Here is a 144,179-nt window from a genome sequence, read left to right on the forward strand (position 1 = left end):
ACCTGGGTTCTGGTTCTGCCTTAGATTTTGTTTGTGTAACTCTAGGCAAGTCATTTGATTTCTCATTTCCCTCCAAGCAATGCTATATGTTGCAAAAAATCTGGTGCATCAGTGGAGAGAGCTTCTTTAATAAGAGATATCTATTCTAAAGAAATCATAGCTCTGGAAGCTCCTTTTCTCTGTTTCATACATGCAAATTTCTTCAGAGAAATGACCTATACTATTATATCCAGTTAGACCTCAATAAGAAAATACTGAATTTTTGATAACATATTGAAGGAATTTGATTCCAGAATAATTATCAGTCCTATATATTGTTCTATTTTATCATTCTACCAAAACCATTTCAAAATACATCATAAGATCATTTGAATTGATACATATATATGAAACAGTGTCTTTCCCCTTTCTGTAATTATTAATCTCCCTTTCCATAAATATTCCAGATATACAATCATATGAATAAGGTAATGTAAATTCAATTTTTTATTATCCTTAATAGTCATGAGGGCAGTTAGGTAGCACAGTGGATAGAGAGCCAGGCTTAGCACTGGGAAGAATTATCTTCATGAGTTCAAATCTGGCTTCAGATACTTAATAGCTGTGTGACCCTGGGAAAGTCACTTAACCCTGTTTGCCTTTTTCCTCATCTGTAAAATGAGCCAAAGAAGAAAATGGCAAACTACTCCATTATATTTTCTAAGATATTCCAAATGGGGTCATGAAGAATTAGATATGACTACTGAAAAGTGACTGACCAACAAGTAGTCATGAAAGAAACAACTCAGTGTGTGTGTGTGTGTGTATATATATATATATATATATATATATATATATATAGACACTTTGAAGGATTTAGATTTAAAACCTGAATTTACTGTTTAATATCTATGTGACCTTGGCAAGTAATCAATCTCTTCTATCTTGATGATATAAAAATGTATAATTTGCAAAAGAGAAGATTGAACTAAACCCTCTCAAGGGTAACAGTTCAACTGATAATAATAGGTAGTATTTATATAGTAGTTACAAGTTTAGAAAGAGTTTTACAAATACTCTCTCATTTGACTCTCATAATAACCATGGGAGGTAGATACTATTACTATTTCCCTTTTATATAGAGGAAACTGAGGCACACAAGTAAAGTGACTTGCCACTGAATCACAGAGTTAATAAGTGTATGAGTTTAGATTTGAACTCTGTCTCTGAGTCTTGTTTTATATCTGCTCCTCCCAACAAGTGAGAGAAATTTAGTTACAAATACTGTGAACTTTTGGAATAAAATATGAATATAGAAATACTTAGCCTCCAAGTATATTATTTTTCAAAAAAATTTATAGGATAATCAAATTGTCATTGAGAGGAAGGATGAATTGAAGGTATGACTCTATCCAACATCTGAAACTCATTAGATCATTCATACATATACAATGTCACTGAATGCAAGGAGTTTGACAAGTCTTCTAGGGTAGAAGTGTTATACATATTTTTTTTGTTTGAATGTGACCTGCAACACTTCCAAGTGTGGCCTTAACCATATTAAAATATAATTCCTAACCTGTTTGAATATACTGATGGAGAGAGAGAGAGAGAGAGAGAGAGAGAGAGAGAGAGAGAGAGAGAGAGAGAGAGAGAGAGAGAGAGAGAGAGAGAGAGAGAGAGAAACATGGGTGGTTTTCCTAAATCAATATGTGGCCTGCAGAGATCTTTATTACAGTTTGGTGTCCTCCCTTATTACAATTCAAAGTATTTGAGTTTGAATTCTAAGGCTTTTAAATAAAAGTGAAATAAATTTACTGAACTTTGAGTTTCTTTTAATGCTATTGCTATTTCTATAGATAAAATGTCTCAAATTAGAAAATAATACCTCAGTATAGTATGTTTTACATAAAATATATTTCATAAAGTAAAAACTGTAAATATAAATTTATTTCTACCCTCCCTATTTTATTGGTTTTTAATTAATGATTTTTCTGGCTTCCTCATTAAGTTGTTAATTTTGAAATTTTGGGATTTGTGTGTCCTGCAACTATATCACATGTAATGGGATAGGCATATTATCAAATGTTTGATTTAAAACCCATTTCTATAAAAAGAAATAGGACTGTGCACATTGCAATACATCATTAGGGTCATATCATTAACATGGACATTTTCTCAAACCATGAAGAAATTAACCAATCTCTTCCTTCTTCTCCTGTGTAATTATTGTCCATGTGTTCCTTTTCTCTCTTCAGAATCTCTTCAACCTTCTACAAACCTTCTTCTACATCTTTTAGCATTCCTTCAGTACCAGTGTGTACAGCTTTAATCCCTTGCTGTTTTCCTCAGTTCCTCAACTGTCAGATGATCTGGAGAAGGCAATGGCAAACCACTACAGTATCTGTGCCAAGAAAATGTGAAATGGTTATATGAAGAATAAGGCATACCTGAAAAACAAAATTTATTCTTTTAAAATACCATCCTATGTCACTTTTTCCTCTCTCCACCAAACTCATAGAAAAAAAAAGCTGTCTAGGACCATTTCCTCTATTTCCTTTTCTGTCATCCATTCCCCTTTCCTTTGCAACCCAGCTTCTAACCACATCACTTTTCTCATCTCTTCTTCTCCACTCTGTTCACCTTTCCTCTCTTTACCTCTCCTCTTCTACCTTAGTTCTGGGATTCAAGCCTTGGACTATTATAATAGCATCCTAATTTGTTTCCCTAACTCATTTTACCTCTCCAATGTATTCTCCAGATAACCGCTAAAGTAATTTTCCTCATATGTTGGTTTGACTTTGCAAATTCCTTTAAAGAAACACAAACCTTCAGTGACTTCCTCTTACCTCTAGGATCAAATATAAACTCTATGTGTCATTTAAATCCCTTCATAATCTAGCCCAAATCTCTCCAACCTCAATATGTATTACTCAGTTTACATATACTATGGACCAAGCAAACTACCTGTTCCTTCTGTTTCTCCTAGGAGAATCTTTGCTCCATTTAGCTCAAATTTCCATTTTCTTCTACTTTTATTCATGTAGAATATTTTGGGAATGGGTTCAAATCCTCTAATAGCATTTATTGTTTGAAATTTAGCAGTTTTGAATTAAACTAATGTTCATAATCCAAAATTATAAAAATATCTTTCTAACCTTGTGCCTTGTTTTCTCTAACTCTACTTGCATGAAAAAGTAAAGACCACAGAACTGACTGTTATCATATATTATATGTTCCATGTGATAATGTTACTATTGACAATTTTACCAGAAGAGGATAAGGATGAGGAACTGTACACTGAACCAAGCTGGTCTCGGGATCACAGATATTATATTTTACCTATCTATTCCATTTATACACACACTCCTTCTGGACTGCCTGTAAGCATGACTTCAATGTTTTATGATATTGGAATTTAGATCCACCTTAAAAAAAGTTTAGAGACCCTTGGTGTAACAGATATTGCTAATGCAAATCAGGTTGTGGATAATGATTATGCCTTGTCTTGAGAAAGTTATCATATTTTTCAATCATTGTTTTTTGATAAGTCTTGGCTCTAAGTATTGTATGAGGTTCAAAAATATGTAACTGATTTAGAACTATAAAAAGGTGTGTTTCATAAAATGTGCAAAATGTATGCAGATTTAAATTATATGATTTCATCATTCTTTACACTGAAGTGAGTCTGTTATTGAAAGCAGGACCTCATGAAGAGCTCTATGGAAGAGACATTTGACTTGGCTTTTAAAGTGTGGGAGATATAGAAATTACACAAAATATTTGTTATTTCATGAGCTAGGGAACCTTCTCTAGTGGGAATGATTCAGGTACATCCAATATGACAATATTTTAAAAGCAGGATTTAACTTCAATCTTTTTGACTCCAATCACAGTTTTTAGCTAGGCAACATTGCTTCTCTCATAAGGTATTTGTCCCAAATAATCATATATTAATGTTATATTTGAATTTATACCCCCTATACCAGATTCTGAGCACTGAGGGCAGGAATATTGATTTAGATGAATTATTTTATCTCCAAAACCTAGCATACTGCAAGGTCTATAGATGCTGTATAGACCCAGAGTAGATTCTTTGGATGGGGAGAGATAAAGAAAATTAATTTAATAATTTCTGTGACTGTGCGTTTGTATTGTATAATTATTACATATTTTGACTATCTCTACAATATCAAAATATGCATTATGAAAAATCCCAGAGGTTTAAGTCATTCAGATATATTTGAGTCTTCACTGCCACAAACAATTGACTCTTTTTTAATTGATTTTTTGCTTTGACTTCATGAAGTGGGAGTCCCTTCAGTACATATTGTAAGATCTTAATGATTTTTGAATAAAGTAATTAATTAAAACAAAAGAAAATGATAATGTGTAAGGCAAATGTGCTAAAAAAAGCAATTTCCAAAATGGAATGTAGCAATTACATATCACTTCAAGACAGAAAAATGGTCAGCATCATCTCTACTTTTTCTGTGGGAAAAAGAAATAATTTCTGAGATTTAAACCATAAAAAGAACACAATATTGAAATATAATAGGCTTAATTTTTAGTTAATAGAATAAGATGATAGTAATGGAGTGCTATTTGTATGTCACTATGCCCAATTTTTCCTTGAAAAAGAATGGAAATATAATTTTAGTCATATTTGTGTTATATACAACTAGGACAAAGGAGGGTAGTTTCAACTTGTGTTTGTGTGCCATATGCTGAGAATCAAAAATTATTTGCTTATGTTTATTCGGTAATATTTTTTTTGTTCTAACTTTGTTCTGACTTCATTGTCTAATTAATTCACCAGACATTCATTCTTATTGGAACTAAACACAACCAGGCTTTAAGATGATGTTACCTGAGTAATTTTACCAAGAGCCATATTCCCCAGATAACCAAACTCAGACTGCAACTTAATTGATGAAGGATTGGGCATTCAAATACTTCTGAACACATTTGACAAGGTGGAAACATAATTGAAAAGTTGAAAGGGATCTTAGGGAGTCTAGTCCAAACCTCTCTTTGAATGGATGAAAAAGCTAAGGATAATGGATGTTAAGTCAACAACTTGCCCAAAGTCACACAATACAGTAGAGCCAAAATTAAAATCCCTAGTCCAGTCCTCTTTCTACTTTACCACAAGAAATAGAGATGTCACTGTGGTACAAGGGAATAAGAGCTGGGTATGGGTTAAAAGAATCTGGTTTAAATCATGCCTCTGATACTTACCATTCTGCCATTTTACACATATGACTTAATCTCTTTAGGTCTCAGTTTTCTTCTCTGTATAATGAGTGGGTTGTTCTAAGTAATGTTCTTTTCCAGGACTAGATCTGGAACCCTTTGAAGGGTAGATTGATCTTCTTCACACTTAATTATTGTTTCAACTTTCCAAAATCTTCAGGTGGAGGTTGTGGGTGAGAGGAGAGAGAGGTAAGGAGAAAGACAGACAGAGACAGAGAAACAGAGAGAAAAATAGAGATACAGAGACAGAGATGCAAAGACAGAATCAAAGACAGAAAGAGTCAGAGGAGGGTGGGGGAAGAGGAGAGAAAGTGAAAGAGAGAGACAGACAGGCAGACAGACAGACAGACAGACAGAGACAGACAGATGCACACAGATTGATTTCATCTGTAGAATGTGTTTTAGCAAGCCAAATTAGAGAAACCTATGATCTCAACCCTCATTTGTTCTTCATAAAAACCCTGTGTGGAAGGTATTATTATTAATGCCATTTTACAGTGAAGGGAACTGAGGCCCAAGGTCACACAATTAATGTCAGAGACTGTATTGGAACAGTGATTTTTAATGGCAAGTCCCAGCATTCTATTCACAATACCACACAATTTCCTAAGATACTTGATGAATCCATAATTTCATGGATATACTGCTCACTCCTCACTGGAGGACAACTCATCCAAACCTTAGTGGACTGATTAATGAGTTGCCTTAGGAAAACAAAACAAGACAAACAAACAAAAACATTTTTCACCTGAAGGCCAACTCATTGGCAATGAACCTTTCTGAACTTAGCTGGTCTAGTAAAGCCTTAAGATTTCTGCTGCCACAGACCCTGCCAGTATGGAAGAATGATTTAAAGTACAATTTTATTTAGTCATGTCTAGTTTATGTCAGCCAGACAAGAAACTGACAGGACTAAGAGAGGGAACAAAGTTAAGTAGGATCCTTAGCCATCCATATTACTGGAAACTATTTCTCCTGGCATACCAATTAAGACAAATGCTTGCGATTGCCAGAAATAATGAAATTTTGGACTTCTGATGAGGAACTAAATGTTATGCCCCATTTTATTTTTAAAGGTGAAAGATTTACAGTCACTGAGGTTTAAACTAAGGTCCGAAGTAATCTGTATCATGCATTCCATATATGTGAGATGACTGGAATGCAAGCATAAGGCTAGAAAGTACTATTGTTTCCAGGTAAAAATGGAGCAATGAAACAGAAGAAACTAACTGACCAGTATATGATTTAAAAGATGTTGTATAGAGTGCAGATAAGCTTTAGATGTCTTGTGGAATGTGGCCTCCATGTCCTTTACCTAAATCATATCTCTTTTTATTCACCAGATAACAATAATATGCTATCATGTTCAGACTATTTTTTTCCTCTGAGAGATATTAAAGCCTCAAATTTTTGTTCTTTGAAAATCTCAAGAAAATTCCCTGAATGTTCACTATATTAAGTTGACTTTTCATTTTCTTTGATGCTCCATATGAAATGCATCCCAGACTCTACCACCTCTCCTTGGATCTTCTTTATCTTTCCTTTCTCTCTTAATGTTCCTATATGGAATGGTTCGACTATCCTATAGCCCTGTAATCCAAACTTTTCCTTTGGGAAAAGCTAGGCAGCTGCAATAACTATTATTTCATTCTTCTTATTTGTCCCACACATTCCCAACATTTGCTTTTAGCTTTCTTTGCATTTAGGTAAATTGATTTAATTTATTTTCCAGTTTCCTGGAAAATGATCAGGAACTCTTTCCTTGATTTTCCCTGTTTAACAAATGATTGCCTGCTGTGATATCTGAGCCAATGACTTATCAAAGCTACCATATATTTGAACCCAGGGTTCAAATCCATAAGGACTAAAGTGCCTTATTTCCTCTTCTCAAGCTAACATAAAGATCTTCCAAGATTATTCCCCCTCCTATCTTTACTTTTATTTTTATGTGAATTCAAAAGATTCTACAAACAGCTCCTTTATGGTCAAATCCAGTAGAATTGAGTTTAAATGGGAAATGTTAAAAAATATGGCCCTTTAGCCTCTAACAACTTTATTTTAGATTAAAATTGATATTAGAATACTGAATGAATTGTATATTTGTAGATAATCTAAAATTAGGAAAATATTAGAACCCTCTCTGTCTCCTTTCCCTCAAGTCCCCTACTGTGGAAATAACCAAAGAGGATTATCATGTTTTTCATCACTTCATCACTGGCATTTAGGCTTGCCTTTGCTCAAACCCAAGAAGAGTTTGAAAAGATTTGTTTTTAACTTTGAAAATTGACATTCATTTCAAAATAAAAATGGAAGTTTAGTTTATATCAAGTTAAAGAAAGACTCATTGGATTACAAAAAAAAGATCTTTTTTAAATTAACATCATTATTTTCTGATTCATCCTCTACAAGCTGAATAATAAGTTTATTTTTAGGAATCCTTAATAATACAGCTTTGGACTCAATAGAAATGTTTAAAAAGAAACTCTATATAATGTTAAGCCTTGAATCAACTTTTTCTGCTGTAAGGGGAAAATGGATTTCATTTTAAAGGGGTTGGACTTGATTATTTGAGCATGGTCACCAGGAATTTAGTTAATTCCAAAGAGACTAATTTTATTTACAATTTTTTTTTACAAAATGTGGAAAAGAATGAAGCAAGAAATCAGAGAGAGGATAAGGTAAGATATCTAGCCTGAGCATTAAGTCATTTACTTCTAGCCCCTCTGGGCAGGAAGAATTATTTTCAGCCAGCCTCAGAAATACCAGGGAACCAGGAAATGTCTCTCAAGGGTAGGTCTCTCCAGAGCATTTTTTTTTTTTTCAGAAAAATCCAGCGGTTTAGAGTCAGCCTTTCACTCACCATGTGTCAAACCAGTCAGCAGATTCTTCTGCCCCTCATTACCAGCTTCAATTCGAAAGAATGAAGGATTGAATTCCAGCAGATGTGGAATTCCAAATTGAACTCCACTCCAAGAATCCTAAACACTGTGTAGCACTCTCTATTAAAGGCATTTTTCTCTTGCATCCCTTCCTGTGCCTTCCCCTAATTTTACATCTACCAATCACAGTTGATGCTTTGTTTCAGGACTGCCCAGAAGGCAGTCAGTCAATTCTGATTCATCATCCACAATCACACATGTGCATCACAGACCTTTCCCACTCAATGTGTGAAATGGAGTGTTTGCACATTTGGTGATTAAATCTAAAAATAGGTAGATCTCCATACTTAACTTTTAAATACCAAGTTCTAAAAATAGACAGGGGTTACAATTTAATCTTCACAGTCAGGGGAGAGTTAAGTATTTTCATTGTTATAATCAGGGGAGTATTAAATTTCATCTTTACATAGTCCACTTCAACATAATTGCTATGCCTTTTTGGATTATGGACCGATAGTGTCTCCTTATAATCCCTTTTGATCATTTAAGAAATGCTTAATCACCCTCAAAAATATTAACATCACTTCTTTTAGTGTTTTCTGTTGCATATTTAGATTATAACAAATGGTGGGAAATGATTGTGTGCAGGTTAATTAATAAAATTCCTCCCATTTAATACCTGGTAATTCAGTTTATTTAATAAATAAGTTTAAATTGTAATAAAATAAATTCATCCAATATAACAAATATTTTAATAAAAAGTATTTATTAAGTGTCTACAATGTGCAACATACTATGCTAGACATAAATGAATTAAAAAAAATACAATGTATTTCCTGTCCACAAGGAGATAACAATCTAATTGCACAGTAACTAGAGGAACAAACACATATCTTAATGACACAATAAGGCATAGCACTATTGTAAGTTTTGACATTGTTTATTAGAAAGAGTTTTGATATTTATAATGTCTGCTCTCAAGTTTAACAGGAAGATAAACTGGACTAGGAGATACAGAAGAATCATCAGTTATAATAATGGCATATGAATATAATCATATGCACTATCAGCAGGGAAACAACATATGAGTGCTCATTAAAGCAGTATATGGATATAATTGCTTTGGTATTGGTGATAGAATGTTAAATGCGAAGTTGGAAACATCTAGCCTAAAAATCTTCTTTTAAAATGTACTGTGTTGTCAAGTTTTCTGAATAGAAATAACAACAACAATGATGATGATGATGATAGCATTTATATCTTCCCTATCATGTGCTACGTAATCTGCTAAGCACTTCACAAATATCACACTTGATCCTCACAACACTGGTAGTTAACTGCTATTATTATCTCCATGTTACAGTTGAGAAGCCGTTGCCCGGGGTGTGGCTGCTGCCGCATGCTAGCAGCATGTGAGAGTAGCCATCGGGTCTTAGACCCCTGGTGAACCAGGGCCTTGCTCACCTAGCATGTGAAGACTGCTTCGGCTGAACAGATGGAAGAAACCAATAAGAAGGTTCAACGGCTGAGAGGGCGACACAGCAAAGCACTGTAGAGTGCTTAGGAAATGTTGGAGCACAAAGGACAACATGGCCATCCAATGCAGGTGAGGAAGTCTCCAGGGGTAACGACTTTTCATGCCACTGGACCCAGGCTTCCAACGCCAAGAGAGTGGGACTGTCTCTGTGCATCAACTTTTCCACTTAAATCTCTTTCACACACAAATGTCTTTGTGCAAAATGCACAAAGACAATTGTCATCCTCAGTTACTAAGAGACTACTACCACCACAGTTGAGAGAACTGAGGCAAATAAAGGTCGAATGTTTTATGTTGAATGAGGTTAAGTTTTATTTCTTCATCTCTAAAATGAGGGTAATCCTGACATTTCTCATCGGGTTTTAATGAGGCTAAAATGAGATAACATAAAAAACTTTGCACACCTTAAAAATTATATATTCATTATTAATACTAGTTATCATGGTTGTTATTATTTCTAGCAATGATCATAGACTGGGGTTCCCAGAGGGAGTCTGACTACTACTCTCAGGATTCTAAGGGGGAAAACCTTGAGGTACTTACTTGCTAGTGTTATCATTCCCGAGCCTACCAGACAGTAGCCTTAACTTTTGCAAATGAAATTTTAGTAAAGGACATTTAGTAAAAAACAATTCTCCCCAAATGGAGGCACTTTGTTTCCTTATATACACAAAGTGCACAGGAAGAATGGGTTCAAACTTAACATGTAAAAGTTTTGAAGCATAAATGTTGAGAGGTTAGCTCTCAACTCTTGCTTGTTGCATATACTTTCTTGAATTCCTTAATGGAGGCTTCAAGAGCTTCTCCCTAGGTATATCTTTCTTCTGGGTTTAAAAGTTCATGCTTTTTTAAGAGCCTTTAGACTCCATTCTTTCTCCCATAGAGAGTCACACTCCCTGAAATTCTTTCCCCTCTTAGGTGGTTATCTCTCTGTCTATTCTGCATTAGTCAGCATCTATCCAGATTTGTCCTTGGCGTGACTCTCTTTAGGTGAATTTTCTGTTAATAGTCTAACCTCTTCAGTTATTCTTCAGGGAGGAACCTCTTTGGCTCAGTTCCACTGTTCTCCTCTACTGTTCTCTAGTAGAAGCTCATAGGATTGCCTTCTCAAGGAACTCCAGAGCTCAAGAACCTCCACCACTTGACTGTTCTGTTGCTGAATAGTACGATTCTGAAATGGCTTGGGGTTTTATACCCAAGCCTAGACAATGTGCCTGATTCTTTTAAGCCAATCATAAGCTATTTCCTATATGGAATCAACTGCCTTTCTCCAATTATCAAAGCATTTTATGCTTTATAATTGCTTAAAGACTTGTTCTCACCCAATTCACACTTCTGATTGATTGATTCATGTGAGACAGCTATTCCTTCTGTGATGAATTAGGATAGGAATGAGCCCTTACCCTCACATGTACCTAGTGGGCACTCAATAATATGTGTTGATATATTTACTAACTGAGGCACTGAATGACCCATTAGCTTGCAAATATGTGACTTAGGAAGTGTAGCATTTAGTAACTGTTTCCCACTAAGACTTTGCCATACATGTTGTTGAATGGGACACTAAATAGCTTCAAAAAGAGAAGGAAACACAAGGCATTACCAGAAAAGCAACATGAGATATTTTGTTGGGCATCTATAGCAATCTGGGAACCAAATGAGAATACTGGGCAACTTGAAATGGAGATGAAGGAAGAGGGAGGTAACTAAGAGGAAAAGTACCAGCATCAATCTTAGCCCAAAATATGATTTTACTAAGCTTTGATTTGGCAAGGATGTGGTGCATTTTGGTTGAAGCCTGATTTACAATCCCTCAAAAAATGATGATGTCATGCCATCACATTGTACTCTATTCTCATTAGACTGTTAAATGAAAACCAAGGCGTAGCACAAGGAAACTGTTTTTTATTAAAGGCTTGTACCCAATTCTGTTTCAATGTAGTATGTCATCTAATTATGGAAGATTACAGTAAGGGAAATGACTATCTAAAATTGGCATCCTATCATTTGATATTTCTCTTTTAATCAATTGCCATTGAAAACTAGTTCAATTGTGAGTGAAATAAAAATATCTAAGTTCTAAAAATGAAAGTTTACTCGGGGATTTGAAAAAAAATAACCCAGAAAGGATGTCAAAGGTATCTCTTCCTTCCAAACTATCATAGGAGCATTGATATAAAACTTCAAAGACTACTCAACTCAGCTCTTTTATTTCACAGAAGTAACTGAAACATAGTAAATTAAGTGACTTGCTCAAAGTCATATGAGCAGTACATGAAAGAAGTGTTATTTGAGCTCAGGTTCCCTGACTCTAGGGCCATTGTTTCTCATTCTTTCTTGCTTTCCATTTTTAAGCTTTCAACTGCTTTAAATTATTATGTGATAGAGAGAGACAGAGAGCTAGATTCAGTTTCCTTTCCCAAAAATATATACTTAAAATTTACTTAAAATATAATAGGTCGTGTTTTTTTCCTTCAAAATTCTCTACCACTGAAGATACTCTCCTCTTATTTCCATTAATTATATATGATTTTAATGAAATCACTCACTGAATATTTCAGTTTGATCTAGGTCTGTATTCTTGTCTTCCACATAAAGATATTTTGCATTTTAATACTCTTTAAACCCCCTTTTCTATCTGTAAATGCATTTTCAGTCATCAGCAATAAGGAAACCACTGGAATCAAAAGCTAGTTGGCAACTATTAAGAATTATATAAACACCTTAGAAAAAAAGAGGGCCATAGAAAGTCAGAGGATACCATCTACTGCCAATTTCACAAAAACCCCACCCATCTTGGGGTTTTGCTATTTTCTATGGTAAATATTCTATATTTTCCTCTTAAATTGAACATTTAGAGTTTGGAAAGCCTGAAAACCACTAAAGCAACAGTAAAAACTGCAACTTGACTATCTGTTTCTCATTTAGTTCCATACTTGTTAGGCACTTTTAAGTTTAACTGACATGTTTTCATAAATCATAGGTCAAAACAACTGTGTTAATTTTCCTTTAAGATTCTGTAAATGTGTATAACAATTTTCCCTTTTTTTCTTTTTAACCACATCCAAAGCATACAGAATAATAAATGATTCATTGTCAACATAGACATTTCCAAACATGCAAAATAATTCCTAGAATACTTGCCATATGATCACCAGGGACTCTAAGGCAACTATCATTTTAACTCATGCTATTTCTCTTTTAATTATCACTTCTCCCTTCTTTACTTCATCATTTTGTCTGGTGAATAACACATACCTGAATAGGATTAATAGATTCAGCAGGTTAAGAAATGTTTAGAGACGTGAGGGCAAAGTGAATTCAGAAACACCCAAGTTAAAGTTTTGTTTCTGACATTCTGCTCTATGTCCACAGTAGGCTCCTCACTACTTTAAAATTTGTGTTTATTTTTCTTTAATCCTTATTTCTCTCATAGTAACAACTCTAAGACAGAAGGGTAAAGGTAAGGCAAATGAGGCTAAGTGACTTGCCCAGGGACACACAGCTTAGAAGGGTCTTCCCAATTCCAGGCCTGGCACTTTATCCACTATGACACCTAGTTGTCCCTACTCCCCACTACTTTCCCAGGCTCGTTACACTTTCCTCCTCTTTATACAGTCTACATTTCAGCCAAATCATCCTATTTGCTCTTCTTCATGCACAACATTCCAGCGTCAGTCTCTGAAACCTGCTTTGTTGCTTGACTCAATCTTATAGTAACAAATGTGTTCTATGATAATGAGTTGTAGGAAAATTGTATAGCATCTTTACCTTAGTGGGTATTTGCATGAAAACTAAACTCAAAGGACAGAAAACCAAAATCAAAGGCAAACTATGTTCCCACACTCTTTGACTTGCTAGAATCTCTAATAAAGATACAAGTGTGTCTTGATGTGATGTAACAATCAATAAACACACATTAAATGCTAGCCATTTGCCAGGCATTGTGCTAAACACTGGAAATACAGAGTAAGACAAAAATAGCCAGTATCTTCAAGAAGCTCTTATCCTAACAGAGAATGCATTAAAGATATATGCATGGCAGAGATGGAAGAAATTTCAGAGGGGAAGGTAATACCAGCCTCCAGAACTGTGAAAGTCCTCCTGCAAAAGGTGAGATTTGAGCTGAACCTTGAAAGAATCTAAGGAATCTCAGAGAGAGAAATAAGTTGATCTTTCTAGGGATGGCAGACAACTGGTACAAAAATATGGGATCATGAGGAAAGTCATATACAAAGAACCGCAATAAATCCATTGCACCACTGAAATGTAATAAAGAGTGGGAGAACTAGGAACTAATATAATCTTGAGCTTCATTAAGAGATCCCAGGTAAAGATCCTCAGTTTTAGTAAGGGACCAGATTTGAATTCAGGAAGATGAACCTTCTTGATTTCAAGCCTCAGTCTATACACTAATGGTGCCACCTAACTGCCCAAGTTCAAATTTTATCTCTGACATGTTCTGCTCTACTAGCGTAGACTTTCCATTACTTTTTCCAGGCTTGTTACACTTTGCTCCCTTATATATATTCTACATTTCAGCCAAATGGGCCTCTTCATTGTCTCTTCATAATTTGCTTCTCTTAATGACCTTATTTCATGAAAATAGAATTAATATCATTTAAGATAATTTATGCCTATTTGAAATTTTTTGCTTGTTGCTATTTTTATATTCCAATCACAATACCCATCTTGTTGAATTTTGAGGATGTTATCTGAATCACTTGTTTTGATACCTTATTGTGGTCACCCTAAATAATGCAAAGGGAATGCTAAATGTTCCAATTGTTTAGACAGGTTTTCTGAAGTGGTTTTTAACAACAAGCCTATCTTTGTGAGAATCTTATTTATGAAAACTCTTCCAACTTCCCACAGTGACTCCTTGGACATGGAATGATGTTCATCATTGTTCTCATATGTTTTGGAGTTTTACATTTTAAAAGTCTGCTTTGTGGACAATGTTTGTATGTCAGTTGTGCTGCTTTAAAATCTTTATAATTTATAAAGAACACTCTTGTACAACTGAGATGGAATATCAAATTTTAGAAGTGGTGTTGACAAAGCTGAGTACATCCAGAGGAGGTTGACCAAAGTGATGATGAAACTTGAAACCAAGACATATGTGAAATTAGAAGACAAGGATTAGGAATGACATAGCATTTAATATTATATGATAATTGATCTAGAGTAGGACCTTAGAGGTCAGCTAGACTAATCCCTTCATTTTAAAGATAAACAGGTTCAAAGAGGTTGAGTGATTTGTTCAAGGCCATATAGGTTAAAGCAGGAGTCCTTATGGGCTGTGGACCACATGCAGCCCCCTGAGGCCATGTATCTGGCCCCCAACACATTTCTAGAAGGGGCATCTCTTTCATTGGAGGTCAGTGAGAGGTGCACTGTATATGGGGGTACCACAAAGTGCAGCATCACTCACGTACTCAAGTAGTGCTCAAGCACTACTTCCCATGACATAATCCTTTGTGTGGTGCCTTAGAATGAGGTGCTGTGCAAAGGATTATGTGGCTGCACAATGGAAGATGTTAGCATGGTGAGCAGCAATATGGGGTAGGGGATTCCGCACTGTGTATACTGCTGTCACTTAGGGTTAGGTTTTATAGTCCAGTCCTCCAATGGTCTGAGGGGCAGTGAACTGGCCCCTTGTGCAAAAAGTTTGGGGACCCCTGGGTTAAAAGAATCGGTAAGGATTTGAACCCAAATCCTTTTATTTCAAAATCAGCATTCTTTTTGATTCACCAATGTTGATTCCTTCTGGGATTCCTTATTGTTGTTCTCAAATTTTATCCTTCAGTTACTATTGTCATTGGTCATCTAAGACAAATTAGGACCTGAAGGATTGATCTGAAATGTTAATGTTTGTGTTCACTGGTGCCATGTTCTCTAGCAAACCTGGACACTCAGTTGGGACTTTGAATAGTTAATTACCTAAATCTCTAAATGTCCCAGACTTCCTTCATTTTATCCAGAGGGATCCCTATGAGTATGAACACTTAGGGCTTATGGATTAGAGCATTTATGTCCACAATTATCTTCCCTAACCAGAAACATATTCCCACAATGCTGCTACCAATCTATTAGTTGCATTCTAACAGCATTTGATGGGCTACATTAGTGATTGATGCATGTCCATACTTAGGATCAAGCTGTACAAAAATATTTAGACAAGATTGTCACCTTTTAATTTTTAATTTTAATTTTCTTATGCACATATTCACATGAGGGATCAATGAGATGCTGTTCAGTGATGGCAGAGTTCTTTACAAATGTCGGAGAGTAGGCATCAAATATTTACACTGTTCAGTTGTTAATAATCTTTGAACTTCTTTTTGGAGATGACATTCATTCTTTCTGACTTTCTTTACTATATGCCCATGGCTTTAACAGTTTGTACAGAATTGGTATTTGTGGATGGATAACAGTAGAGCAGCATCTGAGAAATATTATAGATAGTTCTAATAGTATTTCTTTTGTTCTTCCAATATCCTTTATTTTTTAAATCTATTTTATTTTATGTTTTTAATTTTAAATTTAGTTAGTTAATTTAGAATATTTTCCATGGTTACATGACTCATATTCTTTGCCTCCCATCCTTCCTAACCCCTCCTGTAGCTAATAAGCAATTCAACTGGGTTTTACATGTATCATTGATCAAGACCTATTTGCATATTATTAATATTTGAAATAGAGAGTTCATTTAGAGTCTACATCCCCAATCATATCCCTATCAAACCATGTGACTAATCAATTGTTTTTCTTCTGTGTTTCTACTCCCACAGTTCTTTCTATGGTTGTGTATAGTGTTCTTTCTCCTAGGTCCCTCAGAATTGTCCTGGATCATTGCATTGCTGCTAGTAGAGAAGTCCATTACATTTGATTGTGCCATAATGTATCAGTATCTTTTTACAATGCTCTCCTGATTCTGTTCCTTTCACTATGCATCAATTTCTGGATGTCATTTCAGTTCACATGGAATTCCTCCAGTTCATTATTCCTTTTAGTACAATAATATTCCATCACCAACAGTTACCATAATTTTTTCAGCCATTTCTTGATCAAAGGTCATCCCTTCATTTTCCAATTTTTTTCCACCAAAAGGACCGTGGCTACAAATATTTTTGTACACATGTTTTCCTTATTATATCTTTGGAGTACACACCCAGCAGTGGTATGACTGGATCAAAGAGCAGGCAGTCATTTAAAATCCTTTGGGCATAATTCCAAATTGCTTTCCAGAATGGTTGGATCAATTCACAACTCCACCAGCAATGCATTAGTGTTCAAATTTTGCAATGCCCTCTCCAACATTTATTACTTTTCCTTTGCTGGCATATTAGCCAATCTGCTAGGTGCACGATGGTACCTCAGAGTTGTTCTGATTTCCATTTCTCTAATTATAAGAGATTTTAAACAATTTTTCATGTGCTTATTGATACTTTTCATGTCTTTTGCCTATTTATCAATTGGGAAATGGCTTAATTTTTTGTACAATTGATTTATCTCCTTACATATTTGAGAAATTAGAACTTTGTCAGAGGTTTTTGTTAAAAAAGATTTTTTCCCAATTTGTTGTTTCCCTCCTAATTTTGGTTGCATTGGTTTTGTTTGTACAAAACCTTTTTAATTTAATGTAATTAAATTCTTCATTTATATATATATATATATATTGTAATATGTATTTTGTATATATATATATACATATATATATTTGTAATATTCTCTATTTCTTCTTTGGTCTTGTAGTAAGCAAAGACTCCTTGCGGCAAAAACAATTGACAGGAATATATGACACAGAATCACATGAGAGCCTGAGTCAAGATTCGAAGGGCCCAACTAAAACCAGACTTCTGGGTAAAGCTTTTGGAGTAGCTGTGGTTTCCATCTTTCTACAAGTTTTCTGATCTGTTTTTTTTTTTTGAGATACTAGTTTGAGAGGAGAATAACTGCTTGAACTGGATGCTGGCAGCTAGACCAAAGAAGATGAAAGAACCATCACTTTTCTGATGGACCTACTTTGTACTTTATCTCTGTGATCTTGACTCATTTACTGGACTCTGTTTTGTGAGGTTCTGTTTTTTGGGGGTAACTTAACTTATTTAGCCTAGATAAGTTAGTCATTAGGATAGTATTATGGGAATTAGGTTTGGGAATAAGAATAAGAACTTTTCCTTCTCCTTTGTTACCCTCCTTCCTCTCCCATTCCCCATCAATATATTCAAAATATTTAGATGTTTCCCTCTTGTTTCTTTCACTTAAATAATCCAATAATAACAGTTTGGCAGAGTCAGCTAGGTTGATATTATTAATTATTGTGAATTGTACATTAAATTGCAAGTTAAGTATAGTAAATTTACTTATTGACAATTCAGTTGAGCCAACATTCTAAAGCTTCTCTGAGCTGCCAACAGCTCTGGAGGAAAGCATAACTGGATTCTGTGGGTTTGATTGGCCTAGTGGAGCCATTTTGACTGCACCTCATGCTCCTGGCAGCCAGATTGGAGTGGCTATTTTGAAAAAAAAATGTGTTTTTGTAATTTTGTAACAACTTGTATATTGCATGTATATTGGACATTGTAACACCATTCATACTGTACTTAATTCTTTAATGGTTGATGTAAACATGTCATCAGACATGTTAGGCACAATTTTACTGTTAATATGGGAGCATATGTTGTACATTCCTTATGATATATTTGTGGATTTCCCTACTATATGTCACCTTATATTGGAATGTGATTGCATGAAACCTGTTATGGAAGTTAAGTTGATTGATGTATTTGCTTATGTTCCACTAACTGTGATCTGTAGTTTTTTCTTGTATAAGTCTTATGCTCCTGTGTTTTTTTTTCTTTCTTTTTTTGGGGGGAATGGCTAAAGGTACTGATTGCATGGTTCAAGAAGGATTCTGATTTAAAGGATATGGTAATCCATATGAAATACCAACTTGATAATATGGAACATTTTATAAATTACTTCAATATAAACCTGGGGCATGGAAATAATGCTAATAATAACAGCAAAGATAACAATAATATTAAACCATTAAACAGATTAGAGCAAGAAGAGGTAACTAGAAAAGTTAATCTATGTCCCCTTAGAAATCAACCAATAGTAACCAAGAATGAAGTATACAAAGTAAGAACACATAAGAGATTTTTCCCCAGAGGACCTCTAGTCTATAAAGAAGAGAACCTCAAATTTTAGCAATGAACCCAATAAAGTTATTAAGGAGAGGCAAAGGACAATAGAACTTTATGACCCAGATTTTAATGATTTTTCACTCCTTATGAAAGAGGTACTTAGAAAGAGAGAGAGAGGAATAAGTTCATTGAGGAGAATAAATCAGACCTTCTTTTGCAATCATGGTCATAAAATTGTAAGATACAACTGATGATGAGGTATATGAAGAACTTATTGAAGCTAGGGTTGCCATATTAGAGGTCATGGGGAGATATACAAAAAGGCCTAATGCATGGTCTAAGTTTGAGGCCATTAAGCAAAAAGTATCAGAAAGACCTATTATTTTTCTAGAGAGGATAACCGAGGCAGCTGAAAGTCTACTGGGAATGGATGCACTCGATGAAGGCACCATTGAGCAAATTAAGCATATTTTTGTAAAGAACACTGTTCTAAAGGTTAGGCAGTTCTTTAAATCCAATTACCCAAATTGGGAAGAGCTTGATTTGGAGGAATTGAGGAGAAAGGCCACACATTTAACTAATGATTCTGAAGAGAAAAATGATGAAAGGGATTCCATTGTAGATTTTAAAAGGAAACTAGGGGAAGCTGAATCAAAGGCAAAGGAAAGTGAGAATAAAGAGGTAAAAGCAGTAGCTGCTTTGAGATCTGTGCAGCCAAGAAATTATAATTACTATAGGCCCAGTGAAAGGAGATCAGGTGCTAGGTGATGTTTCCTTTGTGACCAGATTGGACACCTATACATGGATTGCAGATTCAGAAACCAAGTCTGAGGTCAAATTAATAGGAATGGTATTTTTAATAGACAATACAACAATAACTGGAGTAATAATCATTATAATAATTATAATAATTGGTGGAATAATAATAATAATCAAAACAGATATGTAAATAAGTGCCAAAATTCCTGCTGTCAGGGTCAACAAGCATCAGATCTAGTGACAATACAATCATGTGCAAATTTTGGAGGTAGGCCCAAGTACAACCAGGTAGTAAAAGGTGATCAGAATAATATGGAATCCCAGACTATGCTAAACCTTTTCAATTGTTTATGAATGAGACCAAAAGAATTGCTTCTGGTGTACTGACACAGTCTTTAGGAAAAATTATCATCCAATTGGATACTATAGTTGTCAGCTAGATCCAATTGCTGCTGGTACAGTTCCTTGTCTAAGGGGTATCGCAGCTGCTGATGTGTTAGTCCAGAAGTCATTGGATTTAGTTTTGGGATGTCCATTGATGGTATATTGTTCACATCAAATAGAAGCAGTAATGAGAAAATTTCATACTCAAGCATATTCAGACCAACGAATATCTAAGTATGAAATTATACTTCTAGGTAGTGAAAACATCAAGTTGAGGAGGTGTAGTGTATTAAATCCAGCTACACTTCTTCCTGATTTGCCAAAGAACGGTGAAGCATTACATGAATGTGTAGAAGTTGTAGGTTTAGTTGATATGCCTAGGATGGATTTAAAAGACATTCCAATCTAAATCCAGACTTGGCTTTATTCACAGATGGTTCTTCATAATTGTGTAATGCAATTCAATGTACAGGCGTTGCAGTTGTCACAGAATTTGATACACTGTGGTATGGATCATGACCTAGTAACCTTAGTGTTCAAGGTGCAGAGTTGGTCTCTTTAAAGAAAGCATGTCTTCTAGCTGATGGTAAAAGTGCAAATGTTTATAAAGATTCTAATTATGCTTTTTCTGTTTGTCATGCTACAGAAAAGATCTAGAAAAAATGAAGTTTTATTACTGCATTGGGAAAACCAATTGTTCATGCAGACATAATAACTGAGTTGTTGGATGCTATCCGGAAGCCTAAACAGTTAGTGGTAATCCATTGTAGAAGTCATGCTTACAGCAGGAATTCAGTTTCTAAAAGGAAATAATAGAGCTGATGTAACTGAGAAATTTGCTGCCAGGAATGCTCCAGTGTCTTTTATGAACTTATCAACTATAGAATCTGATGATCTAGAAAAAGCTTAAGCAGACTCAGATATACAAAAATGAAAAGGGAAGTTTGGAGCAAGAAAATGTGGCATATGAGTAGCAGATACTGGAAAACCATTGTTACCAAAAGATCTATATACCTATTTATTACTTTCATTTCTATTTCTTACTGTTCTTCTATCTTTCTTACTTTGTTTTTGAACTCCTTTTTTAGTTCCTCAAGTGTTTGTGACCAATTTCAATTTTTTTTTTAAATTTAGATGTGTTTGTCACTCTCTGCTGTCACTTCTGTACTCTGCCCTTTTTCTCATAGAAGTTATCCAGTGTCAGCATCTTTCTTTGTTATTTCTTTTGGTATTTGTGGATTGTAATTCTTGGGTATTGTCGGCCATTCCTGTGTCAGTTTTATCTTCCCTTCCCAGCCAGAAGTCTGATTGAGGAGGCCATGCAGCTCTTGATATCACAGACTACCAAGAATGTTTGCCCTGAGACTATTTTTTCCAATGTCAGCCTCTGCCCTGGGCAGCATGTCTCTTCCTCATCTCTGCCCAGTCTCAGTGCCTGGGCTCTGTGCTCCTCAGCTTTGGGTCCCAAGTCTCTCTGCCCAGGCCTTGCATTGCCCTCAGGGATAAGATTCCCTAAGCCAGTCTGTGAGAATTTAGAGATTGCCCTGACTCTCATTCTGACTTTGGTGCAATTGGTGGTGTGGGGGGAGGAGTGACCAGCTCACACTTTGATAAGTATAGTTTTATCCTCTTATAGTGTAGAAATGCCCAAACCCTGCCTACTCTCAAGGTTGTTCCCTGTGTTAGAGGCCCTTCACTCATTTGATTTAGATTTTTGTCTTTTGAGACTCCTTGTACTGATCCTTAGTAGGGAGAGTCATAAAATTCCTTCTACTGTGCCTCCATCTTAGCCTGGAAGTCTCCAATATCTTTTAAACATTATATGAATCCACATATTATAATAATCAGGTTCAAATATAATTCTCTTTTAGTTTTTTCTGTGTACATTAAAAGGTTTGTGCTTAATATTTGTTAATTTTTTAATAAAATAATTTAAAAACTTTATTGGATCATACAGATATATATCAACATTTGGAAATAATTTATGTCACCAGTGACTTTTTCCATGAGTTACTCAAAAATAGTAATGGCCTTAGAAATTCCTTAGGGCAGAAATTATTAACTATTTGTATGTTGTGGACTATTTTGTCAGTTTAATGAAGTCTAAGAACACTGTCTCAGAAAGATATTTTTAAATGTATAAAGTCAAATATTTGAAATTACAAAGGAAAGCAAATATGTTACAATTCATTCTAAAGATTTTATAATGTTCATTAACACAGGTTAGGAACCATTGCCACAGAGTATATATTATTTTACAAAAGTAGAATCCCAAGAGGCCAGGAAGGACATCTTTCCTTTATCATCATTTGCCACAGGAATAGAATTACATCCACTAAAAAGGTGTAACACTAAAATTTCAGTGGATAGTACACAATATCTTGTACTCAAGATAAGTACTTATCCAACCTGGCCTTCATAATCAAAAATCAAAATTCCATACCAATCAAATCTCCCCTACACTATCATAAGTAACATAGAGTCTGAAGAATTTAGGTAGGAGTACTGTTAAGTTATTGCTCGTTCAGGTCATTCCTAAGGTGCTCTATCTCAGAGGAAAATTTCCCTAAGGTTGAACCCACAAAGGTCAGCTTTTGAAGTTGCAAATGGCATACATACCTTCTTTGGCATATTGGTTTTTTTAATACATTATTTAATTTGGTCATTTTCAAACATTATTCATTAGAAACAAAGATCATTTTCTTTTTCTCCCCCTCCCCCATCCTTCCCAATGGCGATGCATGATTCCTCTGGGTATCATATGTGTCCCCAGTCCAAACTGTTTTTCATGTTGTTGGTATTTTCATTAAGGTGTTCATTTAGAGTCTCTCCTCAATCATATCCCTTCCACCCCTGTAGTCAAGCTGTTGCCTTTCCTTGGTGTTTTTACTCTGCCCTTTTGTCCTCTGCTTGAGGGTAGTGTGTTTTTTTTCTACTTGATCTCTGTGGATTGTTCAGGGACATTGCATTGCCCCTAATGGAGAAGTCCATTACGTTTGATTGTACCACAGTGTATCAGTCTCTGTGTACAATGTTCCCCTGGCTCTGCTCTTTTCACTCTGAATCACTTCCTGGAGGTTGTTCCAGTTTCTATGGAATTCCTCCACTTTATTATGCCTTTTAGCACAATAGTACTCCATAACCAACATGTACCACAATTTGTTCAGCCATTCCCCAATTGAAAGGCATCCTCTCATTTTCCAGTTTTTTGCCACCACAAAGAGCACAGCTATGAATATTCTTGTACGTGTCTTTTTCCTTATTATCTCTTTGGGATACACACCCAGCAGTGGTATGGCTGTATCAAAATTCAGACAGTCTTTTATAGCCCTTTGGGCATAGTTCCAAATTGCCCTCCAGAATGGTTGGATCAATTCAAAATTCCACCAGCAATGAATTAATGTCCCAACAATGTCCCTATCTGTGTAGCTCAGTGGATTGAGTGCCAGACCTAGAGAAGGGAGGTCCTGGGTTCAAATCTGACCTCAGCCACTTTCTAGCTATGTGACCCTGGGTAAGTCACTTGACCCCTGTTGCCTAGCCCTTACTGGCATATTGTTTTGATGCAGTGACAACTCAATTGCTCTTGTGTTCATTTCTTAAATGATCCTTTATTCTTTAAATTAATGGAGATCATACAAAGCCAAATTTCTCTAGATTTCCCTTAGACTTGGAGACTTCAGTGCTTCTTTTGACCTTCTGCAAGTTTTGGACTCTATATTTCTATAAGTTTCTATGAAAATAACATGAGTCAAGGGTGTAGTGAAGTATTTGGCCCCAACTCATAGCCTGTGATCCTCATTCAATACTTACAATGTAACCTATAGGCCATATGGACTGAATCTGTGATTTCAGTAGCATAAAGGAAAATTTAAGGTGAGGAAACTCCCTCTGTCTTTCCAGTTCTGTACACTTTTAAACTTTATTATTAATTACATGCAATAACTCTTTTTGATAATTATTTTTTGATGTTTTGATGTTTCTTTACTTCTTCCTGTCTCCTTGTTCTCCAAGGTGCTAAATAATCTGATATAGGTTATACTTGACATGAGTAGCTTCCCAAAGAACTTTTCAGGAACTCAGAGATGTATCTTCTTTATGAGTTACAAATTAGAAGAATTTCCTAGAGTAAAGGAGTCAAATAGGCACACTCCAGAATTTGGCAGCAAATAGATTAAGATGCAATATGGGAAATATTTAACAAAATAAATATAAACCTGATAGAACATGGATAATGCAAAATTGAGGTAATAATAACTATCTCAGAGTAATTATGAGGATCAAATGAGGTAACATGTTTAAGAACATTGCCAACTATATATTAAAGAGCTACATGAATTTTAGCTATTATTAAACTGCCTACAGGGATAGACATCATGTCTTCCTCACAGTCCATACCTGATCTCATATTCTCTTTCTAAAGTTTGAAATAAACATATGCACCCTTTCATTTTGCTTCTTATGACTCTTGTTATTCATATACAACTTCTTTAATATCATTTACAATGAAAAACTATCTGTCTAGGTTTCTATCTATCTATATATGTCTGTCTGCAAGTCTATTTATCTTTCTATCTATCTCTCCAAGTATCTATCCAACCTGTATATGTATATTTATACATTTGTGTATCCATACATTAATATATATGTACCTATATATAATCATCCATACAAAATTTACATGTGCATTGAATATGTATCAAATACATGATAGCTAAGTGACAGGGTGGATAGAGTGCTAGGGCTAGAATAAGAAAGAATCTTCTTCCTCAGTTCAAAAAACCAGGTCTCAGACACTTACTAGCTGTGTGTCCCTGGGCAAGCTATTTAATACTGTTTGTCTCACTTTCCTTATCTATAAAATGAATTGGAGAAGGAAATGGCAAACCACTTCAGAATCTTGGCCAAGAAAAGTGCAAATATGGAACAACGTCCAGGAATTGATGTAGAGTGAAAGGAGCAGAACCAGGAGAAAATTGTACACAGAGACTGATACACTGTGGTAAAATCAAATGTAATGAACTTCTCTACTAGTAGCAATGCAATGATCCAGAACTATTCAGAGGGACACATGAGAAAGACCACTATCCACATGCAGAGGAAAAACTGTGGGAAAAGAAATACAGAAGAAAAACAACTGCTTGATCATATTGGTTGATGGGGTTATGACTGTGAAAGTAGACTCTAAACAATCACCCTAGTGCAAATATTAATAATATAGAAATGGGTCTTGATCAATGACACATGTTAAATCCGTTGGAATTGCGCATCAGATACAGGAAGGAGGTGCAGGGAGGGGAGGGGGATAAAGAACATGAGTCCTGTAACCATGGAAAAATATTCTAAATCAGCTAATTAAATAAAAATTTTAAAATACATTAAATAATTTTTAAAAATTAAAATTGCAAATAGGGTCACAAAGAGTCATACATGACTGAAAAATGATTAGACAATAACAATAATCACCTATGTATTACATAAGACAAAGTTACGTTTGAAAAAAGAAGGGCCTCTTCTCCTTCCTGTTGGAGGGGAATGAAGAATCTGGTTGTTTGATTGCACCTGTGTATTGTATAATTGAAAATCTATTACCTTAAAAAAAGAACTACATATCCCACTGACTTCCTGTCATTATGTACTTTCTGTAGACAGAGGATAAAGGGAGTAGGCTTTGAGGCTCCTCCTCTCTTTTTTGGCATGATGTAGCATAATCAGTGATGGTGGTAAGGTGAGGAAATTTTGAAAATGGCTAACCAGCCATGGGCATGTAGTTTTTATTTTGTATCCTCTCTATTCCTTGATTTCTAATGATATTTAATAAACCTCATAAAATAGAATATTTTTATTATTAGAAATTATAATTTTTTAAAAGTTGGTGACCAGAAGGTACAAGATAGCCTAGATAATTTTTTTAAGTCACATTTCTCCTGCAAAGGCTTTTTGCCCACCCCACCCACTCACCCGCCCTTGCAAACTGCAAGAGAACTCAAACTCTCTTTGAAACTGCTGCCTTTTTTCTTTTCCTACTTTTTGCCTGGTTGCTTGCTCTCCCTACAGACCTGACTGTTTTCAGTTTGAGGACTCTTGTCCATCTGCCTGAGTCCATGTTCCTCAACTCCTCACTGCTGACTCTGGTGTGGCTGATACTGCTTCTTCCAGACTCTGGCCCCAATCACTGATCTGGTCTGGCTCCGACCCCAGGTCCCAGCCTCCAGAAATATTCCTCCTGATCTCTGGCTCTGCTCCTAAAAATCACCCTCCAACCAAACCCTGACCCCTAACGCTGTTGCTGATTTCTGCCCCCAAGAAGCTAGGAGTCAGGGCAGATGGTGGAAAACTGAGGTCTTCTTTCCTTAGGCAAAAATTAGCCTGGATGTGGCAGGGGACCTAGGGGTGGGGGGCAGGGAAGGAAGTTGCACTTCCAAACAGGAAGTTGATTAAAAGCATGGCGTATTCTATGAAAGAGCAGTGCATTGCCTATTTCAAACAGCTTCTACCATTCATGAGTAAACTGATCCTTTTACTTATCTTACCTGAGATTCAGGTGAGAAATTCATCTCCCTGCAACTGTTTGCCATTTAGACTAACCCAGTCTATCCTAAAACCCATATTCTCCCTTGCTATGGGAGATCCCACAGTACTTACAAAAGGAATCTCAACAGATGAAGAAAAGGAACTTTAAAGAGACTGGAAGTTAAATTTTTGAGCCTTTTCAGACTCCAGTGTTTTATAAAAGCCTCTGTATTTTATTGTATTTTGCTGATTGTTTCATTTAAGATTTAATTTTCTTGTTTTAAGTTCATATATTAATATTTTTGATACTGTTCTGTTACACTGAATCATTTTTATCTACTATGTTTTAACTATTAGATATATTTTGTTAGCTTTCCCCTACAGCTACTGAACAAAATATTGTAAAATATTGTAAAAGCCCATAAACAGTGTTTTTATTTTTCCATTTTCCATTTGTTAATTGTCACATAGATGATGGATGAACTCAACCTGGCTAACAAACCTTAGAGAATTTAATAAACTAAGAATATAATGGTGATTCTAAGGGGTCTTCAGAAATAATTTTAATTAACTAGTGGTTTCTGAATGGATGATCTAGATTTCTTGGTGATGCTCTAGACCCAAATATGTTTTACTTTATTTAAAATTATATTTGCCAAGATTGAAAGAATTGCTATGTCTTTAAAAATTGTGACAAGTATTGATCACTTTATAGGGGTTGTTTTTTGTCATATAGCAACTTATATGAAATATGATAGTGGGTTTGTTTGCTATTGTAATTAACTTCACTATTGTGAATTTTGGGGATTTTGGTACTTCTTTGAATGTGCATTATCTACTGTATTACTGTTTTATTCTGAAAATTGTATTCACACAGTGGTTAAGTTAAAAAGGAAATGGATATCATTTATGGGTGAGAAACCTTTGTATTCTCCCTTTCATTAGTTGACACAGTGTGTTAGTGATTATAAGCTATATATTTTTGAATTTTAAAACTTTTATTATTGTTTTTGCTTGCATATGCAATATATTATTTCAGTTTTATTTTTTCTCTCCTTTTTGTATTTGCAGCATATGTCACCAGTATTGAGAAGATTTTATTTAACTTTATTAATTTTTCAGTAATATAAGTTTAAAATATATTTGCTATAATGCCAATGCATGCCCGGAAAGCTTTAGACTATAAAAGTTATGCCACAGAGCTACCAAGCTGCCCTCACTTGACATATTGTAAGATGCAGGACTTTCTTATAGCACACCCTCTATATCAAATGCATATACATCAATTGTTATGGCTCCAGTATCCCTGAGAAAAATACGTAAAATCAGACCAGGGAATGACTCTTCCATATCAGTCCTTTTTTTCTCTCTTATAGTATGGCAACTCCTTGTAGTCTTGGATGCAAATGGGTAAGGGAAATATTACTACATTTTGTTCTACAGACTTGTGGAATAGACATTACCTTAATTGGGTCCTGATTCAAGGGTCCTATTATAGGTTTATTTTCCTTTTCTTTTCTATTTTACATGTAAGACTTTGATAGTCTATATTTCATCCCAAATTATTTTCTCTTTTTTTGGATTTTTAAAAATATTTTTTATTTCTCTTGCCAATTGACCTCATAAAACAGCCATGTATTCCTAAGTGATCCCTATATTTTTCAACACCTGCTTCAGGAGATAATGTATAATTATTTTAAATTGCAAAGTTTAAATTCTTTTTGAGAGTAATTTTAAGTTAAGAAACTTGCTACCTCTCTGAATCCAGAAAGTGAACTGTTTGGAGAAGGCACCATGAAGATACCTCCACAGACCACATGCTGCACCAGAAGATCCAGAGTGAACTTTGAGATGTGGTGATTTGAACTGTGTGGGGTTGAATGCATTTGTTTTGTATGTATATGCTTATGCCAAAGGGGACTGTCCCTTAATAGTTTTTTCTTTGTCAAAGCACCTAGCAATTATTGGTTTTGTTTTCTTTTCCTATTCTCCTCAAATTATTGTAATTTCAAAGTTGGTATGTTTACAAGACCCACTGGAGAGACCAGTCTTCCGTGGATCTCAGGGCAGAATGTGTAATTGAAAATCTGTTACCCTAAAAAAAGAACTACATATTCCGAGAGCCCACTGAATTCCTGTTATTACATTCTTCCTGTAGACAGAGGATAAAGGGAGTGGGCATTGAGGCTCCTCCTCTATTTTTTTTTTTTTGCATGATGTAGCATCAGCAATGATGGTGGTAAGGTGGAGAAATTTTGAAAATGGCTAACCAGTCATAGGCACATGGTTTTTATTTTGTATCCTCCTTATTCCTTGATTTCTAATGATCTTTAATAAACCTCATAAAATATAATATTTTTATTATTAGTGATTTTAATTTAATTTTTACAGTATGATATAATCAATTGTCATAGGTCATGAATTTAAAAAGCACATTCTTTATATTCTTTGGTTTGCTTTTCACCTGTTTTATAGTTTCTCACTAGGCAAGAGATTTTTGTGTGTGCTATGAACCATTTTTGTAGATTAATACAGCCTATGGTCCCTTTTAAAAATAATATTTTTGAAGTCATACAACAAAATACATTGAACAACAAAAGCTATCAAGTTATATTGAAATGTTTATCACTTAAAAATAAATTTTAAAAATCTGACAGTCTTGACCTAGGTAGTTTTCCAAAAAACTTCTCAGGAACACAGAGATGCTTTAGAGAAAATTACTTTGTTTCATGTCTTTCATACTATATAATATATAGACTATGGGATCCAGAATCAGAAAGACTTAAATTCAAATCCTGCCCAATATATATACTAGCTGTATGACTCTGAGCAAGTTACTTAAAATCTAGAAACATCAATTTCCTCATCTATAAAATTGGGATAATAATGGTACCTATCTTTCAAGATTGTTATGAGGATCAAATGACATATGTAAAGAGCATTGTGAACTTTAAAGTACTCTATAAATTTTAAATATTATAACATTACCTAAGAGGATAAGCATTGCCTCATCTGCACAGTCCACACCTCATCTAATACTATCCTTCTGAGTTTGGGAATAAATACACATACTCTTTTTTGTTGTTTTTTTTTTATTTTGGCCATATATCCCCAGATGACTCCAATTAACATTGCATTTCACTAAAATTGTCTTTGAGTTTTGATAAATGTCTAAAGGGAGTTAAAAATGAGGAGGAAGGGAAGTCAGGCAAAGAAACAAAAGTTGACAGTCTTCTGGCATTCCAGGCATCATGGCAAAGTCCTTGTTCACCATAAAAATAATTGAATAAATCAAGACAGGGAGAGATGATATAACTTCCCCTAGGGTGTATAGATGTTCTTATTCCAGGTCTGGCGCTTTCTTTCAAGTTCATATCATGGTTTGCTTGGAGGACCTAGTTACATAATTTATACTTCCTGCTTTTTTGTTAAGCATGGTTGGTTCAATAATTAGTCAACAGATAAATCTATGAGTTCATTTGACAAAGACAATGAATTTTGTCCTTATGTTATCACAAAATGTCAATTGTTATACTACCAAGTTGAATAACTTTCTCATTAAGCCGACAATTTTGTTCCCACTAGGATTAGAAGTTGTTTCATAGGTTCATAACATCAATTTCTAGATAACCTAAAGTCATCAATACTTACTTGCTATTAATATGGAAAGGAGATACTCCAAGTGACTAATTGTAAGAAATTTGAATTAAAATGATTGTTTCCCTGCATACTGTAGTGAAGGAAAAGAAAACTTATACAAGAAATGATTTGCAGGCCATGAGACTCAGAATTCTTCCAGGGCTGTCAGGATTCTAAACTGTTGAAGCGACAGTTCCCCAAATGACACACTGAACCTGAAGGTGAAGCCTGGAAGGTGAAGATCTGGTCTCTCCTGGACTCCCCTGGACAGCTAGCAAGTGGGCTCTTTTTAATTCCACTATACAAGGTTGAGAGGACATATCTATACACTCTGGTGGACAGAGTGAAGCTTGGAGAAACCCTCTTTTCCTTGGGACAATTGAGATCTCAGCTGAATCCCTGTACCTGAACCACCAATGATGCTCTGTATGTAAGAAATCTGGTCCCCTATTGGACTACCCTAAGGAAACTTAGGTATTTAGATTAGAGTATTTAGAAAGTCAGTTTAATAACTGGGTTAATTGTTAAATGCTAACCCAAACCCTTACCTTTATCTGTTAATAAATTCTATATTCCTCTGTTTATCCCTCTGTATTACTTGCCTTCCCTCTATCCAAATTATTTTTGCTTATAACAATAGCTATCAAAATGGCACAGATGTTTAGAATACAGAATAATCAGTGTTGAAGGGACTATGGAAAGATAAAATAGTCAATGCACAATATTAATTACCATAGTAAGCTACTGTTTGATAAACTCAAAGAGCTGAGCTATTAGGGAAATCACTAGTTGATGGGGAAAAAAGCTGAGAAAAGTAGAAAACAATATGGAGGAAACTAGGCATAGGTCAAAACCTCACATCATTCACCCAGATGAAGTCCAAATGGACACTTTTTCTAGAAATAAAAGAGGATACCATTAAGAAATTAGAGGAACAATTAAAATTTTACCTGTAAGATTTATGGATAAAGGAAGAATGTTGACTTAGTATGTATTCATCATGGTAAACTTTTTTTAAATCAACGTTTTATTATACAAAAGCTTCATATTATATTGTTTCATTGGAATTTTCTTGTGCTGAATAAGAGATTTCCATAGTATTGGCATGTGTTTCAGTGGAATTTTGAATCTTAACGTGAGTATTGTAAAATAAGTACAAGATGATCATATTCAGAACTAGGTAATTCATAGCCAATGAAGATTAAAAGAAAAGATATGAGTTTAAAGTGTAGTCTGAAGAATTTAAGTTATAGCTGAGTGTTCTCTTACAACCACTACCTAGCTCACATAGTTGTAATTCCTATTGAACACAAAAGAGTTAATTAAGTAGGCCTGTTTCCAGTCATGTTTTCTGCTCACTGAGAGTCTCTGAGTTGACTATTGACACTGCATGCTTCATCTGGAATGAAAAATGAGACTTTATAATGATTAATCTCTTGGATTCAGGTTACAAGATGTGATCTTACCAAAAGGAAGTGTGATAAGACTAGTATTTCCTTGATACAGCTTCTTTCTTAGCATCTACAACATAGGGAGGTTTTTCCTAAAAGAAGACAAAGCTATCTACACAACCTGATTGGCCCCAGCTTCCTTCCCTGCCTTTCAGCTCTCTTCTTCTCCAATCCCTCCCCAACTAGTTAGTGAGCTAAGACAAAGTTGTCCTTGGGACCTGATTGGTCAGAGCTTCCCTGATTCATACTTTTAGGCATCTGAGGATATAAAAAGTCCCTGTCAGAATAGTCCAGACCTCTCAGATTTGTGAGTACCTAAGACAATGCTAGTCACAATATCTTTATGGCCTCAATATTTTTTCCAAATGGAAACATGTTTGAAATGGAGATTCAGGGGGCAAGAGAAGCTTAGTGACAATATATCATTCTTGCTATGTTAGGGCTAAATCAACCTTCCCCTTTGTTAAATGTTCAGTGACTTTGACAGTGCCTCATTTTGTCTTAAAATCAAACTTCAACTAAGGGGATAATTGTGTTAGTATCTTATTTAACGGGAGAAAAACAACTGCTCTTCTTTACCTTGGCTTTATGGTGATGGAGGCATCGTAGTATAGTTCCACAGGTGATGCATTTTCTATAGGCAGCAGGCTGCCTTTGCCTAGCATTTGTCTTTCCTTCCTTTAGTCTTTGACTTTAAATTAAAACTATCAATTAGCTCCCCTATGTAAAGCATAGGATCCTAGATCTAGACTAGGAAGGGTCCTCAAAATTCACCTAGTTCAAGTCTTAATTTTCCATTTGAAGAATTTAAGACATAGGGAGTTGAAGTGCAAATTCTCCTAGATAGCAAGCATAAGAGATAGGACTTACACTCACTCAGATCATCTGACTAAAGCTGGAGCCCCAAATTCATTTCTCTAACAAAAAGAAATTGGTCATGACTTTACATCCTTAATCACATCCTTGCCTGGATCTTGAAGCTTGTCCAGTTGATGCAACTTTCATTTTTAATAAGAGGGTATATTCTCATTATGAAGAGAAAGAAACATTCTTACTTTAATGTTACCAGAGATATCAATACTTAAGCTGTCCTACTCCCAGAACCTAAGATGAAGTTAGCCAGAGTTTCTTAAAAAAACACACTGAGGATTTCCCTTGATTGGTAAGGAGAGAGGACTGGGTCCCCTTTGTTGATAGTTCCAAGGCTATTGGATAGGTCTATGATTATCTTGTTACTTGTTCTGTCTTATTCTTTTTCAGCTTCTTAGAGATAATTAATACTAACAAATTATCAAAATAATTCCTTTGAATTATTTATCATACATTAGCATTGTTTTCAATCATAATCATTACATAATTATTTCTTTATAAGAGGGTTGGTAAACATGGCCAGTGGATATACAACTAGAATTGAAGGCCAGAAGACTTGGTTCAAGTGCTTCTTAATGTGCTAGTTGTATGAAAATCTCTATGTGCTTCTGGTAACTTTCTAAGACTTGGGGGTTAAAAATACGAATTTATTGCTTGAGTGGATATAGCAAAACTGAGACACCAATACACTACTGGTGTAGTTGTGTATTAATCCAACCATTCTGAAATGTAATTTGGAACTATGCCCAAAGAGCTCTAAAAGATTGCCTGCCCTTTGATTCAGCCATACTGCTACTGGGTTTGCACCCTAAAGAGATAATAAGGAAAAATACTTGTACAAAAATATTTATAGCCACGTTCTTTGTGGTGGCAAAAAATTTGAAAATGAGGGGGTGTCCATCAATTGGGAAATGGCTGAACAAATTGTGGTATCTGATGGTGATGGAATACAATTGTGCTGAAAGGGATAATGAAGTGGAGGAATTCCATGTGAACTGGAAAGACCTCCAGAAATTGATGCAGAGCAAAAGTAGTGGAACCAGGAGAGTGTTGTACACAGAGACTGATGCATTATGGCACAATTAATTGTAATGGACTTCTCTACTAGCAGCAATGTAATGATCCAGGAAAATTATGAGGGACCTAGGAGAAAGAATGCTATCCACATCCAAAGAACTGTGGTAGTAGAAACACAGGACAAAAACAATTGATTGACCACATGGTTTGATGGGGATATGATCGGGGATGTAGATTCTAAATGAATAAACACTCTATTGCAAATACGAATAACATGTAAATGGATTATGAACAATGATACATGTATAATCCAGTGTAATTACTTGTCAGCTCTGGAGGGGAGAGGAAAAGGGGGTAGAAAAAATCATAAATCATGTAACCATTGGAAAATATTCTAAATAAAATTTTTAAAAAAGAACATTCTATTGTAAAAAAAATCTCAGTTTATGAAAAAAATTTTCATACAGGCAGTTTCATGCTATATTGTCATAAGATCATATATAAAGTACTGGAAAGCATGTCTAATTCAATTAACCCCCTTATTTTACAAAAAAAAAAAACTTGACCAGACAAATAAAGCTGTTTATTCACATTTGTACAGACATGGTGTAGTAGACATACATTCTAACCAAAGTCTCCAAATACCAAATCTGGTGCTTTCCCCAAGCCTCCACACTGACTTAATAGAAGATACTTTGGGTCCAATGGTTTTGTTTTTTTAATCCTTTTCAGCCCTTATATATGACATCATTCTGAATCATTCAATATTACTTAATTCAGACTGAATAATCATTGAATGGTATGGTCCTTGACTCACAACTGATTCCTTAGAGAATCCCTGGTCCTGGAATGTACTGCTTCTTTGAGGCCAGTGAAACATGAGTTTATTGGCTTTCAGGATCCAGTTCCAAAGCCAAGTGTTTACAAAAATGTTTGCCTGAGGACTTGGGAGTCTGGTTCCAGATGATAGATGATATTCAAGATCTATTTGCCACGTACGTCTCCCTAGAGGATGAACAATGAAAATGTTTCAAAAATGCATTATCATCATCATAATAATTAAGCACATTATTTTAGTCCTAAAAATCAGAAGATGGATAGTTATATTCTCTGAAGTTAAACTTTCATGTCCTCAATATCTATAGAAGAACAAGTATAGGTGAGAGGTGTCAGTTGCCAAAAACAAAGGAGCAAACCTAATAGACGTAACTCAAGCCAGTTTTGTCAGCACAGAAGCCCAAGACAATTTTCAGACTTTCTTTCTCAGAGCTTCCATGACCTTTGGGAGCCTTCCACTAAACCAAAATTGAGGACATTTACTTTAAGTAGTTCCAGGCTTCCACAATGAGTAAAATAATAGTCTCTAAAAGTTCACCAATTTCATAGATTTTTGAAAAAAAAATTTCTTGTGGCCCAAAGTCTTGGCCTTTTTTCTCATTAGTCTTGGTGAAAGATTCCTCTTCCCAAATATTTGTGATGGCAAGAATAACAGAGATTTACAAAGAGTAAGAGAAATGAGTAGAATCAAATATGAAAGGTGAAGCATGGATTAATGGGGACAGTCTCTTCACTTTGATCATCTTTGGTCCTTATCATGTGTAAGACTGTAAAAAATGAATCTTCATCTACAAAATAGGAATATTAGCCCTAATAATTAGCCAGAAAGTTATTATGAGGATCAAGTGAAGTAATGTATGTAAACTACAAAACAAATCTTAAAGCACTACATAAATGTTAGTTACCAATCTTGTTCTGATTATTACAATCATGACATCCACTTAATCCCCTTCCCCCATCTTGGAATGTTCAGTTGGCATTCCAGTCAGGTAGATGGAGTGCATAATGAAATTATATATCTATCCTCTTCCTTTCACCTCAGCTGCTTTAGAGAAGGCAAAGATATCTTCTGACTGCTTCTCATCAACCATGAAGACTCTAGCATTCATACTATGTGTCAAGGAAAATTCTTTTTACTAACAGCTGTGCCAGGACTCTATGAATATATTAAAAGTTCAAATACCACTATGAAGCTTTAAGAACTTAAAGAGGCATAGGGTGTACTGTCCCCCTCTTAATAGAAGACATTTACCTGAGGAGGGTGTAAAGACTCCTTTATCATTTATGTCTTGAAGAATACCCATCTTGAGAATCCACAATGAACCATGCAGCTGGGAAAGGAGTGGTATATATATATGTATACTTATACATATATATATATACATACATATATATACTTATTTTTTATTTTTTTATCTGTACATATACTATATGTTTTAATTATTCAAAAACAAAGATTTTTTTATTTTCTTATTCTATTCTTTTCTCCTCTAAGACTTTCTTGCATGTCATAACCTCCAAAGGCTTCATTTTTTGCTATTAAATGTATAGAAAAATATAAATTCTCTGAAAACATTTTAATAACTAGAGAAGCATAAATACTAATCTTTGAGAAAATAAAGACTGCTTTAGACTGACTCACTGAGTTATAAATAGAAGACCCAGGCAATGTAAAGTTATTTTTAAGTAAACTCTCCATATGTTTCTATGAATAGGTAGAAAAATTGTTCTCCTCCTAGAAATGAATAGTTGAGATCAGATTTGTTTTCTTTTCATAAACCTCATAAAACTTTCATTTCCTCATAAACCAGAATTACTTGCTATCCATTTTCTCACCATTTAGAATTCAGAATTCTCATTTTCTTAGTACCTGGCTCAGTAAAATGGGCCAATTAATTTACACTAAAGTGTGAATCACTGGAAGTTCACCAGGAATATGACAAGCCCCCATCCTCTCACCCTATTCCAATTATCTTGGAACTAATTTCTTAGACTAGGAAAATTGAACTAATTTCTCCATCATCAAAACTGAATTTTGAACAATTCTAATGATTTATCTTTAATTTAATTTAATTAATTTGTAAAGATGTAATGCTATATCTTTAATTGATCATTTCATATGAAAATAAACAAAATGTTCTTTTATTTAAATGGCCTTATTGAGATTAAGGATTGTTTGACTTCAGCCCTCTACAAATTCAAACAAAATCAGAATATATTGATTCATAATTGGCATCCAACATCCATTATACAGTGTTTCAGAAGTTATTATAGAGTGAGTAAAATTGAATGTGTAGCCTGTAACTTACAGGTTATTGAAACAATACAATTGACAACACATTACATAATGAAGACCTCATGATTTCATAATGCAATTCTTTCTTTTTAAGAAAGTTCTAATCATTAGTTTCTACATTTTTATACTCTCCCTTTTAGAATCTTAAGACATGAAATAAAGTCTAATATTACTATTGCACTTTTAAAAATCTGTTTCACTAAATTCTAATATAAACACCTGATTATGTCCACAGTTTCCCATCTGGTCATAAGGAAATATTGGATAATATGATCCTTTCTCCCATGGCTTCTTTCTCTTCTGGTCAATCTCAAGTAGAAATTATTATCCAAGTAGTATTTATTGTCTATTCAGTGCCATGAATTACACAAAGTGCTGGGGATATAAAGAAAGGCAAAAGACGGCTCTTGATCTAAAAGGGTTTATGTTCTAATGGAAGAAATGAGGCAAGACAACTATGGATAAAGGAGACATACATGATAAATTGGAGAATAATTAATAGAGGGAAAGCACTGGAAGTAAAGAGAAGAGGGAAAATTTCTTGCAGTTGAGACTTGTTATAAGGAAGAGAGGATTTGAGCATATGAGGGTCTGCAGGGAGATGCAGATGCAAGGAAAAGATTCTACAATGTGGGGGGAAAGTGTGAAATAGTTAACTGAGGTTGAAGCTGAGTTTTTCTCTGGTTTGACCTGGAGGGACTGGCTGCTTTCCCTTGGTGGCTGTTTCTACCTTGTCTTTCCCATCCTACCTGCTTACCTGCTGGCTTGTTGTCATCTACTGAACTTCTTGGTGTGATCCTGAACCATCTGGGCCATCTGTATGTAAGATTATGTCTGGGGTTCTTCTGTATCCAGGATCTCTCCCTTATCCCTGTCCTGACAAACTGTGAAATTGCCAAAACTCACTACCTCTATTACCATAAAAGGGGGGTTTGGGTTAGTGTAGGTTTGTCATATTAGGGACTGGGGTCTTTAGACAGGTAAGGATTAGGTTTCCTCAAAATCCGTGAAGACTCTTCATGATGAGACACTTAGCTCTGGGGGAGGTTTAAGTAGTTGTTATTAGTTTAGGATTATCCAAATTCCTTTTTTACCTTCCTTGTCATAATAAATCCAACATCCATCCCTGTTATATAGAGGTCTGTGTTTGCTATTTCAGGACAGGCTTTGCTGGATTCAGTCTGTCGGCTTGTCAACACACTGGTTCTCTTGGTATTTCAAAATCAGTTACATCTTATGATACTGATGAACCTATATGAACCATGAAAACCATCCCCAAACCACTCTCCATTACAACCTTCAGCTGGTACCTGAAGAACGTCAGAGAAATTAGGAGGTGGAATAAAGAGAATATTCCAAACATGGGAGATATAGCCTATGAAAATCCTCTCAGTGGATGGAGCATCATATACGAGGAACAGTTCCTCCTTGCTAAGTAGACTTGGTTTCCAAGTAACAATTCTCGCTGTTAGCTCTGCTTTTTGAAAATGAGAATAATTAATCAAACATTTATCAGAATTGAAATTGAACTTTTCTTGAAATGAAGATTACATCAAATGTCCAAACATTTGAAAATCTCATCACTGTCACATTTTTCTTTTGTTCCAGCTCTGTGACATTTATTAGGACTGTACTATCCCATTTACTCCCTTTTCACTCCACTCATTTTATTCTCATCTAAATTATTTTAGGTATTCCTGAGAATTGAGGAGGTGAGACTTAAAACAAGATTTGTTAAAGACAGGCTCTACCTTGTCCAAAACAAAGGTCTGATATAAGGGACAACCAAACACCACTATACATAGAAGTCCAATCCACTCACAAGTTTCTGCTTCATCCTATGGGAAAAAATAGAGAATATTAGAGCTGGAAAGGATTTTAAAGATTGCCTTCTCCAATCTTCTTACATTAGAGATGAGGAAAGTGGCAAAGCTGAGGCTCTTTGCCATGACTTCTGATGAGGGCATACAACATTTCAGGTTCCTTTTATCTCTCATTTCACTGAAGACTTACCTTCTTACTCCTTATAACCATCAGAACATACTTTCTCTGTTATCCATTAATATTTCTTCTCCTTTTAATGTTATTATGCTTTTCCACCCTCAGCTTTACAGGACTAATGGTAACTTCAGGGAAATTTAATGTACAACTTCTATGTCTCTTTCATTCTCTTATCACTTCGTTATACCATTCATGTCCAGTTTTTCTATTCAGATTCCTGTGCTTTGGTAGAAAAGTAAGGAAGTGAGTGTTGAGGATATCCAGGTACCAGTCTCTCCTTTGGCATTACCTTGACATGTGACCTTGAGCAAGTCACTCACTCAATTTTGAAACTCAATTTCACCATCTGCAAAATGAATGGTCAGGACTCAATGATCCCTAAAATCTTTTCCATCTCTGAAATGCCATGATCTATACATGATTAAATGATCTCCTACAGAAAAGGATCCAGTCATTTCCAAGCCTGTAAAATGGCAGGTACAACTTTATCATAAATAATTAGGTTGAAATTGGGATCAAGAATGGTGATGTTGAAAGGAACATATTTTCCTAACTGCATCAGTTGCTGTTTAAGAGCAATAAACAATTCTTAAGAAAATCCTTATGAGCAAATACTTTGCTTGTCCAGAGAAGGGAGGAGTTGCCCACCCTAGTGTTTTAAAGTTAGCATGATGACTATCTTTTTCCAGATGTGGTGTGCTGTCTCCAAGCAAATCTATTAGCCTGCTAGTTGATTTTCCCAAGGCCTCATTCTTGAACCTTCATTTTCATCATGAATGCCTGTTACTACATTAATCAAAATAGAGAGAACATTATTACTTCACATCAGTACTATTCTCTCCTACATTTCTTGCTTTTAACCCAAGATTTCCAAGGTCCTAAAGATACAGAGGATCTTGGTTTTCCTTATGTTGCAGTTCCAATGTTTGTCTCTTTTCAGCCAGTTTTCATATATGTCAGGTTGCTTGGCATAGTTTCAAAGGGTCTCTTTAAACTCAAACAGATTTTTTGATGTAGGACTTCAATTCAAGAAGCCTTAGTTTTTATTTGTCAGTGTCTCACATTACCAACTTGTTCTTATTTTTAGAATAATGTATTTTTGGTGTATGACATTGATTTTTGCAAGTCTTCCCTCTCCCAGAATCATTGCATTGCTTTGCAAAAGTATCAGCTTCAGAATAATTTATGTCAAGAATCCTATTTAATTGGAACACTAATACCTTTTATGTTGTGTAAATTTTTCAAAAAATACTACAAATATCTCCCACTAAAATCCTGTTTTCTTGAGTAAATGAGCTGAATCTAAAGTTTCAAAATCTATGGTGTAGATAGGGCAGGAACTACTAATTAAGCAAAGTCCAGATCTAGACATCATATCTGTTATCCAAGAGTCAAAAGTATGATGAAAAAAAAGATTGATTGCCAGGTGTTTAGTCATTGAATGCTGAATTTTTTTTCAGGACATAGCAAATCAAAAAGACTCTAATCAGGCTTAAAGTGGTTTTGGGTTATGTTAATAAAGGGAGTTCCTTTGAGAATGAAATCATGGATCCTTGAAGTATCAGTCAGTCCTTGTAACTCACTTGTAACAGGTGTCCTTGTAACTCACCTTTCACACTCCTGCCATCCCTAGCTCTCCATCTCATGCATAAGACTGGAAAAAGAGTACAGTGGTTTTGAGGTTCTCTGTCTGTCAGCACCATCTCAAAACCATATCCTCTGAGACACCACAGATATGTATACTTTTACAAACAAAGGGCACATTAGTGGGTTTTTCCAGATATTTACTTAAAAATTCATAGTTCATCAATATCAAGGCCCAGAGTTAGAAAGACTTAGCTTAATTTCTGTATACACACACACACACACACACTCACACATGATCAGAGAATGAACTTGAAAGACATATGCATGGAATGAGGAAACACATGAACCCATGTGTCCAGGGCCATATAAGGAGGTGAATTGACATGGAGAACATAAGTGGCTAGGGCATACACATGACTAATTTTGACCCCTAATTTTCTGAGAAAAAAAGAGGCCATCCATCTTACTTACATCCTAGGAGATACAATAGACAGAATACTGACTGGATCTGATGTCAAGAAGAACTAATTCAAATCCAGCTTCAGCTACTTAGTAGTTGTGATAATAAAGAGCAAGTCATTTGCCTCGTTTTCCTTAACTATAAAATTTGGATAATACTAACACTTGTGACCCAGGGTTATTGTGAATTTTAAATATGTGTGTAAAGTATTTAGTTCCTGACACATAGACAATTTATCCTTCCTTCCTTCCTTCCTTCCTTCCTTCCTTCCTTCCTTCCTTCCTTCCTTCCTTCCTTCCTTCCTTCCTTCCTTCCTTCTTTCCTTCGTTCCTTCCTTATTTCCTTTTTTCTTTCCTTTCTTCTTACCTTACAATTCCTTATCTAAAACTCCTCTTTAAAATACTCCATCATTTCTTCCTTTGCTCTTGCCTCTCTTGAAAAGGGGACCCTTTCCATTACCGACATTAACACTTTCATTTCTTCTTTGTCTTTTCTAGGAGCTTGACCCTTAGGAGATTTCTTCCTATTCCCCCTCCTTATTCCCTTTCCTTATCCACTGGCTTCTTCTGTGTTATCCATAAATATGCCTAGGTTTCCCTCTAGAAGGATCAGAATAACTCAAAGGAAATTACTATGTCAATGAATACAGTGAATATTTGGTTTTTAATCCATAAAGCAAATAAAATAGAGATATAATGAACACTTTTATTTCAAAGCAAAATTATATTATCTTCATGCAATTTCTTGTATTTAAAGGGCATTAACAGAGATAGGAGAAATTATAGTAAGAGACAGTAAAACTAAAGATAAAAGTCAGCATCACTTGATACCTCATCCGCCTAGAATTAAACAACTTGCACAAAAACCTGTATTCTCCTAAACAATAAGTCTATTATCCTCATCTTGACACCAAAACTCCCAGAAAGAGATGTTTATCATGATTGTGTCTATTTCCTCACCTCTCATTTATTTCTCCATATGTTTCAATATGGTTTCAAATCTCAGCACTTTATGGAAACTGTTCTATTTCATTTTTTTTTTCTTTTTAACACAAGCTCTAACAGAGTGACTCACACATATTATTCATTTAATAAGTGCTTGTTTAAGGTTTTAGTTACTGTATCATATGGCTTTTTCTTCATCTGCATTTCATCCAGGTCTCTCCAACTTTTGATACTGAAGATTGCCCTCTCCTCCAAGATATTGTCTCTCTCCTTGACTTCTGTCGTGTTACTGTTCTTTGGTTCATCTACATGAATGATCACTTCTCAATCTCTTTACCTAGATATCATCTTCCTACCATTAAGTTTGTGTATTAAGTTCAGCCCAGGTCCTCTTCTGTCCCATGATTTCTCGTCAGTTTTCATGGATTCAATTAATTTCTATATGCATATTTTCCCAGAATCCTTCTCTATCTCTAATATCTCCTCAGAGCTTCATTTCTTTAGGAACAGACCTGCTCTCCAGCTCTACCTGATTGCTCTATTGTTATTTCAAGTATAACATAATTATATATAATTATTTTTTAAAATTCCATTTCTATTGCTGCCATCACCATATTTCTATTCGACCATATTTATAAATATTTAATAGACCTTGATTTATCAATCAATCAGTATATATTTATTAAGTACCTGTTATTTAGCAACTACTATGATAAATATTAGGAAAACAAAAAAGGCAAAAGATACTCCCTATTCTCAAGGAACTCATAGTCCTGTGGGGGAGACAATGTACAAATACTATGTATAATCAAGCTATGTACAGTAGAGTATAAATTGGAGATAATCAACAGAGCGAAGGCATTACTAGTAAGAAAGATTGGGAAAGGCTTCCTATAAAAAGGAGGAATTTTAGATAAGACTAGAAGGAAATCAAGTTAATCAGAAGGCAGAGAATAGAAAGAACTCTCTATTAGAGAAAGCCAGTGAATATGATCAGCATCAAGTCATAGTGTGCAGAAATATAAGGTTATTATCACTATACTGCATGGAACATGTGGGTAAGTAGGTATAAGAGGACTGGAAAAGTGTGGATAGGACATAGTTATTGCAATAGGCCAAGCATAACAAAATAAGGTCCTTCACAGTATCACAGGAGAGAAGAGGGCATATACATGAGATATGATGAAGGCAGAAATGAGAAGACTTGGAAACAGTAGATACAGGAGATGAGAATGGCAAGGGAGACATCCAAGTTGCAATTTTCCATTTTGTACATTTTCAGTTTAGATGTTTACTAGAAAACCAGTTTGAACAGTCTAATACACAATTGATGCTGGAAGACTAGAAGTCAGAAAAAAGGTTAGGACTAGACAAATACATGGGAGAATACTCTGCAATGATGAAATGGTTTAGGTGAAAAATAAAAGTGCACCCAGGACATAGACTTGCAGAACACTCAGATTTAATGGTCATGATTTGAGTGAAGATCTAGGAAATGAAACTAAGAAGGAATGATTAAATAGGTAGGAGGAGAATGTGGGAAAATCTAGAGAGAAGAAAGTGTCAAAAAGAAGATTGCGATAGAGTAAAAGGATGAAGAGATGTTGATGAGTATTGAAAGAAATCATTAAACAATTAAGAGATAATTTTATAATTTAGATTAATTTAAATTTAATAATTTTAGAGAAAAAATTTAATTGAAAGATGAGATCAGAAGCAAGACTGGAGAAAGTTAAGAAATCAATGAAAGGAGAGGAAATGGAAGGAACCTTTCTCAGAGTTTAATCAGAAAAAAATAAAGGATATCTGTCTGGAAAGGATACATTAGGTGCATGTTTGTTGAAGGTGGGAGAAAACATGGGTAAATTTGTAGGAAGTAGATAAATAATAGATAAGAAGAGAATGAAGATAAGTGAGAGAGTGGGGAGAACAGAGAAAGTAATCTGTTGGAAATAGAATTGGGATTTACTGTGCATATAGAAGGGATTTCCTTTGCATGAGGAAAGGTAACCTCTTCATATGAAAGAGGGACAAAAAGAAAGAAATAGCATAAGGCATATGGGTGATATGAGATGAGAAGGGGAAAGGAACACTCAGCAAATTACCTTAATTTTTTTTTTTCAGTAAAATATGAGACAAGGTTCACAGCTGATAAAGTTGGACATGAAGTAGCCTTGGGACGATTAAGAAGAGGCTGAAGGTTCTGAAAATGATACTATAGTGAGTGTAATAGTCATTTATGGAAGTGTAAAAGGATTGTCTTACCAATCTGAGGGTCCAATTTTAGATCTATATGACCCAAATTAGTAAAATTGGACACGGCAAAATTCCATGATTTTCTTCAACTCATTCAGCATGCAAGACTAGTAGTTAAGGCCATAGAGGGTGTAAGTAATCAGAGATTGAGGTGTGGCAGGGCAAGGATAAAGGGAAAATTGATCTCAGAAAAGACAGTATAGAGTTGAATTGGTTCACCAATAGTTCAAGATGGGAAAAGAAAACTAGTATAGACAGTGTGGGGTTAACGGAAAGTTATGATAAGGATAAAGAAGAAGTTTGAAGTTACAAGGTAGGGAGAGAGGTAGAATGACAACAAACTGTAATTAGATAAAAAGAATTGCAAAAGTCATGAACATGAAAATGGTGCAAATTGGGTAATAGCAATATCAAGGGTGTGACCATCTTTGTGTATGACTCTTGTCAGATTGAGGAGGCTGGTCATGGAAAATGATTAAGGTGAGAAATTAGGAAGTTGTATGGACTATTTTGAGGCCAAGAGATACATTCTAGTTCCAAATTAGACACATTTTATGATGCTTGAGTATCCTTAAGTAAGTCATACAACCTCTATTGGTCTCTGTAGCATACCAGGCATCTTAGCATCTTGGAAGTATGATTGATGTATTGATATTGCATCCTGTATATTCATTTACCAGACACATGGTTCATTGTATGGAAAGGGACAGTCCAAAGGACTAGCAAAGGACAAGCAAATTCGTGGGCTGGGCATTGACAGCCAAGCTTCCTTGACTCAGAGTACATTCATTTGCAAAGTGCCAGTTGGATTAATCTCCTCCTCTTTGATTCCATCATTGTCAATGCTACCAATGAAAAAAACTATATCATGTCACATATTCATTAATCAGCTCCCACCTGACATTCCTAAGGTCCCCAATAAAGGCTGGGGAACATGTGTGAGCCTCCTCTTCCTTTCTATTCTCTTACACCTCTCACTCTCACAGGGTTTGTCCTCTCTCTTGCCTCTTACAATCTTGATCTTGCTGTGGCCTATTATGTTCCTTGTGTCTGACAGACTTTCCCAGTGCAGCTGCCCCGCACATCTCCCATTAATCTCATGGCCATGTGGCCCATGGGGGATGTCCCAGAGCTCTCAGCTCCACGCAGGTTCTCTTGGTGTTCATACTTATAATTTCTCCACTTGCTTTCTCTTTCTAGAGAGGTAATCATGGAGCTCGCATATCCCCAGGTGTTTTAACTTGTGGTCTCTGAGTCTTTATTCCTGTGTCTCGTCCTCTGACTGCCTTATCTATCTCACATCCATATTCTTCTAGCCTCCATTCTCCTTCTCAGGTCATCCACCCACAGATAAATAATATAGGACTCCATGGAGGGCCTCTATATCCTCACTTTCCTTTTCTGTGGATTAGAAATTTGAACTAGATAACCTCTATGGTTCTAGTTCCAAATTTATGATACTACAATCACTGATGACTTTTCTGAGGCAATTTTGGGTGAGGTAATAGGTGAGAAAATGAAGATTCCATAGTGGAAGGTCAATAAATAGAGAAGTAGAAGGAGTTTATGAGAAATTACATGAAGTAAGGTTTCAATTCTGATGGTTTATTTTTTCTTTGCTTCCCTATCATATAACATTCCACTTTAGGGGGTGCATTAAATGGTAGGGCTCTAAAAATTACCATTGGATGTCAAACAGAATATCTTACCCTCATTTTCTTTAGAAACAGATTACATACCATGTGTTAGCATAAAAATGGTTAGTTAGTGCTACTAACTTCAAAAGACTGTTGGTTCATCCTGAAGTATCCATAGGGAAAGAGGGCAATGAAATCTCCCCCAATTCTTCAATTTGGCAAAGTGCTACATAGATTTGTTTTTGTTGAATCATTTTTCAGGCATTCCCTATGCTTCATGACCCCATTTCATTTGGGGTTTTCTTGGCAAAGATACTGAAGTTGTTTGCCATTTCCTTTTCCAGATAATTTTACAGATGAAAAATTCGAGGCAAAAAGAATTAAATGATTTATCAAGGGTCAAAAAACTAATTAGTGTCTGAGGTTGGATTTGAACTCAGATCTTCCTGACATACATACAGGTCTCAAAATCAGTGTATCTAATCATAACTTTTTTTTAATTTTTTTAAATATTTTTATCCATTAAATCATTGATCTATTCAAAAGCTCTGCTGAAGTCCTCACTTCGATCCCTCTCACTAAAATCCAGTCTTGTTTGGCTCAACATTCAGTACTGTGTCATATATTTCAAGTGTCATAAAAGATGGCTGAGGAAAGTTAGATTGTCTGCCAATAACACTAAAGTGAAATTTATAGGTTTTTTCCTGAGTGATTCTTTTGACCTGACGTTGGCAGTCCCATATATCTCCTTTGCCTTCAAAATAACTGACTTCAATGTTGGACTTCACTTTACATCCTTCCCTTTCAAATCTCTTCTCCATCATCCCACTGGAAAAACAAATTAATAATTTCCTTTTGCATGATCTGACCCATGGAAATTAATGTCTAATGGTGATTTTAAAAACACTATTTAATTGCATACATTGCTGAGGACTAAATTAATATGTTTTCTATGAAAACTAGCATTTTTATGTGCTCTGCTGACTCAGTCAGGAACTACTGGGAAACTTCCAATTTGATTCTCAAACTGATACCTGTGGGATAAGATTCTACTTCCTTTACTCTGGGAAGAGAGGAAAACTCTCACTTCATCTACACAGGCAAATGGGTTCTTTGGGACTGATCAAATGTTGCTTTGGTGAAGTACATTTAAAGTCACATAGGTTGTGACTGATTTTTACATAATTATGGGCTTTACTAAAATTTTTATATTTGTAACCAAAGCAATAATCCTTGTCTACAATTTTCATTTGTTCTGAAATTCAGAGTTCACAATAAATTGTCATCAAATAAAGAAAATTAAGTTTAAAAATGCTTTCTTCTTGAAATGAACGAATTAGTCAAAAAAACTAATGCGAATTTGGGCTACATAGAGAGGCACAGTTTTCAGAAATTAGGAGGGAATAGCTTCATTGCTTTTGTTCTGGTTGGATTATATCTGCAATATTATTTTAAGTTCTAGATACCACAGTTTAGGAAGGATAATGATAAGTTGGGGAATGTCCACAGGAAAGCAAACAAAATTGGCAAAAAGCCTTGGGTCTATGACATGAAGATTAAATGAAGAAATTGGTAATATGAAGCCTAGATATGAAAGATCTCAAAGGTGAAATGTTAACTATTTTTAAACATTTGAAGAGCTTTAATGTGGAAGAGAACTTAAGGTCCCAGAGCATAAACCAAGTCTAGAGATAGCTGAGGCTATAATCTTAGTACCCTTATGTCCAAAACAGGGTTCATTCCATTATCCTTCCTTTTCATTAGACTTGGAAACAAGTAAAATTAATGCCTTGAGAGATGCCATCTGTTAAGTTTTAGGAAACATTCTAGGTCAGAAATAGGCAAATGTATTAGGTGAAAAGGAACATTTTAATTATATTTTAATGGTTGATATTCATATCTTACTGTAAAAAGAAAATGTAAGAAATGACAAATTAAGCTCTTTAATAGAGACATTTAACTTTGACTTTTAATTTTTCTCTAATGTAATTTCTGGTTTTGTGTTGCTCAACACAAGTGTTACCTTTTACAAACCTAGTTTAATGTTCTCACAAGATAGTAGTTCCTGAATTTGATTCCTGACTCTGAAATGGAATGTCTCTCTCCTGTGGCTTTCATTCATTTAACATTTCTGCAATTCTTACTCTATTTATAATTTTGGAATATTTCTACATGGGAGTATTTTAAGAACTAACTTTTTAAAGAATAGTGATGATTTATTGGAGATAATAACTTTATGATTTATTTGTATTAACTTAGAACTACTAGCTTAGGGGTAGCTGGGTGGCTCAGTGGGTGGCAAACAAGACCTAGAAAAAGGAGGTCCTAGTTCAAATTTTGCCTCAAACACTTCTTAGCTGTGTGACTCTGGACAAGTCACTTAACCCCGCATTGCCTAATCCTTTTCACTATTCTACCTTAGAACTAATACACAGTTTTGATTCTTAGATGGAAGGTAAATGTTTTTAAAAATAGTATCATAACTTGCCAATTATAATGACCAAAAGTATTAAAATATCCACAGAATAACAGTAAGAGTTTCTGAAAGATTGTCTTTATGATAATAGCTGTCAAATTTAGGCATATTTATATTATAGCTAAAAACAGGGCAAAGTAAAGGGAGCTTTGTGCCCCATTCTGAAATTTAGAAGTCCTCTCCACATATAAAGTCACAGGCATCATAACTTAAATTAGTAAAACCAACGAGGTCAACTTTTTTTTTTTCTGATTCCTTAGAAACTTCTTAAACATTGCAGTTTTTGTATTTGTCTTAACTTATTTTACCTCAAATAACTTTAAGATCATTTTCTCTGTATGAAGATCATATACTTTTTAAAATTTGCCATAACTCTCACAAAGGTTGTTGGTAGTTAAGATTCTGCAAACATATTTTACAATATGGTTGATACTTCAAAGATTACTTGTCCCATTCAGCCAGCCTTAACATCCAGGTTAACATCTAAGGCTAGAAAACCTTTATCATCATGAAAATACTCTGCCTTAGCCCCTAGTAGCTCTAGGCAAGGCGAAGGTTTCTGTTGGAAAACTCTTTTCCTTCTAAGCCCAGATAATAGTAGTAAAGTTCCAGGATATCTTCAAAACTACAGTATCATGGGATCTCCCCAAGTATTTCCAATGGATTTGGAAGTCTTTTTCTATTAAAAGAATAAAGAATTCAATAAATATACTGATGTATTGAGAAGCAGAATTCTTCCACAATAACAGAAATTCCCAAAAGGAGAGGAAATAGTGCACCATGGATTTGTACCATATCACATGTCACAAAATCCTAAGGAATTTATTCAAGATATGGAGATAGATATATCTCAATATATCTGAGAATTAATACATTTTTAAGTCTCATTGGAAATTCTAATTTATAATAAAGGTTAGAATTGGGAAACAAGACTGTTAATTGAAAATAAATTTAATATGCAAAATGATGTGTGATTTCATTATAAAGATTTTAAAAATACCAGTGATATGGATTCAATATGAAACCAAGTAAAATGAGGGGTTACAGGAAAAAAGAATGGATATTACATTTAAAATATGTTTAATGTAAAAAGAAAAAGATATGCGAAATGACAGAGAATGGGAGACACTTCAACCATGAGAGAGAATGGGGGTGGGGGAATCAGGTTAACTTGGTAACTATGGCAACTAGAGGGGGAATTGACCAGGCCACAGTCTTAAGGTACCAAATGAAAGAATCAATCTGCAATTGTCCTTGCTTTTGTGTAAGTTTGGTCACTTGTATTCGATATAGTAACCTACTATTCTTCTTATGAAATGCATATTATAAAGCATCTTAGAATTGAGGAAGAAGATTGCCACAAATCCTCCTCTTTTCCCCTCCTTTATTAGGGAGGGAGGTTGAGGGCATTTGGTGCCTTACAGGACTATAGACCACACTGGATTGAGACAGAGGTCAATCTCTCTGGGGATAATTTCATCAAACTATGAATGGCTCACAAGAAAGTAGCTCATGAAAAAATAAAGAAAATATTAGAACCCAAAGAATTGGGATACTAAGACCTTCCTGCAGTTCAGGTAATTTTCTTCCAGGATTGTTCCATCCTGATCCCATTCCACAGTTTACCAGTGGTATCTCTCCTAATTCTCTCACTCCGTATCCCTCTTAAAATAGGTACCAGGGTTTGTATTTATATTTCTAAATTATATGTAATATATTTGTTTTATATTTTTATTATTTCATAAAATGAGGTAGATTTATTTTCCTTTTCTTCCCTGGGAATAAAGGATTAGAGTATGATTAATATCAGTTTTATTTTCCTTCTGCTTAATTAACTTTATATGCTCTATGTGGAATTTTCTTAAATTTCAATGGTCCTACTATTACTGTGCTAATATTTTCAAATATCCCATTTGGAAAATTAATAATGATTTAACTTGGAAAGACTTTTCCCTTATTAAAATAACTATATTTTATGGGCAAATGATAAAGTATAACCTGAGAGCTCTTTACAAAAAAATTTAAGCCAAAAAGTTTTATTCACTCTGACATTCTGTTCATGCAAATTGGATTAAACCAATTCATTTCAAAGAAGCTACATTTCAAAGGCTGAAATCATGACCAAACAAAATAGTAAGGTGGAAAATAAGGGAAATGATTTTAAATTTTTTTATTATTTTTTCCAGATTGCCAAGTCAATACAATTTTTAATAATAATTTTCCAACATTTTGCCATCCATGTTCTCTCCCTCCCTCCCTTTACCCATCTCCCAGAAGGTAAGTAATATGATAGAGTTTATACATGTGTTATCATGCAATGTATATTTCCATGTTCATCTTTTGTGAAAGAAGACACATTTTATTTGAAGAAGGAAAAAACTCATGAAGGTAATAAAGTGAAAAATAGTATGTTTCAGTCTACATTCAAAATCCATCCCTTCTTTTCATGTCAGTGGGTAACTTTTTTTTCATCCCAAGTCTCTTGGAGTTGTCTTGAATATTTGAATTGCTAATAATAGTTGTCATTCACAGGTCATCATCATACATTATTGCTGTTACTCTGTATAATGTTCTTCTGATTCTGCTTCCTTAACTTTCCATCACTTCATGTAAGTCTTTACAGGTTTTTATTATTCTGTTTATCATTTCTTATAGTACAATAGTATACCAGTACAATCACATGTTACAACTTGCTCAACCATTCCCTAATTGGTAGACATTCCTATGTTTTCAAATTCTTTTCCACAACAAAAAGAGCTATTATAAGTATCTTGGTACAAGTAGGTCCTTTTCCACCATCTTTGATTTCTTTAGGATATTGATCCAGTAGTGAGTCAAAGGGTTTGCATAATTTTAAGGGTTTTTTAGGCACAGTTACAAATTACTCTCTAGACAGGTTGTATCATCTCACAGGTCCACCAGCAGAATATTAGTGTCCCAATTTTCTCACATCCCCTCCAATATTTATCATTATATTTTTATTATATTATCCAAACTAATAGGTATGACATAGTACCTCAGAGTTGTTTTAATGTATTTGCGTTTCTCTAATTAATAGTGATCTGTAGTGATTTTAATAGAACTAACAATGAATTTAATTTTTTCATCTGAAATCTACTTATCCATGTCCTTTGAAAAATAGGAAATGAATTTTATTTTTATAAATTTGACTTCATTCTCTATATATTTGAGAAATGAGGTTTTTTCAAAGAAGCTTGCTATATAGATTTCCTCCCAGTTGTTTTTTTTGTTTCCCTTCTAATCTTGGTTTCATTGGTTTTGTTTATGCAAGAACTTTTTAATTTAATGTAGTCAGATTTATCTATTTCACATCTCATAACATTCTTGACTATTGTATTTTGTTTAAGCAGCACACAATAGAATCATTATCACAGATTGCAAGAGATGTTAATGAGAAAAATTTGAGAAGTGAATACCTGCTTAAGAACTTGGTGTCAGAGAATGAGATTTGGATTTCTGAACCAGAGCTCAAGGGATGACAGTGTGAGAATTTAAAATTTAGGTTTTATACCAAATATGAGAATTATAAATATTGTGGTTTCCAATTTAAAAATATTATAGCTTAAGTCAAAATGACTTTTTTCAGCTTTATTAACAAAGAAGTAGAAAGAGTGAAAGTGGAAAAAAAATAAAGAGATAAATTCTAATAAGAGAGATAAAGAGATAAAAAGATAAATTCTAATAAGCTTACCAGCCCTTCTCCTGAGAAGTCAGGCTCAGCCTCAGCAGGACTTCCCCAAGATTCTGTCTCCATGTGGATTTTCCTGGTAATCCTCAGCCAGAAGTCTTGGAGGTATCTTCAGCCAGGGTTCCACAAATGCAGCCTCCTCCAAAGCCAAGGCAGGAATCTCCAGAACCAATCTCTCCAAAAGCCAGGAAAGGAAGTCCAGCTACTCCCCCAGCAAGCCCATGGTGGATCCATGGAAAAAGTCTCCTCCTTCAGTCCACCTCACTGACACAGAGAGCCCAAATACAAACTCCAAAGGAGAAGTTCAAAGGAGAAATCCCTTGGACAGGAAATTCAGGACTCTTATAGTCCTTTTTCCATATAATTTCCTGTCCCTTCAAGGAGAAAAAGTCGTCAGTAGGGAGTGTGAAGCTAGTACAGACATCATCAACCAGAGAGTTAGATAATAAGATCTCAGTCAATTCTTGTCAGAAAAATAGTTAGAGGTCAAAACCAAACAGTCCCTGATAAGGCAGAGCATAGAGATCTAGGACTACACAATAAGATACCTCAAATTATGATGGAAAGTAGAGATGAGACACATGGGGCAAGCTAAGGGAGTAAAGGAGCATGAAGAAGACACAAGCTCCATGAACCAAACCTGAAGATATCAGGTCTTAATCCATTGCTGTCAGAGTAATGTTAGAGGTCAAAGCATGATAGTCCCTGATAGGTAAATGCTTATAGGTACAGGACCATGTGACATTTTCCTCAAAGCACTCAAGTTATGTCAAAGATGAGATCAGTTCAATGACCAGGTATTTATAGGAAATGGTCACAGAAGGGCCTCTGATATCCAACTGAGAACTTTGGGGACAAAGGATAGGATCAAGTCCCAACTATGGGATGTGCAAAGCAAAGGAAACAGAAAGAAATCTAAGTCAGTAACCATAATCTTCCATAATGAGATGAAAGTTCTGGTCAGTAATTATACTGGAGATTGGGCCTTAGTCCCAGGAAACATATCTGGGAGTGCAATGGTAGTTTTATCTAGACTGTAAAAGGGAGGTGACTAAATAAGAACTGCTTAAGCAATATGAGAATGAGGGTGATAGAAAAAAAAGAAATTGGATGAAGAATAAATAGCTTAGAACATAAGGAAGAATGTTTTTAAAAATAGTGGACAGTAAGAAAACAGAATAGATCTAACAGAACTGATTCCATCAAATAAGAAATATTAGAACAATCAAGAAACTGAAAAAATACAGAACATGTAGCATATTTAATATCCAAAACTACTAAAGGGAAAGCAGGATAAGGAAAGATAATTTGAGAATTATTGGACTTATTGAAAATCATAACTCTTACCCAAAAACTATACCTTATTTAAAGAAATACTAAAACAATACTACTTAGATATTTTAGAATGGAATGTAGGGAAGAATCTGTGTCCTAGAAGAGATTTCAAATTGAAAATGCCCAGAAATACAAAATCCAAAATACAGAGCTTCCATAACAAAGAAAAAAATATTTCAGTGGTCCAAAAAGGATTCAATACCAAAGTACAAGTAGAAGCATGTAAGACTAAATACATATGCATAATTAGAAGGGGCCAAATTGTGATATAGTGCTCATGTTCTAATAACTTTTATTAATGTGATTTTTTTTCATTTTATTGATTTTAAATGTGAAAGGTGAGAAAAAATAAAACCCCTTTGGGAAGAAATAAGTAAGAGAAAACTTCATAATTTATCATAATTAGGCTATGTAAAAAGAATACACAAACATGGAAGAATAGAGGGAAACATATGGAATGAATGGACTTTTATTTAAGTGTGTGAAAGCATACCGATCACACAATGTATGATGTAGAATGCATTAAATTCAATGGTAAGTCCTGGGGAGAAAGAGAAGGAAATGAGATATTTGAGAAGGAGGAAAGATTTAGAAATGCATTCGTCACAAGCAGACCAAAATTCAACCCTAGATCCTACATCATACAAATGAGCTAAAAAAGGGTCAGAAAGTATAAATTGAATGAATTCATAATAAAAAAATTAAAGAAGAGGATCAGGGATATTTCACTACTATGGAGAAGTTCTTCATTCAACAAGAGATAGAAATGACCATAAAAGAGAAAATGAAAATTTTTGATTACATGAAAATTAAAATGTTTTACATAAATAAAATCAATGTAGTTAGGATTAGAAAAGAAACAGCAAAATTGGCAGAGTATCTATCTTGGCAACAAACTCTAATTAAACTTTGAGATATATAGAGAAGATATGTAGAGAATTGATATAAATGTGAATCAACAGGTAGAACAGGAGTCATTATCTGCAAATAGATAAATGAGCAAAAGATAAGAACAAACTATTTGCAAAAATAAAGATATACCACCATATTTCAAATATGTGAGAAAATCTTCCAACTCAGTAATAAGAGAAATACAATGGAAACAAATTGGTCCAATATGTAACAGATTAGTATTTACAACAAAAAAAATGATAATTGTTGGAGTGTCTATGAGCATATTAATGCACTAATGATGGAGTTGTCAGCTGAACCAATCATTCTGGAAAGGAATTTGAAACTGTACCCAGTAAGTCAATATATTGTCAATATACATTAACCTTATAATGCCATTACTAAAGATTTAACCTCAAAGAGATCAAAGGTAAAGCAAAAGTAGCCATATATGCAAACATATTTTTGCTATCACTTTTTATTATGACAAAGAAATTAAGTGAATATTCATTGTTTGGGGATATTTGAATAAATTCTAGTATATGAAATTTGAGCTTTTATAAAACTTTGGAGATCCTCAATCCAAATAGATGCACAATGATGAGTCAGATTTTCTAGAACAGTGGTGGCAAACCTTTTAGAGAACAAGCACCCAAACTGCAACTCTCACACTGCATGTGAGCTGATCCCTACATCCACCTTACTCTAGACAGGGAAGGGAGTAATCTCTCCCATTGTCCTCAGTGCAAGTGGAGAGGGGGAAGGAAGCAGCCTCCTCCAGCATGCTCTGGCACTTGTGCCATAGGTTTGCCAACATTGTTCTAGAACAAGGTTATTTCTCCCCCTTAGATTTCTGTCAGTAACCCAAAGGAGAAGGGCAGATATCTTTCTCAAATGATATTGCCTCAAGTTCCTATTTAAATGTGTACTCCCTATATTTGACTCCCATTGACTAATGCTTCTGTATGATTTAGCCAATTAACATCAATTAGCAATTATAAAGTGATGTTTACTGAGAAGATATGAAAAGAAGTAATGCATCAATATTTCTCTCCCAACATGCCAAGACACTAGGAAGAGTCAATGTAACTGTATATAGCAGCTATAGCAGTTTCTATAAAACATTGGGTCCATCAAATTGACTTCCAAATGTGGTAATAATTTCATGAGTCTACATATCAACTATGGCTATTTTGAATTAAACAGGTCACTCTTCAGGGCCTCTTCTACTGTGATACTGAGTATAGACCTCCAGTGAATAGATCCTAGTGCTTATATATCCACTTTTAAGTATTTGCTTAAGTCATGTTCATTTCTAATATCCCACATAAAACCAAGGTAAAAACAAATGCAATGAGACAAAGGAGAGTCTCCACATGACCTACACATGGAATACATTTTGTCTCTAGAATGGTAATAGAAATACTGATAACAACAACCAACTGTTTCTACTGCTGATAGCTCTATTAACAGCATTATTGCCACTCACTCAGTTTCATGTTAGTTCCAGGTAAAAGAGGACCCTTTCTCTTAAACTCTGGTGGCCCATTGCAGCTGGTAACTTCTTGCACAAATTCAGACAAATGAGGAAATGACATATTCATTAATTATTTAATCCCCTTTGAATAAATGAAAGTATTGGATTTATTGGAACCTTGGAACACATTTAAGTGGATGTGGGGTGAAGTGAGCAGAACTACAACTATTTGTACAGTAATTACAATAGTATAACGTCGATGACTGAAAAAAGTTTAAAACCAATCAATCCAATGTCCAATACATATCCTTGGGGTACTCCAGTGGAAATATTTGTCCATGTAGACATTGAAGCATTAACAACTATTCTTGGAGTCTAGCAACAATAACAATTATAGATGTTCTACGTATTTGAAATCACTTATTAACTATGATTTTATTTCAAAATGAAAGAAAATAATTCAATACCTACTAGGTAATTAAACGTTGTCCAAATAAATCAACTTGCTTAGAATTATTTCTAACAGAAATAGAACAAAACCTTAGAATTTTCTAGGTGAAATATAGCTCTTATTTTATTAACAAATGACAATATATGTTTGTGCAGCCATACTCTCCTTCCTTTTGAGTTTGAGATAGGGAAGGCTAAAGAAAAAAATGAAGAAATGTTAAATAAATTTCCTATTCCCTAATTAGTGTTTACCAAGTATCTTAGCAAAAATTGTTGAAGCTTTGACTTAAATTGCTATGATGTATTTGGTATTGTTTGACCTTTAATAAGTTCTTATGTATGATGGTATTGAGGAGAAAGAACAGTCATATATTATTGCTTATTAATATGTACATTCATATCAAATTTATATTTACTTTATCAATACAGAAAATGAGTGACAAAATATTTAATACATTATTTGTATTTTTTTCTTTTATGAAGATAATATCCATTTTCTAAGTTTCCATTTCCCATGTTTATATACTTAAGAGAACAGAATCAGTGGAAATCCCATGAATATTCAATGCTCTTTTTAGAGTGTTCAGGCTTGCTAAGCATTTCCTCAATCCTAGTCTTATTCATCCCAGAGGGACTTCAGTCCCCTGCTATGTTCTATCTGAAGACAGCTTACAGATTTTTAAGGACAATGATTTAAACTTTTGTAGTGAACACATATTCTTTTAAATTTTCCCTTAATCCAACCCCAGTCCTTTGGGCAATGCCAGAACCCCCTGAGGTCATCTCAGAATTCTCATCATAGCAAAATATCATCACAGACAACCTCAAGGCATTATAAGAAGATGCCTTAGAAAACTCCATTTCTTTATTTCTTTTTAGATAGAAGTCACTGTGCTTATAATTATCAAAACTCACCACAAATGTCTGTATTAAACATCTTTAACTGTCTCTCCTAAAAAAAAAAACTTTTATTTTTATCATAGAAAGCTTTAAATTATTTGTTCTGGGTAGTACATAATGTAACCTAGAAATTACAGTTGAGAAATTTCTCATCCTGCCAATGTATCTAAGAACCATTATGTAGAGAACTAGGTAAGAGTTTCTTAAATTGTTATTATGATTATATTTCAATGTAAATGATATAAAATTTAGCTAGTAGTTAAAAAAATAAATATAAGTAAGTTAGACCCTTTGAACTCCAAAACTTTTGCCCAAAGGCTCCCAAACAACTGATTCATATCTAATCTGACTCCAGTAATCTCTCTCTTCTCCCCAGCCATATTCTGACCAGTTTCCTTGCCAACCAGAGTAGAGACTATGTAGTAAAATGGCTTTGTTCCTTCCACCTTTTTTTCAGTTCCAGAATCATAATCCAGTCAATATTGTCATTACTACTGGAGATGGTGTGTCAAGCCACTTCTCTAGGCCTTCATTCAAAATCCTTGTAACTTTCTAACCCCAAATACCATTCACTTATAAGATTTTTCTTCTATTAAAATGTATGCTTCTTGAGGGCAGGGACTAACTTCACCTTTGTATTTGTTTTCAAGAATGTTAAGCATACTTTTAACTTATAGTAAGAAACTATTTTCTTTTGTCATTGGATATTTTGCTTTTTTAATTAATATTACTTGTTTATAAGTATCTCAGTCCTGCTTTTCCTTCCCTCATATATATATATATACATGTATACATGTATATATATATATAAAATATCTTATGTGCTTCCATTTTTTCTGTTCATTCTCTAGAAGTGACATTCACAAAATATTATTGACATATTAATTCTGTAGCTGTATAAAATCTTCTCTTAGCTCTATTCATTTCACTGTCCATTATCCAATATAGTTCTTTCCAAGATATTTGTTGTTTTTGTTGTTCTTAATTTGCGTGCTCCTCATTTCTTATGGCATGGTCACTGGTTTTTAACAAATGTAGAAGGAAAAGTCTTCTTAAATGAAAAAAAAGTTAATTCATATATATGTAATATTAAAGGGCTCAGGGTTTTTGGCTCTTTAGATATAAATGGGAAAGAAAAAAAAAGATAAAATAACATGTAATGGAAAGATTACAAAAGACTGACCAAATTGTACCTATATGTATAGCTTTTTAAAACTGCTCGAGAGGTATATTTATAGTAATATACAACTAAAGGCAATTCAAAGCAGAAATTATCCATACAGCTGCTGACTCCCCAAGGCTGGACTCCTCCCACAAAACTATGAGAGGAATTTCCATTGGAACTCTATGAGCCCTTGCTCACATTTCACTTTTTATTCCAACTGCTAGAGCTATAGACATCAGACCCTCCACTCCACCCCCTCTCTACACTATTAAAATAGCTCCACATTTCATGAAACCCTTCACTCAAACTACTACAGAACCTGCTCCATCACTGTTGTACTCAGTGAAACCCATCCTATTCCCCTTAAATATTGGAGGAATTTATGCTCAGAGTTTATTAGAAATCAAAGCTCACTGAGATCAATGTGGCTGCATTATGGAGTCAATGGACTTGCTGAAGATCTGGGTACTCAAATGTTTTTATAATATTTCTCTTGTAGAGAAATATATTCTCTCTTCCAAATGACTTATTTTCAAATGAAGTTTTACGATACATGTTCAAATATTCAAGACCGATTGAACTTTCCTGTATAATGTCCAGGTTTAATTGTTTTTATTAAAAATGTAGTGAACAAAAAGTAGGCAAACCATACTAAGGGATGCGGTATTATGAAAGCATTTTATAAACCATAATGAAATACCATATAAATAAAAGCTATCATAATTTCTGTGTGCCCTGTAGCTATGCAAATACTAGAGCTTCAGCCAGGACGTCATGAATATTTGAACATATTCTATTCTAGAATTTCATTTGAAAATCAGTCATTTGGAAGAGAGAATATATTTCCCTACAAAATAAATATTATAAAAGTATTTGAGTACCCAGATCTTCAACAAGTCCATTGACTCCATAATGTAGCCACATTGATCTCAGTGAGCTTTGATTTCTAATAAACTTAGACTGACATTTGAGAGGAGAACTTAGGTCCTGCACTACTACTTTGGAGAACTTATTAAAATAAAATAGGCTTTTTATGAGCTGCTAGGAATTAAGTTGATTGAAGGGAAAAATTTGCTTTTTGAAGGAAGAAAAATCCTCCATTGGTTAACAAAGGTGACAGAGGAAAGGAGAAGCTTAACTGTCTCATCCCATATTTCCACCTGTGGCTTGAGAAGGGAACCCTTTAGAACACATCAAAGAGAGAAGGCTTGGACAGCTCTATGCCTCCCAGGCTTAAGGAGAATATTTTTTTCTTAAAAGAATATAAGACTATCCTAAAGTACAATCAAGTATCAGTTTAAATGAATAAGCCAGCAGAGAATCATCTTTGTCCAACAGGTGACTTTTGATGCATACAATTCCAAAGAAGATCAAAGATATCAAAGCCTTTGGTCCAGTTGTCCTGGGTACAACTCATGTGCAAACCTGGTGGATTTTTATGAGATTGTACCCCTTCTTCATAGATACTGAGTGGTATGGGAAAATATGACCTCAGTTTATGGTTGGAACTGTTTTGTTATTATTAATTTTTCTTTACATCCTGATTAGAAAATTATTCATTTTTAAAAACTAATTGTGTCATCTTTGCTAACTTAAACAAACATTTCATTCATTGGGCCTCAAAGACTACAGTTGTAAGTAGTAGACAACTAATTCTCTTATTCCAGATTATCTTTGCTTCCCTAAGAGTGACTTGTACCAGTTATGTCATCTCTGTATTGGAACTTTGTTACCTGTAATAAATGTATATTGAAGTAAGTAATCCAGCCCAACAAGAAAAAATGAGTTGGTAGAAAGAGTTACCTCAATGTCATGTTTATTCTTCATATTTTTCACAGATGAAGAAACTAAGGTCTATCAAAATTAAATTACTTGACCAAAGTTGTTTAGAGAGTATTAGAGATGAAATTTCAACTCATATCCTCTGAATTAAACCAGTTATCTTCGTACTATCCCTTGAAGTTGTTTAAAATAAATATATAAAGGTAAGGTAGTGTTTTATTTGGAAGGAATTTAAATTTTAAACTAAAGATTTTCTGCAATTATCAGTAACCTATTCCATAAGTCCAATAGACCAAACTTTTTCAAGATAAAATATCAATGCAAGACTTCCGGTTAAGATGGCGGCTTAGAGAAAGCTGAAGCTCAGATCTCCGGAAAACCCTTCCCGACCGATCTCAAACTAGAAGCTCCTAAGGCGCCGAAATTCAAAACGATCAACAGCACAGACCCTGGGAACCCTCCTCCTGGACCTGGACCCGGTTCAAAAGGTACGGCTCCCCTTAAAAGCCAGAACCCGAGATCCCTCGGACCTCAGGGGTAGGAGCGCAGAGTCCAAGGCTCCCGGAAGCGGCCGGGCTCAGAGAGCAGGGTCTGAGGAACAACAACCCTCAGGGTCTTCTACCCAAGTCCCAGTCCGGGTGAAAGTTACTGCCTGGGGCCTCCGCTGCAAAGAGCTGGTCGGTCCAGGTGAAAGTTACTGCCTGGGGCCTCCGCTGCAGAGAGCTGGTCAAAACAACAGCAACCCTCAGGGCGGGCAAGACAGCCTCACGGGCTGGATCTTGCTATCCAAGTCTCAGTGAAAGTCTGTGCTCTTGGAGCTTGGGGAAGCGGCAGCCCATCCCCCCGCAGGCCGACAAAACAGCCTCACGGCCAGGGATTCTGAAGGCAACTTCCGGAAATCGAGCCAGGGGGAGAGTGTGGCCTCGTGGTCCGACCCTTCCATTCCAGTTCCAGTGAGGCATATTCAGTTTAACCCAGGGAACGCTCATAGAACCAACATCTGCCCAGGACTAAAGCCTCTGATCACCAGACAAAGACAAGAAAAGCCAATCCTCCATGTTCAGAGATGACAAACTCCACAGAAGCACAGAAGCCCCAAAATACCAAGAAAAATAAGAAGAAAGGGGCGACTCTGGACACATTCTATGGAGCCAAAATACAAAATACAGAGCAGATAGAAGATAATATAAAAGAAAATTCTCCAAAATCTTCCAAAGGAAATAGAAACTCTCCACAAACACATGAAGAATTTGAATCAGAAAGGACCAAAAAGATGGAAGCCCTCTGGGAGGAAAAGTGGGAAATGATGCAAAAGAAATTCACGCATCTACAAAACCAGTTTGACCAAACTGTAAAAGAAAACCAGGCTTTAAAGCAAGAACTAATAAAGCAAAGCCAAAACACCAAGAAATTAGAAGAGAACATAAAATATCTCACCGACAAGGTGATAGATCTGGAAAACAGGGGGAGAAGAGAAAATTTAAGAATAATTGGACTCCCAGAAAAGCCAGAAATAAACACCAAACTGGACATGGTGATACAAGATATAATCAAAGAAAATTGCCCAGAGATTCTAGAACAAGGGGGCAATACAGCCACTGACAGAGCTCACAGAACACCTTCTACACTAAACCCCCAAAAGACAACTCCCAGGAATGTAATTGCCAAATTCCAAAGCTATCAAACAAAAGAAAAAATCCTACAGGAAGCCAGAAAAAGACAATTTAGATATAAAGGAATGCCAATCAGGGTCACACAAGACCTTGCAAGTTCTACTCTGAATGATCGTAAGGCATGGAACATGATCTTCAGAAAGGCAAGAGAGCTGGGTCTCCAACCAAGAATCAGCTACCCAGCAAAACTGACTATATACTTCCAAGGGAAAGTATGGGCATTCAACAAAATAGAAGACTTCCAACTTTTTGCAAAGAAAAGACCAGAGCTCTGTGGAAAGTTTGATACCGAAAATCAAAGAGCAAGGAATACCTGAAAAGGTAAATATTAAGGAAAGGGGAAAAATGTTATCTTCTTTTACTCAAACTCTCTTCTATAAGGACTACATTTATATCAACCTATGTATACTAATATGTGGGGAAAATGTAATGTATAAATAGGGGGTAAAGAAAGACCAAATAGAATAATGGTTCTCACACAAAGATTCACAGGGGAAGGGGAGGGGAAGAAAACTCCTATAAGAAGGAGAGGAAGAGAGGGGGGGGGGGTTTACTTAAACCTCAATCTCAGGGAAATCAACTCTGAGAGGGAAAAACATCCAGATCCATTGGGATCTTGAATTCTATCTTACCCAACAAGGGTAAGGAGAAGGGAAAACCAAGGGGGGGAGGGGGAGAGGGAGAACAAAAAGGGAGGGAAAGAGAGGGGGGAGGGGGAGGAAACAAAAAGGGAGGGACTAAAAAGGGAAACATCAAGGGAGGGGACAAGGGGGACTGATTCAAAGTAAATCACTGGACTAAAAGGTAGAGCCGAAGAAGAAAAGGTTAGAATTAGGGAAGGCAATCAAAATGCCAGGGAGTCCACAAATGACAATCATAACTTTGAACGTGAATGGGATGAACTCACCCATAAAACGTAGACGAATAGCTGAATGGATTAGAATCCAAAACCATACCATATGTTGTCTTCAAGAAACACACATGAGGCGGGTTGACACCCACAAGGTCAGAATTAAAGGATGGAGTAAGACCTTCTGGGCCTCAACTGATAGAAAGAAGGCAGGAGTGGTAATCATGATATCTGATAAAGCCAATGCAAAAATAGACCTGATCAAAAGGGATAGGGAAGGTAATTATATTTTGTTAAAAGGGACTCTAGACAATGAAGAAATATCATTAATCAACATGTATGCACCAAATAATATAGCACCCAAATTTCTAATGGAGAAACTAGGAGAATTGAAGGAAGAAATAGACAATAAAACCATACTAGTGGGAGACCTAAACCAACCATTATCAAATTTAGATAAATCAAATCAAAAAATAAATAAGAAAGAGGTAAAAGAAGTGAATGAAATCTTAGAAAAATTAGAATTAATAGACATATGGAGAAAAATAAATAGGGATAAAAAGGAATACACCTTCTTCTCAGCACCACATGGCACATTCACAAAAATTGACCATACATTAGGTCACAGAAAAATAGCACACAAATGCAAAAAAGCAGAAATAATGAATGCAGCCTTCTCAGATCACAAGGCAATAAAAATAATGATTAGTAATGGTACATGGAAAACCAAATCTAAAACCAATTGGAAATTAAACAATATGATACTCCAAAACCGTTTAGCTAAAGAAGAAATCATAGAAACAATTAATAATTTCATCAAGGAAAATGACAATGGCGAAACATCCTTTCAAACCTTTTGGGATGCAGCCAAAGCGGTAATCAGAGGCAAATTCATATCCCTGAAAGCTCATATTAACAAACAAGGGAGAGCAGAGATCAATCAATTGGAAATGCAATTGAAAAAACTCGAAAGCGATCAAATTAAAAACCCCCAGCAGAAAACCAAATTAGAAATCCTAAAAATTAAGGGAGAAATTAATAAAATCGAAAGTGATAGAACTATCGATTTAATAAATAAGACAAGAAGCTGGTACTTTGAAAAAACAAACAAAATAGACAAAGTACTGGTCAATCTAATTAAAAAAAGGAAGGAAGAAAAGCAAATTCACAGCATTAAAGATGAAAAGGGGGACAGCACCTCCAATGAGGAGGAAATTAAGGCAATCATTAGAAATTACTTTGCCCAATTATATGGCAATAAATACACCAATTTAGGAGAAATGGATGAATATATACAAAAATACAAACTGCCTAGACTAACAGAAGAGGAAATAGAATTCTTAAATAATCCCATATCAGAAATTGAAATCCATCAAGCCATCAAAGAACTTCCTAAGAAAAAATCCCCAGGGCCTGATGGATTCACCTGTGAATTCTATCAAACATTCAGAGAACAGTTAACCCCAATACTATACAAACTATTTGACATAATAAGCAAAGAGGGAGTTCTACCAAACTCCTTTTACGACACTATCATGGTACTGATTCCAAAACCAGGCAGGTCAAGAACAGAGAAAGAAAACTATAGGCCAATCTCCCTAATGAATATAGATGCAAAAATCTTAAATAGGATACTAGCAAAAAGACTCCAGCAAGTGATCAGAAGGATCATTCACCATGATCAAGTAGGATTCATACCAGGGATGCAGGGCTGGTTCAACATTAGGAAAACCATCCACATAATTGACCACATCAACAAGCAAACTAGCAAGAACCACATGATTATCTCAATAGATGCAGAAAAAGCCTTTGATAAAATACAACACCCATTCCTATTAAAAACACTAGAAAGCATAGGAATAGAAGGGTCATTCCTAAAAATAATAAACAGTATATATCTAAAACCAACAGCTAATATCATCTGCAATGGGGATAAACTAGATGCATTCCCAATAAGATCAGGAGTGAAACAAGGATGCCCATTATCACCTCTACTATTTGACATTGTACTAGAAACACTAGCAGTAGCAATTAGAGAAGATAAAGAAATTGAAGGCATCAGAATAGGCAAGGAGGAGACCAAGTTATCACTCTTTGCGGATGACATGATGATCTACTTAAAGAATCCTAGAGATTCAACCAAAAAGCTAATTGAAATAATCAACAACTTTAGCAAAGTTGCAGGATACAAAATAAACCCACATAAATCATCAGCTTTTCTATATATCTCCAACACAGCTCAGCAGCAAGAACTAGAAAGAGAAATCCCATTCAAAATCACCTTAGACAAAATAAAATACCTAGGAATCTATCTCCCAAGACAAACACAGGAACTATATGAACACAACTACAAAACACTCGCCACACAACTAAAACTAGACTTGAACAATTGGAAAAACATTAACTGCTCATGGATAGGACGAGCCAATATAATAAAAATGACCATCCTACCCAAACTTATTTATCTATTTAGTGCCATACCCATTGAACTACCAAAATACTTCTTCACTGATTTAGAAAAAACCATAACAAAGTTCATTTGGAAGAACAAAAGATCAAGGATATCCAGGGAAATAATGAAAAAAAAACACATATGATGGGGGCCTTGCAGTCCCAGACCTCAAACTATATTACAAAGCAGCAGTCATCAAAACAATTTGGTACTGGCTAAGAAACAGAAAGGAAGATCAGTGGAATAGACTGGGGGAAAACAACCTCAGCAAGACAGTATACGATAAACCCAAAGATCCCAGCTTTTGGGACAAAAATCCACTATTCGATAAAAACTGCTGGGAAAATTGGAAGACAGTGTGGGAGAGACTAGGAATAGATCAACACCTCACACCCTACACCAAGATAAATTCAAAATGGGTGAGTGACTTAAACATAAAGAAGGAAACCATAAGTAAATTGGGTAAACACAGAATAGTATACATGTCAGACCTTTGGGAGGGGAAAGGCTTTAAAACCAAGCAAGATATAGAAAGAATCACAAAATGTAAAATAAATAATTTTGACTACATCAAACTAAAAAGCTTTTGTACAAACAAAACCAATATAACTAAAATCAGAAGGGAAACAACAAATTGGGAAAAAATCTTCATAGAAACCTCTGACAAAGGTTTAATTACTCATATTTATAATGAGCTAAATCAATTGTACAAAAAATCAAGCCATTCTCCAATTGATAAATGGGCAAGGGAAATGGATAGGCAGTTCTCAGATAAAGAAATCAAAACTATTAACAAGCACATGAAGAAGTGTTCTACATCTCTTATAATCAGAGAGATGCAAATCAAAACAACTCTGAGGTATCACCTCACACCTAGCAGATTGGCTAACATAACAGCAAAGGAAAGTAATGAATGCTGGAGGGGATGTGGCAAAGTAGGGACATTAATTCATTGCTGGTGGAGTTGTGAACTGATCCAACCATTCTGGAGGGCAATTTGGAACTATGCACAAAGGGCGACAAAAGAATATCTACCCTTTGACCCAGCCATAGCACTGCTGGGTCTGTACCCCAAAGAGATAATGGACACAAAGACTTGTACAAAAATATTCATAGCTGCGCTCTTTGTGGTGGCCCAAAACTGGAAAACGAGGGGATGCCCATCAATTGGGGAATGGCTGAACAAACTGTGGTATATGTTGGTGATGGAATACTATTGTGCTCAAAGGAATAATAAAGTGGAGAAGTTCCATGGAGACTGGAACAACCTCCAGGAAGTGATGCAGAGCGAGAGGAGCAGAACCAGGAGAACATTGTACACAGAGACTAATACACTGTGGTATAATCGAACGTAATGGACTTCTCCATTAGGGGCGGTGTAATGTCCCTGAACAACTTTCAGGGATCCAGGAGAAAAAAAAACACCATTCATAAGCAAAGGATAAACTATGGGAGTGGAAACACCGAGAAAAAGCAACTGCCTGAATACAGAGGTTGAGGGGACATGACAGAGGATAGACTTTAAATGAACACTCTAATGCAAATACTATCAACAAAGCAATGGGTTCAAATCAAGAAAACATCTAATGCCCAGTGGACTTACGCGTCGGCTATGGGGGGTGGGGGGGAGGAAAAGAAAATGATCTATGTCTTTAAGGAATAATGCTTGGAAATGATCAAATAAAATATATTTAAAAAAAAATATCAATGCAACTGCAATCAATTTCAGTCTATCAGTAAATAAACATCCAACAAACATTCACATTCATTAAGTACTTATCAGATACCAGGCATTCAGGTAAGCACTAGAAATGCAAAATCATCTTTATCTCAAGGAGTTCATAATCTAATAAGGGAGAGAGAGATACCCACAAACTAATAATTAATTAATTGAAAATAATCAATGTAGGAAGGCTCTAGAATTAGTTAAAGATTGCAAAAGCTTCCTGAAAATGGTGGAATTGGACCTAAGTCTTGAAGGAAGCTGGAAGAGACAGGAGGCAGAGATGCAGAAGGAGACCATTCTAGGTATGGATGTCAACCAGTAAAATCCTTAGAGACCAGAGATACAATTTGTAATTTGAGGACCAGCAAGAAAATCACTGTCACTAGATTTCAGAATACTTAGAGAGGGATATAAAGTATAAGAAGGCTAAAAGGAGATGGGGGGTGGTTATACAGTGCAAATATGTATTAAGTGTCTATTATGTGCAGCACAGAAGTCTAAACACAAGAGATATAATAAATTAAAAAATAGCAAAAAGAATAATGTTCTGCCCTCAGAGATGTTGTCTTTTACAGAAATTATATTCTATACTCATAGGAAATTCTAACTGTATATTCAGTACTTTGTAATTGAAAAAGCTTTCAGTGCTTGAGCTAAAAACTTGAGATATATAAATTAATGATAGACATCTTGGACTTTTATACAGAAAGACTAATTTCTAGGCATTCCATTTAGAAGGAAGAAATGAGCCTGTTATCCTCCCTTTTTTCTACCACCATAAAAATGTTAGTTACCCAAAATCACAGAGGTACTTTCTAACAGAGGCATATTTCTATTCCAGCTCTTTGAACTCCAAAAATCTAATGCTCTTTTCTCTATAGAACATTGACTTTCATGGCCTTATATGTTTTCTGTCTTCTGTTTGTTTGTTTGTTTTGGCTTCATTTTGTCTCTTTCCAGATCTGTGGTTTTATCAATGTAGAGATCTCCAGTGATGAAAATCCTATCACTGATTCAGATCAGAAAGCCTTCTATGACTTATGTCCTTAGAGAATTGCTTGGAACAGAGAGATTAAGAGAACTATCTGTGGAAACAATTAGGATGTGTTCTAGGAATGACTTGTTGCCAAGTCTTTCCTGACTCCATGCCCAACTCCTTACACATTATCCATCCCTTCCTTATTAATCAATCAATCAGCCAATAAAATGTATCAAGCACTTGCTATATGTCAAACAATGTTAGTTTATTACTAAATTTGAATGCAAATAACTGTTCAGTTGCTTCCTAATGTATTAACTCTTTCTCCCTAAATAGATAATAAATCTCTGGAGAACAGGGAGTATGTCCTTTTGTATATTTTTAGTTTTCTTTATATGTTTCGTGAAAAGATTATTTAGTAAATAACTAATATAAAAATTAAAGCTATAAAAGGCCTACAACCTTTCAATTCCTCTCTTCCCAATAACCAACCATAATATGTACACTGATAAAAGAACAAGTTCCATTAATTTGGATGTCTGCCTTTTCTGTAACAATGAGAATAATATAAAAAACTGAATAAATAAATTCAGAATCATCTTTATATAAGTTTAAACATAAATAGAATGAAAGCTATATCATAAAAGCTAATTAGTTATATATTTAAGATGCATATATAAGCAGCATAGTGTAGTCAAAAGTTTTTTAGTAAGAGACAGAAACCTTTGAGACCACATCTGGGCCTTTACTTTGCCATTTCCTGGTTGTGTGACCTTGGGCAAAATGGTAAACACTCAGGAACTTCAGTTATTCATCTATAAAATGTACATAATTATGTTTGTAAAAACTATCATACAGTGTAATGTTCAAATGAAATAATGTGTAGATAGATATTTATGATATCAATATCACTGAATAATTATATAAGCTATTATATAATTTCTAAAATGTAGAAGAGAAATGAGTATTGGAATTTACAAATTTTAATTCTAGCAATCCATACTTCAGAAAAAATAATAAGTATAAAGAACAGAATTTGCTATCATTTTTCTTTTATCTTTCTCTTGTGTTTCTTCAGTCTAAGCACTTCCTTGCCTGATATCAAAGTTCCCTTAATCAGTTAAACAAGATTCTAAGTCCTCACAGACCATGTGCCAAAGCAAATATTCATCTATCCTTTATGGGTAATTAATGTACATCTAATAAGAAACTGACTTTCCTATAACTGTGAGTTGATTTAAAATGGGAAAAAAATATACACAAAATTACTCAATAATGTTTTATTTTATTCTCTACACACAACATATGGACAGTTATGGGGACAAAGTTACTGACATACAAGCATCCCTGTATCTCCTGAATTTTAAAAATTCACCATGACTCCTTTAAATGTCCTACATAAAATGATTATTTGCTTAGGATAAGGAAAGGAAAAAAAAACACAAAGAGAGAGAGGGGAAAGACATTATAACTAAATGAATACTGGATTGGAGATAAATCATTTCCTCCTCTATTTCACTCTCAGGTACATCTATAACATATTATCTTGCTTGATAGACATAAGGTAAAGGAACTTCAAAAACTCAAGATTTTTAGCAATACTTTTGAAGTTATTAATACAAAGGAGAATAAGGACTTTGGCACCATTTAAAAAGTGAAGCAAGTAATATGACATAGTGGATAAATGTCTGAGTTTAATCAAGGAAGAACTGGGTTGAGTTTTGCCTCTGAGAGTTACTGACAATGTAATGATAATACCTTCTCAGCACCTTCAGGCATCTTCTCAGTGCACCAGGAATCTATGTAAGACTAAAAATTTCAGAGAATCAGTGAAATAGGAGTTTCCCAAATAAATGAGATCATCATCCTAGATTCACACTGGTGAATCTACAACCCCTCTAAAAATTTAATTAAAGAAAATTTCAGACAATCTTGACCTTCAACATTTCTTATGTTAGTAATAAATGAGAGAAACATAAGACATTAATTATAAACTGCATGACATGATTTAATTTGAGGTCCTTTGTTTATTCCTTGCTCTTGCTAGGATTCTATCACCTCTTTAAAATTCTAAGAGCATCACAGTGAATATTTACATTAAGATATTGCATTATTTTCCCCTAATCTGACTCTTTTCTTCATCACCTCATATTTCCAGGTTGTTAGCATACATGAGAATAACTCCCCTAAAGCATTCAGTCTCAGATAAGTATTTAAAATGTGACAAATGAAACTTTGTTTTCCCATTTGCCTTACTTTAATTTCTGCCTAAATGTTGAACCATTTATCTTGATCTCTCAACCAAAATGAGCAATTGCATTAAGCAGGTGATCAATAGGATAGAATACTGGTACTGGAGCCATGAAGACTAGAGTTCAAATTTGACTGCAGACATTTACTAGATATGTGAGCCTAGGAAAGTCATTTCCTTTGTTTGCCTCAATTTGCTTACTTATAAAATAGAGATTATAATAGCAACAATTTCTCAGGGTTGTTATGAAGATCAAATAAGATGAAAATGTTAAAGTGTTTAGCACTCTATATGGCATATATTATGTACTATATAACCTTAGCTATAATTATTAATACAACAATCTAGGTAAGCCTTCATTAAAAGGCTTGATCTAGGATAATGAAAGATAATGGTTATAAACATTATGGAAAACTCATATCCATCTTCAAATTTGATATCTTTATTTTAATGATTTTTGTTTCATTCTATAACTTAAGAAATACCAAACAGAATGGACATTTATAAATAGTAGAATAGAAAAGAAGAAACTGTAGAACTCTATAATTTACAAATAAAGTCAAGATTTTAGAACATATGAGGGGAAATACAAGCAAGAACATATAAAAAAGAACAAACAAAAAGGTGATAAGACATTGTAAAAAAGTAGCAGAAACATTAATATTGAGGAGGTCGGTGTTTAAAAAATATTCACCAAAGGCCACAAAGAGTAATTTTTGAAAATCTGGATTGATAGAAATCTTGCTTGAAGGCTATAGAATGTACAAATGCCATTATTTAGGATGAAAAAGAAGGAAGGAAGGAAGGAAGGAAGGAAGGAAGGAAGGAAGGAAGGAAGGAAGGAAGGAAGGAAGGAAGGAAGGAAGGAAGGAAGGAAGGAAGGAAGGAAGGAAGAATTTCACAGTCTAAGTCACTTCTAGAGCAAATCTAAAGCAAATTACCAGGTTCAAATAAGAAAAATATAGGACAAATTGGTGGCAATCTAAGAAGAAAGGCAATAAAATTAAGGACAACTAGGAAAGGGTTTTGCAACAATTTCATTTTAAATATGAGACCAGAAAAAGTAAATGATTTTCTCAGGGTCACACAAGTAATAAGTGGCAGAACCAAGACTCCAACTCAATTTCTCAGCTTACACCAAATATAGTCTTCTTTCTATTATACCTCAAGTAAAAAGTAAGTGTGGTCAAAAAAAGTTGGAGAGATTTCATGGATGAGTTCAAATTGCCCTCCACCTTGAAGAATAAAACGAGGGAAAGAAGAAGGGCATTCCAGGAGAGAAGAAACAATGCATGCAAAGGCAAAACTACTTATTTGCATGTCAAGAAGTCATCTGAAGAATTCTTTTGCTTGCTAAAGCTGTTTTAGACATACTCCCTAAAACAGGAAATTTGTACACAAGATTTTAATAACTTTCTGAACTTTTACTTGTGTTTCTGATCCAGGCAACTGATATTTTTAAGGCTTTCAAACAGAGAAATGATGGGTTAGATGACCCATCTGGAGGTCAAAACACTTGAATGAGAAGGAGCAATTCTGGATTCTTGTACTGATTAGTGGGCAGATGTCCAGGTTTTTTTCTACAGACATTTCATTCTTCCAGTTTAAGAATAAAATGCCCTAAATGAACAAATTATTTGCTTATGGAAAATATTATCTAATGTGTCAGAATGTAAGACAGCAGCTGTACTGCCTAGTGATCATTCAGCTGGGTGAGGAGAACAACTCCAGTCCTCTTCCATAACACTAATTTTGGATGAGAACAAAATAACTCCTTTCCTCCAAAGGGACTAAACAACCAAAGATTAATGAAGATAATAAGCAGCTGAAGGATTGCTCTCAAGACTTAGCTCATTAACCCATTCAAATCAAGATGATTGGAGAATCTTTTCTTTTACTCAAGCTGCATAGAAATTTTTTATGTAATTTTTTCTCTTTTTTGTAAAGGCATATCTTGCTTTAAAAGTAGTTTTTAGATGGTATTGGTAGTATTAGATGGTATTCATTTTCAGTTTCAATACCTTCTTAGCTTCACTTATCTCCCCATGAACAATTATGTCATGATATTAAGTTACAAGGGACTTTAGAGTATCATAATTTTGTAGAGGAGAAAACTGAAGACTAGAATTTCATACAGATATCAGAAAACATCCAAACAAATAATAATTCACAATTTTTCTCCCACTATAAACTTAATTTTATTAATGTGTATGCTCTGCAAGAAAGTCTTTCATCATTATACTTATCAAGTTTTTTCTGTCTTGTGCATCTTCTGATGCTGAGCAAAATAAAACCCAAATCTTCTTCCTCCAAATCTATCACTTTTTCATTGTATTGTGGGCTTGTTTTTCGCTCAAATTCCATAAAATGGTGACCATCATTTCTACAACCTACTTCATGTCTGTCACTTTCACATCATCCTCAAATAGTATCATTTGGTCTTATTATATATTTAGTTATATAGAATAAGTAGCAGAAAAATATTGGATTTTATTATAAAATATTAACATCAGCACTGTATTATTTAGGGAGCCGGCAACATTTTAATGACTCCTAAGCATCTATCGACCTAGAGATGCATGAAGATAGTGGTGTTACTGGGGGAGCTTTTATATATGGAGTAGAGAAGACCAAGATATGTGTGTATATAAATATATATACACATATATACATAAATTGATCCACCAGCTCTCTCTGCTTGCCTTTTACATTAGATAACACATTCTACCAACTCATCATGTTATCATCTGACCTTTCCTCAAAACACACACACACACACACACACACATACACACACACACACACGCACACACAATCCCATGTTACTAGATGCCCAAACATTTAAATCCAAACTCAGCATTTAAGAAATGATGTCAGTTGCAAGCCATTCAAAACTCAGCAACTTTCTTATGTGAGTTAAAGGAAAAATTTGTATTAGGAAAGGTTTAGTCATAAATGTTAGAGGGAGAGTGTAGTAGGGAAGAGTGGTAATCATCCTTTAGTTCCCACATTCCATCATTTCCATACATTGTCTCTAAAATTCATTTTTGCTACCCACTAGCTTATCAACATTGTCTATATCTGGGTGACTATACTATCTTTTCATTGACAGAATCTGAGATTGGCACCCAAGCCTACTATTAGTGTATCTGGCATATTTATATCTTTGTTTTCTGTGCCAGTCTCCCCATTACATGCTGTAAAGATTAAAATTTAGGGGAGACGGGGAGACTGAGGCAGGTAGAAATTAGTTTCTCTCTGCAAGGAGTATTATATTTTTTAGAGGTTTATTAAAGGTTAAAGATTAAAGAATATACAAGTAAGAAACATGTGCCTAGGCCAGAGGCCTAGACAAAATAACCTCACATCACACAAGAGACCACCTGCTCCAAAACGGAAGTCCAAAAAGAACCAAGAGAGAGAGCCCTTCAAAAGCCTTTGAATCAGCTTAAATACCTTCTCCATCTCGGCCCAGGTGAGATTACACGGCATTCTGGGGAAGTGGAGCAAAGGCTCGTGGGGATTGTAGTCCTGTATTCGAGTCTATTTTTTACAATGCACTGGTGTGCACATGCGCACACATACACACACACACATTTTCTTTTCATTTCTTCTATCATATCTGTCTTCATTGTTCAAATTTTTCATCCATTCTCTTCCATATCTATCCTTTTCCAACCACTTCTCTTTTCATCTGAAAAATGTCCTTTCTTTCTTAAACATCATAAACACCTATATTTTCCACAAATTTATTTAAATGAATATATACTGTGGTCACCACTTCACTTTCATCTACACATTATAACAGAAACCTTCCACAGATTAAAAAAAAATCCATACCTTTATATTTTTACCAATGTTTTCCACACATAAGAGGCATAACTAAATTAGGCAAATAGATCTTTGCCAGCTGAAGTTGATATTTAGATCGTAGTGACCCTTCCTTTTAAAGAGGCAGAGATTCCATGATTTACTTCCTAATACAAATTATTAGAAGAATAGGTCACAATTACCCAAACATTCATGATTGCCATCTCCAGGATAAATCATCAAAGCATCCTTTTCTAAGAACCCACATATTTTCCCCAGGCTACCTTTACCTAACTTAAGTAAAGCTACAATAGAACTAGATGCTAGACTTTGTGTTACCTATGAATTTGTTCTAGGTGCAGCTTAGACCCTTTATACCTTTGTTTGACAATAACATAACAGTGATACATGTAAGCATGAGAAGCAGAAAAAAATGGTCAGTATTTCCATTGTTCATTTCATTTCTTTAAACCCTTACTTTCTGTCATAATTACAACTCTAAAACAGAAGGGCAAGGGTTAGGCAAATGAGCAAGGACTGGGACAAGCCAGACAGCTAGGAAATGTCTGAGACCATATTTGAACTCTCAACTATAGCCTGTCACTCTATATACTGAGTTATCTAGATACCCTTATTCATTTTATTTTATTTTATTTTTCCCTAATGTGGATTATTGTCAATTACTTATTTATTTTTGAACAGTTGAATTTCTCACAGAAAACATAATTGTATTAGGATAGATATTTGGATAAATGAAACAAAACATAAAATAATTATTATATTCAATGTGGTATTTTTCATTAGATTTAATATTCACACTTTAAAAACAAAGTATCTAATGCCATATTCTTTCAGATTATTAATTATAAAGTGAAGAAAGAAACCACAGCTAACCTGGCAATATGTGACTCAGAATTGATAATAAATATTTTATGGTGAAGATCACTTAAAATCAAGGATTCATAATTTAAACTTCTTTATGATTTAGGATTAATATCTAAATTAAAACTTCCTGAGAAACTTTTCCTCAAATTTTGGTAATATGGTAATTGGAGAAGAGAGGAAAATATTTATTAAAAATGTCATGTTTTATATGTAATTATCCAAAATGAATATTTAATTTTTATTTGATTTCTTATATTTCCCCAGAACCAGGTCATATTATCAGAGATATCATTAATATGGAGATTTAAAATCCTAGTGAAGTTGATGATTTTTCTGGTAAAGTCAATGAATTACTAAGAGGTAAAGTAATTCACACCATTTCTAAATGACAGAACTGACTGACATTCACACCATTCTTCTAATCTAAGGCCAGTGTTCTAGTTTTGAAAATTGTTATTTTTTTTAATGAAGACAGATGCCAATGGTATTTACCCTAAAACATTAGGTTCATATATTGATGTTATATTTTCTCTTTCTTTAACAGAGAAATTGAATATTAAAATATAGAATATTGAAATGCCATTGGACTTCAAAATTAAACATCCTCAATTCTGGTTAGTTGCCATGCCATATACATGTTGCTTAATCTTTGCCAAGTTATCTGACATTATTGGGGGTAAATTTTTGTCCAGAGCATGTGGAGTCAGTATAGTATAGAAAGCTGTTTTGAGAATGAGGAGACCAGGGCTTAAGTCCTACCTCTTCTAAATGCTAGTCTTCTAACTAATGACTTCACTAAAGCTCTCTATACCCTATTTTCCTATCTATAAATTGGTGGTGTTGTGATGGAAGCACTCAATGAACCTCAAAGTACTTCATAAATGCTTGGTTGTTCTTTGTTTTTTAGGTTGCTTTCTAGTTCATGTTCTTGTTCAAGCTTTCTAGTTCAAGTTCTAATTGTTCATTCAAAATTTCTCATGACCTCTCTCAGTTTGCCCCTACCACATAAAACTGAGGCAAATAAGAAGAGTGGTGTGATGCTTGCATCTTTCTATCCATTTAGTAGATAAGAAAATGAAAAGAAAGTGAGATTAATGGATTTCCAAGGACTGTAGACTCAAAGGTGAAGCTAAGGTTGGGAGACTTTCCTCTTCACTTTGATTTGTCACCCAGTGCATTAGACTTTCCTGTTTTTTTTTTTCCAATTTGGCCTCACTATCCACCTATCCTTGAAGCCATGAGCTCTTTCTGAACTTAGTAGACTAATACATGTGTTTTAGGTTTGTAGTTGGATGCTATTTCACATTTTACTGGAACATTTTGTCTACTGTTATACAATCAAACTGAAGGAAACTCCCCATGGTGTGTGGAATAGCAATATGACCCAAAGAGATCCAAAGCCGCTGTCAGTCACTTAATGATGCTGGATACTCTGTTAATTATAAAAATAAAGACTTTCTTGATTTGCTTCTTTTAAACTGAAGCTGGTATCGGGCATGCATTTTTGCCTCAAGTTGTGGAATTTTCTTTGTTTTGTCTAAAACCAGACTGTATACAGAAAAAAAATTTTGAATAACAAGGACATTACTTGGATAACTACATCTTATGAACCCAAAGAAAGCAGCTTGTGCCCTTTTGTTGTCTTTATGGTTTCTTACAACTGTGGTTTGGGGAAATTTTTTTTTCTGCATATAGGAATTTTTAAAAACAAAAACAATTGAACATTCATTTATGTCTAATTAAATACCAATGACATTTATCCAATTCAAGAAATAGGAAAAGTTTAAATGGGATGTGATTACCTGGAAAATGTCCCTCTTTTAATTTAAAAAATATGTCAAAATATTCTCTCTTCTATTTTGTATGGTCATGAGATTCCTCTCAACTACTCTTCTCCCAATAGTGTATCAATAGAGAGACAATTAGAAAATGAGTTAGCAAAAGAAAATATTTAAATCTTATTCCTTAAAATAATTCCATCAACTTGCTGATACAACTAGGATCATGTTTTAATACAAAAAATGCATAACATTTTCACAATTAATGCAATTAAAATTACCCTCACACTCAAGAGAACATTATGTAGCACTTTGGCCAAATTTGGACAAGTATTCAACCTGCCAAAAGTAGCAGATTCAAGATGTGCCTTTATTCTCCTGTTTACTAATATACATCCACACTGCTCTAAAGCATTCTCTGAACCCTGGCAGGGGAGATAATAATACAGTTATTCTTAGTTGGAAGTACAAATAAAACAATTCATGAAAAATAGTTCTTTATTTCAGTATTATTTTTGCTGTTTTAAAAAATTCCCCTAAAATATATTGTAAAGGAAGTTAATTTCATACTTAAATTTCAAATAAAATTATATTTTCTATAAATAAATGAAATTGATGAAGATTTCTATTCTTTCCTATAAAGAAGTATGCTTTCCACTCATCATCCTGGTCTTAATTATTATGATACTTCAGTATGGTTGTGATCTCATCTTTGTGACCATTCACTCCACTATATAGATCACAGCTTTTCTGTAAATGAAACAACAATCAATTATCTAAAATTTAAGTAACTGCTAGTCTCAGGTACTGAAATAGAAACTGAGGTTACAAAAATAAAACCAAAACAATTCTATCTCTCAAGTTACAATCTCTTGGTTTCTTGAGTTTCTGTGTTTGAGAGAGAGAAGAAAGAAGGAAGGAGAGAGATAATGGTAGGGAAGAAAGAGAAAGGGAGGAAAGGAAAGCAAAGCAAAGCAAAGCAAAGCAAAGCAAAGCAAAATATTACCACTTGCCAATTGTGAGGTTTTTACTTCACCACCCACCACCTTTTTTAGCTTGGAAGTACCTGATAGAGCTGGGATTCTCTGTATACATTTTCAGCTTCTAAAGTCACCATGTCATGAGGTTTTGTGATCAGTAAGCGAATTGAAACTTTCTGGGATTCTCTTTTCTAGTCTGAGTTCTTCTGTGACATCATAAACCCATAATGTGAGAAAGTAAAATTAATTTGTTTTTCCTTTTCACTTCCTGACTTCTTACCTTGATTGACAGGCATTCAAGAATCTCATTCTCCTGGGTTCTTCTCTTCCATATTTTCAACTAATTTACATTGGTGTTAATGACATAGTATTTACCCCTTGTAATGGTTCTTGTATTGTATATTTTCCCTTTATAGATTTTTATTATGAATTTCACAAACATCATCCTGAACAATTGAACAATTCAATGGGAAACAAGAAAAAAGAAGATTGCATGTGAAAATGTGAACTACTGCCACATATAGCATTTTAGGTATATTTTAAATTAAACTTTATAATATTATAATAACATTATGTTGTTTCCTTTATCATTTTCTGAACTTTACTTTTCATTTGCCTTTATATATTTTAATGATTTTATTGGTTTTCTTTTCTTCATTTTTAATCTTTTATTACATCTATAATGCTACTCATTAACTGCCCTCCCATAGAAACTATCCTTTATAACAACTACATCTGGTCAAGGAAAATAAAGCATCACTTTAACTATATTTGAAAATACATTTCATTCTATATTTCTAGTAAATCTCTACCATTACCAATTTGTGGAATTTTTGTTTTATGTTGCTTTTATCATTATACTTCTTAGGTAATGATTATTTACTGCACTGATCATACTTTGGAAAACATTTAAAGTTCTTTTTTATTACATTATTCTGATCATCTGTAAATCATACAAATTTATTCTGATCCTACTCCCTTCATCTTTCATGAATTCATCTTCCCAGATCTCTCTGAACAATTTCTTTTGTAACTTTACAGCAAAACAATAATATATTACATTCATAGAGTAACATTTGTTCAACCCCTTCTCCAATTGTTGAATACCCACTATGTTTCCACTTTTCACAAATTCATTTTCAATTCTTTGGCACAATAAAAAGAACTGACAAATAGTTTTGTTCATGAGTCCCTTTTGCTCACTGTCTTATGGTTAATCCTACCCTTTGGTTTTAGGGACTATTTAAAAATTTAATAATGACATTTATTTCCATTCAAAATTTGTTCTACTTAAGTGTATTGTATCAGCTGTTTCTGCATTTAGTGATCTGTTACTAACACATTTTATTATGTATATAATTTTCCTGAAGTTAATTGATTCCACATTCCTGACAAGAACTAAGCTTCTTCATAATGTATAATCACTTTAATAAGGTTTTGAGGTTATTTTTAAAAATAATTTCTCCAGATATATTATAGATGCTATTTAATAATTTTCTTTTCCTGCTTTATATCCATCTCTCTTTGGTATTAAGAACATATTTGTCTCAATGAAAGAGTTTGGTTGGATCTCTTTATTTTAAAAATTAATTTATATAATTTTGTAATCATTTGTTGTTTGAGTATTTTATAGAATTCACTTATCCATATATCTGGGCTTGTATTTTTATTTAGGAGTTCTTATTACAATGCTAAAATGAATTGTTCAACTTCATTGTCTGCTATAGTATTTAAATTGAGAATTTTTTCTTTCTTTTGTAGTATTTTGCATCTTTAAAGAATTTATCTATTTTATTTAAGCTATTCATATATGGCAACAAAATGCTAACATTTTCCTTTATTCTTCACCTTTATGACTTCTCCTTTTTCCTTGTTATTTCTTAAATTTTGGTAATGTTTTTTCTCTCCTTTAAAGAAAAAGTCTAATTCACTAATGGTCTGGTTATTTTTATATTAGTCAATGTTTATTTTTCAAAAATATAGGCTCCTGTTAGGTACAAATTCAACTGTATTTTTGGTTCTCAATTTTATTTATATATTTTTGATGAAAATAATCTGCATTTTCTGCATTTTCTGGTTATTTTTATGTTTTTTCTTCAGTTGCATGACCAATTCTATTATATTTTTGTTGAATAATGATGTTCTATTCCATTTTATGAGTGAATTCACTCATTTAATTACTTATTTTGATTATTAATTATTTTTGTTATATTAAGCACTACTATAATTTTTCTTCCTTTTGTCCTCTATTCCTCTTCTTTATAAGTAAAAAAGGAGTAGAAAAGGAATGGAATCACTATTAGTAATCCATGATTGGAGTACTTTAGTTTACTTCCTCCACCTTTTTTCTCTTTACTTCTCCCAGACCTACATCATTGTTTCTTGTCTCTTTTCTTTCTCTCCTTTTAATCTTTCTTCACTTTTAATCTTCCATAGTTTTTTTTTAATTTACTTATAATTAGTTGAGTTTCTTTAATTATCTATACTCTTAATCCCCACAGTGTTCTCTCCCTTTATATATCTATTTTGCTGTTGACTTGAATGTCTTCTACACCAACCACTGTGTGAGGGCTAGGGGAAGACTCAGCCCCCTTGAAGTCTAAATTTGGAATCAGGGAAACCCATATCTGAATCCTATTTCAGACACTCACTAGCTTTGTGTCTGGGGAAGTCATTAAATATTTCTGAGCTTTAGTTTCTAAATTTGTATGTGCAGTGGGGACAGCAAACAAGAGATTAAGTTGAATTTAACATCTAGGGTCTCTTCTAGCTTTAAACATATTACTACAAATCTAGTGGAAGAAAAGTCTGAGACTCACTGGGTGGTGTCAGGAAGGAAGACAAACCATCTCTTCCCAGTATGACTACACCTATAACAGGGTGAGTATCAGACTGTTCTCTGTAAGACCATTACATTCCTCTCAACCCCAAATGAATTTCCCCTAAGTATGGTTTTGGCTAATCACAGGTATATCTTCACCACCACCCCCATTCATTCCCTATGTCTTCTCTTTTTTCATGGGTTTAGCATATACATTTTGGTCTTTAATATTTGTGTGTGCCTGAGGCTGTCTAGGTGGCTTTTCCTTCAAAGGAAAATGTTGCTTTAGCCTTTCCAACATTTTGACATTTGAAGTGTTGAATTTCCTCTGCAGAAACAAACATTGCAGGGAAATGGCTTATGGACATTGCCATTACTTCTTAGTTTCACATTGGCTTCTGAATCTTCAGTAATCAGAAGTGGAAGGAAGGAATGTTTATGGCCTTCAGGAACCACTCAGATTTCTTGGATTATATTCTGGCTATATGACCCTTCTCTAAAATAGTTTCATGTCTTGCCAGACTCCATGACCTACCACACTTTCCGAAATTTGTACTTGATGGTTGCTCTATTTGAAGCAAAACTTAAAATGGAGTCTTTCCTAGCTGAAAATGAAAGTTATTTAAGTGTTCTCTTACATCCCAGGGATTTTTGTTCATGAATTAATCAAAAATAAAGTTGGTTTCAAATTAAACCCAGTAATTTTCTTGCCTTGATTTTTTTTCCTTTTAAGACAACCAGTTAAAAAGAAGATATATTTCTATTATAAAATGTAAGATTTTTGTCTGTTCCTTAAAAGTAGTAAACTAGGATTCTGGTCAAGGTGCTGGAGCCATAATGACAATCATGGCATCAGCAACAATGTTTATTTTGTGCTTTAAGATATTTAAAATACTTTTCATTTCAATTGTGTCTGACTATTTGACTCTTCATGATTCCATTTTGGAGTTTCCCAGCAAAGATACTGAAATGGTTTGGCATTTCCTTTTCGACATTATTTTACAGCTGAGGATTGCTGGCAAACAAGGTTAAATGACTTTCCCAGGGTTTCACAGAGAGTAAGGATCCATAGTAAGTCTTGAATTCAGGTTTTCTTTGCTCTAGGCCTAACTCTCTGTCCACTGTGCCACCTAGGTGAAAATAATATGAGAGATGACCTAGAGTCAGGAAAGAATTATAATTTTATTTGTTGTATGGAGACCCATAGGACATGGTTCCCTTGGTGACTTGAACCTGGGGCCTTAAACCTAGACTTACTCTAGATCAAGTGAGGTGGACTCCAACCTGATACCTCCAACACTTCTGTCATAGTATTTATCCAGGATAACTAGTGATAAGCTATACCACAATTGTAAGCACTCTCTTCCCTATCAGTCTCATTTTGACCACCCTTCCTGACTACTAGTAAGACATGGATAAGCTGGAAGTCAACAATTCTACTGATTCTGATGAGATGAAGGATGACTTGGTCTTATTCTTTGCCCTGACCTTACTCTCTCCTGTTCCATGGTATTGTCAACTGACATGTTTATGTAACATAAGAACCCCTGAACCTTACTATTTGTCCAACAGATGCATTAAAGGCCTCTGAGCTTTTTCATATGCCATCCAGATATAGTTTCCATCAATTAGAATGTGATTTCTTAGAGGTATAAATTATCTTTCTCTCTTTGAATATGTATATGCATGTGTACATAAATGTGTGTATGGATATATATATATGTATATATATATATATATATAATGCTTAGAGTAGAGTATGCACATAGTTAAGTGCTTAATAAATGCATTTTCATTCATTTTCCTACCAGATTTGGATGAAGAAACAGGGGTTCTGGGGCATTTGCCTATCACATTCCATTTATTATGGGAATACAACCTCCCTTAGGCAATTCCAGGCATTGGGACTCAAGTAATCTTACCTTATAATCCAGTATCATACCTAAATAAAATGTCCTACCCTCTCTCTATCTCCTTTCCCTTCAACTAGGATATCAAAACCCCACCTATGCCCCAAGAACTGCTTATTCCTGTTCTAAAGCACCCTAGCTCTCATTTGTATCTGCTTACTAAAGCCCAGGGTACTCTCTGACTAGTTTGTCTCCTTTAATCACAAGTTAAAAAAACCCTCCTCACTCATTCTTTATCCCATGAAATCAGACAATTAATTGCATGCATTGAAAGCCCCAATATGGAGCTTGAAGACTCACTCCTCCCAAGTCATAAACCAAAGCTATATCTTCAATTAAGCCTAGCCATATACTGAAAAAGACAGGTACTATGGACTGAAATCTAATCAAAGGTTCATACTATTCTACAGAGATCATTTCTCAAATCCCAACTTGATCACTCTTGCATCCTTGGAAAAATTAGCCCTTCTCACCTAATGAAGAATATTCTTTCCCATATGCTCTTCAACATTTGGTTATTTTTTTCTCCTTAAAAGTCTTTTCTTGGTTTCCCTAAAGTGGCTAATATTTATATTTTCTTCAAAATATTTAATAGTATCCTTTCATCTGTCTTTAAATAAGAATATGACCCACATGATCTATCTTGTAAACTTACACAAATTGAGGGGGAAAAAAGATACAGAAACTCCTGGAAATCTGGGACAAGACATACAGGTGATTTGAAATGTTCTGTTGTCACTATATGGCCCCAATATAGATCACCATCATATACTATGAGTTAAGATGGAACTGAAGGCCAACTAAGGATCTTTCTTTCAAACTGGATCTCATTTCTTCAGGCTAGAGAATTGAATGAGGATATCTCCATTACCAGTAAAGATTGGTACCAGCTGTAAATATTATTTTTTTCTGAGTTGCCTCAAGTTTATGTGACTTTTCCAGAGCCATATGTAACCCAGATGCCAAAGGAGCAGTCTTCTTAATTCTGAATCAAGCTCTATTAATTATCCAATTCTATGATAGTTCTTATTTCTTGTCTCTCTTTATTTTTGTCTCTATTACTTAAATAAGTATCCCCACATACTAGCCTGGTAGGGGGTTGCCATCTTTTAATCCTAACTGTCCCTCCTCTCCAGGCAACTAATTATTCAAAACTTCTAATTTATTTTAAGTCAACTGCTCCTATCTCAGCTTCAAATACTATAAATCAACCAATCAATAAATATTTATTAACTGTGCTAGGTAATATGCTAAGCACTAGATATACAACAAAAGAGTAAAAAATAATCCAATGCCCTTAAGACGCTTATTCTTTGAAAGCAAAAACATATGAGTAAATATTTAGAAAACAAACTATAGAAGGATAAATAGGAATTTATTAACAGAAAGGTGCCACTGGAATTAAGAGGGGTCAGGGAAGTCTTGTACAAGGTGGGATTTTAGTTGGAACTAAAGAAAGCCAGGGAATTCAGTAGTTGGACCAGGGATCAGCAAGCATTCTAGGCAGTGGGACAGCCAAAAAGAATTCCTGGAGCCAAGAGAAAGATTGCCTTTTTTATAGGACAGCCAAGAGTCTGGTGTCATTGGATTAGAGGAAATGTAGAGGAATACTTCTACACTTTTTGGGGGTTGGGGGTGGGGGTGGCAGTGGGTAGGTGATCAGCTTACAAAAATATTATTTCCTTACATAAAATAGAAACTACATAATTAGTACCAACTATGATTTCTTTCCAACTCAATTTTTCCACAGCCAAACCAGAAGAAAATGTTTTTTGTACTTTTACTAGTAAAACCAAGACTAATGGAAACACTTTTGGAGGGGGCAGGGAATCCTGTTAACTTCATTTGCTGGTTAAATGAGGATTCAAATAAAATCTTCTTTTTTAATTGTTTCAAACTTAGTTACAGGAAACTTTCTAGATTGGGACAGTTGTCTATTTACTTTGAGGTTGTGTGTGTGTGTGCGCGCGCACATGCATATATGTGTTTTTACCTTAGTGCATAATAGTGAATATATCTATTTAATCTATGATTCAAGATCTTGCAGGGCTTTTAGGTCATAATTCTGAACAACAATGACCATTATGCTGCAGGCAAAAAAATTATATGAGATAATACATAGTCTAGATGAGGAGTTCTTAACCTGGGGTCCATGAATTCCCTTTGTGTTTCATGGATAGATTCTATTTGTTCCCAAACTTTGATGGAAAAAATTGCAAATTAATTTTTTATTAACTTTTGTTTTCTTTTGTAATCTGAAGTGTTTTGTTTTATTCATTTAAAACCATTATTTTCAAAAGGGGTCCATAGGTTTCACCATTTTGATAAAATGGTACTTGACACAAAAAATGTTAAGAAACTCTCATCTATACTGATTCCATTATATATCCAGGAAGTTATCTTAAAATAACAATAATCATTGGCTTGGCATAGGCTTATTAGGGCTTAAGTCTTATTTATCAAAAGAAAGGGAAAGCAGTATTAGTTAATTTGGGGTTATGGCCAATTAAATTTTAGTTAACCACATTTATATTTCATTTCCTTTCCTAAACGTCTGCTTTTAATAGTTCATTAGAGGTAACAATGTCCATATTAGCTGCAGATATATGCAGGTAATAATGTTCACATCTATAGTAAAATATTGAAATAATTAGAAACTTAAAGGCTCCTAAAACTCTGGTTTAAAATATGTTACTTAGAACTAGCATAACAACAAGGGATGATGAACCAAAAGAAATACATGTATATATATATATATATATATATATATATATATATATATATATGAGGAGATAAAGAGACAGACAGAGGAGAAAGAGAGAGAGAGGAGGATATGGATAAATGACTATAATATAAATGTTTCACTAAAAGAAAGTAAAAAAAAAAAGAAAGAAAAAAAAATCCAGGTAATAGAAAAATCAGTGATGATCACAGAGAATAGATTAGGCAACATTTTTTCCTCTTCATGGAAGGCAGAGAGAGGGGAAACTACATAGGGATAACTTTTATATATTGACATATTTTATCACACAATTGGTAGTTATATTGAATTATTTCTTTTTGTTGCAATGTTAGTCTAGAGGTAGAATGATTTTTATATTTTTAAAAATTTTCCTCCAAAAATGAAACTGATACAAAGACATAGAGCATCAACAAAACATTTTTTAAATAGGGATATTTGTAAGTAAATAGGAAATCTTAGTATTTTAATTTTGACAACATGGATATCCAGGGCATTATATATGTCATCAAAGTAAGGCATATGGAGATTGGATAGTTGTCTGCTTTTCTATTATCTAAATTTTAAACTGTGTGAAGGCACAAAATTATTTTTCTTTAGTGTCCCCTAAAATGACTAGCAAAATAACTAGCAGTAATATTGACACAAAGATAACACTAAAAAAGAGTCAATGATGGATGATACTGAAAGCAATTAAGGGCTTAATTCTGTTTGTTTTTTTAATTTATTTCTTAAAATAAGTATTAAATGTGTTCAAATGGTGGGTCACTCACCAAATTCACCCTCTTGAAGCTTCATCATGATATGGGATAGCCTCTCAAATTTTTTAAACTTATATCAATGGATAAAAAGGTCTAATAGGTTTTTATCAAGCCAGAAAGTCTATGAGGATACTGGCATCAGAATATCTATGCCTAAAATCTGAGAATCAGACTAGAAAAATAAAAAGATGCATGTTACCATAAGGCTGGCCACTAGAGAATGACTGTTTTGGTCAAACATCATGGTTTGTACAACATGTAAAATACTAAACAGTCATATTTCTGTATGCATCTCACCCTTCACTTCTGAAGTGGTGATAATGGGGGAGTTGAGAAAGGAAAAGAGAATATTAGCTTAGTTCTTGGAATTGGCATGGTAATGCATTTAACTGTTGGCATTTTTACTTTTGGCATTCTTTCTAAAAATCAAGGAGTTGATATGCTCCTCTAAGTCTTAAACCATATCATATTGACATTCTTGCTTTAAATGAAAACAGAACACATAAATAATTTGTAGCTCAGTAGAAGTATGGATCCCACAATCTCCTTGGAAGCAAATGAAGGAATTAACAGAGTTCAAATTAATCAAGTGCCCAAAGCCAATAAGAAACAATTTATAAATACTTGGTGATCTCATTTTGTGATGCTCATGATGAACATAAGAAAGGGGGCCACAGTGAATATAATTGCAATTAATGATCCAACTTCTCTTTCATAGGATGAAGAAGAGAAATTCTATGAAATATGTGATACTTCAGTCAGCATATATCCTGATAATCCAAGATTTTAATGGAAGTGTGACCTCAGGAAAGAGTAGCAAAAATAAATTTGAAAACATGACAGTATTAATAATTGAAAGAGAAAAAAGCCTTGTATTCTACTTTATTTTTCAAATGAAATTATATTTTTTCAATTAAAAACTTTTCTCCTCCACCCTTCTCCCACCTTTAAAAAATTTTTTTAAATAATATGCATAGTCAAGAAAAGCAAATCCTACATGGACCATGTTCAGAAAATGTCTCATTGTAAAACCTGATTCTCTCATCTCTTTGTCAAGAGGTGGGTATCATGTTTCATCACAGATCCTCTAAAATCATGGTTAATCTGCATTGATGAGAATTCTGAAGTCTTTCAAAATTATTTGTTTTGACAGTGCTGTTATTAATGTCTAAATTGTTCCACTTGTTCTCCCTTAAGGGTGGTTAACTTCAAAAACCTTAGTGACAGAATGAGAAAGCTAGGTGGTGCAGTAATGGAGTTCTAGGTCTGCAGTCCAGAGGACATGAGATCAAATTCAGAATCAGATAATAAACAACTGTGTGATTCTTTGCAAGTGTACTAGAGGGGAATCAGGAACCAAAGTTTGACAGATCTCTGAGAGGAAGGAAACAGATAAAGAGAAACACCACTACCTCTCCCAGACAGAGCTATCACAGAGAAAATGAAGTTGGATCTCTGTCCAGAGCCGAAGGGTAGGAGGAAATCCCCTTCAGTCTCTGGTTTCTGTCTCTTCTCTGGATGATTACTATCTTTGATCCCCCCCCCCAGTATATAAAGAATGAGATGTTTACTCCTTCTGAAAGTTATAAGATATTTTTATTGTCTAGAGACAGGATTGGTAGATTAGGGAAAGAGGGAAAACAGGAAGTCCCTAATTCTGATTTCACCCTTAATTCCCTTCAGGTGTTGAGGGCTCAGGACTATGGATCTTGGGTCCCTGAGGATTATTGTGGAGTCGGGCTGGTGTAATTTCCTGATATAGAGATATAGCTTTGTAGATATTGATGGGAAATCTTCTGGGTGGACAGTCTCTTCCCTTTGTAAAGCTCAAAATTCCTTAGACTTATAAATGTTGGAAATTTCACCATTGGGATATTTCATACTTGGAAAATTTCTTACTGATAGTCTATTGGAATGGGAACCCCATTGGCATGGGAGGTTCTTTCTCTTCCCTTCTTAAGATTACTTTAGGACAGAAACCTTTTGCTGAACAATGGAAAGGACTTTGACCTATGCTTAAGCATAGAACAGGAATTTCTTTGAGTCTTGATTGATTTTAGAATTGATACAATGGAGATACTCCACCCTATTCAGTCCTAATAGGATTGAGTAAGGGCTGCAGCCTAGATCAAAATTTAATTATTTCTAAATCTCTACCATACTCAAGTTAACAGGATTTAGAAAGGGCTGTAGCAAAGGAGTAAAGATTTAATCATTTGAAAAATATGACCTTCAACAGACATGTGCAAAAGCCAGAAACCTCTGGGAGGTCCTGGGTTAAGCTAGAGCCTCCATTGACAGGGAAATTGATGAAGAGTGATTGGTAGATGTGAGGACTGAGGGGAGGCAACTTGGATGGTGTCCTTAAAGATAGGAGGGTCTGGAGACTGGAGGGGGGTTGAGGAGTTTTGGTCGGGGTGATTGCGGTGGACTCTGTGAAGGCTTGCTCTGAAGGAAGCTGAAGGTGGGGGCCTCTGAGACTGTTTCTCCATTTTGGACACGTGAGTAATAGGGACTGATCTCTTTTCTTTGCCCCAGCTATCTAAGGGCTTGGGCCTTTTGGCCCAGCCTAAACAGAAGGGGTATTTAAGCCCTATTCCCTTCTCTCCCTTTTTCTCTCTCGCTATCTCTAATTCCTTTCTTACTCCTATTGTAAATAAACTCCAAAAAAGGCTGACGGCTGACTTGAGTTTTTCATTTAGGAATTACATAGCTGATTCCTTGGCGACCTTAAATTAATATATATCAGTCTTTTAAAGTGATTCCCTTGTTACATTGTGGCTGACCACACGGGAGTCTAAAGAATCCTCTCAATAAAACTTTTGAAATTCCATGCCTTTTTACTATACTGTTTCACCACTTAGTCTTTTTTTTTTTAACAAAAAACTTGGCTTAAAGACACAGCTGCTAGAACACGTGAGTATAAAAAACTTTTTCTCTTTTCTCCTTAAGTTAAATTGGAATCAGCAGTTTTTTTTCTTTTTCTTCCCTTTAATCTTAAGGGACAGCTGGGTAGCTCAGCGGATTGAGAGCCAGGCCTAGAGACAGAAGGTCCTGGGTTCAAATCGGACCTCAGATACTTCCCAGCTGTGTGACTCTGATAGACAGAAAACAGCTGTTTTAAATTTCAGCAACAGGACTCTAAAGTCCTGGCTGGAAGAACTGTTTCTAAATATCCTTTCCCTTAAGGAACAACTTCCTGGATTTTAAAAAAAAAACCCTGTGGAAAGTTTTTTGCTTTGCCCTGCTCCCCACGTGTTTTGTGAAATTACAAAATATATATATATAAATGAGTACTACATTCTTTGACAATTATATGGCAGCTGAAGAAGTAGGGGCATTGAGGAATGAAGGATACCTCCAAATTTTTATATTAATAGGTACTGTCATTTTTGTACTCCTCAATACTATATTTAGAGATGAAAAAATAAAAAATATTGAGGATAAAATAAAACAAAATGAGGATAAAATAAAACAAAATGAGGATAAAATAAAACAAAATGAAGATAAAATAAAACAAAATGAGGATAAAATAGAAAATATTGAGGATAAAATAGAAAATGTTGAGGATAAAATAGAAAATGTTGAGGATAAAATAGAAAATATTGAGGATAAAATAGAAAAAATTGAGGATACAATAGAAAAACTTGAGGATAAAATAGGAAATATTGAGAATAAAATAGGAAATATTGAGGATAAAATGGGAAATATGGAAGATAAAATAGGAAAAATTGAGGATAAAATGCAAGCCCAATTAGAAGATCTAAAAAGTTTCTTACAGGATCAATGGGCAAACACCCACTCTACCAGAAACAGACCTGTTTCTGAACCTTTGAATGAGGAAATTTCCTTCCCTGAAATAGAGATGGAAAACACCTTCCCTATAGCCCAGTTAACAGACTGCTTCTCTCGTGTAGTGCAAATCTTGTCTGAATTTAATCCCCAAAACCCTTCCCCTGCAATCCCAGCTTCTCATGTTCCTTCTCCTACAGAAAACCAAATTCCAATGCAAGGGAGATCTTGTCCTCCTAAAGAAACCTGTCCTTGTCAAACTGATCCACAGGTGCAAAATCCAACTAGAGGCCTGTTTCCTCTAAGAGAAGTACCTGAAATAGGACGAAATGGGGATGTGGTGACTTTAAGACATAGGATACCGTTTACTCCCCAAGAAATAAATGAATTTACACGAAATATCCCCACATATGAACAAGATCCTTTTCTAGTAACAAAAAAGATGGGAGACATATTTTTTCAGTATAATCCGTCTTACAAGGACGTTGAGAGCTTACTACAGTCTTTTTTAAGTGAACGTGAAAAAAATAAAATAATTGCTCATGTCAACAAAACCCGGGGGCGTAATGCAGCACATTGGCCATCTCAGGATCCCGAATGGGACTATAATAATCCTGAGGACTATCTACAACTATACCGTTGTAGAGAGGCCATCCTCACGGCCATGAAGGAATGTGCAGACAGTACAGATAAGTGGATGGAACTGGAAAAAATTAAGCAAAAGGAAAACGAAACACCCTCCAGATTTATGGACAGAATTATCGAGTTTGGGGACAGATACTTAGATTGGGACTTAACTAAAGAGAATAGTTTAAGACAAGTTAGAAGAATCATTGTAAACAATTCTTGCAAAGTAATTAAAAATTATTTTAAAACACAATGCCCAAGATGGTCAGATATGGACCTTGAAAAATTGCGAAAAACAGCTATATATGTTTTTAAGGGAAACGAAGAAAAGGAGAAAGAAAATAATGATGACATGGAGGAAATGAAGAAAAAAATAAGATATTTAATAGATAGGATAACTAAATTAGAAAGTGGGCATGATAATGAACCAACGACAATTGCCCCTCTCCAGAAATCCAATTATCAATCCATTACTTGCCACTTCTGTGAGAAGAAGGGCCACAAAATGATGGAATGTAGAACCTTTCTTAAGATGTTTGGAAGGAATACACAGTTTAATAATAGTTTTAGAAATAATAACTATAGAAATTATGATAATGGTTATAGAAATCAGAATTCTAGAAATTATAATAATGACTATGGAAATTACTATAATGAATATAGAAATAAGAACTTTAGAAACCAGAATTATAGAAATAGGAATTGGGAAATTAATGACAATGCTCAAATTGAAGAAAATTTTAATGATAATACTCAACAATATATTAGAAATGGCGCTCGTCCAAAAATTACTCGAGGTACTAATGACCCTCAGAGAGATGCCCTTCAGGGGGGTGCCCAAGGAATATCCCAAACACAATGATGGTGCCCGGGGGGGGCTGGGGCACAGGAATCAGAGGATACAATCTTTAATTTCCCAGACCCTGATGTCCTACTACCCGTTGTCCCTATCCACTGCCCTCCCCATACTAATGAACCCCATGTTACCTTAAAGGTGGGTAACACCTATTATGATTGTCTATTAGACACCAGAGCTTCCTGGTCTGTATTAAAGAGAACACCTGATTTACAATGTTATTCTATTGGCTCAGAGAATGTAATGGGAGTATCAGGAATAACCCAAAGAGTTAAAAGACTTCCTCCTAGAATGGTGTCTGTAGGACCCCTAGAGGTACAACACTCCTTCCTTTTGATGCCTGACTCCCCTTTAAATTTGCTGGGGAGGGACCTTCTATGCAAACTCAGAGCCACAATAATCTGCTCCCCAGATGGCTCATTATCATTAGAAGTACCAGAGGAATCTTTAAATTTACTCCCTGTACTTCTCTCGGAAAACCAGGAGGAAAAAGAACCTTCCATTTTTGAAATTCCTAAAGATATACCGGAGTCTCTTTGGGCCACATCTTCTTCTGATGTAGGCTTACTTAAATCTGCTGTTCCTGTGCAGATAAAAACTAAATCTAGCCCACCTCCTTCTATCCCTCAGTATCCCCTCTCAAAGGAGGCAATTGAGGGTATTACACCAGTTATTAACTCATTAATAGAACAGGGAATAATAATCCCTTGCAAATCTGAATACAACACGCCCATCCTGCCAATTAAAAAACCAAAAAAAGGGCCCAATGGCAAGCACATCTATAGATTTGTACAGGATCTAAGGGCAGTGAATAATCACGTTATAAAGAGACACTCCGTAGTTTCTAACATACATACTATTATTTCATCTATTCCTAGCACAGCTACACACTTTACAGTAGTAGACTTGTGTTCAGCTTTCTTTTCCATACCAATACATGAAAACTCCAGGCATATTTTTGCTTTCACCTGGAAGGGCTCACAATATACCTGGTGTCGGCTGCCACAGGGTTATGTCGAAAGTCCGAGCTTATTTGAGCAAATTTTGAGCCAAGACACAGACAATATAACATTTAAAAATAGCAAATTAATCAAATATGTAGATGATCTACTCTTGGCTTCAACAGATGCAAAAACATGTCAAGAAGATAGCAAACACCTTCTTTTGGAATTGCACAAAAGAGGACATAAAATCTCTAAGGATAAAGTTCAATGGTGTCTCCAAAAAGTAGAATATTTGGGATTCATCTTGACTGCGGGTGCTCGTTATATTTCTCCAAAACGAATCGAGAACATTCAAAAATTGAGTGCTCCTACCACTAAGAAACAGCTGAGAGCAATTTTAGGAGCAACAGGGTTTTGTAGACAATGGATTCCTTGCTATGGGGAAATCACTAAACCCCTTATAGCATTAACAAAGGATTCGGTTCCTGAACCCCTCAAATTAGAGCCTGAACACTTGTCAGCTCTAACAGATCTGAAAAAGGCTATCATGTCTGCCCCTGCTCTAGGCATCCCAGATTACAACAAGCCATTTACTTTATATGTGCATGAGCGAAGAGGAGTAGCCTCTGGTGTGTTAACTCAGACTTTGGGACCTTCTCAGCGCCCAATTGCCTATTATTCTGCCCAACTAGACCCAGTAGCAACAGGAGCACCACCATGCCTTAGAGGAGTAGCTGCTACAGCCTTACTAGTAACAAAAACCATTGATTTAGTATTGGGATGTCCATTAACAATAATGTGCCCACATGAGATTGAAGCATTATTGGTAAAACATAGAACACAGGCATTCTCGGATCAGAGAATTACAAGGTATGAAATAACCTTATTAAATAGTGAAAATATTACCTTGAAAAGCTGTTCAACTCTTAACCCTGCCACCTTGCTTCCAGATTTACCTACTTCAGGAGAACCACTACATAACTGTGAAACATTAGTGTCCATGGCAGAAAAGCCTCGAGATAATCTCTTGGACACTCCCTTAGACAATGCAGATCTGATTTTATTTACCGATGGTTCCTCTTTTATGAGGGATGGCATACGTTACACTGGAGCTGCCATAGTCTCAGAATTTGCCACTGAATGGTCAGCTTCACTACCTTCTAACATTAGCGCTCAAGGAGCAGAACTCATAGCTCTAAAACAAGCTTGTATAATTGCCAAGGATAAAAAGGCAACAATTTATACGGATTCTAGATATGCTTTCGGCATTTTTCACTCAGTCGGGATGCTATGGCTCCAAAGAGGATTTTTAACCTCAGCTGGAAAATCCATAGCTAATGCAGAAATTATTAATGAAGTTCTTTCTGCTCTCAAACTGCCTAAAGCCCTAGCTGTAGTTCATTGCTCTGCCCATACAGGTGGCTCTGACCCTGTCTCTAGAGGAAATGACCGAGCAGATGCCGCTGCAAAACTAGCAGCCATAGAAGGACCTGGATTAATTTTAACATTAACAACCACTGATAATTTAAATTTATCACTCTCCTATAATGAAAAGGAAGTGGAAAAATGGAAACAAAAATTTAAAGCAAAAAAAATTAATGGAGTATGGGTGTCATCTGAAGGAAAACACCTGCTCCCTAGAAGTTTCTATAACCAAATTTGCCAATCTATTCATAAAAATGGTCATTTTGGCACCCAGGGCATCGTGGACTCTGTCAAGAGAGTATGGATAGCCCCTGGTATAACTACTGTAGCCTCTAAAGTATGTTCAGCCTGCCCTATCTGCCAGGCATATAACCAACATGCATATCTTGGAAAAGCCTTTGGGGGACGTCCTCTGGCTTACACACCTTTTGAACATCTACAGATAGATTTCATAACAATGCCAAAGGCTGGACGTTATAAATTTTGTCTAGTAATTGTAGATCAACTAACCAGATGGCCTGAAGCATTTCCTACGACCCGAGCCACAGCAGATTTTGTTGCAAAGATACTTTTAAAAGAAATTATTCCTTGTTTTGGCCTACCAGCACGTATTGACTCCGATAGATGGAGTCATTTTACCGATTCTGTCTTAAATCAAATATATTCTTGCTTGGGGATAACTCCAAAATTCCATGTTCCATATCACCCCCAGAGCTCAGGCCAAGTGGAGAGGATGAATAAAGAACTTAAGACTATGATTGGAAAATTATGCACTGAGACCCATTTAAAATGGCCTGAAATTCTCCCTCTGGCCCTATTTTATCTTAGAAGCAGGCCTAGAGGAGACTTACATATTTCACCATTTGAGATGCTTTTTGGACATCCGCCTATACAGGCTAAGCCTTTCTCCCCTTATACATCCCCTTATACGGCTTATACATCGCTATTAGGGGGAGATATTACTATTGCTTCCTATATACAGGAGTTACAGCACAAACTACGTGAACTTCATGAATCTGGAGCTGCAGTACAAGCTGGACCATTAGACTTTTCTCTTCATGACCTGAACCCAGGAGATAAAGTTTATATCAAGAATTTCAAGCGAACTGGAGCAACTGAACCTTCATGGGAAGGACCATTCCAAATATTATTAACTACTCCAACATCTATAAAGATTGGAGAAAGAGACTCTTGGATTCACTTCTCACATGTGAAGAAAGCATCTTCTGCTGAGACTGATTGACTCCATCCTATCATATGAATTGTGACTCTATCTTATATGAATTGTGACTCTATCTTATCATATGAATTGGAGATAATAATCCATAGACAAATGGATGCTGATTTTTTTCAAGAATACATTGAATTACTGATTTTTTTTTTATTTTTTCTTATTTCTTTTCTTTTTTTGATCAGAATATTTGATTTTTTTCTCATTTTTGTACTGAAGGTACACATAATTAATATTAATATTTTTTCCCTGCAGTAATACAAGTTAATATATATACTCTTGCTATAATATCAATATATGCCTAAAAGCTTTAAGCTATGGGAACCTGCCATTTATTGATAAAATATTATAGGACTGTGATTAATGTTTGTGTCTGATTCCAGGAAAAGAGATAAAAACAAGGAGCACAGACTAAACCTGAATAGTGCCAATAGAGCACACTAGAAATATTAAAGTGAGACTCGAGGTTGCGACGCTTAACTTATGTTTAAGTCGTAGGACTTCCTTGTATCTACACTCTTTTCGAAGTACTCAAACAAGTAAAAAGCTTGACTATCATGCTGGCTCCCTATATCCCTGAGGAAAAATCAGACAAGGGAATGACATTTCCCCATCAAAATAGAATTCTAATTCTTTTCTTCTTATATTATGGCAACTTCCTGTAGTCTTGGCTACAAATGGCTAAGTGAAATATTACTGCATTCTGTCCTACATACTTGTGGGATAGAAATTACTTTAAACTGGACCTATACAAGGTCTATTTTGAAATTTTCTTATGTTTTTGATTATTTTTCTATTCTTTTGATAATTGACACATACACCCCCATAACTGAACATTGCATTCTGAGCTAAACTTGATATTTTTTTTAATACTTACTTCAGGGGGGATTGTATTTTAATTTAAAATCTAAGAATTTTTGAATTTTTTTGTTTGAGAGTTTATTTTTATAAAAATCCAAGACTTTTGTTTAAGATTTTACTGTTATAAAAAATTTCAAAGATTTTGATTTTGTTTGAGAAAAGATCTTCAAGAAAGAAGCTTGAAACTTTTATATCCAGAGAATGAACTGTTGCAGAAAGATGCCAAAAACCTACACTTCATCAAGAAGATCAAGAATGAACTTTGGATGTGATTGATTGGACTGAACTTTTGATTGAACATTTATTGTAACATTTATGCCAAAAGGGACTGCCCCTAATTTGGCTTTCTGTCAATGCGCCTAGCAAACATTGGTTTTGCTTTCTTTTCTTTTCTATTTCCTCTCTCACTATTCTAATTTCTCCTAGAAAATTGAATATTGTGTATATCTTTAGTTAGAAGTGAATTTAGAACTACAAAATGATTATGTTAAATGATCAATGGGGAGACTAGTCTCCCAATGATCATCAGGGGGGATTGTAAACCTCAAAATTCCTTAGACTTATAAATGTTGGAAATTTCACCATTGGGATATTTCATACTTGGAAAATTTCTTACTGATAGTCTATTGGAATGGGAACCCCATTGGCATGGGAGGTTCTTTCTCTTCCCTTCTTAAGATTACTTTAGGACAGAAACCTTTTGCTGAACAATGGAAAGGACTTTGACCTATGCTTAAGCATAGAACAGGAATTTCTTTGAGTCTTGATTGATTTTAGAATTGATACAATGGAGATACTCCACCCTATTCAGTCCTAATAGGATTGAGTAAGGGCTGCAGCCTAGATCAAAATTTAATTATTTCTAAATCTCTACCATACTCAAGTTAACAGGATTTAGAAAGGGCTGTAGCAAAGGAGTAAAGATTTAATCATTTGAAAAATATGACCTTCAACAGACATGTGCAAAAGCCAGAAACCTCTGGGAGGTCCTGGGTTAAGCTAGAGCCTCCATTGACAGGGAAATTGATGAAGAGTGATTGGTAGATGTGAGGACTGAGGGGAGGCAACTTGGATGGTGTCCTTAAAGATAGGAGGGTCTGGAGACTGGAGGGGGGTTGAGGAGTTTTGGTCGGGGTGATTGCGGTGGACTCTGTGAAGGCTTGCTCTGAAGGAAGCTGAAGGTGGGGGCCTCTGAGACTGTTTCTCCATTTTGGACACGTGAGTAATAGGGACTGATCTCTTTTCTTTGCCCCAGCTATCTAAGGGCTTGGGCCTTTTGGCCCAGCCTAAACAGAAGGGGTATTTAAGCCCTATTCCCTTCTCTCCCTTTTTCTCTCTCGCTATCTCTAATTCCTTTCTTACTCCTATTGTAAATAAACTCCAAAAAAGGCTGACGGCTGACTTGAGTTTTTCATTTAGGAATTACATAGCTGATTCCTTGGCGACCTTAAATTAATATACATCAGTCTTTTAAAGTGATTCCCTTGTTACACCTTCCTGAAAGGGAAAAAGTCTCTATCCACCATTTATGAGGAAAGATGGCTATCTGGGTCTCTTCACATGAGTTAGGGGATTATAGCAGGCTAATCTCAGCAAGGTTGCTCTTTCCCCTCTCAGTTCATAAAGGACAAGAACACCTTTATAACTGTCTCCCTGCGTTTCATGGCTGGAGATTCAAGTACCATCCCCTGGTGTCAGCCAAAGTTCCATTTCCTTGCTGCATAAGTTTTTCTTGCAAAATCCAGTTCTTACAGTGTATTCTGTATCTCTCTCATGTCCACAGCTTCCTCATTATCTGTAGTACAGATTCAACCTCATATCTGTACCAAAGTCCATTACTTACCTTCATAGTTACAAGTCTAGCCTAACTATTCTGTAAAATATACTGTCCTAAATATTCCTCCTCCCCACAAAATAACAAACCTTAAACTATCTTAAATCTCCTAATCTGCCTAAATTCTATGTCTAAGATTAGGATTATAGAAAAGTGGGATGTAGGAAAGTATTTCAAATACATGGGTATTTTCAACATAGCAACAATTTTTCAACAATGTAACACTTGCCTTGTAACAATCTAAATTTTCCTATCTCGAACAATTACAAATTTATAACTATGAACTCTTATTAACTCTTCTTACTTCTATAGTATTAATAATTTTTCTTATAAAATCATATTACAAAATATGATATTGCTCTGTCCCTAATATATCTCTAGTTCCAAAATTCATTGATCTAATCTTTCCCTATGAGTTAACAATTAATATATTAGTCTTCCTTATTCTATGTTAGTATGTTAGACCATTAGTATCTTACAAATGTACATTTTTTTTTATTACAAACTTTATTTATGTACAAATATAGTATATTCACTTGAGTCCTGTCCAGAAGTCATTCAGTCAAGAATTCTTATATTTTATTGCCTGCATGAGTTCTGCAGAAACTCAATTGTAAATTATAAAATTCATATAGGTTGATCTTATCAGTGATGCAAACCCAAAATATATGTGTGTATCCATGTTTTTTAACTAATTATGCAATGTTGGATACCTACTTACTCTTTTTTAGGAAATCCTCTTCTCAAGTTGCCTGAAGATTTATCATTCATTTTTCCTGTTTCCATTCTAATGTGCATGTGAATGCAGTTCCCTATATGTGAAATTAATATATACAATGATTAATCTTACATGACCCATTATTATCATTTCTTGTTTTTAAAGTTCTTTTGTTGTCCTTAGTGTTAATTGAAGTAAATCAATTGTTCCAGTGAACTTCCTCTTTACAGTATACATCCTTGCCTGTTGTATGACTTTGAATGAAGTCCTGTGTTCTCTGATGATTGTAACATACAGGATCATGCATGTGTGTAAGATTATCATGTACATGTGTGTAAGATTAATTTTTCTGTACATGTGCATGTAGGTAAGATTGAATTCTTCATGTTTGCATGTAAGTAGCCTACTATGTACATGTTCATGTGTGTATATGTAATATATCTTCTATAGTCTATTATAAGCATATTTCTATTATATGATTTGGAGATATAGAGATGGAAGATTTTTCTTCACTTGTTGATTTAACATTTAGATGTTCTTAGCAGAGATTTTTGATGTTACATGGAGCTATTTCTTGAGATTCAGAGTTTTGAATATATATTTGAGCAGTGCTTTATTCTATTTCTTCTTCACTCTCATTGCTCTCATTTGTACGGACAATTTCAGCTGTTTCTGGGCATTTGGTAATTCTTCAGGTTCTGATGTTTCTCTTCCAGTCTCTTCTAGATTTACTAAATTTTCTGTTGTTCTATCATGGACATAATGTTGTTTCACATGAGAGGTATGATACCACTGATCTTTTCCTAATACTTTGATGGATGTAGGAGTAGTTAATACACCATCTAGGCTCAGTAAATGTATTTCTGACAAAATTCTTCACTTACACTTTATCATCTGACTTGATATTGTGCAGTGAGAAGTCAATTGGTACCCTTTGAACTAATGATCCGAGCTTCCTAAGTTCTTCCAAACTATTTTGTATTTATACTAAATAGGTGTGAAGTTGTCATTCTCCTCTTAGCATAGATATGTAAAATGGTGTAGCTGTCTATCCATGACATCATAGTTGTCCATACAGAATTTCAAATAGGCAAATATGCAAGTCTCCACTGGGTCTGGTTCTAAGATGGAATAAAGCTAAAGGAAGAACATTTGTCCACTTTAAATGTCTTTGTGCACAGAGTTTTCCTATGGTTGTTTTTAATTCTTTATTTATTCTCTCAAACTGACCTGAACTCTGTGGTCAGTAAACATCATGTAGACTACTTTTAAGTAAGTTAAAGTTCTTATACACTACTTGCAATATCTGTGAAGTAAAATGAGATACCCTGTCTGAGTCAATAACATCAGAAATGCCATATCTAGGAATTATTTCTTTCAGTAGTGTTTTCACTACTATGGCTATATTGTTATTCTTTTTTAACATTATTTTATTTGGTCATTTCCGAGCATTATTCATTGGAGAAAAAGATCATTTTCTCCCCCCACCTTCCCACCTATCCCATAGCAGATGTGCAATTCCACTGGGTATCGCAAGTGTTCTTTATTAGAACCCATTTCCATGTTGTTGGTGTTTGCACCAGAGTGTTCATTTAGAGTCCCTCCTCAGTCATATCTCTGTAACCCGTGAAGTCTAACAGTTTGTTTTCCTCAATGTTTTTACTTCCACAGTTTGTCCTCTGCTTGTGGATAGGGTTTTTTCTCCTAGATCCCTGCAAATTGTTCAGGGACATTGCAATGACACTAATGGAGAAGTCCATTACGTTCGATTGTACCACAGTGTGTCAGTCTCTGTGTACAATGTTTTCCTGGTTCTGCTCCTCTCACTCTGCATCACTTCCTGGAGGTGGTTCCAGTCTCCATGGAATTCCTCCACTTTATTATTCCTTGTAGCACAATAGTATTCCATCACCAACATATACCACAATTTGTTCAGTCATTCCCCAATTGAAGGGCATCCCTTCATTTTCCAATTTTTGGCCACCACAAAGAGCTCTGATATGAATATTCCTGTATAAGTCTTTTTCCTTATTATCTCTTTGGGGTACAAGCCCAGCAGTGCTATGGCTGGATCATAGGGCAGACAATCTTTTATCTCCCTTTGGGCATAGTTCCAAATTGCCCTCCAGAATGGTTGGATCAATTCACAACCCCACCAGCAGTGAATTAGTGTCCCTACTTTGCCACATCCCCTCCAGCATTCATTACTTTCCTTTGCTGTCATGTTAGCCAATCTGCTAAGTGTGAGGTGATACCTCAGAGTTGTTTTGAATTGCATCTCTCTGATTATAAGAGATTGAGAACACTTTCTCATGTGCTTAGTAATAGTTTTGAATTTTTTTATCTGAAAACTGCCTATTTATGTCCCTTGCCCATTTATCAATTGGAGAATGGCTTGATTTTTTGTAGAATTGATTTCAACCTTTGTCTGAGGTTTTTATGAGGAGGATTGTTTCCTAATTTGTTGCTTTCCTTCTGATTTTGGTTACATTGGTTTTGTTTGTATAAAAGCTTTTTAATTTGATGTAGTCCAAATTATTTATTTTGCATTTTGTGACTCTTTAAAAGTCTTGCTTGGTTTTAAAATATTTCCCTTCCCAAAGGTCTGACATTTCATTATTTCCCTGGATGTACTTGATCCTTTGTTCTTCCAAATGAACTTTGTTATGGATTTTTCTAAATCAGTAAAAAAAATTTGGAAGTTCAATGGGTATGGCACTAAATAGATGAATAAGTTTGGGTAGGATGGTCATTTTTATTATATTGGCTAATCCTACCAATGAGCAGTTAATGTTTTTCCAATTGTTCAAGTCTAGTTTTAGTTGTGTGGAGAGTGTTTTGTAGTTGTGTTCATATAGTTCCTGTGTTTGTCTCGGGAGATAGATTCCTAAGTATTTTATTTTGTCTAAGGTGATTTTGAATGGGATTTCTCTTTCTAGTTCTTGCTACTGAGCTGTATTGGAAATATATAGAAATGCTGATGACTTGTGCAGGTTTATTTTGTATCCTGCAACTTTGCTAAAGTTGTTCATTATTTCTGTTAGCTTTTTGGTTGAATCTCTAGGATTCTTTAAGTAGACCATCATGTCATCCACAAAGAGTCTTGGTCTCCTCCTTGCCTATTTTGATGCCTTCAATTTCTTTTTCTTCACTAATTGCTACTGCTAGTGTTTCTAGTACAATGTCAAATAGTAGAGGTGATAATGGGCATCCTTGTTTCATTCCTGATCTTATTGGGAATGCATCTAGTTTATCCCCATTGCAGATGATATTAGCTGATGTTTTTAGAGATATACTGTTTATTATTTTTAGGAACGACCCTCCTATTCCTATGCTTTCTAGTGTTTTTAATAGGAATGGATATTGTATTTTATCAAAGGCCTTTTCTGCATCTATTGAAATAATCATGTGATTTTTTTGGTTTGCTTGTTGATGTGGTCAATTATGTGGATGGTTTTCCTGATATTGAATCAGCCCTGCATCCATAGTATAAATCCTACTTGATCATGGTGAATGACTCTTCTGATCACTTGCTGGAGTCTTTTTGCTAGTATCCTATTTAAGATTTTTGCATCTATATTCATTAGGGAGATTGGTCTATAATTCTCTTTCTCTGTTTTTGGCCTGCCTGGCTTTGGAATCAGTACCATGTTTGTGTCATAAAAAGGAATTTGGTAGAACTCCCTCTTTGCTTATTATGTCAAATAGTTTGTATAGTATTGGGATTAGCTATTCTTTGAGTATTTGATAAAATTCACTTCTGAATCCATCAGGTCCTGGGGATTTTTTTCTTAGAAAGTTCTTTGATGGCCTGTTGGATTTCTTTTTCTGATATGGTATTATTTAAGAAATATTTTTCTTCTTCTGTTAGTCTAGGCAATTTATATTTTTGTAAATATTCATCCATATCACCTAGGTTGGTATATTTATTGCCATATAGTTGGGCAAAGTAGTTTTTAATGATTGCCTTAATTTCCTCTTCATTGGAGGTGAGGTCATCCTTTTCATGCTTGATGCTGTTAATTTGCTTTTCTTCTTTCCTTTTTTTAATTAGATTGATCAGTACTTTGTCTATTTTGTCTGTTTTTTAAAGTACCAACTTCTAGTCTTGTTTATTAGCTCAATAGTTCTGTCACTTTCAATTTGATTAATTTCTCCCTTAATTTTTAGGATCTCTAGTTTAGTTTTCTTCTGGGGGATTTTAATTTGTTCATTCTCAAGTTTTTTGATTTGCATTTCCAATTCATTGATCTCTGCCCTCCCTAATTTGTTAATATATGCACTCAAGGATGTGAATTTTCCTCTAAGTACTGCTTTGGTTGCATCCCATTAGGTTTGAAAGGATGTCTCACCATTGTCATTTTCCTCAATGAAATTATTATTTGTTTCTATGATTTCTTCTCTAACTAACAGATTTTAGAGTATCATATTATTTAATTTCCAATTAATTTTTGATTTGGCTCTCCATGTACCCTTACTGATCAATATTTTTATTGCCTTAAGATCTGAAAAGGTTGCATTTATTATTTCTGTTTTTCTGCATGTAAATGCCATTTTTCTGTGACCTAGTGTATGATCTATTTTTGTGAATGTGCCATGTGGTGCTGAGAAAAAGGTGTATTCCTTTTTGTCCCTATTTATTTTTCTCCATATGTCTATTAACTCTAATTTTTCTAATATTTCATTCACCTCTTTTACCACTTTCTTATTTATTTTTTGGTTTGATTTATCTAAATTTGATAGTGGTTGGTTCAAGTCTCCCACTAATATGGTTTTACTGTCCATTTCTTCCTTCAATTCTCCTAGTTTCACCATTAGAAATTTGGATGCTATACCATTTGATGAATACATGTTGATTAATGATATTTCCTCATTGTCTATACTCTCTTTTAACAGAATATATTTACCTTCCCTATCCCTTTTGATTAGGTCTGTTTTTGCTTTGGTTTTGTCAGATATCATGATTGCAACTCCTGCCTTCTTTCTATCAGTTGAGGCCCAAAAGGTCTTACTCCATCCTTTAATTCTAACCTTGTGAGTATCAACCTACCTCATATGCGTTTCTTTAAGACAATATATGGTAGGGTTTGGGGTTCTAATCCAATATGCTATTTGTCTACATTTTATGGGTGAGTTCATCCCATTCATGTTCAAAGTTATGATTGTCACTTGTGTATTCCCTGGCATTTTGATATCTTCCCCTAGTTCTGACCTTTATTCTTTAGCTATAACTTTTTGAACCAGTGATTTACTTTAGGTCAGTCCCCCTAGTCCCCTCCATTGATATGCTTCCCTTTCTAGCCCCTCCCATTTAAATGCTCCCTTCCCCTACCCCTCTCCCTCCTCCCCCTCCTTAATTTTCCTTTCTCTCTTACCCTGTTGGATAAGATAGAATTCAGGATCCCACTGGATCTAGATGTTCTTCCCTCTCAGATTTGATTTCACTGAGAGTAAGGTTTAAGTAATACCACTTCGCACTCTCTTCCTCTCCTTCTCGTATGAGAATTCTTCCCCTCCCCTTCCCATGAGTATCTTTGTATGGGAGAGATTATTCTATTTATCCCCCCCCATTTCTTGAAGTAAATTTTAGCATCATCGATGATTCCCCCCTCCCTTTTTCTTTCTTTGCCCCCTCTTTCACCAAATGTTCTTGATGCCCCAATCTTTCCCTATGCATGATTCTTCTAACTTCTCTTATGATGCATACAATTTTTGAGAATTACACAATACATTCCCCCAACATATTAATATATATATATATATATATAATTTCATGTAAATGTAGTCCTTATAGAAGAGAGTTTGACTTAAAGAAAAAGATAAGATTTTTCTCCTTTTCCCTTTCTTTCATATTTACCTTTTCATATCTCTCTTGCTTTCTGTGATTGGATATCAAATTTTCCACTCAGTTCTGGTCTTTTCTTAGCAAATACTTGGAAATCTTCTATTTTGTTGAATGCCCATACTTCCCATTGGAAGTATATAGTCAGTTTTGCTGGATAGTTGATTCTTGGTTGGAGACCCAACTCTCTTGACTTTCTAAATATCGTGTTCCATGCTTTGTGGTCTCTTAGTGTGTTAGCCGCTAAGTCATGTGTGATCCTTATGGGACCCCTCCATATTCAAAGCTCCTCTTCTTGGCTTCATGTAGGATTTTCTCCTTTTCTTGGAAGCTCTTGAATTTCGTTATTACATTCCTGGGGGTTGTCTTTTGGGGATTTAGGATAGAGGGTGTTCTATGAACCCTTTTAATTTCTATTTTGCCCCCTTGCTCCAGAACATGTGGGCAATTTTCTTCTATAATCTCCTGTAGTATAGCATCGAAGTTTTTGTTTATCTCTAGTTTTTTGGGTAGACCAATATTCTCACATTGTCTCTTCTTCCTTTGTTTTCCAGGTCTGTGACCTTGTCAGTGAGATATTTTATGTTTTCTTCTAATTCATTAATTTTTTTGGCTTTGCTTTATTAATTCTTGCTGTTTTGCAAGCTCACTGTTTTCCAGTTGCTTAACTCTGGTCTTTAGGGACTGGTTTTGCTTTTCAGCTTGGTCTGCCCTTCTGTTAGATGCTTCCAGCTCTTTCTCCAATAGTGAAGTCTTGTTTATCAGACTGCTGATCTCTTTCTCCCATTTTTCTTTCCAGAAGGTTTACATCTTTTGGATAAGCACCAATTTTAGTTCTTCCAGAGCTTGTGGATAATTTCCATTTTGGGAGGCATGTTTTGATTTTGTTTGGATTTCATCCTCTTTCTCTTCTTTTCCTTGGGTACTCCCGCCATAAAAGTTTTCAATAGTCACTTTTTTCCCTTTCTTCTTGGAGGCTTGATTTTAGGCCGTGTGAGCCATTTCTTTGGTGGTTTTATTCCCCTTTCTTTTTTGGTCTGAGGTTTGGGTGATATTGGCGGGTTTTCTGTGAATTTTACATTGGCTCAGACTAGTTCTTCCCAGCCTCTGTGGTTTCTTAGTGCACCTGCCCCTGTGCTCAGTGCACAGGCCCCTGTGTTTAGTGTACCTGCCCCTTTGTTCAGCATGCCTGCCCCCATGCTCTGTGATCTCTTCTCACCCAAGCACTGGAATCTCATGTAAAACTGCTCTGAGGGGTGGAACTTTGGTATTCCCTGTCAGTTTCCAGGGAGCCTGGCTTGCCCCCCCCCTCACTACAGTGAGGGGAAAAGCTTTGGCCTTAGGCAGTTTTTACAGATTCTCGAGACTCCTCACTATTCCCAGTTTGCAGGGGACCTGCCGTCTGTGCACTCTCCAGTCCCCAGGGTTCTCCTGTGAAACCACCCTGAGAGGTCATTTCCTAGCAGTTTTTAGATCCCAAGGACCCTGGTGCCCCCCCCCCCCCGACAGAGACATTCCTCACTCATTCGCTGTCCCAGTGAGCACTCTGATACCCTACTCTGGTTTGGTGGGGGAGGTGGGGGGGAGGGTGGCTCAGTTCACATTTTTGGGCAAGCTTTTCCTCCTTCTTATAGTGTGGAAATGTTCAAACCCCATGTGCCTTCGTTTCTGTGGGGTACTGGAGAGTCCCTCCTTTCTTCCAAAAGTGATTTTTATGCTCTTTTGAGGTAGTCTATTTTGCTCGGTGCCGGGGAAAGGAAGCAATTCACGTCTAGATTGCAGCCATGTTTACCTGGAAGTCCTATATTGTTATTCTTAGCCAGATATGTCTCTATCCCTCTATTCAGATGATCTAGGATTACAAGTGTATATTTGTATCCCTTGTCAGTAAGCATATTAATGTAGCCAATCAGCAAACATTGGAAAGGTGTATAACTTAAAGGTCTACCTTCCAGTGCCTTTTCCTTGAAATGACCTTGATTGAATTTCCTACACCTATCACATGCCTGACAAACTCTAATAGTATTTGTAGATATCACTGGGGCTGTCCAAAATCTCCTAATATCATCCAACATGGATTGAATTCCATAATGACCTTTGGAGTGAATCATATCACATAGATGTTGATAAAGTTTTCTGGGCAGTATGTGCTTTGCTCCTTCTGTTAGACATATTCCTTTCACTAATTTGGCTTCTAGATGCTTTTGCCATGACTGAATCTCATCTCTGTGGTACACTTTAGTAATATCATGCTTTTCCACCAGAGAAAGATTCAGAACATGGTAAGGATCAAATCTGAATATATATCTTGCTGTTATGTCAGTCCTTTGATTCACCTAGATTATGTTGTCTTTGCCAGAAGTATGTGCCTTGCAATGTATCACAGCTACTTCACTTGGCAAGTCTACTTGTGCTATTAGCCAGAATATGAGATCTTTGTATGCAATTTGTTTCCCAGCTAATGTTACAAAACTTCCTTTTTTCCGTGTATAAGCATTAGCATGCATGCTTGCAAAATCATAAATTTAATCTGTATACACATTTTCTCTTTGGCTTTTTGCCAATTCCAGTGCCATCATGAGAGGTTTTAATTCAGCACCTTGGGCATTGACATGACTAGGTAGTGAAGCATGCCATAACATCCTGTCATTGTGTAAGGGTTAAAATTAAGGCCGAGACTGAATGTAATAATATTTTTGTTCACCAAGGATTTTATTTATAAAATCCTAATGAACACCCAAAACAGCTAGAAATTTCATGTTGATGTAATTGATAGTGGAGGAGATTAAGGAGAAGGAAGAAGGAAAGGAGTAGGTTTTCTCCCCCTCCCCCCACCCCCTGCTTGGCTGGTACTGAGTGGGGAGATTAGGAGATAAAGTTTTGGAGTATGAAGGAGGAAGGAGTCAGCCTTGAACTCCAAAAGGGAAAGGGCTAAGCCAAGATGCCCAAACCTGAAATCAACTCCAGGGCAAAACTCAACACCAAACCCAAACAATAGCTGCCACCATACCAAGATGTTGGAATGCTTAGCACGCTGCCAGCCAAAGTTGTCTCTCCAGGGAAAGAGGAGTGAAGAAGTGATGTGCCTTATATGGACAGTATTACATAACTTTTCTGAGTCTGTCCAGGGGTCTGTCCTTTTTTCTGCACATGTCTGTTGAAGGCCATTTCCTCAGATAATTAAATCTTGAGTTTGATGCAGACCTTCCAAATCTCGTTAAACTAAGAAGGGAGCAGAAATGTCAAGTTTCCAAGACCTGATTCTGTTATTCCAAGTATCCCCATTGTTACTGATCAGGAAATAGCTAAATCAAATCTTCTAAAGAATGGTCTGATAATGGTGGAATACTTTTAAAATTCACAATTGGTAACTACTGCTATGCCTGTGACCCTTTGTCCTCTAAAGATGTCTAAGTATCCATCCATGTAAAACTCCATTTCTGGGTCACTAAAAGGTGTGTCTTTTAGGTCATCCCTCAGTATCATTTCTATTATTTGGGTACAGTCATGTAGTGGTTCTTCACATGAAGGCAAATCAGGAATCAGAGTTGCTGTGTTTAGAGGTGCACATCTATGAATGGTCATATTATCATTTCCTAGCAAAATGATTTCATACTGAGTTAGCCTAGCAGATATGAATGCATGCATAATATGTGACCTTAAAAGGTTTTTTTTAATTTGGTGAGCAAAATAAACATATAGCTTACATCCAAGTACTATGTCATTTGCTTTTTTCACTATGAGGGCGGCTGCAGCTATATTCCTTAAACAATGTACTATTTCCTATGCTACCTTATCTAGGATCGTACTGTAAAATGCTATATATAGGTCTCAGATTCAGTCCTAGGTATTGTGCTAGAATTCCAGAAGCTATACCCTGTGCCTCATGAACATATAGATGGAAATCTTTGTCATAATTTGGTATCCCTAATGCTTGGACTGTTAGAATTGCTGTTTTTAATTTTGACAAAGCATGGAGATATTCTTTGGTTAATTGCAATTGTTCTTCTACCTCATTCTTTGTCAAATCTGTTAAGCACTTAGATATGTTGAAATACCCTATGACATATTGCTGAGAGAAACCTGACATCCCAAGGAATGTTCTTAATTGTTTCTTTGTTCTTGGGATTCCTTACTTTGGAATATCAGCTATTCTTTTGTTAGAGATTTTCCTGGTGCCCTTTTCCAGGATAAATCCTAAGTATTTGACTTTTGAGAAAACCCACTATAGCTTCTTCCTAAAGACCTTATGTCCTCTTTTATACAGTTCTATTAGCAGCCTTTTAGAATCTTCTAAGCATGTTTTTGGATTGGGCAACGCAAGGAGTAGATCGTCAACCTAGTGTACCTACTTGCTGTGCTTGAATTTAATATTCTCTAGGGCTCTCTTAGGCAATTTTCAAAACATCAGTTTACTTTGACAACAGCCCTGAACTAAATGAGGCCAGCAGAGCTTCTTTTGTCCCAATGAGAATGCAAAAATGTTTTGGGAGACAGGGTGTAATGGGATTGTAAAATAGGTGTTGCTCAAGTCTATCACAGTGTACCATTGAGCACTGTGTGGTATCTCAATGATAATATCATTCAGGGGATAGTGTTATGGTGTGTGTCTTCTTAATAAAGTTGTTGACTGCTCTAAGATCCTCCACAAATCGCCATGAAAATGATCCATCAGCATTTTGTTTGTTCTTCTTGATAACAAAGATTGGACTGTTAAATTCTGACATTGTTGGTTTTAATATGCTTTGTTCCAGTAAACTATTGATTATAGTAGTTATGCCTAGAATTGCTTCTTTACTGAGCTCATACTGAGATATCTTAGGAGGTACACCTTCCCTGACTTCTATTTTTACTGGTGTTGCTGATTTAATTCTACCCAGATTATTCTGGTGTTTAGCAAATAGTCTTTGTGATATATCATTGGGAATTTCATACAATGATGTTACTTCTTGCTGCTGTTCAGTTTTTTCATCTAGTTGTTCCAGAAATAATAAAGAATAGTGTTTGAGAGATTGCTTGGGTAGATGTAAATATATGTTCTCATATTTTTCACATTATGAATTTGCTCCTATTTTACATAAAAAGCATGTCCCCAAAGGATATCAGGACATCCAGAAATTAGGAGAAATGTATGGGCAATGTAGAGAGAGGACCTAGTTTTACCATAGTGATTTTGAGCCCTGGAACCTGTTGTATTTCCCCTGCCACTGTTGTAGCTCTTGCCACTGAAACCATACGCTCAATTGTAGTATCTCTTGGGAATGACTTTAGTATGGACTTAGAAGCACCCAGTATCAATAAAAGCTTTGTATTCCTTCTTTCCCAAATTCATGCATTTGGTTGAGGTGTGTCAGTTGTTGTTGAACTAGTTGTCATATTGTTAATTTGCACTGCCCCTACATAAAGCTATTGTCTATATGGTTGGACTAATTGAAACTTCTTGGCGTAAGTTATTTCCTGACTGTTTCCTGTCAACTTCATCTTCTCCATGCATTTCTGTGGTAATAAATCTTGGATCAGGACCATGGACAGCTGACTGTTCATTCTGCAGCCTGAGGGGAGACTTAGGTCCTGTATTTTGGCATTCAAACTAGTCTTCTTCTTCTGCTCTTGAGTTGTCCCCTTGATGTTTTTTGGTTGTTTCAATTAGTGCCTATGTGGATTGATTTGGTTCTGTAAGAGTATCAACAAAATAGTTTGTTTCCTTAGTTGTAGGAGTCATTATATCTGTTTTCTTTGCTGCTAATGTATTAAGATGGTTTAGAGAATTGTGATGTTGCTTTTTCTCTACTGATGTAACCTTATACTGTTGTTGACGTAAGTCTTTGCAACTTTTCTTTCTATGTCCAATCCCTAAACCAAATCTACATGCAAACAAAATTTCTAGATATGCTCTAACTTGTTCTTTTGTTTTCACTTTTCCTGTTTGTAAGTTCCCTTCATTTGAATGATATAAATCTAGTTGTATTTCTGCTATAACATTTTGAATCTCATTCTCCACCCTCACAACTTTTCTATGCTTTTTACAAATGTATTGTTCCAACCCTTCTTGTAAAATGCTTACAGAACCCAAAATCACATTTGTAGATAACTCCCTTTTGTCACTGTCACCCTTTTTGTAATTTATGTCTTATCCCTCAATGTGTCTTCCACTTAACTATTTTCCATTCATTTTCCCCATATACAGTCTTTTGTTTTAATGAAGCTGGGTCCTGGCTTCATGCTGTGTATCTCTTTCCTTTTGTTACAATCTCTGAGTAGCAAAGTTTCTCCCCTTTACTTATAACTTATTGTATTGTTTTTAGATCCTGTGTTTTTACTCTGCAGTGATCACAACAGCTCTTATTGTTTCTTTCATAGTTCCTATAATAAACTTTTTTCTGTGTGTTGTTCTGATATCTCCCATTCTATTATGTCCCTGTTCATGTTTTTGTTTTACAGAACAATTTCTTACAATTTGACCTATTTTGTTGCAAAGAAAACATTGTCTAGTATTTCTCTGACCCCTCTGTTGTGATTGATAGTTTGGTATATTATAAGTTCTGATAGTATTTAGATTTTTAACTTCTTTAATTTTCTTCTTTTTCAGGGACTTTTGTTTCTTGTAACTTTTGCTTCAATTCATCTTTCTCTCTTGTTCTTTTTGGTTTTCATACAGATACATTACAATTTCTCTTAAGTCAGCAATGGTTATAGAATCAAATTTGGAGAAGAAGCTTCTGAAAAAATGTTTCATCTGGTAGTTGCACCCTTTTAAGATCTGTCTAGGGACATGATATATTGACTTGGGAATCCTGGCTAATCCCCAAGCTTGGCTCCACATTTTCCATTAATTGGTCGATAAAGCTATCAGGATGTTCATTTTTTGTTTTGAGTCATACTGTCAAATTTACTCCAAGCATTAGGTCTGTCACAAAATTATTTGATGGCTTGTAGGAGGTATTCTCTGAATCTTTTTAGATATGAGAAATTTGCTGGTCTCATGAAAAAAATTTTCCCTTTCATGTGCCCTAGTCCAGTCTGTCAGATTATCTTGTCTAGTTTTCTCTACAAATTGTCTCTGTTCACAAGAACTGAATACTTCCCCCATAATTAACTCCTCATCTTCAAAATCAGGCTTATTAATTTTTTAATTAATAATTAATTTAATTATTTAAATGCTCTCTTTAGTTCCTTAACACATCTGTGGGGTATATTAATAAACTTTTAAAATCTCTTCTTCAGAGATTACAGGTCTTGTATAGTGAAAGATTTGTATACTTTTGCATGTAGGACCCCAGAACCATCGGTTAGCCTGTCTATATTACAAAGAGGCATAATTTTTTGTGACCCTGTGACTTCATATGTTACAGTTTTCTCTGGCTTGCTCACTGGTTTGTTATTATTGCCAAATACAGTAGTTTAAGTTGGTAAATCTTTAGCCTTATCTGTATCACTGCCCATTTTGTCTTTGTCTGTGACATCTTCCTTCTTTGTTTCTCCACTCCACACATCACTATCCTTATTTTTGTTCTTAGATAAATAATCATTGAAGACTTCAGTTAGGATAGGACTTTCTCTAACTAAATCTTCTAGCCTATTATCAATTAAGAAGATTTGAGTCTGTTTCTTTGGCAAGATCATTCTCACAATAGTTTTTACATAAGTTAGGGTCTGGATAACTTCCATCAGGATAAGGTATACTGATGTCATTGTCTGCCACATGAATGAATTATTGAAAGGTATAACAGTCAGAAATGAGGCAGCATTAGAGATCAGTTCTGTAGTATCCATGACTACAAATGTTACTGTATTGTACATCAGACAATTTGTCCAATATACCCTCAAAATCATGATTACGGATGCCCAAAATAACAACTGCCACATGTTGTATTTTATCTTGATCTTCCACTTGAACCCCAAAGATGGCTACCCTTGCTCAGGTGTTCCAACTGTCAACTCCTTGCAACTAACTATTTTGAAAATGGTGCCAAAACTGCACTAAAGGGGAATCAGGAACCAAAGGATTATAGGTCTCTGAGAGGGAGGGAACAGATAAAGAATAACACCACTTCCTCTTCCAGACAGAGCTATCTCAGAGAAAATGAAGTTGGATCTCTTTCCAGAGCTGAAGAATAAGAGGAAATCCCCTTCAGTCTCTGGTTTCTGTCTCTTCTCTGGATGATTGCTATCTCTGATCCCCCCAGTATATAAAGAATAAGATGTTTACTTCTTCTGAAAATTATAAGATATTTTTATTGTCTAAAGAGAGGATTGGCAGGTTCTTGAAAGAGAGAAAACTGGAAGTCCCTAATTCTGATTTCACCCTTAATTCCCTTCAGGTGTTGAGGGCTCAGGACTATGGATCTTGGGTCCCTGAGGATTATTGTGGAGTTGGGCTGGTGTAATTTCCTGATATAGAAATATAGCTTTGTAGATATTGATGGGAAATCTTCTGGGTGGACAGTCTCTTCCCTTCCTGAAAGGGAAAAAGTTTCTATCCACTACTTATGAGGAAAGATAGCTATCTGGGTCTGTTCAGATGAGTTGGGGGACTATAGAAGGCTAATCTCAGCAAGTTTTCTCTTTTCCCCTCTCAGTTCATAAAGGATAAGAACACCTTTACAACTGTCTCCCTGCGTTTCTTGGCTAGAGATTCCAATCCTATGCACTGATGTCAGCCAAAGTTCCAATTCCTTGCTTCATAAGTTTTTTCTTACAAAATCCAATCCTCTTGGCATAGTTCCAAATTGCCCTCCAGAATGGTTGGATCAATTCACAACTCCACCAGCAATGAATTAATGTCCCAACTTTACAACATCCCCTCCAGCACTCATTACTTTCTGTTGCTGTCATGTTAGCCAATCTGTTAGGTGTAAGGTGATACCTCAGAATTGTTTTGATTTGCATTTCTCTGATTATTAGAGATGTAGAACACTTTTTCATGTGCTTATTAATAGTTTTGATTTCTTTAACTGAAAATTGCCTATTCATGTCACTTGCCCGTTTTTCAATTGGAGAATGGCTTGATTTTTTCATACAACTTCTTTAGCTCTTTATAAATTTGAGTAATTAGACCTTTGTCAGAGGTTTTTGTAATGAAGATTGTTTCCCAATTTGTTGCTTCCCTGCTAACTTTGGATGCATTTATTTTGTTTGTACAAAAACTTTTTAATCTAATGTAATCAAAATTTTTGATTTTACATTTTGCGGGGGGTTTTTTTAGCTCTTATTTGGTTTTAAATTCTTTCCTTTCCCAAAGATCTGACAAGTATACTATTCTGTGTTCACCTAATTTGTTTATCATTTCCTTCTTTATATTCAGGTCATTCACCCATTCTGAGTTTATCTTGGTGTAGGATGTGAGATGTTGATTCAAACCTAATCTCTCCCATACTGTCTTCCAATTTTCCCAGCTGTTTTTATCAAAATGTGGGTTTTGGTCCCAAAAACTGGGATTTGGGGGTTTATCAAAGACTGTCTTGTTGAGATCATTAACCCCAAGTCTATTTCACTGGTCATCTTTTCTGTCTCTTAGCCAATATCAAATTGTTTTGATGACCACTGCTTTAAAGTATAGTTTGAGATCTGATACTGCAAGTCCTCCTTCATTTGCATTTTTTCATAATTTCCCCAGATATTCTTGATCTTTTATTCTTCCAAATGAACTTTATTATTTTTTTTCCTAATTCAGTAAAAAAAATATATAGTTCCTGTGTTTGTCTCGGGAGATAGATTCCTAGGTATTTTATTTTGTCTAAGGTGATTTTGAATGGGATTTCTCTTTCTAGTTCTTGCTACTGAGCTGTGTTGGAAATATATAGAAATGCTGATGACTTGTGCGGGTTTATTTTGTATCCTGCAACTTTGCTAAAGTTGTTTATTATTTCTATTAGCTTTTTGGTTGAATCTCTAGGATTCTTTAAGTAGACCATCATGTCATCCACAAAGAGTCTTGGTCTCCTCCTTGCCTATTTTGATGCCTTCAATTTCTTTTTCTTCACTAATTGCTACTGCTAGTGTTTCTAGAACAATGTCAAATAGAGGTGATAATGGGCATCCTTGTTTCACTCCTGATCTTATTGGGAATGCATCTAGTTTATCCCCATTGCAGATGATATTAGCTGATGTTTTTAGAGATATACTGTTTATTATTTTTAGGAACGACCCTCCTATTCCTATGCATTCTAGTGTTTTTAATAGGAATGGATATTGTATTTTATCAAAGGCTTTTTCTGTATCTATTGAGATAATCATGTGGTTCTTGTTGGTTTGCTTGTTGATGTGGTCAATTATGTGGATGGTTTTCCTAATATTGAACCAGCCCTGCATCCCTGGTATAAATCCTACTTGATCATGGTGGATGACCCTTCTGATCACTTGCTGGAGTCTTTTTGCTAGTATCCTATTTAAGATTTTTTTCATCTATATTCATTAGGGAGATTGGTCTATAGTTTTCTTTCTCTGTTTTTGACCTGCCTGGCTTTAGGATCAGTCCCACATTTGTGTCGTATAATGAACTTGGTAGAACTCCTTTTATGCTTATTCTGTCAAATAGTTTGTATAATATTGGGATTAGTTGTTCTTTGAATGTTTGATAGAATTAATTTGTGAATCCATCTGGATGTGGGGATTTTTTCTTAGGGAGTTCATTGATGGCTTGTTCAATTTCTTTTTCTTATATAGGGTTGTTTAGGTAATTTATTTCTTCCTCTGTTAGTCTAGGCAATTTAAGTTTTTGTAAGTATTCATCCATATGACATAGATTACCATATATTTTGCCGTATAATTGGCATAGAAGTTTTTAATGATTGCCTTAATTTCCTCTTCATTTGAGGTGAGATCTCCCTTTTCATCTTGGATACTGTCAATTTGGTTTTTTTTCTTTCCTTTCTTTAATTAGACTGAGAAGTACTTTATCTATTTTTTTTGTTTTTTCAAAGTACCAGCTTCTAGTCTTATTTTGTTTTAGAGTGTCCTACTGCCTTCTGAGATCACTTAATTCTAGTTGTTGTATTTTTAGATTTAATTGCCAAAAGTGTATACACCCCATTTATCTTTAAGTAAAGGGAGGTTTGTGACCCATATTGAATTTAACTATAACATTCCTGTGTGTTATCAGTTAGGGATTAAGTACAGGAGGTGATCTGTGGATTCTTTCAATCTCCAGTTTTCCCTCTCGTTCTCAAAAATCAGGGCAGTTTTCTTGAATAATTTCCTTTAGTATTATGTCAAGGCTTTTTCTTTTGTCATGGTCTTCTGGTAGACCACTGATTCTTAAACTGTCTCTCCTCAAATAATTTTCTAAATCCTCTGTTTTGTGAATGAAATGCTTCGTATTTTCCTCAATTTTTTCTTTCTTTTGGTTTTGTTTTTTATTATTTTTAGATTTAATTGCCAAAAGTGTATACACCCCATTTATCTTTAAGTATAGGGAGGTTTGTGACCCATATGTGCTTTAGTGAGTGAGAAAACAAAACCCTCTGGGCAGTCCTAAGCAAAACGATAGCTACAATTGATCCACATAAAGTGGAAGGAACACAAAGGAAGTGACAAAAGGAAGGGTCTTTAAAAGTGGCAAGAACTTCCTGTGACCAGCTCTTTTGCCTTGGAACTTGACCTTGAAGGAGCTCTGGCTTGGGACCTCAGACTACTTTTCAGTTTTCCCTTAGAACTACCATGTGGGTGAGTGAAAAATGTTGATTCCCTTTCCTGGTTTTTCTGGAGGTACTAGCCTCTGGAGAGGCCCCACATCTTGGAGGAGGCCTCGTGGCTGGAACCCTTGTTGAATTAAACTCTGGTTCCATTTTGCTAAGGTCTCTGACATGCTGCCTGGTTCATACCAGGCCAAAGTAATGATATAATATTTCCTTATTTTCACTCTTTCTCCTTTTGTAAATAAACTTCCATAAAAATTCATTCTGACTTAAGTAATAATTTTGGTGACCACACTCTTATAAATTTAGTGCAATCTTTTAATATTTTACCCTTACAATAGCACAGGTTGAGATTTGGTATTATTAAGCCACCTTCCTTCACATTTTATTATTAATTGCCATGATAATCTTGACTTTTTGTTCTTCCAGATGAATTTTATCATTTTTTCTAATTCTTTAAAATAGTTACTTGATAGTTTGATTAGTATGGCACTGAATAAGTTAATTAATTTAGGTAGAATTCTCATTTTTTAATATTAGTTCAGCCTACCCATAAGCAATTAAAATTTTTCCAAATTTTTTATCTGATTATATTTGCATGAAAAGGGTTTGGTAATTGTGCTCATATAATTCCTGTGTTTATCTTGGCAAGTAGATTCTGGAGTATTTTTATTTTCTAGGGTTATCTTAAATGGAATTTTCTTTCTATGTCTTGCTGCTGAAATTTGTTGATAATATATAGAAAAACTGATTATTTATGTGTGTTTGTTTTGTAAACTGCAACTTTGGTAAAAACTATTATTTCAACTAGGTTTTTAGTTGATTCTCTATGATTCTCTAAGAACACCATCATATGCTCTGCAAAGGAAGATAGTTTAATTTCTTCATTGCATGCTTTAATTCCCTCAATTTCTTTTTCTTCTCATTGATAATGCTAGCATTTCTAGTATAACACTGAATAATAGTCATGAGCATCCTTTTTTCACCCCTCATCTTGTTGGGAATGTTTCTAACATTTCTCCATTACAGATGATATTTGCCAATGGTTTAGGTGTGTACTATTTATCATTTTAAAGAATCATCCATTTATTCCTATGCTTTATAGGGTTTTATTTTGTCAAAGGCTTTTTTTGCACCTATTGAAATAATTATGTGGTTTCTGTCAGTTTTGTTAATGATGTGGTCAATTATGCTGATAGTTTTCCTAATATTCAACTGCCCTGCATTCCTAATATAAATCCCATCTGGTCATAGTGAATGATCCTTATGATATAATGTTGTGGTCTCCATGCTCATATTTTATTTAAAAATATTGCATCTATATTCATTAATGAAATTGGCCTATATTTGGTTTTTTTCTGTTTTTGTTCTTCCTGACTCAAGTAACTGTATATTTTTTGTCATAGAAAAAAATTGGTAAGATTTCTTCTCTGACTATTTTCCCAAGGAGTTTATATAGTATTGGGGCATAATTGTTTTTTTTTATATGTTTGATAGAATTCCCATCTGGCCTGGGGATTTTTCTTAGGCAGTTCATTGATGGTTGATCAATTAATTTTTCTGAGATGGGATTACTTAAGTATTCCATTTCATCTTTTGTTAAACTGGGCAATTTTCATTTTTGTAAATATTTATCCACCTCACATAGATTATCAGATATATTTTCATATAATTGACCAAAATAACATTTAATGCTAAAAATAGCATTGTTCCCTCACTCCTTTAATTTTTATACTGGTTATTTGATTTTTTCTTTCCTTTTTTAATAACCGATGTTCTACTATTTTATTTGTTTTTTTTTTCAGAAAACCAACTCCTATTCTTTTTATTAGTTCAATGATACACTTAATTTAGATTTTATTAATTTCTCCTTTGATTTTTAGGATTTCCAAATTAGTTTTTAACTGGAGATTTTTAATTTGTTCTTTTTCTAATTTTTTAGTTATGTGCCCAATTCATTTGTCTGACTTTTTCTCTATTTTATTAATGCGAGAATTTAGAGATATAAATTTTCCCCTAAGTACTACTTTGACTGTATCCCATAAATGTTGGTGTGGTGTTTACTCATTGTCATTTTTCTTAATGAAATTAATGATTATTTCTATAATTTGTTCTTTGATCTACTACCTTTTTCACATTGGAATACATAGTTTTTAATTAATTTTTATTTGTCATTGCATGGATCCTTTTTATTAATAATTTTTGTGAAATCATAATCTGAAAAGGAAGCATTTTGTTGCTGTTTGTCTTCATTTGACTGAGATATTTTTATGCACTAATACCTGGTCAGTTTTTGTTTAGGTGTCATATGTTGCTAAAAAAAGATATATTTCTTCCTATTCCCATAAAATTTTCTCCAGAGACCTATTGATTCTAACTTTTCTAAAACTTCATTCAATTCCTTCACATCTTTTTTATTCAATTTGTATAGATCTAAAATGGGGAAGTTGAGGAACCCCACTAATGTAGTTTTACTGGCTATTTCATCCTGAAGCTCATTTATTTTCTACTTTAAAAATTTGGAGGCTATACCATTTGGTGCAAATATGCTTAGAATTGATATTACTTCATTGTCTATAGTACCTTTTAGCAAGAAATGATTTCCTTCCTTAACTCTTTTGATTAGATTTATTTTTGTTTTAGATTTGTCTGAGTTAGTGGTTACTACTCTTATTTTTCTTTGTACTTTTTTCTTCAGAAGATACCCAATAAATTCTATTTCAACCTCTCACCTTTACTCCAGTTGAATCTTCCTGTTTCAAGTGTGTTTCTTATGAACAACATGTTGTAGGATTCTCATTCTTAATGCACTGCTATCTACCTCCTTTTTTGAGTGAGTTCTTCCCATTTACATTTCTAATAATAATTACCATCTGTGTATCCCCCTTCCACCTTATTTTCCTTTTTTGATCCTGCTCTTTCATCCTCCTTTCACTCTGTCAGTCCTCACAATTGTTTTGCTTTTAGGTATTGCCTGCTACTTTCCCCTTCTTTCTGTAACACCCCCTTTGTCTTATTCACCTTCTACTTCACTACAGAGTAAAGTAGGATTCTATATCCAATCTGCGTATGGTTTTTATTCCCACTCTGAGCCAATTACAATGAAAGTGATGTTTAAGCATTGCCTATCAGTACCCTCAACCTCCCCTCCACTGTAATTAGGTTTTTTTGCTCCTTTTTCTGTGACATAATTTACCCCAATTTGCCTCTCCCTTTCCTTTTGCCTTCAGTACAATCCTCTTTTTCAATCTTTGGTTTTGTGTGTGCATATTATATCATACTGAACAACTTACTCTCACTCCCTCTGTGGATGTATACTCCTAACTTTTAGTACTGATAAAAATTCTAAGAATTATAAATATCATATTTCCAAATAGGAATATAAGCTGACCTTATTGAATTCCTTAAAATGTCTCCTCTGCATTTACCTTTTTTATTTCTTTTGAGTTTTTAAATGTGGATATCAAATTTTTGTTTACATCTGGTGTTTTCATAAAGAATGTTTCAAAATTTTCTACTTTATTAAAAGGCCGTTTTCCTCCTGAAAGAATATACTTGATTTTGCTGGGTAAGTGATTCTGGATTGTAAATCTAGTTCTTTTGTTCCCAAAATATCATGTTATAAGACTTCTGATCTTTTAAAGTGGAAGCTGTGAAGTCCTGTGTAACCCTAATTATTTCTCCATGGTATTTGAATTGTCTTTTTCTGACTGCTTGCCTTCTCTTTTCCCCATGGCCTACTTTCCCATTGATGCAATGGTCAATATACCCTAGGTGATTTGAATATTTATATAATACCTGTTATGTACCAGACACCATTATAAACACTTTATTTTATTTTATTCTTACAGAAACACTACAAAGTCCATTTTATAACAATGAAAATGGAAGCAAACAGGTTAGGCAACTTGTCCAGGACCACAGAACTAGTAAGTATTTTAATTCAGGACATCTTCACTTCTAAGTCCAGCATTGTTTTCCAAAGGTTTCATTGGAACCAAAGATACTATATTTCAATCAAGAAAGGTCTTTATATTAAGTAACTATGAACCAGGGACTATAGAAGGCCCTAAGGATATAATCACAAAGATAAAAATAACATGTTTTATTTCAAGCAACATTCATTAGCACTATTTTGTTAAAAATTTAAATTGAAAATGAGATGGTATAACATATTTTAGAATAAATTATATATGTCTATTTATAAAAATGAAAATTTTATAATAGAATAATGTGTAGCTTTTAAATTAATAGGAGAATGCCAATAAAATTACATTAATAAATTGGCATTTATTGCTTCTAAATTATTCAAATATACACACTGAAATATTGGTAAGCTGTTTGTTATAAAAGGTTTGGACCAGTGCTAAACCCAGTTTTAGCTGACAACAGGCTGTAGACACAGATGGTAAGGCTCACCTGCAGTATGATGGTTTGAGACACAATCTGACTGTTTCTTGATAATATAAAACAGTAAATTGATTTAATCACTTTCTTTTCCTCAGGAAGGGATGGAGGACCAGGGAAAAGGTGAACCTAATATTTTCCCTCTAAATCTCCTCCCATAAGCTATGGGCCCTTCATGGAACTGTCTTCTTGATCTTAATGCTGCCTCAATTACACTCTTTGACTGTTTAAAAAAACCAACATGCTGTGGATGGGTAATCTCTTCTAATAGTGTTTATACTCTGCAAAGGGTGAACAAATTGGAAATGCTTCTAAAAAAATAAATGTGACAGTGCATTTAATTCTATGCACCAACCTTTATAGTGACAATGAGGTTCATCATCACAGATAATTATTATTTTCTGACTGCTGCAACTTATAAAATTGTCTCTTTAGGTTGTCATTCCTGCTGGGCCTCCTAAAGTTGTTCATCTTTGTTTTCAAAGGTGACTCATAACATCAGAGAGTGATTTCTCAAACCTGTGTATAAAAACTTAAGTGAGACCAAGCCACACAAAGCTGTCAGTGTTACTCTCTTACAGGACCATCAAAGTTCCTTGAGATAATGAAATTGAGGACAACTAGCAATGCCTTGGGATACAGAAGATCTTCATGTCTTCTATGTTTGACCAAGTGTAAGCACTCTGCAGTGATTACTCCAGCTGCCTTCATGGCTATTGGAATAAATGTTCTCATCTACCAATTCCACTAAGGAAGTCTTCAGATGCTTTGGGCCTGTTAGCCTCAACATGATTTAGCTCATCTGCTGACAGTTTTACCAGCATATAGTTACTGCCCATGCTACAATTTCTTGGATCCACAGGTAAGAAGTGAGTGAGATATAAATGCCAAAAGTGGGAAAAGTAGCCCTAAGAGGGCTTATGAAGCCCTCACACCAGAGGTGTTAGTACTTCCTGAACTCCCCACTCCTAAAATCCAAGTCTGACCATAACATCCCCTGCACCATCTACTTGATCAACTCCAGTGACTTCTCTATCAAGTCCAAAATAAATTATCAAATCCTCTTTTTTGTATTCATAGGCCTCTATGACCTGACTCTCTCTCATACACACACATAGTTTTTTTTCAGATTTATTACACTTTTACCTTATATACTATACCACTGAAACAACTGATTTCCCTAATGTTTCTAGAACAAGACATTCCATCTCCTGACTCTGGACACTTCTGCTGACTGGACTCCATGCTTGAAATTCTCTCCTTCCTCATCATCACCTCCTGGATTCCCTGCTTCCTTGATGTCAGTGTTAAAATTTTACCTTTTATGCAAAGTCTTTCTTAATCTCTTTTAATTCAAGTTTCTTCTCTTTGTTGATTATTTCCAATTTAATTTGTATATAATTTGTCCAATGTTGCTTACATGGTATCTCAATCATTAAACCATAAGTCTTGAGAGCACTGTCAATATTTTGCCTTTTTTGTATTTCAGGCAAAGTACCAGATGCAGAATAAGTGCTTAATAAATGATTGTTGACTGACTGACAAGAATATATTCATGAAATAGTGAAGTAATTGTAGCCATAAATGCACATACATTAAAATTCTAGGCAAAAAAGGGCCATAAAACTGTCCATACCTTTGACCCAACAATATCTCTCCTAATATTATATCCTAAGGAGATTGAAGAAAAGTAGAAAAGACCTATTTGCACAAAGAAAAATTGATGGCAGCTCTTTTTATGTTTGCAAAAATTGGAAAGTGAGGGGATGTCCCTTAATTGGGAGAGGGCTGAATAAATTGTGGCAAATGATTGTGATGAAATATTCTTTTGATATCAGAGATGATTAACAGGATGGTTTTAGAAAAATCTGAGCATTATATGAACTAATGCAAAATGAAGTGAATAGAATCAAGAGATTATTGTACTTACTAAGAGCAATATTGTAAAGATGATCAATTGTGGAAAACTTATTTACTCTGATCAAGGCAATGACTAAAGATTTATTCCAAAAGATCCATGATAAAAAATACTATCCACCTCCAGAGAGGGTTACATATTGAAGTTTCCTTTTAAACTTTATTTTTCTTGTGTTTTCTGTGTTTTCTTTTGCATCATTGCTAATATGGAAATATTATTTTGTATGACATCACATGTATAATCAGTATCAAATTGATTGCCTTCTCTTGGAAGGAGGGGTCAAAAGGAAGGGAGATAATTTAGCACTCGAATTTGTTAATGTTAATTTTTACATGCAATTGGATAATATTTAAAGAAATAAAAATATATTTTTAAAAAGGGACAAGGTAAAACACCAAATGTTAACTCATACAATACCCATTACCAAACACCTTTTTAAAACATAGTTACTGTTTAGTAATATGAAAACATATCTTTGAAATTGATTGAAAATTTCAAAACTTTAATTGAATACATTCATTTTATTTCAATATCTGCTATGTGCAAGCACTAGTACTACATATATACACACATTTCACATATGTGGAACATATAATTCCTTCTAGATCCTCTTTTATAAAACATTTGCACATTAATGTTTTTAAAGTAGCATATCTTGACTTGAACTCAGAAAAAAAGAATAGTTCATATCAGCTGGAGACATTGATTAAGTTACTCTGGACAAGTCATTTAACTTTTATGCCTCATTTTCTCAACTTCAAAATAAGAATATTAATAATAGTGGGCACTTAATAAATGGTTGTTCCCCTTCCCCTTTTCATAGAGATTTAAAAAACTTAGCAAAAATTGAAGGATTCTGAAAAATTTGTCCACATTAAAGAATTATGATTTAAATGTGTATGGGAAAGATTCAAAGTCAATCTGAATGCCTGGAAAAAAGTCAACACTCAATAAGTCTGTGTTGATTGATTAAATCCAAAGAAAAGAATCCCATTTGTTAGAATTTCCAGCACTGAAATTTGTTGTTGTGGGTAATATTTGGGTAGAAGGAAACTTTCTGCCCCTCAAATGTCTACCACAAACATTGGCATTGTCAAATAATTCAATAACAGAATTCATTATGGTTTTATTAATGGAAATGGCATTAATGAAGATGAATTATCATTTGCTTTGCTACTGCATGCTAAAGACCATTAGGTTTTTCAGTCTGTTTGCAGCAAATGCTTCTTATACATGTAATTTTCCCTATTAGGATGAAATTTCCTTGGAAACAAATCTGGCATACATTTCTTGCATCTCTAGGGTTTTGAACTCAGTATATACTTTTTTTCATCCATTCACTCATTCATCCACATTCATTTATGCTTCTCCTCTATATTTAAAGCTATATCTGAATAAATGGTGTCACTAACTATTCAGTGCACAAAAAAGGTTTTATGTAAGCCAAGACTATATTTTATAAAATAATCACATGAAAGCAGCATCATAGGAATGCAGAAACAACTAAATATTAGTCAGTATGAGAAAAGAAGAAATCAAAACCTAAAAAATTGCAGAATAATTAAAAACCAGAAAAATTATTATGAAGGGATTAGTTTAACCCAATAGTAAAAGAACTATAAACATTTAAGAAGAGGCCATGCCATAATCATTTTAAATATTGTTTGAGTTTTAATAACAAGGAACAAGTAAACAAGAACAAAAACCTTAAGAGTTTGATCTGCCAAGCTTTGGCCTCTCCTCCCTGCCAAAAAAAAAGTGGTGTTAGTTCTTTCACTTGAGTCACTAATATCAAAAGTAATACAAATCCTGTAAGACCTGAGATCTATAAGGAATAATCCTCAGTTGGAAGGAAGATGACCCAAGTTTTACTTTCAAGATCTAGCACCTCTGGATATGTATGCCAGGAGGCAAAAGAAATGGCAAAACACATCATAAGAATTTTATGTTATCCATTAAGTAAAAGAAACCAAAGAGCTGGGCCCAGGTGCCTGGACATCAAATGAGTGAGTACAATAATGCCAAGACATCTCTACTGCCAGTGTAGTCCTTACATACTTGAGTAAGTCCGAAGCACAGTCCCCTTTAAGCAAGTGGTTAAGGAACAGAAAGCTTTTTGTAAGGTGCTTTGGTCTCCAGACTTTTTGGGAAAAAGTTCTGTCCATGTTTAAAACATCTCATCTAAGACTTGACTAGCCATGATTCAGTAATTTTTGACATGAAGTGAACTGGACTTATCTGAATTGCCCAAGATTCTGTTTAGAGGCCTATGACTGAAAAGAAAAAAAGAATCCTGACTTAGATAAGTAGGGAAAGCTCCTCAATTGCTAGCATAACCCAAATTATTAATGAGGTTCTGAATCTATAAATGGAGATATTACAGTTAATAAATTCTTGTTTGTCTTCAAATGTTTTAAATTGGTTATATGAAATTTTAAAAAAATCACGACCCATTTAAATTTTAAAACAGAATTTTGGTGAAGGGACAGTTATAAACTGGAAATTAAAAAAAATAAATCTATTCAATGGAGATTGGAGATTAGTCATTCATCATGGTGAATAGCAGTGAATTGACCATAATTGCCAGGAAAATTTTCCTGATTGGAAAGAAACCACCCAAAGTTTTACTTGCAGACTGGATTGTGGGAAAGGGATGTAGAACGCTTCCTTTTTCCAACTTAAATTTAGTCATGTGTAATATTAAGTATACATTCTCTAAGGAGGGAATGAATACATTAATAGAATATAAAGAAAGCAATGGTTATATTGAGAGTCTTTAATGTCATTGTCCTAATAATTTATGAACAAGTTGTTAATATCTAGGATAGAACCACATGTAAAGTACTTCAGAAGAAAGCAATGATTTTCTGAAATGATGAAGAAGTTACCTAATAGTTATCAACAGTTCATATTTTTCAAATATTTCTGACTCAAGAAAAGACTAAAATAAATTTAAAAATCGTATCTGGTTAAGTTCTGGTGGGAAAAATTGATTTTATTAAACAACTAAAAGTCTTCTTAATTTTGTATTACTTTCTTATACATAATTAATTATTAGTTAAATATTTATACTTGTCAGTCTAACAAAAAAGGGAAGGGAAGGGAAGGGAAGGGAAGGGAAGGGAAGGGAAGGGAAGGGAAGGGAAGAGAAGGGAAGGGAAGCCCTGGGTAACCTGAGAAGGAAGAGCACTAGAGCTGGAAGGATCAGGAAGATCTGTTGTAGAATGTTGCATTTGAGCTAAGGCTTTCAAAAAGGTCAGGAATTCTGAAAGATGGAGGTGAAAAGAGATCATTCCAGGTGTGAGAGACAGTCTATGCAAAAGCATTGAGAAGGGAATTGGAGCATTACTTGTGAAAAACAGATGGATTATGGAGTGTGTCAAAAGCTAAGGAAGAAAGGAGGAGACCAAGATCTGAAGAGTTTTAAATGCACATTCCATTTCTATAGTTAAATTTCTTCTGTCTTATATGTCACTTCAATCAATTTTTCCTTTTTTATTTGCACTTCACAAGTTAAGAAATGTCATACCTTCCCCACACCAGGGCTAGAGTAGAAGTTTGTGGATCATCTCAATCAAAGCCCTTCAGACAGTGATGTTTTTTTTTTTCCCATTACTGGGTAGTATTTCTGTAAAAATATTCAATATTTATTTTGAGGGTTGTTCAATTAGTCACCATTCTTTTATTTCATACACATGATGTTCCTATTTCAATGGAGTTGAATCATGTATTTTCAAGGTGGAGAAACTTTCTGTAGAATGTAATAGATAGTAGTTCTGCCTAAGAGGTTCCACTAAGGCTCACTTCACTTTTACTGAGAAAAATTCGATGAACTATGGTCTCCAGGAAAACATTCAGAGTCAAATTTCTCTCTCTAATTTGGCAAATAAAAAAAATCCTCTGGATAGGATGAGAGTAATGGAGGAATTTTGAACTTCAACAGTTTTTTTTTGTTAAAGATTTCAAACTGTTTGGAAATTCAAAAGAGTTTGATAACATCCAAGATAGTCTCCTTCCTCCTTTGGTTCAATGGGTATAAGGCAATTCCTTTTTTTAGTAGCCCTGTTATCCATAAAAGTATCTAGAAGTTATTTCTTTGTAGGATTTAATCTTTCTCTTCACTTCTGTTTTCTACATGCAGCCTGAAAGGAAAGGGCATACTTTGTATTTACTGGACTAGTAATCAAATTTTGAAACAAATTCTATTTCAGTCATCAGCATAGTACCTACAAGGCTCAATGAAAAGAGTATCCTATACTATTGAATCCCAAGTCAAATCCCTAACCTATGGTATAGCCTGAATTACTACTTATTAATATAGACAGGTAAATTAGGAGAGAATATTAATAAATTATAACTTTCCCCTTTTCTTTAAGGCTGCATTTAGAAAATAGGAGTAAAGAGAAAGATTAAATCCTACATAGAAATAGCTTCAAAATAATTATTTTTTGTGATAGGATGCCAAGAAGGGATGTGTGTATATACATATGTGTATGTGTATGCATGGATGGTAGAGTAGAAAAAAGTACGAAAACGTGGAGATCAGCAAACCTTTCATGCAGAAAGTGATGCCTGAGTGGAGAACTGAAGGAAAGTGAGGGCACAACATGTAGATATGAGGAGAAAATTAATTCAGGGAAGAGGGACAGTCTGTTCAAAGGCATAGAGGAAGCAAATTTAGATGAAAAAAGGAAATTCTCCTTAAGATAAAAGGAAGGGATCAAATCAGAAGAGAAATGTCTCTCAATTAGAAAAGGGCCCTCTCTTCATCAGAATCTAGAGTAAAGGATAGAATAGGGAATGATGTTGAAGGGTTTCAAAAAACCTGAAAGAAGGAAAAGTCTCAGAGGAGGGGACTAGAACACACCATCATTTGTATCTACAGGGGAGTTGAGGACCTTGGTCATAGTTTCAAGCCAGAAAGGAGTGCTTATGGTTGCTCATAGACAAAAGCACATACTTGGAAACATACAGAGCACATACATCTCTCCTTAAGTCATACCACCTTGGAAGAAGTGAAGACTTATAGATCTCCAGAGCTGGCTCTGAAGTCAGTTGCACAAAGAACCTGAAGGTTAGAATAGTACTCCCTTAACCACAGGAATAAAGCACAAATTCAAAATTTTCCCAAATTTAAAAGTTTTTTAAAAAGACTGGAAAATGGGCAAAAACCAAATTAACTAGAAAAATTTGGGAAAAGAAAGTAAAATAATAGAGGAAAATTATGAAAAAAGAGTCAATAGTAAATGAGGCACAAAAATACTGAAGAAAATAATACCTTAAAAAAAACAGAATGTTGTTAAAAGAGGCACAAAATCCACTAAGGAGATGAACTTCTTAAAAAGCAGAATTGGCGGGGGTGGGTGGGTGGGGGTTGGAATATATCAAGTAACTGAAGAGAATTCATTAAAAGGCTAAATTGACAATATTGAAAAACAAGTACATATAAAGATTAAAATGCACAGAAAGAATTAACAGGTCTCTCCTCCCCCCCCCAAAAAAAATTGAAGAAAACAACTTCTTTAAAAATGGAAAAGACCAAGTAGAAATGAAGGAACAAAAATGTACTGATGAAAACAATTGCCTAAAGAGCAGAATGGGACAAATGAAAATGGAAGCAAAAAAATCACTGAAGATAATAACCTCCTAAGGAGTAGAATTGGATATATAGAAAAGGAAATACAAAAGCTCAAGGAAGAAAAGAACTTCCTAAAAATTATAATTGGACAAAAAGAAGTTAATGAAAACATGACATGAGGAAATAAGGCAAAATCAGAAGAATGAAAAAATAGAAAAAATCCATTATCAACATATTTGTACAAATATAAATATATAATCAATTCATACATACAAAATATATACATATAGCTGTAATTCATGTTACCCATTGTATTTCTTTTTTTACCTGTTTCCAGAAATAGTTATTTGATACATGTCTTTCAGAGTGATTAGTTAAAACTATACAGAGCACACTGTACTTTACAATCTTAGAGAGCAGTCTGGCATATTGAGATGATGAGTGACTTGTCTGTGGTCACAATTATAATAAATTCCATAGGCTTGACTTGAATGTAGGTCTTCCTGATGCCAAGGCTATCCTTTCAACCGCCATACTATACTACCTCTTATGAGATATTAATCTATATCTTATATGTTTAATAATAATTATTAATATTAATATAATCACCACAATTACTATTATTATCCCAAGACAAAAATAGTTAGGTAGTTCAAAATGGTTATCAAAAGAAGATTGACCATCAGGTCCTGGTTTTATTTATTCATTTGGCCAAAATAACTGATGAGAGCCATAGTGGTAGTCTCTTGGTGACTGAGAATGACAATTGTCTTTGTGCATTATCATCTATTGATGTACCCTCATGTGGCTTTGAAGTCCAAAGACTGAGGCACAAAGTTTGTGGCACATGGGGCATGGGACTCCAGTTGTTACGGGAGGTGTGGTTGTGGCCTGGTGTCAGCGTTCATGCGCAGCGGCAAGACATCGATGTCATTCATCTTCAAAGGTGGTGACGGCATGGTTAATGTGGGTCCGCCAGCTGCTTCTGTCAGAGGCAGCGAGTTCTAGTTGCTTTGGTGTAATGCCAGCCCACTTCAAGTTCAACTTTAGTTGATCCTTGTATTTTTCTTTGGTTGGCCTTGTTTCCTGAGTCCAGCTGACAGTTCACCATAGAATGCCTGTCTTGGTATTCGCTGTGGGTCCATGTGGATGATGTGTCCAGACCATTGTAGCTGGGTTTTGAGGACCATTACTCTGATGCTAGTGGAGTTGGTTCTGTCAAGGACTTCCTGATGAGAGCCATAGCTAGAAGGAATTCCTGCAGTAGTAGCATTTTGGATCTTTTGAAATATTAAAGTCAACAACATTAGGAGAGTTGAATTATGGAGGAGGACTTGGGTTCAAAACTGGCCTCAGACATTTCCTAACTTTGTGAACCTGAGCAAATCACTTATTCCTGATTGCTACATCCTTGCCATTCTTCTGACTTAGAACTGATACCAATACAGAAAATAAGGACTTTAAAAACATGATTGATGAACCACTGTGAAAGTTTTATCAAAAAATTGAAATTCCAAAGTCTTCTTGTCTCCAACCCAACTAAGCCTTCTTTTTTTCCAGAATGAATAGCCAAAATTAATAGTTCTTATCTAATGATTGCCAACAATTGTTAACAAGTGTTTTAAAGTTTGCAATATGAATTATTATGAATAAGGACACAAAATACTTTTGACTAAAATTGTTTGAGACTACTTGATTCTGCTGCCTAGGGGGAACTGAATTCTGGTGTTATCTCAGATTCCCTAGGTACTGTAACCTTCCATGTCCTTTCTGTGACATCAGTAAAACATTCACTGTTTCACAGAATTATTTCTTTATACTTCTAACCTTATTCTTGAACAGCAGATGCCCTAATGTTGACATGTATCTTATCAGATACCAAATCCATTGAGCCTGACAGTCAAAAATATATTGCACAAAGATGGGGAAAATATGGAGGTGGAGTGAGGGAAAGTATTCTTGTTTCCTCTAGCTGAAGCATAAGTTGGTTAGATGTTTTCAGAATTGAGGCATCTTCCTGGGTACATATTCAGACAGACTGAATAATTTTGAGAATACTAAAACACAGGAAGTATTATGCATTACAAGATATTGGTAGATTCAGTCAAAGCCTTTGGTGTAAGGAGATTATCATTACATTATACATCATGACATCTTAGAAATAGGAAATATTTTTTACTTTTATTTTAATTTAAATTTATTTATGTATTTGTTATATTAATATATAATGGTAACATTCTCCATACCTACCCTCACCCCATTAGATAAGAAATTATCTAACAAAGAATAAAAATAATTATATATATATACATAAATTCTTATATTTACAAATTTGATAGGTAATATGTTCCCTGTTCTTCTTATTTGTTTATGATATCTAATTTATGCCTAGGTCATATATACATTTTGAATTTATCTTGAGAAATTGAGCAAGATATTGGTCTATACTTAGTTTCTGCCAGACTACTTTTCAGTCTCCCCAGAAATTTTATCAAATGGAGAATTCTTATTCTGAAAACTTAGACCTTTACTTTTGTCAAACACAAGGATGCTATATTCTTTTCAACTATTTGCTGTCTGTTCTGTTCCATAATATTCTATTTCAGCCAATTGCAGGTAGTTTTGATAATTACTGTTTTATAATGTAGCATAAAATTTGATACTGCTAGGCCTCCTCCCTTTACATTTTTTAAAAAATTAATTATTTTGATATTCTTTTCCTTTTGTTTTTCTAAATGAATTGTGAGAAATTGTATTCTTTAGGGGATAGCAGACTGTTCTTATGGTCAAGAAGTCACAGGTTTCTTTGACACATGATAACCATGTGGATATGGGCCTCTCAAAGCTCTACTTTGTAAGATTATAAATTATAGACAATTCTCCAATCTGTATCTGTAATCTGTATACCTGAGGTTCCCCATGAGAAAAATAGCATAAATCAGGACTCCTACAAATTAGATTAAATTACCTAACATATAAAGTCCAGGGAGTTAGAAAACAGTTGCGTTCATTGTTGATACATCTCCAGTTCTAATTACCCAACTTTAGAAAAGAAAAAAAAATGGAATGATAGAATGTAAACCCTTTGTGGGAAAGGACTACTTAATTTTTTGTCTGTATCTTCCGAACCTAGCAAACTGCCTGATACATAGTTCACACTTTCTGAATGTTTCTCAATTAACAGATTACACAGCTCTCAAAAACATACATAAAGATAAGATAAAACAGTCATGTGTCATTCCTTCAAGAACATCAAGCTATCAATGAAAGTTTTATATCATGTGAATATAATGGAGAGTTAGGCATTAAATGGTCAAGGTTGTATGGCTCTCTCAAGTCATAGTGCTCAAATATTTAAAAAGTGTGGTATAATGGAAAGAGTACCAGATGAGGAATCAGAGGCTCTGGATTCAAATCCTAGTTCAAGTACTTGGTAGTGTACCCTGTGCCTCTTTGGATAAGTTATTCTTTGAATTTTTATTTTCTCATTTGTAAAATGAAGGAATTGGACTAGATGATATTGGATGTCTTTTCTACTTCTAAATCTGTCCTCCTGTGCCCTGCATAGTTTTGAGTAAACATTCCAAAAGATTTATGTCATTGAACAACTCTTCCTAAAAACAGATAGGAAAGAAATGTATTTAAATACCAAATAAGCTAACCCTTTGGAAATTTAAGCAAATGTTACTGATTGTTGAAAAAATAAATTCCACAATTGAGACAGTCTTTTCCATATTATGCAAGGGGAAATCCATTATTTGTTTTGGAGTTAACAATGTATGTGACTTCTTCCAATATGAAACAGGAAGAAATGTAAAATGAATAAAGTGTTTAGAATTTTAATTCCAAATCAGAGAGAAGTTGGTAGATTTCAGAATTTATTTCAAGATTCCTAAAATGTCCACAGATTTACCTAATCCTAGAAGTTTATTAAAATAAAATAGCTCTGTCAATACAGAAGACAACCAAGATCTGAAGAAATATTTGTAAAATATTAGAGTATTGAAATGACATTCCTCATTAATATTAAAAAGGCATCTTTATTTTAGACAAAACTCATAGTTCAGCATAGATATTATAAATATACATTCATCATTTTTTATCATTTTCCATGGTGTTCAACTCCTCCTGAATCTTTTTGGGGAATTTTTGGCAAAGATACTAAGGTAGTTTGCCATTCCTTCCACAGGTCATTTTAGAGATGAGGAACTTAAGCAAACAGAAATAAGTGACTTGCCCAGGGTCACAAAACTAATAAGTATTTAAAGCTAGATTGAATTCAGGAAGAGGAGTTTTTCTTACTCCAGGCATTTCATCCACTGTGCCACTTAGATGCCCATATATTTATATAGATACAGATGTTATAATCATTGTATCTTATATGGGAATTTGGATAATTCACTAGGAAAAGGTATACTATTAGCCTCTTATTAACTAAATCTGGTTAAAAATAAACCAGGGTCTATAAAATTCCAAAACAAGTAACCAAATCTAATGATTAGGAATAAATACTTCTAACCTAATGATCTCTAAGTTTCTTTCCAGGTTCAAAGTACAGTGTTATTCTTAAATCATTCAACTATAGAACTTCAAATTTGGAAGAGATCTTGTTTTTGTTCACTTGCATCTGACTCTATGAGCCAATTGTGTGTTTTCCTGGCAAAGATACTGGAATGCTTTGCCATTTCCTTCTCCAACCCATTTTATAAATGAGGAAACTGAAAAAAATAAAAGAGAGTTAAGTAACTTGCACAGGGTCACACAGTTAATATGTCTGAGGCTGGAGTTGAATTCAGGCCTTTCTGACTCCAATTCACTGAGCAACCTACCTATCCATGAAGAGATCTTAGAGATGATGTGGTACCCCTATTTCATTTTACACCTAGGGATGCTAAATCTCAAAGAACTAAATTCATTTTCCAGAATCACCAACTAACTAATTGGTCCTCTGGGCCTCTGTTTTACATATATGAGAAGAAAGGAGTACACTAGATTATATCACAGTGAAGGGATTTGCCCAAAGTTACAAAATAACTATATCAATTAAATAATGGATATATTTATCAGAAAAAGAAAACTTCAAGGAAATAATGTAAAACAGAAAATATTTAGAAACCTATGACTCACTGCCAAAACATGATTCTTTTGAGTCATTGTAAATGTTCTATTTTTCTCAGCTCCCTTCAGAAACACTATTATACTTAAATTTGCTGCCTCATTACAAGCAGTTTTATTTTCCAAAGAAATTTCTAATTCATTTCACAGCTCCCAACTATTTAAATAACTAAATAAAATTAATCACATTGAAACTACCATCATGACAAATCTTCCTTTACATTGACTTTTCTTGGATGAATGGTATTTTTAAATTGTGAAAAAAGGGAAAGAAACAATAACTAATACTAAAGTTTTATAAAATAAACAATACTTTTGAAGAATATACACTATATGTGTTTCATTGATCTTAAATACCATATAAAAATAAGAATGATATAGTATATTTACTATACTATATAAGTTGACCTTAGATCCAGGAAGATCTGAATTCAAGTCTGACACATACTGGCTGTGTTACTCTGGTTATGTCACTTGATTTCTCAGTGTTATAGATAACTCTAGATTATAAATTTAGAGAAGATGTTGACCTGCATTACTAGAAGGATTTTCTTAAATGTGAGAGTTGAATGTGCCCTATTTCCTCACATATTAATTCAATCAAGAAATAAAAAGCATCCACGGTGTTCCACCATATATAAGGCACCGTGGCAGATACAAAATCAAAACTCATTCCATTAAAGAGCTAAGAATAATATGTTAAAAATAACAATATTAAAGGTATGGAGTAAACTTGATTACATCAAGGTGAAAGGATAGGCCCAAGTTATGAAATAATGACATTTAGATAATAATAGATAATAAAAATTAGAGAAATGGCATAGAGTTGGAGATTGTTAATCAAAGACAGTTTCAGAAAGGAAGTGACTTTTGAGGTAAGGCATGAAATACTACTAGAAGAATATGTATAAGCAGAGGTAGATAGTAAGAGGAACACTTTATTGAGGCAAGTGATATGGACAAAGGTGGTCAGCAATGTAAGACATTTGGGAAACAATGACATTAAGGTGGGGGTGGTGGGAGTGTAGAAGTGCTATTTTCTCTGGAGAGATTATATGTGTCCACATAAGTCTATTTATCTAAATATGGAAGTTCAGAGCTTCCTCCACCCACTGGATTACAAATATCCCTTCCACATCATTGTTTTCCCCTTTGAAGTTTTGATATATTATTGGTCAGCATAAGCAATTAAATGGGAATTTGGGCGAGTTTTGCAGAAGCCATAGATAATACATGAATGACACTAGCAAAATAGAAAAAAAGTTTAGAAACCATGTGTCCAATGACCAAATACTTAACCTGTACTTTACAATAATGCACTATAAATACCAGAGAAAAAGAAAAAAATCAAACTTCCTCTCTGGTACAAAAAATATTTATATGGATTTTCCAGATTGCAGGGGTACCATGTTCCTAACCCCAATTGGAAGAGATACCTGTAGTTTATTGTTGAGTAGAAGGATATTGAAAAGAAGTAAGGATAATTATAATCATATTAAAAATGAAATTAGGCATTTAGGAAGCTCAGTGGATTGAGAGTCAGGCCTGGAGACAAGAGGTCTTGGATTCAGATTTGGACTCTGACCCTTCCTACCTTTGGGACCCTGGGAAAGTCACTTAATCTTCATTGTCTCACCCTCATAGCTCTTTTGCATTGGAATCAATACACTGTATTGAGAAAGAAAGAAAGGAAGGAAGAAAGAAAGAAAGAAAGAAAGAAAGAAAGAAAGAAAGAAAGAAAGAAAGAAAGAAAGAAAGAAAGAAAGAAAGAAAGAAAGAAAGAAAGAAAGAAAGAAAGAAAGAAAGAAAGAAAGAAAGAAAGAAAGAAAGAAAGAAAGAAAGAAAGAAAGAAAGAAAGAAAGAAAGAAAGAAAGAAAGAAAGAAAGAAAGAAAAAGAAAGAAAACATTAATGAATCATTTAAATTGCATATTTAAAAGAGAGCAAAAGAAAATGTAGAATATATGTTTTAAAAGCTACATGAGGGTCAAGATGGCAGCTTAGAGAAAGCTAAAGTTTAGATCTCCTGAAACCCTTCCTTACCGATCTCAAACCGAATGCTCCTAGGGCACCGAAATACAAAACGATCAACAGCATAGACCCTGGAAGTCCTCCTCCTGGACCTGGACCTGGATCAAAAGGTACGCCCCCCCCCAAAAGCCAGAACCCGAGACCACTCGGACCTAAGGGGTAGGCAGAAGGAAGGTCCTAGGACCCATCCCCCCAACCCAGAGCGCTGAGCCCCAGTCCGAGGCAGCAGAGGCAACGTCAGAGCCCCAAGGCCTGCTATTCTGAAGGCCCCTTCCTAACCCAGTGGAGGGGGCACCCAGACAGAAAGGAAAAAGAGAGGGATGGGGGAGTTCATAACCCCCTGGGAGGAGCCCTCGGAGCTCCAGGAAGCCTTCTTTATGTTCAAATTATTCACCCATTCTGAATTTATCTTGGTGTAGGGTGGGAGGTGTTGATCCAAACCTAATCTCTCCCACACTGTCTTCCAATTTTCCCAGCAGTTTTTATCAAATAATGGATTTTTGTCCCAAAAGCTGGGGTCTTTGGGTTTGTCATAAACTGTCTTGCTGAGATCATTTACGCCAAGTCTATTCCACTGATCCCCCTTTCTTTCTCTTAGCCAGTACCAAATTATTTTGATAACCACTGCTTTATAGTATAGTTTAAGATCTGGGACTGCAAGTCCTCCTTCCTTTGCATTTTTTTTTCATGATTTCCCTGGATATCCTTGATCTTTTGTTCTTCCAAATGAATTTAGTTATGTTTTTTTTCTAATTCAATAAAGAAGTTTTTTGGTAGTTCAATGGGTATGGCATTAAATAAGTAAATTAATTTGGGTAGGATTGTCATTTTTATTATGTTAGCTTGTCCCACCCATGAGCAATCAATGTTTTTCCAATTGTTTAGATCTAGTTTTAGCTATGTGGAAAGTGTTTTGTAGTTGTGTTCATATAGTTCCTGTGTTTGTCTCGGCAGATAGATTCCTAAGTATTTTATATTGCCTAGGGTGATTTTAAATGGAATTTCTCTCTCTATTTCTTGCTGCTGAGATGTGTTGGAAATATATAGGAATGCTGATGACTTATGTGGGTTTATTTTGTATCCTGCAACTTTGCTAAAGTTGTTGATTATTTCGAGTAACTTTTTGGTTGATTCTCTAGGATTCCTTAAGTAAACCATCATATCGTCTGCAAAGAGTGACAGCTTGGTCTCCTCATTACCAATTTTAATACCTTCAATTTCTTTCCCTTCTCTGATTGCTACTGCTAGTGTTTCTAGTACAATATTAAATAATAGAGGTGATAATGGGCATCCTTGTTTTACTCCTGATCTTATTGGAAAGGCTTCTAGTTTATCCCCATTGCAGATAATGTTTGCTGATGGTTTTAGATATATACTGTTTATTATTTTTAGTAAAGGCCCTTCTATTCCTATACTTTCTAGTGTTTTCAATAGGAATGGGTGTTGTATTTTATCAAAGGCCTTTTCTTCATCTATTGAGATAATTATGTGATTTATGTCAGTTTGCTTGTTAATATGGTCAATTATGTGGATGGTTTTCCTAATATTGAACTATCCTTGCATTCCTGGTATGAATCCTGCCTGGTCATAGTGGATGACCCTTGTGATGACTTGCTGGAGTCTTTTTGCTAGTATCCTATTTAAGATTTTTGCATCTATGTTCATTAAGGGGATTGGTCTATAGTTTTCTTTCTCTGTTTTTGACCTGCCTGGCTTTGAAATCCGTACCATATTTGTGTCATAAAAGGAAATTGGTAGAACTCCCTCTTTGCTTATTATATCAAATAGTTTCTATGGTATTGCGATTAGCTGTTCTTTGAATGTTTCATAGAATTCACTTGTGCATCCATCATGCCCTGGGGATTTTTTCTTAGGGAGTTCTTTGATGGCTTGTTCAATTTCTTTTTCTGATATGGGATTATTTAAGAATTCTATTTCCTCTTCTGTTAATCTAGGCAACTCATATTTTTGTAAGTATTCATCCATATCACCTAGATTGCCATATTTGTTGCCATATAATTGGGCAAATACTTTTTAATGATTTCCTTAATTTCCTCTTCATTGGAGGGGAGGTCTCCCTTTTCATCTATGATACTGTTAATTTGGTTTTCTTCTTTCTTTTTTTTTAGATTGACCAGTACTTTGTATATTTTGTTTGTTTTTTTCAAAATACCAACTTCTAGTCTTATTTATTAGTTCAATAGTTATTTCACTTTCAATTATATTAATTTCTCCCTTAATTTTTAGGATCTCTAATTTAGTTGTCTTTTGGAGATTTTTAAATTGTCTGTTTTCAAGTTTTTTAATTTGCATGTCCAATTCATTGACCTCTGATCTCCCTGATGTGTTAATATATGAACTCAAAGATATAAATTTTCCCCTGAGCACTGATTTGACTGAATCCCATAGAGTTTGAAAGGATGTCTTATCATTATCATTTTCTTCAATGAAATTATTAATTGTTTCTATGATTTGCTCTCTAACCAATTTTGGAGAATCATATTATTTAATTTCCAATTAATTTTTTATTTGGCTCCCCATGTACCCTTACTAATTATCACTTTCATTATGTTATGATCTGAAAAGGTTGTATTTATTATTTATGCTTTTCTGCATTTGTTTGCCATGTTTTTATGACCTATTACATGGTCAATCTTTGTGAATGTACCATGTGCTGCTGAGAAGAAAGTGTATTCCTTTTCATCCCTATGTATTTTTCTCCATATATCTACTGACTCTAATTCTTCTAAGATTTCATTCACATTTTTTACTTCTTTCTTATTTATTTGTTGATTTGATTTATCTAAATTTGATAGTGGTAGGTTCGGGGCTCCCACTAGTATGTTTTACTATCTATTACTCCTTCAATTCCACTAGTTTCTCCTTTAGAAATCTGGATGCTATTACATTTGGTGCATACATGTTGAGTACAGATATTTCCTCACTGTCTATACTGCCTTTTATCAGGATGTATTTACCTTCCCCATTCCTTTTAATCAGATGTATTTTTACTCTGGTTTTGTCAGATATCGTAATTGCAACTCCTGCCTTCTTCCTATCAGTTGAGGCTAAATAAGTTTTGCTCCAACCTTTAATTCTAACCTTTTGAGTATCTACATGCCTCAGGTATGTTTCTTGTAGACAACATATGGTAGGACTTTGGATGCTAATCCATTCTCATATTTGTTTTAGTTTTATGGGTGAGTTCATCCCATTCACGTTCAAGATTATGATTGTCACTTGTGAATTCCCTAGCATTTTGATATCCTCTCCTAGTTCTGACCTTTCTTTTGTTGCTATATCCTTTTAAAACAATGGTTTACTTTTAATTAATCCCCTTCATCCCCTCCCTTAATATGCTTAACTTTATGACCCCTCCCTTTTTGTTCCCTTCTTGGATTTTTGGGTCTGTTAAGTTCCATCCCCACTCTCTTTCCCTCCCTTTTTGTACTCCCTACTCCTTACCCTCTTAGTTTTCCATTCTCACTTACTCTATAAGATACAATAGAATTCAAGAACCCGATGGATCTAGATGATCTTCCCTCTCAGAATTGATTTCACTGAGAATAAGGTTTAAGTATTACCTATTAGCACTCTCTTCCTCTCCTTCTTATAAGAGTATTCTTCCCCTTCCCTTCCCATGTGTATCTTTGTGTGATAAAGATTATCCTATTTATTTTATTTCTTCAAGTATCTCTTGTTGCCATCTTTGATTCCCCCCTCGCTTTTTATTTTTTTGCATATGATCTTATAACCCTTAATTCCCCAATCTCTTCCCGTGAGTGATTCTTCTAATTACTATAATAATGAATATAGTTTCTATGAGTTAAAAATAACATTTTCCCATATATTAATATATGTATATATATAATATATGCATATATAATTTGATCTAATTGTAGCCCTTAAAGAAGAGCATTGGAATAAAACATATTCCCCCCTTTTCCCTCTCTTTATTATTTACCATTCTCATGTTTCTCTTGATCTTTGTATTTGGATATCACACTTTCCACTTAGTTCTGGTCTTTTATTTACAAATACTTGGAAATCTTCTATTTTGTTGAATGCCCATACTTTCCCCTGGAAGTATATAATCAGTTTTGATGTATAGGTGATTCTTGGTTGAAGACACAGTTCTCTTTCTGGATATCATATTCCAGGCCTTGTGGTCCTTTAGTGTGGAAGCTGCCAGGTCTTGTGTGATCCTGATTGGTATCTTAATTGTCTCTTCTTGGCTTCTTGTAAAATTTTATCCTTACCTTGAAAGCTCTGGAATTTGGCAATTACATTCCTTGGAGTTGTCTTTTGAGGATTTAGTATAGAGGATGTTTTATGAACTCTTCAATGTCTATTTTGCCCCCTTTTTCAAGAACATCAGGGCACTAATCTTGGATGATTTCTTGTAGTATGATGTCAAGATTCCTGTTTATTTCTGGCTTTTCAGGTAGACCAGTGATTCTCAAATTCTCTCGTCATGACCCGTTTTCCTGATCTGTCACATTGTCAGTGAGATATTTTATGTTTTTTTCTATTTTGTCAGTCTTTTGACTTTGCATTATTAATTCTTGCTGTTTTGCAAGATCATTGTGTTTAATTTGCCTAATTCTGATCTTTAAGGACTGATTTTCAGCTATAACCTTTTGATTTTCCTTTTCGGTTTGGTCTATCCTGCTTTTCGTGAATGCCAGCTGTTTCACCAATTGAGAGTTCTTGTCCTTCAGACTGTTATTTTATCTTTGAACTATTTACCACTTTTCTTGCCAGAAGGCTTCCATCTGTTTGATAAGCTCCAATTTAAATTCTTTAAGAGCTTGTGGACAATTTCAATTTTTAGAAGGTTTTGGGCTTATTTGAATTTCTTCCTGTATTTCCTCTATAGCCTGGGTTTTTCTTCCATCAATATTTTCCAGGGTCAATGTCTTGTCCTGTATTTAATCCCCAACTGACAACACCCAGGAATGTTATAGTCAAATTCATGAACTATCAGACCAAAGAAAAGATATTACAAGCTGCCAAGAAGAAGTCATTCAGATACCAAGGAACCACAGTGAGGATAACTCAGGATCTGGCTGCATCCACACTGAAAGAAAGAAAGGCATGGAATATAATATTCTGGAAAGCAATGGAACTAGGTCTACAACGAATAATCAAATACCCAGCAAAACTGACTATATTCTTACAGGGGAAAGCATGGTCATTCAACAAAATAGAAGAATTCCAAGAATTCGTAAAGAAAAGACCAGACCTGAACAGAAAATTTGATGTCCAAGCACAGAACTCAAGAGAATCATCAAAAGGTAATTTAAAAAAGAGGGAAAAAAGAAAAACAAAACAAAAAAATTTTAAAGACTCAATACGTTAAAATGATATGTATCCCTTTAAGAAGAGAGGTCATTGCTAACTCTTAAAAACTGTTGATTTTACCTAGGCAGCTAAAAGAATTACACTTAGAGGGAATAGTGACAAACTGTATAGGATGAAAGGACAAGACATAAATAGGCATATAGAGATATGCATGCATAAATACATACACATGAGTATGCATATATATATATAAATACATATATATATATATATATATATATATATAACTAGAGCTTAAAAAGAGGTTAATACTAAAAGAAATGGGAAAAGAAACAAACAGGGGTAAATTTATATGTCACAAAGAAGCTCATGGTGGGAGGGGGGAGAACATCAATACACTGGAAGGGTAAAGAAGTCTGAGACAGGAAATACTCAAATTTTACGTGCTTTGAAATTGACTCAAAGAGGGAAAATCAATCCAATCAATTGGGGCAGAGAATAGATTTGCACTCTATAGGGGACTAGAAGGGTAACAAACAGTCTGGTGGGGAGGGAAGCAGTACAAGGGAGGGAGGGATGGGGGGGTTAATTTTACAAAGACTACAGGGAAAATAAGGGGAGATAAGAAGGGATTGGGATAGAAAGGGAAGTAAAATAAAGGTGGGAACAATGGTGACTGTTTAAAAGCAAACATTGGTATAGAAGGAAATAGTGAAACAAGAAAAGGCAGAACTAAGATTAGAAATCAAAATGCTAGGAAAAACACAGCTAGTAATCATAACTCTGAATGTGAATGGAATGAACTCACTCATAAAAAGCAAGCGAATACCAGAGTGGATTAGAATCCAAAACCCTACCATATGCTGTCTACAAGAAACACATTTGAGGAGAGTAGATATACATAGGGTGAAAGTAAGAGGGTGGAGCCAAATCTATTGGGCATGAACTGACAAAAAGAAAGCAGGAGTCTCAATCATGATATCCGACAAAGCAAAAGTAAAAATAAATCTAGTTAAAAGAGATAGGGAAAGTAATTATATCCTGATAAAAGGCAGTATAGACAGTGAAGAAATCTCTGTACTCAACGTGTATGCACCAAATGGCATAGCATCCAAATTTCTAAAGGAGAAACTAGAAGAGCTCAATGACAAAATAGATAGAAAACTATACTAATGGGAGACCTGAACCTTCCTCTATCCAAACTAGATGAATCAAAGCAAAAAATAAATAAGAAAGAGGTAAGAGCCATGAATGAAATCTTAGAAAAATTAGAGTTAATATACATGTGGAGAAAAATAAATAGGGAAAAAAAGGAATATGTGTTCTTTTCTGCAGCACATGGTACATTCACAAAAATTGACCATATATTGGGCATAAAAACATTGCAAACAAGTGCAAAACAGCAGAAATAATAAATGCAACTTTCTCAGATCGCAATGCAATGAAAATAATAATTAGTAAGGGAACATGGAGAGGTAAATCGAAAATTAATTGGAAATTAAATAACATGATTCTCCAAAAAGAGTTAGTTAAAGAACAAATCATAGAAACAATTAATAACGTCATTGAAGAAAATGACAATGATGAGACATCCCTTCAAAACCTATGAGATACAGTCAAAGCAGTACTCAGGGGGAAATTTATACCCTTCAGTTCATATATTAACAAATTAAGAAGGGCAGAGGTCAATGAATTGGGCATGCAAATTAAAAAATTAGAAAGCAAATTAAAAATCCTCAGATGAAGACTAAATTAGAGATCCTAAAACTAAAAGTAGAAAATAATAAAATTGAAAGTAAAAGAACTATTGATTTAATAAATAAGTCTAGATGGTGGTACTTTGAAAAAACAAATAAAATAGACAAAGTACTAGTCAGTCTAATTAAAAAATGAAAGAAATAAACCAAATTGACAGTATCCAAGATGAAAAGGGAGACCTCACCTCTAATGAAGAGGAAATTAAGGCAATCATTAAAAAGTACTATGCCCAATTATATGGCAACAAATATGGCAATCTAGGTGATATGGATGAATACTTACAAAAATATAAGTTGCCTAGACTAAAAGAAGAAGAAATAAGTTACCTTAACAACCCCATATCAGAAAAAGAAATTGAACAAGGAAAGAACTCCCTAAGAAAAAATCCCCAGGTGCAAATGGATTCACAAATGAATTCTATCAAACATTCAAAGAACAACTAATCCCAATATTAAACAAACAAACTGCCAGAATAAGCCAAGAGGGAGTTCTACCAAATTCATTTTATGACAAAACATGGTACTGATCCCAAAGCCAGGCTGGTCAAAAACAGAGAAAGAAAACTATAGACCAATCTCCCTAATGAATATAGATGCAAAAATCTTAAATAGGATACTAGCAAAAAGACTCCAGCAAGTCATCACAAGGGTCATCCACTATGACCAGGCAGGATTCATACCAGGAATGCAAGGATAGTTCAATATTAGGAAAACCATCCACATAATTGACCATATTAAAAAGCAAGCTGACAAAAATCACATGATTATCTCAATAGATGCAGAAAAAACCTTTGATAAAATACAACACCCATTCCTATTGAAAACACTAGAAAGTATAGGAATAGAAGGGCCTTTCCTAAAAATAATAAACAGTATTTATCTAAAACCATCAGCAAACATCATCTGCAATGGTAATAAACTAGATGCATTCCCAATAAGATCAGGAGTGAAACAAGGATGCCCATTATCACCTCTATTATTTAACATTGTACTAGAAATACTAGAAGTAGCAATTAGAGAAGGAAAAGAAATTTAAGGTATTGAAATTGGCAATGAGGAGACCAAGCTATCAATCTTTGCAGATGATATGGTGGTTTACTTAAGGAATCCTAGAGAATCAACCAAAAAGTTACTCGAAATAATCAACAACTTTAGCAAAGTTGCAGGATACAAAATAAACCCACACAAGTCATCAGCATTTCTATATATCTCTAACCCATTTCAGCAGCAAGAATTCGAAAGAGAAATTCCATTTAAAATCACCCTAGAAAATATAAAATACTTAGGAATCTATCTGCTGAGATAAACACAGGAACTATATGAACACAACTACAAAACACTTTCCACACAGCTAAAACTAGATGTAAACAATTGGAAAAACATTGATTGCTCATGGGTGGGACAAGCTAACATAAATATAATAAAAATGACAGTTCTATCCAAATTAATTTACTTATTTAGTGCCATACCCATTGAACTACCAAAAAACTTCTTTATTGAATTAGAAAAAAAACATAACTAAGTTCATTTGGAAGAACAAAAGATCAAGAATATCCAAGGAAATCATGAAAAAAAAAGCAAAGGAAGGAGGCCTTGCAGTCCCAGATCTCAAACTATACTATAAAGCAGTGGTTATCAAAACAATTTGGTACTGGCTAAGAGACAGAAAGGAGGATCAGTGGAATAGACTTGGCATAAATGATCTCAGCAAGACAGTTTATGACAAACCCAAAGACCCCAGCTTTTGGGACAAAAATCCATTATTTGATAAAAACTGCTGGGAAAATTGAAGACAGTGTGGGAGAGATTAAGTTTGGATCAACACCTCACACCTTACACCAAGATAAATTCAGATTGGGTGAATGACTTGAACATAAAGAAGGAAACTAAAAGTAAATTAGGTGAACAAAGAATAGTATACATGTCAGACCTTTGGGAAGGGAAAGATTTTAAAACCAAGCAAGACTTAGAAAGAGTCACAAAATGTAAAATAAATAATTATGACTACATCAAATTAAAAAGCTTTTGAACAAACAAAACCAATGTAACTAAAATCAGAAGGAAAGCAACAAATTGGAAACAATCTTCATAAAAACCTCTGACAAAGGTGTAATTACTCATATTTATGAAGAGCTAAATCAATTGTACAAAAAATCAAGCCATTCTCCAATTGATAAATGAGAAAGGGACATGAACAGGCAGTTTTCAGCCAAAGAAATCAAAACTATTAATAAGCACATGAAAAAGTATTCTACATCTCTTATAATCAGAGAGATGCAAATCAAAACAACTCTGAGGTATCACCTCACACTTAGCAGATTGGCTAACATGATGCTATGGAAAGTAATGAATGCTGGAGGGGATGTGGCAAAGTAGGAACATTAATTCTTTGCTGGTGGAGTTGTGAATTGATCCAACCATTCTGGAGGGCAATTTGGAACTATGCCCAAAGGGCAGTAAAAGACTGTCTGCCCTTTGATCCAGCCATAGAACTGCTGGGCTTGTACCCCAAAGAGATAATAAGGAAAAAGACATGTACAAGAATATTCATAGGTGTGCTCTTTGTGGTGGCCAAAAATTGGAAAATGAGGGTATGCCCTTCAATTGGGGAATGGCTGAACAAATTGTGGTATATGTTGATGATGGAATACTCTTGTGCTCAAAGGAATAATAAAGTGGAGGAATTCCATGGAGAATGGAACAACCTCCAGGAAGTGATGCAGAGCGAAAGGAGCAGAACCAGGGAAACATTGTCCACAGAGACTGATACACTGTGGTATAATCGAACGTAATGGACTTCTCCATTAGTGTCGATGCAATGTCCCTGAACAATCTGCAAGGATCTAAAAACACTATCCACAAACAGAGGATAAACTGTAGGAGTAAAATCACCGATGTAAAGCAACTGCTTGACTACAGGCTTTGAGGGGATATGACTGAGGAGATACTCTTAATGAACACTCTAATGCAAATACCAACAACATGGAAATGGGTTCAAATCAAGAACACATGTGATACCCACTGAAATTGCGCGTCGGCGGTGGGGG

This window comes from Monodelphis domestica, chromosome 2, assembly GCF_027887165.1.
Source record: "Monodelphis domestica isolate mMonDom1 chromosome 2, mMonDom1.pri, whole genome shotgun sequence".
In the NCBI taxonomy this organism is placed as follows: domain Eukaryota; kingdom Metazoa; phylum Chordata; class Mammalia; order Didelphimorphia; family Didelphidae; genus Monodelphis; species Monodelphis domestica.